Genomic DNA, 115,936 nt, shown 5'->3' on the forward strand with positions numbered 1-115,936 from the left:
GTTTTTCAGGTGAGCGTCCTAGGACCATCTTGGCCCTCTTGTTAATTTAATCAGATTCTTAATTGAATTAATAGTTTATTATTATCAATATTTCAGGAGCAACTTAGTACTTACCTGACAAAACAGTTTCTCAGCATTTGGATCACACTTGTTCAGATACAGTTTCAATGCCTGCACAGGACAATTCTCCTTTTCATCAGGACCAAGAGCATACTTTGTGTTTTCTACACCACCCTGCTTTTGCTTCTCCTGGACTTCATGAGACAGTGTAACAAATTCCATCCCATTTTCATCAGTACAAACTTTAAAGCTGTTCTTGTGTAGCTGCCGATGGAATTCAAGCCCTCTGCTGACATACTGAATACTCAAAATGAACCAGATTCTATACCGTAATGTTATAGGATTAGAAGTTGTAGTGAGATAGTTATAGATTTTGATTATGTGTTCAGGTGGAATGATAGGCTTATGCTGAACTGGCATGTTTAATCCACTTTTAAGATTGGTTTTTATTTTGGCATCTAGCATATCATTGGCCTCTTGAAAAGCTGAATCTTTAACAATGTCAATGCTCAAGTTCTTGTCCCTGAAAGAGCTGCTTCGGCATAGAATTTCTTGAGGTAGTTATTCAGATCTTGCTTGGAAATGGTGTCCAAATCAACTTTTTGTCCAAGGCGTTCAATTCACCATTCTGTGAACAAATTTTATAAATCTAAGTCAAACTATCATTCTGTTTTATAGTTAAAACAAAAAAGGCATGAAGCATCTCCTTTTAATAAATTATAAGTAGGATTTGAAGAAGAAGGAACAATATCTTTATTTCTATGAAATTCAGACATGTTTGATTGGCTCATTTAGCTCACCATTCACGTAGTGACAAGGTGAGCTTTTGTGACTTCTTCATGTCCGTAATCCGTCTTGTGTCATAATTAAAAAAAACATCTTCAGAACCGCAGGGCAAATTTACACCAAACTTCAGAGGAATGATAATTGGGTGGGCTGCTTTCAAACTTGCTCAAAGAATTTATTTTCACTTAGAACTATGGTTGCCATGTCAACTAGAAGAAAAAAACTTTGAAAATCTTGTCAGAAACCGGATTTTAAAAATATTTTGTAGAAATGATCTCTAGGTGACCCTCTACAAAAATTGCCTAAGCCATTTTGTTTTGGTAAAAAGTATGGCCACAGGGGGCGGAGGGGGGGGGTTCCCTATATGGCTATACCGTAATTTTCAAAAATCTTCTTCTTCAAAACCACTGAGCAGATTTACACTTAACTTCACAGAAATGAATATTTGAGTTTCTGCTTAATAGTTTGGTTGTGGACGCCTCTGTTATATGATTTTACAGAAGCCATATTTCTGTTGCCACTCATGGATATTATATGCCTTTCGTAGTTCAAAACTGGCATTTAGGAAAAATATGGATAGTTCCTATTTTAGCAGTCTCCACTGACTTTGACTATTAATTTTAGGGGGGCTGTATTTAAATTCTTGTTAAGATAACATAGCTTTGGTATGGGGCCAGTAGCACTAATGGAAAAAGCAGGAATATGGGGGGCGTGGCAGCCCCCAAAGTAACATGACTTCATGACGTATTTCCGACCGGGCACCACTAAACTCCAAGTGTCTCAAAATATGTTTTAAAAATATTACCGATCAATCATAGTCATTTGGTTGTCACCGACTCTGGATACCAAAAAAATATTTGCCTTGTCCTTATTATAGTAGATCTACTTTTAGATATTGATTTGTATAATGTAATTTTCACATTATTTTTGCATTCAACATAGCTTAAAACATATCAGTTTGTAGTTAAGTGATTCATATTGTTTTCGTTTAGTAAAGACACTTACCCTGAAATAAATTTACACCCCATTTGGTATTTTGTTGGGTTTTAGAAGCATATTTATTCTGTCTGATGGCATCCTGGTCATTCAAGGTTTTAAACCTGCTAGAATCTTCAGGTTTAACTGTTTGATCCTGCCGGAGATCTGTACCAAGCTCATTCTGCTGCTCTGTGTTTAATACTTGGCCATCATTTACCACAGGATTTGGTTCACTCAAGCTGACATGTTCATCCTTGACAGCATTGTCATTTTCAGTTTCAGTTTCAGTTTTGGTTTCACTTTCATTTTCGTTATTTACACCCAGTTCATTAGGGAATGGCAAATCCAACAAGGCCTGTATTTCAGGTGAAATTTCAAATTGCTCTGGTTCATTTTCCGCTGGCAAATTAATTCAAATAACCCGAAAAGTGGCTGGAAAGTGTCTAAATCTGAGTTACTACCGATGTCGGCCATATTGAGTAGCACTACTGTACTGTAGCAGACGAATTGAGATTTTCAGTAGACCGCATATATTGTGTATTTACATGAAATAAACATTAAATAATAACAAGGATAAATTTTGCTTTTAATTCTTTATTTAACACATTTTTTGCCCATACGGTAAAGACAAGTGGAATCTACATATTTTGACATTCACGCCGTATCGAAAAAAGTGTTGACAATGTTAACAAAACATGACCTATTTTATGAATGAAAAAATAGTCTGTCATGAATATTAATGAGAATCTAATGAATACGTTTAAGGGGACGCATATTGCTACATTCACAGTTCATACAGCAATGCGGAAGGGGTGCATATTCAAGAAATCGATGGTGGGAAAATAAAAAACATATTCCTAAACTGATATAATACTGATGGACACCTGTAATATTCAGTATTTTGTGGATAAGGATGTGGTACTATGAATGTAATAGGAAAACAGAGGTCTTTGTGAAAGTACATTCAACACAAAATATTAAGCTTTTGTATAAGGAAAATACAGGTTTTTTACAATAACAGTGTTCTAAATAATGTTGAAGGGATGAGATTTTCTTTCTAACACACCAGGTTTGCTTAAACATGTAAAAATTTTACGCCACGTCTGTTCATCTCGGGATGGACGCCATATTTCTCATTGATAAAAAATGTAAACAAAAAAAATCAGAGTGGGATTAGCATTGCAAGGGCATAACATGACATTCTACACAATGAATACCTTAGAACAGATATCTAAGATGCTACACAGGTCAGGCGGGTTAAATGCATAATGTCGATCACTTGAAATTCATCTTGAAAAGGTGGTTAATTTACGTTTGTTTACATGGTTTTTAATTTTTCCACGACTTCTCGGCGATTCACTGCAAATGTATTACTGCGCCGGACGAAAGGTAACTCTAATAAACAACGGGAGACAACTTAGATGTCAGCACGTGTACGATTTTTAAAAAAAAATGTCGATGATTATAATTTCTTATCAAATAATGAATCCTATTCAGATATTCGTCTTTAATATTAGAAAATTATTAATTTCTGTGGACATTTGTCAAAAAATATTACTTACAGTGGACTACTTTGCGCATCAAACTGGTTTCCGCTTCAGTTGTGAGGCACTTCCGTTATACTTTTTGACAACAATAACAAAACACAAAATGAATCAATAAAGTCACTTATAAACCGACTGTTACTTAAATCAGTGTAAGTAAAGTTGCTGTTACAACATTATACATGTTCGTTACGTTATGAGATAAAGTTTATCTTGAACTGCATAATCCATTAATTACGTTTAGATGATATTGCATTTACAACTTATTTGACCCCGTTTTTTACGTGAATGACAGCATTCTCGTGTAACTCGTGCAAACAGAGTTATGAAAAGTATGGTGGAGAATTCAAGGACAAATTATAAATGACATTAAAGTGAGGATAACTGTATATTCGTCCAGTTTTGATCATTGACATTCCTGCTGTGTATTAGTAACTTTTGTGAACAAGATTAGAATGTTGCTTTTGCACATATACACATTGATTGGACCTCTCAACCAAATTTCATACCTTATTTTAGGGATTTTTAAGACAATACATTTTCAAAAGTTTGTTGAATGTGTTTTGATATTAAAGTGCATTGTAGTTCATGAATACCAAGTTAAAAATTAATAATGGCAACATTTCTAGGCCTTTATTGTAAGCCACTAGACTTCTGTAACGATATTAAGGGGAATATACTCTTTTACTTTTGGAATGTGGCATTCCTTGACCACCGTATCTTTTCTTATGCACTACTTTGTAAACAAACTAAATAATGTGTTTTAGCTCACATATGCGAAATGAAAAGCAAGACAGTGAACTTATTTCACATTCTTTCTTTAAATTAGAAACTGTAGGACATTGATAAATGTTTGGACAAAGTGAAGCACTATTATTTTTGCACCAAAAAGTCTTAATTGTTGACTTTGAATGTACACAAGAAGTCTTATGTAATTCAACAATAACTTTCTTGTTTCAGTTTTTCTCATTTTTATTTTAGTGAGCAATCCTTTGTGTACTTATAACAGTTGAAACAGTATTCCTTTCATTTACCAAAACCTTGTACTTTTTTGCAGGTAAATTTTATAATACCCCACCCACTTTTTTCTAATTTCAAAGTATGCGTCCCCTTAAGTTTTATCGTAAAACGAAAGGGTGTCACATAGTCAGAAATAACCAATCAGAAAGAAGTTATTGCGTAAAAAGTTGAGAAGTTGTAATTATTGCAAAATGGGATGTCAGAATAAAGCATGTGAAGATGAGAATCACAAATGCATACATGTAAGTCACAAAATTGGATGTACGACAGTACAATGCAGTTTTTTCCATAATTCTATTCCATACAAAATATCTTTTATTTTTTCTTATGTTTTACCCACAGTTAGTAATATTTCAACTTCCATCTATGAATCACATGTATTTGGTTGCTGATAGTTCTTCCTCTAATTCCACCCCACAGGCACTTATCCGTGTGAAATTTTCTCATATTTAATGAACGTCAAAGAAGCATGTATAGAATTAATACGACTTTGAATAGAAAATATCGATATGCGTTTTTAACTTACAATTTTACGTAAGTAAGTTATTGTAAATGTTGGATCAATATCATGTTCTATATTGTATGCTACAAAACCACAAATATCTTTGGTTAAATCACGAAGACATTTAGATTGTTCTTGCCAAATTGGGACCTGATTTACTTTATTTTTATCATAAATTCATGATTTTAAAATAACATCGTAACCCTCTTATTCAGAGACCATAAATTGTTCAATTTTGTTTTATTGCATAATATGTACATGCACATGTTAAAATTAAACTATGGATTGTCACGTTAAACGGGACTTTCTTCCAAAGAGACGTTCGTTAGAAATTGCGTTTAAAATTCACTATTTGTTTTACATTTTCTTTTTACTTTGGATGGATATTTACCTCTGACTTGGTATTTCAACCGGAGTGGAAATTCATTTTTAATGAACAGCTAATGCCATACTCAGGTGCTTGGGGACTCGAACATGGCTGTGAATGGATTTTATTTATATCCTGTGAATACCCAACTTGGAGCTAGCTGGGTTTTCACCCGTGGCAGGATATCCGCCATAAATAATTGAATACCACACTCAGAGCTGGCTGGGGAATCGAACCCGGCTGGGAATTAATTTTTCTGATGTGCCGTGAATACCCAACTCAGAGCTAATTGTTTATTCCTCTCAGGCAGTATATTCGTTAATACAAAACTCAGAGCTGAAATGAGATTCGAACCAGTCTGTGATTTCACTTTCTGATGTGCCGTGAATACCGAACACAGATCTGGCTGTATATTCACTTCTGGCAGGACATCCGCCAAGATAATTTGAATACCTAACTCAGAGCTGGTCTGGGATTCGAACATGACTGGGAATTAATTTTTCTAATATACCGTGAATACCCAATTTAGAGCTAGCTGTGTAGTCACCTCTGGCAGGATATTCGTCTAATATAATTTGAATACCCAACTCAGAGCTGAATTGGTATTCGAACTCGGCTGGGTATTCGTTAATTTAATATGCCGTGAATACCCAACTGGAAGCTAGTTGTGTATTCACCTCTGGCTGGATATTCGTCTTAGATAATTTGAACTCCAAACCCAGAGCTGGCTTAGGATTCGAACCCGGCTGGGAAATCATTTGCCTGATGTATAGCAAATACCCAACACAGAGCTAGCTGTGTATTCACATCTGGCTGGATATTCACCATGAATAATTCAAATACCAAATGGGATTTGAAACCGGCTGGGAATTCATTTTATTGTTGTGCCGAGAAAATTGAACTCAGAGCTAGCCTTGTATTCACCTCCTGGTTGATAATCGTCTCAGATAATTTGAATACCCAACTCAAAGATGGCCTGGGATTCGAACTTGGCTCGAAATTATTTTTTCTTATATACCGTGAATACCCAATTTAGAGCTAGCAGTGTATTCACCTCTGGCTGGATATTTGTCTTATATGACTCAGGGCTGGCTAGGTATTCGAACTCGCTGGGAATTCGTTAATTTGATGTGCAGCGAATACCCAAATCAGAGCTAGATGTGTATTCACCTCTGGCTGGAGATTCGTCTTAGATAATTTGAAAACCAAACTCAGAGCTGGGTTGGGATTCGAACCCGGCTAGGAAATCATTTTGCTGATGTATAGGATTCCAACCAGGCTGAGAATTTATTTTTATGATGTGTCGTTAAGACCGAATTCTGAGCAAACGGTGTATTCACCTCTGCCTGGATATTCGTCTTAGATAATTTGAATACCCTTCTCAGAGCTTGCTGGGGATTCGAACCCGGCTGGGAATTCATTTTTCTGATGTACCGTGACTACCCAGCCCAGAGCTAGCGGTGTATTCACCTCTGGCAGGATATTCGTCTTAGATAATTTGAATAGCCAACTCAGAGCTGGCTTGGTATTTGAACCCGACTAGGAATTCAGTTTCTGATGTGCCGTGAATACCCAACTCAAAGCTGACTGTGTATTCACCTCTGGCTGGATATTTGTCTTAGATAATTTGAATACCCAACTTAGAGCTGCCTGGGGGTTAGAACGTATAGGATTTTAATATCCATCTCCCTATACCTATCTTCCAGCCAATTTTACCGGTGTAATAGATGAAGTATAAATTGAGGATATTTTGTTACATGTTCATTTCTACATGGCCCAGCGTATACATTATTTAGAGATGTTTTCTTGCGAAGAGAATATTATGTCAGAAGTCGCCTAGTGTTCCTTGGTAAGCAATTAATTATACATGGGATTTCTTGTTTCTATATCGATTTTGTTTGGTCCCGCTATTCCTTGCAGCATTATTCTACTGATGGTACCGTCAACTTAGTAAAAACTCATGGATTTAGAATTCGGTTGTGTGTTTGTTTTCATCTTCCTCTCAGAGATGCTTTTATTTACATCAAGTATCATAATACAAACTGGAAACTTCCGTGTGCTTCGTCAACACCACCAGTTAAAGAAATGCGCTAATGAGATTTTCCGTCACGTAAGATATATCACACACCTTTCTTTTCATATGTTTAAAATGTATGTTTTTTAAATATCTTTTCATATATATTCTTGTACAAAACTGCTCTTTTTACTGGATCCGGGCATGTATTTACGGGAGAATAATCATTTGCAGTTCACGTGCTATTAATACACAATTCTGATTTTTGACATGCTGTACTAGAGCCAAATATTTATTCTTGCGCAGATGGACATCTGGTATCTGCATCTTGTTTCTTCAATAAACAACCTCTTTTTAACAGCATTAAAGATTCAATCTAAAACATAGTGTATTTTGCTGTATTCATTAATCTCCCAAAATGCACTACCATCTCTTATAAAGTATTTGCTTCTGATTATTATTGAAATCAGTAATTGGTATAGTTTTAATCAATAATGAATTACGAAAATAGATTGACACATGAGCTTATAAATAAATTGAAAATTAGAAAGAAACTAGAAAATACTTTTGTAAAAAGGCGCATGTCTCCCCCAATGCAAAGTCCTATAGGCAAGAAGTCAATAGGGGTCAGGAGTGAAAGTCAAAGAGACAATGATGGTTGGCTGCAATAGGGATCATCTACTTGGCATGTCCAGTCATCCCACTAAATTTCAACACTCTTGGCCTAGTGGTTCTCAAGTCACTGTTCAGGCTCCTGTGACCTTGACCTTTGATCAAGTGACCTCAAAATAAATAGGGGTCATCTACTCTTCATGTCCAATCATCCTATTAAGATTCAACATTCTAGGTCAAGTGGTTCTCAAGTTATTTCCAAAAAATGATTTTACATGAACAGGCCACTGTGACCTTGACCTTTAATAGACTGACCCCAAAATCAATGTCATCTAGTCTGCATGTTCAATCATCCTATGAAGTTTCAACATTCTTGGACAAGTGGTTCTCAAGTTATTGATCGGAACCTGTTATCAATGTTCAGGCTCCTGTGGCCTTGACCTTTAACGGATTGACCCCAAAAACAATAGGGTCATTTACTCTGCATGAACAATCATCCTATGAAGTTTCAACATTCTGGGTCGAGAGGTTCTCAAGTTATTGATTGAAAATGATTTTCCATGTTCAGGCCCCTGTGACCTTGACCTTTAACAGAGTGATCCCAAAATCTTTAGGGGTCATCTACTCTGCATGACCAATCATCCTGTTAAGTTTCAACATTCTGGGTCAAATGGTTCTCTAGTTATTGATCGGAAATGGTTTTCAATGTTCAGGCCCCTGTAACCTTGACCTTTGACGAAGTGATCCCAAAATCGAAAAGAGTCATCTACTCTTCATGATCAATCATCCTATGAAGGTTCAACATTCTGGGTCAAGTGGTTCTCTAGTTATTGATCGGAAATAGTTTTCAATGTTCAGGCCCCTGTGACCTTGACCTTTGACGGAGTGACCCTAAAATCAATAGTGGTCATTTACTCTTCATGACCAATCATCCTATGAAGATTCAACATTCTGTGTCAAGTGGTTCTCTAGTTATTGATCGGAAATTGTTTTCAATGTTCAGGCCCCTGTGACCTTGACCTTTGACAGAGTGACCCCAAAATCAATAGGAGTCATTTACTCTTCATGATCAATCATCCTATGAAGTTTCAATATTCTGGGTTATGTGGTTCTCTAGTTATTGATCGGAAATGGTTTTCAATGTTCAGGCCCCTATGACCTTGACCTTTGACGGAGTGACCCCAAAAACAAGAAGGGTCGTCTACTCCAGCAGCCCTATAATCCTATGAAGTTTGAAGGTTCTAGGTCAAATGGTTCTCCAGTTATTGCTCGGAAATGAAGTGTGACGTACGGACGGACGGGCGGACGGAAGGACGAATGGACGGACGGACAGGGCAAAAACAATATGTCTCCCCCAGAGGGGGGAGACATAATTAGTCGGAATGATGAATTAAGTAAACAGTCATTCTAAATATAGAATTCGATATAACCGCCACGCATCTGCTCTAGCGTCATCCTCACGCATGCGCAGAAGGGACGCCAAAATGGTGTATATATAACTACTCACAAGGAATAAGAATATATCATTAGATGAAGGATAGGATGGGCATATCTGTCTTTCGGGTAACTGTTTTGCTGCTACTCGACAGAGCCTCGTTACAGCCTAAACAGCGACCCTCGAGTCCGATATGTCCGTCCGCAGCTTCAACGAGTAAATTATTCTTATAATCTCCGATTTCTGTATGGTCTATTGGTCATGAAAATACTTATTGAATGCCTCATATATGCTACAACTTCAAGCCTTATTTAGTTAAATTATTGTTTGTCATGAGCGAATGTTGAATGTAGAGACAAAAAAGTGAACAAAAAGAAAACGAAATCTGTCTTTATTCTATACTTATCTAAGTTGAAATACGCATTTTGCAACAAATTTTAATCTTATCGCGGAAAAGACGCGTGTAAATGAAAATAACATTAGACCTTTTTTGACGCCAATATGACGCACTGAAAACAAAATTTCGTTTTATTATGTTATTGGCAGCATAACGCCATAAAAGTTTCGACAAACAGTGTTATTTGAAAAGAGAAACAAAGCGAGGCTACAATTTTAATTCCGTTTTACGTGAAAAAACTAAATGATACATAATATAGACTGGAAATGCTATATCACTTACTGTGAGTGATATGCAGTGGGTAGTATTGACTATTTTTCACTCAGCCTTATATTACATAGCATTACACAATAATATTTATTAGCTTAAAATAAAATAGAAGCTGTATCCGCAGTTATAGGTAATAAGAAAATGCATTTTCGCAAAATTTCATTCACAGATTGAGTATGTTGGCGGACGTATATCTGGTCAGTCAGGTGTCTGTGAGGGCTTGTCTCATTCTTGGGCCCGGAATCAAACACTGGAAACTGGATATGGATATATGAAGATAATTGAAATGCAAAGGACATTTGAACCACCGGTATTATTTTTCGTCCTCAATTGAGGACAAGAATCCTTAGTATTCGTTTTATATTTCACGTCATACAAATATATATATATATATATATATTCCATTGGGTACGAAATCAAATAAAAACGTAGGATTCATTCAGACTATTTGAAGAAAATTTACGTACTAGGAAACTTTGAGCTACCAGTAATATTGTTCATATTTTCATTTCTATTTCGCGTTATACAATTACATAAAAACGCGGTTAGAAACAATTGATGATTATCAAGGAATTTGATGATTTATGATCAAACGTCATTAATTTCAGGTTGCATTAGTAGTTCCATGGACTACAACTATCCCCGGTGTTTTCAACACAGGAGCAAGAGTAGATTTGTATATCAAAGGGCAAATAGCGTACTCTGGTGAAGGGTAAAAATATGACGTTATTACTTATCGATGTTGTTTAAAATGAAGATTTGTGCTATTATTTCATAGAACATAAATTGTACCAAAACCAAATTATTTACTCGAACTTTTGATTGTTTTAAACTTTAAAAAAATCTTTTAAAAATGATTGATTAAAGCTGCATAAAAGCATGGTATTGTAAGATATTTTGTAATTGTAATATTCTCAAGCAACTTAGCTTCTAAATTACAAAAATAGTTTGAAATGTTTGAAACCAATTAATGTTTAATTAATGTTTCGAACTGAATCACTTGGTCCGTACTAAATGTACTTAATAGACCTTTTCGTGATATCAACTTGTCAATAGCTGCTGTTCCAAACGATCCACTTTCTGCGCAATAAATGATTCAAAATGACATATTCAGGGGGTCGAATGTAAAGTGTTGTTGCGGGAGTCAAAATGGCGGAAAATGACGCTTTTCGTCGAGAATTTTCTGAAAACTGTGTAAGTGTAACTTTGTTTGCAGTATTCACTTAATTTCAATATGGCCAGTCCAGAGAGCTATGTTTTGGCTTTAATAATCGGCACCAATCGTTGGCTAAATAGATTTAAGAACCGTTCTGAAAACAGTTATTGAAGGTACCTGTTGGCTGATTGGGGTAATATTTTGAAAGGCCTTCACTTTTTTCTCCATTTTAACATATCTAAACCCTACTCAGGCTTTTATGTTGTTAACTATGATTAATCACTTGTTAATTAAGAAACTCATTCAATTTTCACGCTCAAAAATACATTTATCGCCGATTTCTCTCACTTTTTTGTAGCCATTTTGACTCCCACAACAACAACTCCTTACATAAAGACACCCACAACAACATTTACGTTCGACCCCCTGATACAATGTATGTATAAGAACAATCTATTTGTGAATATCGCTTAATTGTAAATTTTCTTGGCTCTGTTCTCTGGAGACAAACTGTCTTTGAAATGCGATAGATGTATAGAAAACCCGTATCTACCTTTAAATCTCAATTCGGATATTAACTTAGCACTTATTTCTGAATGACTATATTTTCATTGAAATAGCTTATCACGTGACTGTCATCATTTCCACGCAGGGAAAAGTGCAACAAAACAGTCTGACAACATTGTAGGTTTATCTTGGGTAGGACCATTTACAATTAGCATCAGATTCTGTAGTCATTCAGACATACATTATTCTTTTATAGTACTAAGTATTTCGTCTGATACATTATGTGTTTGTCAAGGTATAATAATAAATAATGTATCATTGGTTGGAAATATTCTTACAACTTATGTTATTGCTCCCTATAAAACCAGTACTCGTGATCAAACCTAGTGAAAGCAAGTTAAGGCAGTGGACTCGTAATTACACTCGGCAATTTCCGTGTCACTACGTATTCTCATCTGGCCATTCGGCATTATTCGGACGCAAAGTAGCCCAACGCATACATAACTTTTCGTAAAATCTGAAAAATGCCTCGCACATAATAAATTTAGTATTTCTTTTTATCTGTAGGTTAGCTATCTTGTTGCAAAATGACGTCGGACGTTACCTGTTTACCGTGAGGTAAATCATTTTTGAATATTCGCATAGGCAGGGTAGTGTCCTATCATCATCATAAGTGTTATTTGTCTAACCGCTACCCTGCTAAATTTCTATAATGAACGTGTCCATCTTTCAATTTGGACAGAACCATTAACTGTTAAATGTGCTTTCCAAAACGATACTGACTGGATGGCAAACAGTGCAGATCTTGATGTGCAGGAAACAAAGGTCGCAAAGGCAGAACCAATCCTGTCAAGCATAATAAGGGCTAATAAAAAACTGGTTTCAATTAGTCAAATCTTTCGCCTTTGTAATAAGAATGCGATATCTGATGTTGGCATACAAGAAGACTTTGTCAATCGCAAAAGACTTAGCAAAATGTTCGTCCATTCGTTTGACTGAATTGCTTGCCCCGACAATATTTTAACTTGTAACTTTTAATACTTCCCGGGGTAAGGAGTATACTAGTTCTAGCTTCGTCCGTCCGTTCATTGCCCGTCATCCCGTCCGTCACATATTTTCCCGCAGCATAACTCCAAAAGTTTTGCTTAAACAATGGGAAAATATATAGATTGCATTGAGAGGTAGTACCGAGCGCAAGAACCACAACTCTATACTTTTCAAACTATCACCCTTTTGATGCTTATTTTTTTCCTGTCTTGTTTATAACTTAACAAGGCAGTCTGAAGACAGCTAAATCTCCCGCCACTGCTATGGATAGTGAAAGGGTAAACCTTTGATTTTAGCTGTGACCTTGACCTTGAACTGACATGGCTGACTCATGAATTCTGCACAACGTCTTGATGAGGTGATCATTTGACCCAAGTTTCATGAAAATCCTTCAAGGGGTTTAGGAGATACAGAGCTGAAACCTTTGACCTTCAGTTGTGACCTTGACCTTGAGTTGACATGGCTGACTCATGAGTTCTTGATGAGGTGATCAGTTGACCCAAGTTTGATGAAAATCCTTCAAGGGGTTTAGGAGATCTACAGAGTGGACACCAAATGGAAGGCTCAAACCTTCGACCCTTAGTTGTGACCTTGACCTTGAGCTGGCATGGTTGACTCATAATTTCTGCACATCGTTCTGATGAGGTAATCATTTGACCCAAGTTTTATAAAATTCCTTCAAGGGGTTTAGGACATATAGAGCGGACACGAAATGGAAGGCTCAAACCTTTGACCTTCAGGTGTGACCTTGACCTTGAGCCGACATGGCTGACTCATAAGTTCTGCACATCGCCTTGATGAGGTGATCGTTTGACCCAAGTTTGATGAAAATCCTTCAAGGGGTTTAGGAGATATAGAGCGGACACAAAATGGAAGGCTCAAACCTTTGACCGTAAGTTGTGACCTTGACCATAGCCAGCATGACTGACTCATGGGTTCTGCACATCGTCTTGATGAGGTGATCATTTGACCCAAGATTTATAAAATTCCTTTAAGGAGTTTAAGAGATATAGAGCGGACACAAAATGGCAGGCTCAAACCTTTGACCTTGAGTTGTGACCTTGACCTTGAGCCGGCATGGCTGACTCATGGGTTCTGCACATTGTCTTGATGAGGTGATCATTTGACCCAAGTTTTATAAAATTCCTTCAAGGGGTTTAGGATATATAGAGCGGACACAAAATGGCAGGCTCAAACCTTTGACCTTGAGTTGTGGCCTTGACCTTGAACCGACAAGGCTGTCTTATGGGTTCTGCACATCGTCTTGATGAGGTGATCATTTGACCCAAGTTTCATGAAAATCCTTTAAGGGGTTAAGGAGATATGGACCGGAAACGATTTTGTTACGGACGGAAGGACGGACGGAAGGACGGAAGTTCTAACGAAACGGTATTTATGTGACACCCCCATTGTTCTCTCTATTGTTCTAACAGTCACATAAAAAGAAAAAGGTCACATAAACAGAACGGAATGAATGACATCAAAGAGAAAGTACCGTTATGCAGTCACTTAACCATCATCGCGGGCACGGACGGACGGAAGGACGGACGGACGGAAGGACGGAAGGACGGACGCAGACCATTCCTATAATCCCTCCGCCACGTTGGGGGATTAAAAGCGCTAAATATATTTGAATAAACCTTTAAATACAGATAGATGTCAATGTGAGAAAGTGCAGCCTGCAAAACGTCATACATCTATTTGAAATGATTTTTTCATTATCTCCCTTTACTCAATTTTTCCCTGCCCGGAGAATAACTCCTTAAATACGAATGATCTTTCATTGCATCAATGAAAAGAAGTGCACAGCGCAAGGATTTATGTCTCAAATATGCTTTAATTATCTCCCTTTTTCAAATGTTTGCTTACATAATACGTAATGATAGATGGCAGTGAAGGTAAGTGAAAAGTGTAAGAACCATTATTCTTCCCCAAATTAATTATTATAACCTCTTTGCAAGCATAATTAAATCTTGTCTGAGGTTAGTATTCAGTTGTACTAAAATGATTTCATTGAAACATGAGGCCATTATAAATCACAATTTAAGGGGAAGTACAGAGCACAGAAACTAAATCTCGTTCTTAAGAAATATCCATTTGGTACATTTTAATCCGTTTCATCTCTTGATAAAATCCTGACTGGTTCAGCCAATAGCATTGTTCCGAATTGTCTCGACGTAAGGACTTTCCTTTGAAAATAAGGAAACAGACCGAAGCTTTCTGTGTAGTAGCAGCTGGCAAGTTGAGAACCAGCTAACCCATCGAATTTTTGCCAGAGCGATCCTTTCTAAAACTGCTGTTTGCTATTAGCTGTTTGCCTCTAAACTGGATCTGTATATATACTTTGAATTACAGTAACACGTCACTGAAAGTTAAATTTATATAAATATCTGGCAAGACCTGTGAAGGCGCCTGTGGAAAAAAGTTAATATGTAAATATGAACCAATATTTCTATCACAAATGAGTATTTTCATAGTTTGACCTTGGAATATATCTATTCTATGACTGGATATATACCACTTTACCACTATATGCCGCTTTATTGTCTTGAAAAGAAATGTGGATATTGTTCAGAATTAGATCTATTAGTCTCGGTCATTTTGAGCAGTAAGATAATAAACGGGTATCTGACTGACTTTCAGTGGGTGTGACCAAGGCAGCAACTTTACATGTTTATAATAAATGTTCATGGAAAAGAATTAGAGAAGTTTAATGAAATTCTACCAATTTGTTGGTTTGTTTTGTACAAATCTGTGAACTTTTTAACAATTAATGGGCAATAACTCTAAGGGAAACTGAATAAAAAAATTGACAGGCATCATCGTGGTATGCTGGTTCATTTTTATTTCTAGTTTTATGAAATTCTATCTGACAGTTACTGAGAAATTGCTGCAAATGGACATTTTTGGGCGTTTTTGCATTAAATAAAGGGCAATAACTCTAAAGAAAATTGACCAATCAGAATAAAACTTGACGGACATCATCGCAGTATGTTGGTTCATTTTTATTTTAAATTTCATGAAATTCTTCCTGCTAGTTACTGAGAAATGGCTGCGGACGGACATTTTTGGGCATTTTTCAGTAAATAAAGGGCAATAACTCTAAGGAAAATTGACCAATCCAAAAAGAAACTTGACGGGCATCATCGCAGTATGTTGGTTCATGTTTATTTCAAGTTTCATGAAATTCTACCTGGTAGTTACTGAGAAATGGCTGCGGATGGACGGACGGACGCACGCACGCACGCACGCACGGACAACGCCATTTCAATACCCACCTCCCGATTTCATCGGCGGGGGATAATAAACTTAATCTATGTAGCATTTAATCACTGTTCACCTCCATATTCAAATGATGATGCGCACTGACTATTAGGATAAACAGTTTTTACTTGTATGTGATTGATTGATTGCCTATGTCACCCCTCTGTCAAAAGAACCAGGTTCCTGTTGGATCATGGAATCAATTCAATTTCGTTTAAACTGGTCCGGGGGGTTGGGGTGGGGACGTTAGGACTGCTGCGCATTTCATTATCCCTTATGAATATACTCAATCAAATCGAGTCTGGTATTATTTTGACTGGTTGTGTTATATGTTTTATAAATTTTATTATATTAAAGCGTCAGAAGAACAATTTTTGTTTAAGTTGTTGTTTCTTTCATTTAGCATGGATGACGAACGCAAAAAGATGTATTTCAATGAAAACGTAAAAGATCTGGATGCACGCGTCGGTATTGGTCTTTTAGCCGAATTTTACGATTCGACTGGATTTAACATTTCGTTTGTGGCCAAGAACAACACTCTGCAGGTAAGGTGTTATTTAACATTGTGTCTACAAAAACTTTAATTCATACTTTCGCTTTCTTACAGATTCGCACACGTAGGTATTTGCAACTAATTTTGAACATAATATTTATCAGAATATGTAAGTAATTAATTACAAAGTAAATAATCGATTTTCTATAGATCGTCGATTTGCAAAATGGATCTTTTGATTTAAACTAGAATAAAATAAGATTTTAAGAGTCCAACTGCTTATATGGTTGAATTTCGAACGTCTGTTTTGAAGACCAACATTGAGAACGTTTTGAAAACCCGAAAACCGATACATTTTGCAACGTTAAAAACGTTTGATTAACGGTGTTTACAACTTAAAATTTATGTGGAAAGTTATTCAGATAAATAGATATTTTATATATCTATATAAGCCGTTGGACAAACGTTTTATATGTAATTTTTAAACACATTTTCAAGAGTATAACTAATGCGTGTCAATCGTTTTCTCAATCGATACGTTGTTAAAATGTTTTATTTTATGCTAACTGGTGAAATACTGAAAAATATCAGTGAGATATTTCTCTGTATCACTCACAGTGCCGAACTTCTTTTTTCAAGATCAAATTATCTCCCTTAAAATATATTTTAATTACCTCCCTTTGTTGCCTTTAAAATTACTGGTACCCTATGATTATACTAATACACAAGCCATACGCGAGTCATGTACAGCTAGACAATCCTATATAGAACAAGCTAGCTATAATAAAGTTTGCAAAATAAATAATAGTAATGCTCTAGAAATGTTAGCTTGGTTGCTTGGCCTTGTCATTAATGTAGATATTTGTATGCTTTCTCTACTTTTCATCGGTTCACATTCGTGTGGTAGATTTTTAGTGGCGACATCACATTTAGTTGGTTGTTGTCTTAGTTTATTATCACAAGACATCAACTCAACCTTACATAATATGCCAGCATTTTCGTCGAAGTATACTTTCCCAGCCAGTTGTGTTCCAACCTCCATCCCTTTTGTTATGCTATGCAGCTTCTAGATCAATATGTCCTAGCTATTTCTATTGAATCCATAATGATATTTAATTCTGCAGCTTGATTTACCAAGGACTGACGGATATTCCTCAGTTGTTTACATTTTCGTGTTGTTTTTTAATCTGATCTTCAGCGTGTGTTTTGGTAAACAAAGCAAGCTTCCGGTTATTCAACGAACTGACGGCATTGACCCGAAAAGTTTTAAATATGCTTACTCAACTACCGCAATTGACACTAACTGTGTATTTTTTTAACATAATATTTAAGGGCAGTTTTTGTTTTTAAAAACAAAATGGCGTCGTGTTGATTTCACGGACATAATCACCAATATTCGATATCAATGTGCCTAAGTGTCCATGAGAATTTAGTGGTAACACGGTAACCTAAATAAATTAAAGCCCAAGTATTTAGACTACAGAAATGTAATAAATAAATTGATTTAATGTCAACATTAGTGTCACGTAAGGCATGTAAGAACGATAACGAGAACAAATTTAAATACGGGGATAAAAACTACTTATTAATCCAGTTGAAAACTGAAATACCCGCATTATATCAACCTACTATTCTTATACACAACTATTACATACCACTACTATGAACTAACATAAATACAACCATTCTATTGAATAAATCAACTCAGATATCAAACAGCACAAAATACTTCACAACTTCAGAATCATTACTTAAACATGTCTATGAGTGTCTCTTTAAACTATATTATAAAGGCACTTCCAAGTTTTCATATACTGTCATATTCTATGATTTAAACACTACACTGTACAAGTGTCATTTGTGTCCAATACTGGAATTTCTTTTTAATTCTATCAATTTCATCAGGTTTAATAGTTACACACTTCCTGAACACCATGAGTTACTTATCAATTACCATTGATAATAGTTCGCAATTCGTAAAACTTCAACACTTCCGGCCACGTAGTGAAATATCGGCTGTCGAAGAATAATGAAATAAGTGTCTTTTCAGTGAATTTGTGGACCTGGGACTTCCACGAAGGTATGGCAATTTGTTGCCTTTGAACGAACTGTATTGAAAATATGCGAAGTTAAAAACGTAATGGATGTGATAAAGTACAGCACATATTGACTAAGTTCTTCACGAATTTCACGCGATTTTCCTAAGTGTCAACATTTGGATACGGACAGCGCACTGACAAGGTCACGCTGATTTTATATAAACAAGCATTTGACGCTCAAACGTCCAAATCTCCTATGTGAAGCCAGAAAACTCGTCAAATCTAAGAAGCTTGTCGGGGCCTGGTCTTGGAACGGTACCATCTATGTAAAGTTCGAGAAATCGGAACCAATGGACGAGGACGATGCCGTCATCACAGAAACAGTGCGCATTGCTTCGATGGATCAGCTAGCAAAATTTAACAATTAGCTGAGATATGTCAGCCATGACCCATTTTGTACTTAACCTGACTAGTGCCGTACCTTTCATGATCTTGCAACTTTTTGTGATAAGTATACTTAGTTTACTTATAGATATCATCGCATTGTGTTCTATATGAATAAACCTGTTTGGTCTATTGTGCATTTGATACTCTGTTCGCCTGACGCAATTTTTCCTGGCTGGACTTTATAAAATGGAGTCGGTCGGTCGTAGTATTTAATTATATTGCTATCATGAAATCTTACTTTTTCTTGCACGGTCTTAAATCAACAGTTATTAATAAATTGTACATTGTATTTGCCTACACATCAGGTTTATCAGCACTTGAATTTCGTTATATTTACATGTATATATGCAAATCAAGCAACTCCTGTACAACTTATAATTAAGGGAAACTTGTCTTATTCCCCTTGAAAGTTGCTTTTCAATCTACTATGATGAAAACTGGTAGTGACATAATTACTTGATAAGTATAACTGTTTTTGTTTGTACTGATAAAACGAAAATTGTACGATTTACTACAAATGTAATTTTCTAAATTTGTGATCGACACATCACATGCAAGTTTAACCTACCGCGCTAGTCAACATGCCATGACCAATGGTAATTATGATATTAAAAAGTAATTTGCTCCTTTACGTGCGCATAGATGTCGGTCGTAGTATTTAATTATATTGCTATCATGCAATCTGACTTTTTCTTGCACGGTCTTAAATCAACAGTTATTAATAAATTGTACATTCTATTTGCATACACATCAGGTTTGTCAGCGCTTGAACTTCGTTATATTTGCATGTATGTATACATGCAAATCAAGAACCAGCACTGTGCTGTGGTTCATCACATCTGAATACAGATAACTTAAATGATTCATGTGATTACTCATTTTGAAGATAATATTAGATCTACCACTTGCCTACAAGGAATGAATTAGACATACATAGAATATATGTTTAATTGTTTTTTACGTTATGCTTTTATTGCCGGATTTGTGTATATAATATGAAAATACAAGTAGATCTATCACTTGCCCACAAGGTATTGACTAGATATACATAGAATATGCGTTAGATTGTTTTATACGTTATGCCCTTACTGTCGGAATAGTGTATGTAATATGAAAATAGAAGTAAATCTGCCACTTGCATTGCAAAATAAAGGTACAAGGACTTGTAGTATTACTTGGAAACAAAACTGGCGCGTTTAACTAGGCAAACGCTCTTCTTTTATATTATTATCTTTTTTTAATTCGCGAAGCGTATTTACAGTTTTAAACTTATTGCATACCGTTTGTCAACAATGTTATGTTTGACAATATATTATGCTAGTCCTTTTCCGCATAATTCACTTTACTATCCTTAGACATTCATGTCTGTTCTGAATATTATCTTATCATTCTACACTACTCTGGGAGCGAATTACGAACGTTGTTGGCCCGGCAGACTACCAAATGTTCTTTACTGGAGCCCTATGGTGACCACTACTAGCACTTGGCTATACGCACAAGGAATAACATGAAGAGTTTACGTGATTATCAATTATTCACCGTAGGGTATGTTCAACTTCAGTCTAGATGGCGACTTACCATATTGGTCAATCTTACCTTCTATCTCTACCTTTCCTTACTGTCTGTATTCTCACTTCTGCAATACATTCAGTCTAACAATGCTGCAATTCCGTTCAGACAACTGCATTATAGACGTAGACACCCATTATCAAACAAACAATTATCAAACATTTTTTTCTTACATCGTCTTGTATTCCCTGTGTTACTTCACGACTAAACTACTTGCTTTCCGTCTTCTACTGGTCTTCGTATGTGGAGATGTACACCCGAACCCAGGACCCGTTTCATCCAGACAAACATCTACTTCTTCTATCCTCTCTAGCAACCCTATTGATTTATCTAGGCACCTGTCTTTCATGCATTATAACGTGCAAAGCATTAGACACAAACTTGATACTCATTACACTGAGTTTAGATTTTGACATTCCTTCCTTTTCTGAAACATGGTTGAACGCATCTATCCAAACCAATGATCTCAATTTTTATACTTTCCACGAACCAGAGAGGAAGGACAAAAGCGGCGATAGTCATGGGGGTGTTCTTTTATATGTTACAAATACACTTCACTATAAACGTAGGTATGATCTGGAAATTCAAGGAACAGAATGTATCTGGATTGAACTTACCACAGCAAGTAAACATATTCTTTTAGGTGTATTCTACTATAGACCACCTAATACAACTGCTGACACACACTCCAAAACAGAAGACTCCATCTGGCTGTTGATACAGGTATTAGTGAAATAATTATCACAGGTGACTTTAATATCAACATGCAAAATCCTACTACTTCTAGAAAAATAACAACTCTTTGTCAACAATTTTCTCTTTCTCAATGTATATTAGAACCTACATACTTTACAGAGCATTCTTCTTCCCTGACCGATATCATTCTAACAACTAACCCAACACTTATCAGTATGTCTGGGGTAAGTGACCCTTGTCTTGATCAAACAACAAGCTACCACTGTTCTATCTTTGGCCTTCTTACTCTCACAAAACCAAAATATCATACATTTAAACGACATATCTGGCTCTTTGAAAAAGGCAACTACCAACAACTGCGAGAGGAGGCAGCAGGAGTGAACTGGGAAGACGTTAAAGATACAGATACAAACACATATGCTTCTAATATTACTGAAACTATTCTTAATATCTCCAAAATGAGTATTCCAAATAAACAAATTACTGTTCGTCCATCAGACCCTCAATGGTTTTCGACACACTTAAAGCTGCTAATAAGGCGCAGACCTAGAGCATATAGCAAAGCCAAACTCACCAACAATGAAGCTGATTGGTCTAAATTCAGAACCCTGCGTAACCAGATTGTCTCTGAAGTCAGAACTGCCAAGGCCAACCATGTTCAGAATCTTGCAGACAATCTCCAAATTGATTCTATGTCCTCTAAGTCATGGTGGTCCTGCCTAAAATCTTTCATAAAACCTTCTTCTGTCTCCTCTACCATTCCACCATTAGCAGATGGTGACGACCTTGCTGAAGACGAACAAACCAGAGCTAATATTCTTAATAACATTTTTAGCGTCCAGACTATCCTTGATGAAACAATGCTCCAACTCTTGTAGACGATGAAACGTTACCTTTTTTGTTAGAAGCAATTAGTACATCTCCAACAGAAGTGGAATCAATCCTAACATCATTATCTCTTGGTAAAGCATCTGGCCCCGACACTCTAAACAATAAATTTCTTAAAGAATTATCTGTACAGCTAGCCGCACCTCTATCAGTCTCTACGAACATATGAATTTCCTGAACCGTGGAAGGAAGCTTTCGTGACGCCAATTTTTAAATCTGGTGACCGATCTCTACCAGGGAATTATCGTCCTATATCTCTTCTATGTACAATAGGTAAGGTTTTCGAAAGAGTTGTCTTCAAGCATGTCTACAACCATCTATCCTCAAACAGTAACTTTATTTCAATCAGGTTTCGTGCAAGGAGATTTACCAACTTACTTATCTGTATAACTTCTTCCCCGAAGCAATTGATTCTGGAAAGGAGGTTCGAGCCGTATTCTGTGATATCAGTAAGGCTTTAGACTGAGTATGGCATACTGGGCTTTTACACAAACTGAAACGCTTTGGCATTACTGGTAGTCTTCTTGGTTGGTTCTCGTCTTATCTGAGTAACATGAGACAAAGAGTGGTCATTCCTGGAGCGAAGTCACATTGTAACTATTTACGAGCAGGTGTACCCCTAGGGTCAATCTTAGGACCTATGCTCTTTCTCATCTTTATAAATGACATTGTCATTGATATTAATGCCAACATACGTCTATTCGCTGACGATACTAGTCTCTACATCACAGTGGAAGATCCAGCATCTGCTGCAGAAATTCTTAACTCCGACCTACGGAAGATCTCAATTTGGGCGTCGCCAATGACTGGTTAAATTTGACCCTCCCAAACTGAATCTCTTATTCTTTCTCGTAGACCAAATGTCAGACCACACCCTACTACTTATATGAACAACATAGAAATCCAAGAATTGTTTAATCACAAACATTTGGGTCTTTTTTCTCGAACAACTTGAAATGGGATACCCATATTAAATATATAGTGAAAAAGGCCTATCAACGTATTAACGTCATGCAAAAGCTCATATTTTGTCTTGATTGGCGTTCCCTGGAAACCATATATGCCCCATCTTAGAGTATTTTGATGTTGTATTTGCAAATTGCACACGTGAGCAAAACGCAACTCTTGAAAAAGTCCAAAATGAGGCCGTTCGGATTGTCACTGGCGCTACAAAACTAGTCTCTATACAAAAACTTCTAAACGAGATTGGATGGGACACTCTTGAGTCCAGGCGTCAACAACATAAACTCATACTCTTCTACAAGATGAAGTCAAATCTAACTCAATCATATCTTTCTGAACTTTGTCCGCCCTCTGTTCACAACGAAACATACCGTCTGCGCAACAATGAGGATTTTAGAGTACCAAGAGCACGAACTTCACAATACTATGACGCTTTTCTTCCTTCAACTACTAGAGCCTTTAATGATCTTCCAATATCACTTCGTAACGCGCCAACTCTTTATGCCAGTCAACAATGTGCCATCGTATTTCTTTTCAGGTAAGCGGAGTATGCAGATTCTCACGCCCGTCTCCGTACAAATTGTAGCTCACTTGCTGATCAAAAGATATGATTCCATCGCCTCTGTGTACTTGCGGAGAGCGGGAAACAACATCACATTTCTGTTTCCACTGTAGAAAATATGATACAATCAGAGTGCTACTAATTAAATCCGTTAGCGTACAAAGTACTGTCTCTCTAAAGACTTTGCTGTTTGGAAATACATCTTTATCGGACAACTCTAATGAAAATATATTCCACGCTGTCCACACATACATAGAGAAATCAAAACGTTTTTGACTGAAGTTTTGTAAATCTCAATTATCTCAGCGACCTCAACCTTTAATATCGCTCCTCTCACAACCTCGCTTACTTCTTGATGTTCTAATCTTTTCCTTAAACTGTTTCATGTCAATACTTACGCTTCGTTTTTATCATAACAATCATAGTAATCAACAGACATAGTCAACTTTGGTCGAGATTTATTATTATAATCAATTTTAACCGCCATAACCTTGTACCGATACTTATTATGTAGTGGAGAGAATTACTATAAGCTCTAGCAGCTTTCAATTCAATCCATTTGTCTTGATATTTGTATTGTTTGGATGTTATATGTATGTATGTTATATGCAATGTATATCTTGATAACAATCATAGTAATCAACAGACATAGTCAACTCTGGTCGAGATTTATTATTATAATCAATTTTAACCGCCATAACCTTGTACCGATACTTATTATGTAGTGGAGAGAATTACTATAAGCTCTAGCAGCTTTCAATTCCATCCATTTGTCTTGATATTTGTATTGTTTGGATGTTATATGTATGTATGTTATATGTAATGTATATCTTGATAAATAAATATGTTTAAACCAAATCTTTAACACACAGTAATATTTCAACCAAATTACGTTGCTAAAGCACAATTATGAAACATAAATAAAAGTAGCCATAATCAACTTAAACATGCATAAATAAGCAGAAACTATGCAAAATAAAATTTAAACGAAACATAAAGACGGAACAATACATAACATAATACAATATACATGCAAACAAAATTTAAGGGTATTGGCCCAGGGAGTGCGGGGAATTGAATTTGAAAAACGACGTGACACCACAAAGAAACAAGAACTAAGTGACGCTAAAATCGCGGTTTTTTTTTAATAAAGGGCATACCGAAGAATATTCCTCCAGCCAATAATCGATAGCGGTCAGATTTTCTATATAGAAATAAGAAGGGCATGTACACATTTTACTTAATAACAAAATTTCTAAAAATAAGAAACCTTAGGTACAAAAATATTACCAACATTTGTACCAAAGTTCAACATTTGATTTATCACGTGGTATTTTTAAATAAAATTTTATCTTTATTTTTGATTCGTTCCCAACATGATATATAATGCCATCATTTCGTCAATTTCTGCATTCTATTTTCCATATAAAATGTGTAAAAAAATCTCATACATGCGTTTCTTCAAAGCAATTGTTTATATAAAACCACTGATATGAAAGCTTAGGAGCAAATAATTTCCTACTCTCATTGAATTTATCTTTTGCATGATATTTATTTCATTTTTGTGAAATAAAAATTTGATTCATTCTCAGACGGTTTATTTCCACTAATTTGGAAGAAAAATTAACTTCAGCGCGAAGTTGTTATTGTAGTGTCATATGCAGACGATATTATTATGCCGCGTGAACATGCGGTATTGTGATCAAAAGGTTAAAGTAATGATTTAATCAGTTAAGTTAATTTGTGTTTGAATGTTTAATTCGTGTAGGTTTTATCTAATGTAATTTTTCTTCGCGAGTAATTCATTTTGTGTTAATATCACAAATTAACAACATATGAAATTCAATTAAATATTGCAATGAATATTTCGGTTCTGAAAAGAAAGAGATGCCCATTTCTTCTTATGTGGTTGTTCTCATTTCATATACATTTAAAATCAGTGTCAATTATGCAAATTTTGCCATTTAAACATTTAAAGAGAAGTCGCGAACGAAAAGAAGAAGAAGAAGAATTAAAAGAGAAAGCTTTTCTATCGGCCCTTGGATCACAAATGCAAACTGTCGGTATTTTTCTTCTCGGTTACAGTAAAAAAAAGGTAAAACAGACAGAAGTCCTTCAGTTCTGTCATCAAATACCACATGCCTATGTGAAATGGCGTCCTCTTGCGACCACATTCTTATATTGAATATGTTTTTATAATGTAAATAAAGTATCTGCATTTAAAACAGAATTTATTTTTACTTCAGTAACTTTATAATTATTTTTGTTTTCGTGAAAATTTTGTCTGGTTTCATGATCTTTTCACTTATCATAAAAGTCTTCGTGATTTACTTACTTTCATAATTTATTGTACATGTTCAATTCAAGATAATTTACATGAAACCATTTCTATACTGTAATCTATATGAATGATAGTTTATAGAAGTAATAAAACATACAACACGCGTAAATCCTTTTTTATCGGACCTGTAATAAAATTTGCCAAATTGAATCACCTTTAAATAAGGAGCGTTAAAACAACACAGACGTTTACAACACTGATAAGGCTATAATTGCGCTATTAATTACGGGGTATTTTTTTTTTTTTTTTTTTTTGCAAAATACCTGTACCACGCTGATTGCCACTTTTTTTTTTTTTTTTATTTTACAGACATACCATAATTTCTGATTCATTAAATTTCCAATTTTGCCAATATGTTAAGAATTACTACACCTGTGTTATAGATTGTGATCAATTGTTTTAAAAAAAACAACACTTAAATATGTATTTTTGTGACTTAAAAATGGATGTGACTTTAAAGAAGCAGACTGTTCGTACCAGAAAACGGTTATTTTTATGTGTGATGCTAATGAATTTTCAGGACATGATATCAAATAGAAATTGGATAAATTAGATATATAAACAAAACTTAGAGAAAAGGAAAAACTGTAAGAATTACTGAAACAGTATAGATGTCAAAACAGTAATAGTCAAGAAATACACAATATGTGTATGCACAATATTGCAATGAGGTTTCATAGGTAGAAAATGTCAATTTTTAACAATGATATTTGTCAAAGTTTACACAACGTAAATATGTTAGATATCTGAATAGTTGCAGACTTGCAGTAACTTTATACTAAGTATGCAGCTTTTTATGTTAAAATGAGCAATAGAGCAAAGCCCTATTTTAGATTTGCTACAATGTAAGTTTTGAATTATACATTCTTCTTATATAAGAATATGTATGAAAATATGACTTTTATATGAAAATATGGTTTATATTGCTGATAGGTGTGTTATATGGAGTATTTAGATTTAATTTTATTATTATAAAATAACATGTTTATAATGCTATGATTCAGATAATTACATATTAAATGTTCACTTGTTTTATTTCTAATGAAAAATCCCTTCTCTATAGTTTGTAACTAAAGTGACATTTTAATTAAGCTTGTTTAATTATCTTATGGAAAACCTTCTCTTTTATAACACTTGAAATTGAAGTAAACATCCAGTTGACAATACCCGGAGGCAATAAATATCAACATCGCAATATCGGTCACCTGTTACCAATACCATATAGCTGTTGTCTCCTCTGATATCGATTTTCTGCAATATCGGTCATGAGGTCAATTCTTCCTCATGGATTATAAATATCCAATCAAATAAACTGTATTAACGATAATTGATAACCAATGACAAATGATATTATAAAAACTGGTTACCGGTCGACTACAGCGGAATATGTGCGTTTATAGGGCTAAAGTGGGTGTACTTGAATTAAATATTTTAACCGAATTAAAATAAACCAATTTAAGCCCAAGTATTTAGTCTAAAGAATAAAGAACAGAAAAATGTAATAATTAAATTGATTTAATGTCAGCATTAGTGTCACGTAAGGCATGTAAGAACGATAACGAGATCAAATTTAAATACGGGGATAAAAACTACTTATTATTCCAGTTGAAAACTGAAATACCCGCCAACCGAACGTACGAACTTGAAATTTAAATCAGCAACCAATACGTCCTGAAGATAAAAATTGAACTGACGTATTGCTGAATCAATGTGCTTACTATCCACTGGCCTGGGTAAAATGGATGAGACTATAATTGAAATGTCCCTGTTAATGTTGCGAATGGTAGCAATTAGATTAGTAAAGTCAGAGGCCATGTTTTGTAAAGAATGACTATTCGCAATGTTATTTGTACCAATATGTATAATAACAAAATTGAAGAATTCCAGCGGAACTATCTTTGAGCCAACCAAAAAGGATAATTTCCCGATTGTTGCCCCCGGAAACGCATAAACTTCTACACATTTAATGGAAGAAAGATTCTTAACGATCTCCTGTTATGCATACACGTCGAACGTCTGTAACAATAAATAACAATGTAATAAGAAAACCCCACTTAAATCAAAGCAAAAATTACTATATTATAACATGCACCTTAAGTCTTGTATAACTTAGCAAATAAAATGCTTCTTAAAAAAAAAGATTATCCTAACGAAACATCTTTAATTGAACGAAATTTCTGCAAGAAATTAGTGTATGAAAAATGTAACACGCATTTCATTTCATACCCAAAACCCATCAAATATACACCCAGGTAAAATTCTGTCCGGAAAGTCAATACATCTAACAGACAACAGAACATTTCTCTGTTAAGATGAAATGCCCAGGCATATATGCAACAAAGCCAAAGGCATGAATAAAATTTGTGAAACAAATACTGCGAAATAATAGTCACTTAATTTTACTGTAACTTTCTGGAGTCTATCAAATTTTCTACAATAAAATAAAAAATTTCATACCCCAACCCCATCACATATATACCCGGGTAAAATTCTGTCCAGAAAGTCAATACATCTAACCGACAACAGAACATTTCTCTGTTAAGATGAAATGCCCAGGCATATATGTAACAAAGCTAAAGGCATGCACAAAACTTGTAAAACAACTACTGTACTGTACATTTCAGTAATTTAATTTTACTGTAACTTTCCTGAGTCTATCTAATTTTCTGCAATTAAACGAGAAATTTTATATTTGTCAGTTAAGGAATATTGAATATATATTTTTTTTCAATGTAACATGTTGGTTAACAAATCCATATCTAAGCTGTGTTTGCGGATACTTTTATCTATTTTTAACTCTATCCGAAGATTTCATAGTTATACCAGATTTTTTCTTAGAGTGTTTATGTTATTTTACTTTTCTTATTTTTTGATTTTGAATTATCGATCTTATCATCCTGTTCCTGTTTTGTTTTGCCCTCATCACTACTTTCATCAGAACTGTCTGTTTCAGAGTTGCTATCCGATTCTGAACTATCCGAACTGGAATAACTTGACTCTACTAAACCCAGTTCTTTAATTTGCTTATTTGCCTGTTTTCTTAACGACTTGGATTTTCTTAAATCAGCTATGGTAACTGAAGCTAAGTTTAAAACACTGCTTTTGCTTTTACAAGTTTTGCTATCTACTGATTCTTGTGAATTGCTAGCCGTAGCCATGCTTGCATTAGATTTGTTGAAAGATGAAATGTCCAAACCTTTCAGAGCTTCAACTTCTTTCCTTTTCTTTACCAATTTTTGTCGCAGCTCTTCTTTTTGTTTCACCTTTCGTAACTTTGCTTCGTCTCTCTCCAAAGCTACCATTTCTTTCTGTCATGCCAGAATTTCCTCATCGCCAGAGTCTAACGCTTCCGGAACAGCTGTGCTCGATTCTGCACTCGATCCTTTTTTCACCGGAGAGAAAACCGAAGTTTTGTTTTCTCCTTTATCTTTATGGACTGTTCTACCGCTGTCTTTTTCTTCAGAACCTGCTGTCTGAATCAAACCATGTTCGCTCATCATTTTGTAATTAATCTTTTGATTTTTTCTTAGTCCGGTAGCCATTAGCCTTCACGTAATGTCTCCGAAAGAAACTTTATTAACTTAACTGAAGTTTTCTACACTGTTTATAGCACCAGGGATATGACACTGTTTTTCAATAGCATAAATTTATGCTGAAAAGTCAATGCATTCACTATGTTAACTTTTAGACCCCCGAAAGGGTCTACTGTCTGTGTGAAATTGTTAGAATAACTCTATGATAGATTTTTGTCCATAATTTTCAATACAACAATATCCATTATTTCATTAGTTCTTTCACTACTACTGAAATTTGAAAAACGACGTGACACCACAAAGAAACAAAGAACTTATTTTGTTGGGTTTAACGTCGCACCGACACAATTTTAGGTCATATGGCGACTTTCCAGCTTTAATGGTGGAGGAAGACCCCAGGTTCCCCTCCGTGCATAATTTCATCACGAGCGGGCACCTGGGTAGAACCACCGACCTTCCGTAAGCCAGCTGGATGGCTTTCTGACGTGAAGAATTCTACGCCCCAAATGAGGTTTCGAACCCACATTGATGAGGGGCAAATGGTTTGAAGTCAACGACTCTAACCACTCGGCCACGGAGGCCCCCAAACAAAGAACTAAGTGACGCTACAATCGCGGGGTTTTTAATAAAAGGATTATAAATATCCAATCAAATAAACTGTATTAACGATAATCGATAACCAATGACAAATGATATTATAAAAACTGGTTACCGGTCGAATACAGCGGAATATGTGCGTTTATAGGGCTACAGTGGGTGTGCTTGAATTAATTATTTTAACCGAGTTAAAATAAACCAATCCGAATTTCGTCATGAAGGATTGGTCTTATTTGAACATGTAAGCATGTAATAAACAGAAAATTCGTAGCTTTTCACAAATTAGCATAAAATAAAAAGATAATTTGTTTGTTTGCAGTGTGATATCAAAATATATCTTCACCGATAAGGGAGACAATTCTGATATTTTCACTCAGGCTCCTCCCTTATTGGTGAATATATATTTCGATATCACACTGCAAACAGTGTCAATCATACGTGAAAATTTTAATTTCAAAGATGTTTAGAAAGCGCTTTAAATGTTCTTTGGAAACCGTTTTGAGCTGTTTTGAAAACATGTTTAGAAACTTTTAAGCGTTTTCTAATTATTTTAATAAGCTGTTAAGATGCTGTAAACATTTCAAGAAAAGACAATCTTAAGTTTTTTAGACGTTTTGCAAAAGAATTTAAAGCTGTTTGGCAACCTTATACGCTGATAAAATGATTTGAAGACTTCATTAAAACCTTAATTAATAATTTAAATGTTTGGAATATGTTTGAATGCCGTTTTGGCAACCATTTAGAAAACGTTTTTACTGGCAAACGTCTTTGATATCGCACTAAAGCGTTAACAAGGCCACAAGGGAACGTCAATTTCTAACTCGTTAAGTGATTTAGCAGCCGTCTTTGAATACATGTTTACAACCAGGCGGTTTGAATGAGCGTTCATACTGCAGTAAAGTATTTGAAAATCTTTTGATTAGGTCGTTATTACGTAGTCAGTACTACATGAATATTACAATTTCTAACACGTTTGAAAATCTTTTTTAAAGCCATTTGGCGACCGTTTTAATTAAGAAATAATTTATAGCAAAACAGTGTTTATACACGACGAGTGGTTATATGTGGGGCGTAATAATTTCACGAGGGCACAGCCCGAGTGAAATGGTTTCGAACGACGTATAACCGTCCGAGTGTATAAATAGTGTTATAAGACTGTTTTGCTATAAATTATTTTGCTTCTAATATGTTTTTTATTGTAAACTTTATAGCAAATATGATAGAACTGTTTCTTCGCGTATACATGGCGCCAACAGTAGGTTGTCATGCTCCTTTGTTTATTCACATCAGGACGGGAAATGGTAATACGTCTTGCGGAAGAGTTCAATTTGGGCAAAAATGATTGCGAATTATTCAGCAAAGCAAATTACCAACTCAGTATGTGTGTAAATTAATCAATACATTTATGCAATGTGACATTTAGTTGAAAACATTTTATTAAGTAAAACATTTGATGAAAATTTTAAATTGCTATTTCTCGATGTATACATGGCGCGACGTGACGTCAACATAATATCGTTGTGATGATTTAAGCATTGCTAATCATATTAGAAAACGTGTTAATAGACGTTTTCAATACTGCGCTAAAGCGTTTTCCAATTATTTGAAATAAATTATTTTATATAAATAAAATCTGTATAAAGATCCTTTGGAAGCAAAGAATGCAACCACGAATAATACCAGCAGACTCGGGTGAACTGAGTGTGTTCATGAGAGGTAATGAAATGTGCAACACCTCTCACGCTCCCTAGCACCGGCTTAAGCGGAACTCTATTACACATATGTTGAATGGACTACATGATCCCAAAGGATCAGAAAATGTAACAACACTGAATCCAAGTACGGGGAGACTTTTTATAGCCGCCACACGGCACTTAAAGATTGCTGTTGTGATAATTAATAAAATCTGTAAAAAGATCCCTTGGAAGCAAAGAATGCAACCAAGAATAATAATAGCAGACTCGGTTTGATTGAGTCTGTTCATGAGAGGTAATGTGCAACACCTCTCACGCCTCCTAGCACCGGCTTAAGCGGAACTCTATTACACATATGTTGACTGGACTCCATGATCCCAAAGGACCAGAAATTATAAAGTCAAGGCTGCATGAAAACACTAATTTCTAAGATATTTGGTTTGCGTTTCCAAAGTCATTTGGCAACCGTTTTGAAAAACCAACGGGTTTATATACATTCTTGCATAAAACTACTTTTTTCACTGGATCTGCCCATGCATAAACGGGAGAAAACTCGTGTACAAACAAGGCAATTCACGTGTTGTTAATACATGATTTTTATTTTTGCCAGGGACGTATGTATGTATTTCTGCGCAGACTGATATTTGGCGTCTGCGTTTTGTTTGTTCCATAATAACCTCTTCTTGTAGCATTATAGATACAATGTAATCCGTAGTATGTTTAGCTGTATCAGTTTTCAACCCCAAACGTACTGCCCCCATCAATGTACGCACTAGCTTCTCTTAGAGTTTACTCCCTTTACAAAGCGTCTGTTCAGTTATTGTAAATAACTGTGAATAAATAAGTATCGCGTGTAACTTGTGCTATTGCTCGTTTTTAGGAATCATATTAATGATTTTTGTTAGTATCAGTCGGTATGTTTTTACCTGATTTTTCGCAGCATTCATATAATAAACCTCGAAAGCTAGTCACTACCTTCGTACTCATCCGTATTCTAAATGTGTTCTTACTCAAAGTAATTACGATTGTAATAACTAGAAATAAAAACAATATTAAGATGCTCAAAAACCTTCAAATCATGCTTTTGTTAGTGTTGTTGATATGTGGGCCCCGGTTATGGATATTTAACATGTTTACCGTTTCCAAGAACAACCCAATGGTAAATACAAATATACCGGAATCCTAAAGTCATCACATATGAAAACAATGCATTTAGTTGTCGTGTAATATTTGAAATTAAGATGTTATGTAGTCCTTTTATCAACGTATAAGAACGACTGGCGTAGGTTAAGTGTAGTATTGAAAACGTTTGTAGGGATAACACACGTTTGTTTTATATTAACGTCTGCAGAAGCCCTTGGGATATGTTTGTGATCTCGACAATTCGACCTTCGGTCTCGGTCAAAAACAATCCCGCTTCTGCATACGTTATAACATAAAAAACGTGTATTATCCCTACAAACGTTTTCAATACTACACTTAACCTACGCCAATCGTTCTAATACGTTGATAAAAGGACTGCATAACATCTTAATTTCAAAGACGTTTTGAAAGCGTTTCTGAAACTACTTAACAATCGGTTTGAAAACGTGTTTAGATACATACATTTTTAATACTGCACTGAAGTATTTGCCAGACGTTTTTATATGTTTATAAAATGTTTTCAATGCTTCATTAAAACAGTAATTACCAAGACGCTTGGAAAAAACATTTTTAAAGCTGTTTTGAAAAATTGTTTTCAATACTGCATTAAAGCGTTTTCCAATCGCTTATAATATATTGCGAAAATGTTGTCAAGAATACGTGAAAATCACTTTTTATAAAACATTAGCGTTTAAAGCCACTGGCAACCATTCTGAAATATGTTTAGATACAGACAATACAGTACTGCTCTAAAGCGTTTGTTAATCGTTTTTCTTACGTTGGTTTTTCTTATATTAAAGTCAAAATTACTAAAATGTTTTGAAAACTCTTCTAAAACCTTGTTGCAACTGTTTTGGAATTTATCGAAGTGCACAACCATGGGACGAAAGCTCTGCGCTGGGAAAATCACATCCAGGCGAGTGAAGACAAATGAACCTCGGGTATTGTACTTCCGGGTCGTGACAGCATCACAAGGTAAAAGTCGTCTGGCGGAAGAAGCTAAAATATATAACATATGGTAAGCACCATAGCAAAACAAATAAGTCAGGGCATAAAACTGCTCCTTTGGGTACACCATACCTCCGTAGGCTCCCATAAATAACACGTGCTACTTATATGAAATATATGTGCTACTAAGTTTATACGTCACGTGATTAAAAAACGTCACTGCTTACTTCCATTATTTCTAAAATTAATTACTTAAAAGTCTAAAGTTAAAGTATGGAAAAGATATGAAAAGTTTATGATGAAACATTATAGATACGGAAATGACAAACTGCAGCTATTATTTACAACTACAAATTAACAAAATTTAATGCAATTCACACGTTATACAATAGCTGGTATCAATATAATATCAAATGCAGTACAACAAAACGGACATTGTATGTATATAGACTAGCACACAATAATTTCAAATTACAATAACATGTTACATACATGGTACTAGACTTGCCACATAGATTTAACATTACAATGCAATGCATTATCGGCGTTCCATAATTAACAACGAAATGTTTGACATATGTTTTTGACAAAGAGTACTTTACAATTATCATGTTACACAAATTTCAGTACAAATCTTTCAGCTTATATAAACGAAACATTTTAGACTCCTCTTTCAAAATAATTTACAAAAGTCTGAAAAATTTACTAAATTATCCTGACATACCGAAACTAGCCAAAATCACATGCCGAAAAGTAAACGTTACAAAATTCTGTAGAATGAACAAAAATTTACCAAATAAAAATCGTAATTCAAAAATCATACAAAAATCTAACAAATAAACTTCTTACCTCGATCGAGCATAAATCTCTATCAAGAAAAATAAATTTGACGTAGATTCTTCTAATGTCAAAATGTGGTGTGCGCTAGGCATATCTAGCCCAGTCTATTTGTAGGGTAATGTCCCGCCAAATACTAAATTTCATGGGACGATATAGCCGGGAAATCTGATTACTTTGGTGCGGATTGAAATTGACAATTTAAGGCCCGTTATAATGGTTTTAGGGATAAAATCATGAATTACAGTACTGAAGTTTATAAAATACCAACTTTCTTATTACTTAACCAAATTTAATAAAATGTACATGGAAATTTAAGTTATATAATATAGAAAAACATCCCGTATGTCAGTTTGTGACACCAAGTGCTTTATATGCGGCAGGGTATAGTCGTTCCGCGACGTCTGGTGAATAAACTTGACAAACCTTGTTGCAAAGGAGTTTAAAATGCGGTAACAGTCATTCGAATCGTGCAAAATCTTCTCACGTGGTATTCGCCTTACAAGTATCCGTGGCGTAGATCACTACTCATGAGCTTGCCTATAAAGAAGTATTTGTGTAAAATTATTGCTACATACAATGCATATTACTTCATGAAATGGTTTATACATCTTCATTATGTAATATTTAGTCTATGAAATATCTCCGTCATGGTATATAACATGAAAATAGGACTGGAAAATTGTTTGGGTGGCTCGATAGCTTATAATAACTTGTAGAACAAAATCACTGTAACTGTTAGTCTAAGGTTCAAGTTTCAAGTCTCGTTTTGGCAGCACATTGTCTCACACATTTATCTTGTTCTTATTTCAGATCCAAGTAAATGACAGGCAAATAACGGAGAGGAGTCTGATTGAAGGCCATTTTACTGACATAACACACGTTAAGGTTACCAGCCACACTACTGTATCTATTTGCCGTTTTGAGTTCAGGGAGCGTAATTAGAATTGGTACAGTGAAGCGCAATTAGAATTGGTAGACAATATAGCTTTACAAAATAATGCCACGTTTTGATTCTTATCGTTTATGTATCTTAGTTCGAAGTGAGTGAATCAATTTACAGATTCTCTGAAAATAGTAATGTAAGTTACTATTTGTGTCAAGAAGTTGTGCTACTTATTTGTCTGTTATCTAAAATTTCTTACTAGCCGCCAACGTTACCTTATTAATGAACAGGCGAATAAGCATACACTTCCGAACCGTTAAGCTTCTGCAGACTATTACATAACATAGGCAGACAAGGGAATCGGGAATAATCTTTATTTGTATAATTAATTACTAAGATTTAAAGAATGTCATATAAGAAATTGTAATTTATCAGTCAATGCTAATTTTGTCATAAACAGAAGTGCAACTAATTGTAATTGAGATCAATTCTTGTTTCAAGTTCTTAATCTAACTTTAAGCTGGAAACCACAAATATTTTTTAATTCTTTGAAGTATTCTTGAACCAAATGAAACGTTTATATAAGATTTCATTGATGTTGAATTGTGAAATACGTCAATAAACGTTATCACTTTTCCTTTTTGTAGGACTACCGTTATTATAAACTGTAAAAATATTTTACTAAATTTTACTGTCCTAACTCATTTCAAGTTTTAAAATCTAATAGTATATAAAAGCCTGACTTTCAAAGTATTGGCATTTAATAACTAAAATTCTTGGCCATGGCAATTTTACAATTATAAGGAGTGAAATTACAAACGTTTTATTAAAAGAGGACTATTTTGAGACACGACGCATCTTAGGTGGTCAGTCCTTTTTATTATTGGATGCTACGTTTTTTTCTTTTACTGTATCTGACGGGCCAGGTAGAACACTCCATGATAGGCAGTTTGTAAATCCCAATTGGACTCTGATGCTTTGATATCTGTCTTCTGACCTGTTTGTTCGGGCCCTTCATGGTGTTTCCCTTGTTGCTGTGTCTTTTGCAAAAAAGGCATGGAGTGCATGCGTATATGGTTGGTCAGGTAATTGGTATAATCAATTACATGAGCATTGTTGTGTTTCACCTGTCCAACCTTTTGATATTATTGTGTGTATCAGGGATTCACCTGACATGGATAACTTTAATTGACTCTGTCCTGTAACTTTGGAATAAGATGATGGACAAGAATGGGGTTTGGTGCGCAACATGAACCACTTTATACTCATCAGTGATGTTTTTGCGATGACCTTCCCAAGGCAATGCTCCATGTCGTTCCTTTATTGTTTATGTTGTACTATTGGTATGATTATCTAAGTTTGTCTATGTACAGATGTGTAAATTTCAACCATTTACACATCCATACATACACTGATGTTTTGTATCGTTTTGGGGAAGCTGCGTTCTTTAATCCTGCATGATCTTATATTAGTCTGTCTTTTATCTTTTGTTTTTCTTTTTCATATCACATCCAGTAAAAGTGGCATAAGTATCTGTTCCCTTCCTTTTAGCCATGTTTAAGCTGTTTCTTATGATGAAATCAAACTTTAATGTTTTCGGTAGAAAAGTCCATTTACATAATATTACATGAAATGAAACATTGTAATTAGTCTAAGAAAATAACCACCAAGCTATGAAAATAGTACAATGGTATGAATAATATAAAAATGTCTGACTGAACAAAGAGCCAGATTTTAACAACTATTTTCAGAAAAAAACTCCATTAGCAAAGATAAAATAGCAATTTACTGTTACATGTAACAATAAGATGTCTGTTGTCTGTTAATAAAAAACAGAGCTAATTAAGTACTTGTATATAACACCATTTGTGAACTTTTTATAAAGCTTGTTTATGTTTGTAAGAAGAACTTTGTTTAAAAACGATCTTCAAAGACAAAAGAGTAACAATGGGAATCGGAAAGTTGTGAAAATAACATATTTTAAGTGTATTCTACTAAGACTGAGAAGTATGTCCGAATACAGTAAACCTCGCTTATAAGGAACAGCTTGGGACCTTTAAAAATTGTTCCTTATAACCGAGGTTCCTTGTATCCGTATAGCGAACTAATTCCTTATAACCGAGGTTTGTATAACGAACACAATTTGTATAGCGAACACTATTTGACTGACGTTTGAAAAGGGCTCCGGGTCGACCATGAATCTTTATGTGAGAAAGTTGTGAGTCTAGTACCGGTCCTTTCCTAGAGAGATCGTAAGGTAAACTGACTGCGTGTATATGACTGAAATAGTGTTGAAACACGGCGTTTAAACCTAAACTAATCCAAAATGTACGTCGGTAAGAATGACGTGATTTGTGTTTATTTTTTGTCGGCTATTTCTATCTTCTTTTTTTAGGAGAGCAATACATTATGATTTTAAGATATGTTGCAGCCCTTACCTTGCTCGACAGCATGTTATGTGAATAGGCATCAATACTAATATAAAATAATTGTTCAAATAATTAACAAAAAATATTAAATTAGACTACCAATTAAAATTTAAAAGTAGGGTGTTTATGACATACAGTACATTACGACTAGACAACGGCGCCATACATACGGACTAAAGTGTAAATTATACCTATAGTTTTGCTATTGACCATTTTAGCACCTGCTATAAATTTTACAATTGAAAATTTGGTAAACTGGACTGTTTGCCATTGTTAATCACGCGTAATTAACACATATATTTAGGATAGTATGACATGACCGTGTCCACGACTGATTTTCGTTCACTATTGTTAACATGAAATACCTGATGCATTTAGCTCTCAAACATGATCTCGAGTTAATATAAGTTAATGATGATATTATTTATTTTCTTTTCATTATATCCGTGAAATAACAAACTAAAGATCGTAGAAATGAAATAATATGTGTTTATTCATGTGCACATTTTTTAAGCATTTCTCCTGTTTATTTTCAGTTTTCAATAATTTTTATTCTTTATGTCTGTTCGCTATAACCGAAGGGTATTCCATTGAATTTCGTACTTTGGGACTAGAAAAAGTGTTCCTTATAACCGAGTGTTCCTTATAACCGAGTTCCCTATAACCGAGGATTTTTACATTGAATAAAGAAGGAATTAGATCGGGGAATTGAAAACTGTTCCTTATAACCGAGTGTTCCTTATATCCGAGTTCCTTATAAGTGAGGTTTACTGTAAACATGTTTTATTTAAACAAATAAATAAATAAAAAAATAACTTTTTAGTCCAGATTTCAGTGCATGAGTGCAAAGTTTATATTTTTGACCTTTTTGCAAAATTTAATGTTTTTAATAATCATTTACTCACTTCTTATTTCATTAGTTTGAATGCAGTCTCTAAAATAATTATTTTAGCTTTCCTCACTTGGAATTGCATTCAGTTGTCATTGTAAGTCAGGGAACTTAGCAGTTTTGTTGGTGTATTATGGATAACAAAGAAATTATCATGTGATACATGTAGCATAAAATTCCATTCGTAAAAAAAAACACTTGTTTTGATCAGGTTTTTTTTTATTTCATATTTCATCATATTCAAGTTGACTTTTGGATACAAAATCACGGGAGTTTACGTTTTCTGTAAAAAGTCATCAATTGTGTAGAAATACTAATCACTCTCTTTCTTTACATGTTTTTTTAAACTCGTTGTTGTTGTTTACTGTTCAAAGTGTGTGGTATGTTTTGTAACTAATATTAACTAATATTAATTATTTAAAGGGAGAGACAGGTACTTATCCATGGAAAAGATCCGTTATTTATATTTCTAACACGACACGATTTGTTTCCCTATTAAACAAAGAAGACTGTGTGCTATTTTCATAGCAACAATTGGCTGTTTGTACGTCACAATTATTACGTTATAACGTCAAATGTCATGGCGGCACGCTGGAAAAAAAACACAAGAAACAGGCAAATATTTGGTTGTTGTCGTAAAGAATGATCATAATAATCATTGATAACGTGCTAGAATCAAAATAATAATTTTCAAAGTGATTGGCTCTTGAATAAGATCATTGTCGTTTAGAGGGCTGCACCCTCATGATATAATTCCTTCACATCTGTAAATCACTGTTTGGAATATATTATTTCTTAAATACCATATTGCTCAGCTATATAAAGTATCTAGAAATGTGTCAAACAATCCCTTGCAGTAAAAAGTCGTTTTCTTGAAAAACGAAAACACATGATAAATCGGCAAAATAAATGTTATTTTCATATTTGGATCAGAGGCGTACTTGCTAGCAAGTTTGGATGCATTCGTAGCGATCTGGGTTTTATCTTTTTTAAACTTTTTATCAGTACCTTGTTCCATCCATTCAACGCAGGAACTTTCGACTATCCACGTTTTAAAGAACACATTTTCTTTTACTATTTAATTTTGTACCCTGATGAATATAGAAAAAGATGTTTCCATGAAAATTCTATGAAATTTATTTAAAGTCATCTATTTCACAATAATTATTTAATTGTCATGTGTTATTAGCTGCACCGTATATATTAGACATTTACTTGCAATGTGTTATTAGGTATGCCTTATAGATTTAATGTGATATTAGCTATGCCTTATAGATTTAATGAGTTACCTGTCATGTGTTATTAGGTATGCCTTATAGATTTAATGAGTTACCTGCCATGTGATATTAGCTATGCCTTATAGATTTAATGAGTTACATGTCTTGTGTTATTAGCTATGCCTTATAGATTTAATGAGTTACCTGACATGTGATATTAGCTATGCCTTATAGATTTAATGAGCTACCTGTCATGTGTTATAAGCTATGCCTTATAGGTTTAATGAGTTATCTGCCATGTGTTCTTAGCAATACTTGTTAGATTAAGTGATACACCTGTATTGTCTTTATAGATTTATAGTTTTTCAACTGTTTAGTTGTGACTTAACCTCCGAATTAAGCCGTGCTGTATATATTTACAACGACTTAGTCAGCAGGTGAATATCGGGACACGAGAAAAATTAAACCTTCGTTTGGATTTTTCTACTTTAAGCGGTGTCAGCAATGAATTATCTTTAAGAAAAAACTGAGGCGGAATATTTAAATATAGTTGAAAATTTTTTAACAAGAGGTCATTGGGAAAATGTTGAATATAGAGAGATTGGGTCAGCCTCTGTCGCATGTAACAAATAAACCTTATTTAAATAGATTTCGTCGGCTTGGATTAGCTGGAAAAATATACGGGTGGACACCACGGAAGTGTCATGATCAGCGCTTAAAATTTTATCTACACCAACGTGTTCTTCACATTTCATTTTTGACGTATCTTTAAAATGTTTGTAGGAAAATGCACATAGTGAAGTAGCATCAGCACAATAATACAATTGTGATATAAAATAATGTTTTTAAGAAACGTCTTACAGAACAGACTCTCAAAGAAAAGAATGACCTCCACTTTTCTGTGACCTAAATCTTTGAACTACTGACCCCCAAAACAATGGAGTTTATCTTCTGACCACTGACAATCAACCTATGAAAATTGAAAACTGATTTTCAGCTCAAGGCCAACGCGACCTTGACCTTTGAGCAACCGACCTCAAAATCAATAAGGGCCGTCTGCCGGTCACGACCAACCTGCCTATCGCGCTTGAGGTTCCTATGTCAAAGCATTCTAAACTTATCATTTGGAATCCAAGGGGACGGACGGAGAGACGGACAGTCCAGTCACTATATTCCGCCTTATTCCGTGGATGGTGTGGGGGTGGCATAAAATGTTTCACGGGAAGATATATATGATACAACGTAAGGCAAATATCAAATTGTATGTAAAATAGGGGTAAGACGCTTCGCTGAATGTATTAACCGGTTTATGGTGAGTGACGAAGGCTAAGCCAATACATTGCAAATATACTCGCCGAGTTTTAGTAAAAATCCATTAGAATGCAAGGTTTAGCGACGACTTAATTATTACTGGTCTAAACCTTCGTTGGTGCTAGAGTTGAACTGACCAATAGTGAATAACCTGTCAGGTAAACCCAGACAAGTTTTAAGTCGGCAAGACATTAAACAATACTACATAAGCGCTGAATATTGATTTTATTAAACTATTTGTGTTATAAGCTATGCTGTATAAACTTAATGATTACCTGCTATTTGTTATACAACATTATTTTCCTTCATAATGTCGATGTTTAGGTTTTCCTTTTTGCATAATATTTATAGTCAGCTAGAGTCTTCTATTAAACAAGGTCTTTTATATGAATTTCAAAGTGGCTTTAGATGTAATTACTCCACTGACTCATGCCTTATTCACTTGTCCGACCATTTCAAAAATCAAAACTCCAAAGGTCTGTATACAGGAATGATCATGTTGGATCTCCAGAAGCTTTTGACACAGTGGACCATATAATTCTATGTGACAAATTAAAAGAAATGGGTGTGGAGTCAGTTGAGTTGGTTTCATTCTTATCTGTCCGGTCGTAAACAAACAGTCAATGCGAATAATTCTATGTCAGATTTTATGAATATTTCATGCGGTGTTCCAAAAGGAAGCATACTTGCATATGTCAATGATATGAGTATTAGTATTAGTAATAAATGCAAATTAATTTTATATGCAGATGATAGTGCATTCCTATTTTCTCATAAAGATCCAGAGGTAATTGAAAATGTTCTAGGAAGAGAGCTTGAAAACTGTAGTAAATGGTTAGTTGACAACAAATTATCTCTGCATCTTGGCAAAACTGAATGTATCTTGTTTGGTTCTAAAAGAAAACTAGCAAAGGTTGACAAATTCAATGTATTTTGTAATGGTCATACCATAGAATCACAAAAATCTGTTAAATATCTTTTAAGTGTATTAGACAATGATCTTTCCGCTACATCAACAGTTAACAATATTGTTAAAAAAATAAATTCTATACTGAAATTTTTGTATAGGCAAATAACTGTTTAAACATGAATATGAGAAAGAATTTATGTAATTCTTTAATACAATGTCATTTTGACTATGCCTCTTCATCTTGGTATAGTGGTATTTCAAAATAGTTGAAAAATAGATTACAAGTGACTCAAAACAAAGTTATCAGGTTTATCTGTGGTAATGATTATAAGAGATCTTTGAAAGTGTCAGATTTTTGTAATATTGGATGGCTTAATATTGAAAACAGAGTCAAACAACTGAGGCTCAATCAAATTTTTAATAATAGTTGTCCAGCATATTTGCACAATAACTTCTCTCTTGTCTCTAAGAAACATTCTTAGAATTGTAGACATAATGTTAACAGCTTTCATGTACCTCAGGTTGACAGTTCTACATCGACTACTTTTTATTTTCAAGCTATAAATGACTGGAATAGCCTTCCAAATAACATAAAATGTTTAAAAAATAAGTATACCTTTAAAAAAGCAGTCAAACTGGAACTCATTGAATGTATGAAATGTGCTGAAAAATTACATTTTATCTTTTATTAGTTGTATGATATTATTTTATCAATATGTGTGCAATATTTCTAGATTTATTCTCTGATATGTATGTCATAATTGAATATAACTGTGATACTTGTAATAATTAGGGTTTTCTTTGATAGACAAATACAAATGTACATGTAACTCTAGATTTAGATTTTCTTTTATGATAGTAAGAGTTGTCTTTCTTAGAACAATGTTGTTTTTAAAACAGCCAATATTTTGTACCTTGATAATTTTTCACAAAGACCCCATTGGAAATAAGTAGAAATACTTTATGGCTTATCCTGTGATATATATGTCACAAAATTTATTTTATTTATTATATAAAAGAGCTAGTCCATTTTTGTCCTTAATATCTGAGATATAAAACATAGCTATTTCTGCGATATAATTGAATGTATGTTTTGTAATTATGTTGGTTTTTATAATGTGATATTTGTAATATTTATATTCATGACATATATATTCACGAATAATTCTATTTTCCACGATAAAAAAAATCGTGTTTAATTTATTCAGAAACATGTTAAATGTACAATAAATGTATTTCATAATCAGACTTAATTCAGCAAAATAAACACACATGTTTGATATACAGTTGTTGATGAAATAAAACTGTGATATGAAAATTTGAATATGATATATACTGAACAGCAAAAGAAACCATCCAGTTTCATAACTTGGGTATTTTTTATTTCAAAGCTTTAATTTATAAATCACTTGTGTTTTTCATATCACATTACACTTGAAGAACTCCACGTGTGATTATTTTTTTTAAAATCAATCAACCGTGAAGTTAGTAGTCCCAAAATAGCCGTTTTGCATGAAATTCACGTGCGTCTTTAATTATCAATTTTCTTTGTTAAAGTTTATTGTCATTGTTCGAAAAACAGCATAAAGGTTTAAAAATATTGTTGGTTGCACCGCACGACTGAATCAAATTTAGCGCGAGCGCCTAATTGGGATGTTACAATGCAAATGACGTGCAGAAGAAATAGCCTTTCAAACGGCTATTGTGGGACTACTGACTTCACGGTTGATTGAGTTTTAAAAAATTATCACGTGAAGATCTCCAAGTGTACTTTTGGTACAAAGAAACAATTCAAATTTGAAAATTAATTTTTTATTTCAAAATATACCAGTTATACATCTGGATAGTTTCTTTTGCTGTTCAGTATATAAATCAGCATTAATGAACGAAAGTGACTAACGCGACATATAACGGATTACTTGCGAACCGACTGTAAAAACTACTTACATTTTGACAAAAAAAAATGCAGATTTTAATTAGTTCAGTTAATCTATTACAATAAATGCACTAACATTTCAATGACATGTCTAACTGCAGCGGTTTAACTGAAATTGCTTTTACAATAAAATTATTTTATCATTTACGATTCCACTGGAATAATACTTGTTTCAAACCATCGAACACTTTAGACGAAGTATTGATTTTCTTTTTAGTTTGGTTTCAAGACTGACAACTCAAATGATTCCCTGTTATTATTTTTTTCATAAAATACAAAGTTTCCTGTAACATTTCTTTCTTGTATTTATTCCATGGTTTTCATATTATAAAATAAATCATAGATGAATACGGAATATGTAACAACATACAAACATTACGTGGTAATTATTCATAAAACTTTTTAATAGGAAAGTCTTAAAATACACTAAAAAGTGATGTTTGTCATATCTTTAAATTGGTTAGTACTTATGTAGGTATTGTAATTCTTTCAATGCTTTTTCAGACAATAAATTTTGAATCTCTTCTGCTTTGTTTTCTTTCCCCTTTGAAGTGCACACTCTAAGTGATCATTATAGTGGATATAAAAAGGTGTTTAACAGTAACTAGTACTTCGGATCACGCATCTTAATCCTCATAAACTGCCTAATGATTAAGTCCTGCTAATTATACTTGCACCCAAATTGTTTACAAAGTGTATACTCTCCGACACAATTCGTTGGGCATATAGTTGCCGCATTGTCCGTTCGTGCGTTCATCAAGAGTTCAAAAGGTTTATTTCCCTTTCCTTGTCTGATCTACGTATAAATCAGTATTATAGGAGTCTATTTGGCATCAATACTGCGCATGCGCGGCGGCCATCTTGGATCTATGACGTCATGCGCAGCGGCCATTTTGAATTTTATTTTTAGAATGACATCATTTTTCTATTTTAACAATGACTTCACAATGTTATAAATAGAAACAATTGTAATAAATCTATTTTAAGACTTTCATACTGAGAAGTACTTCATGTTCTATTGATAGAAATGTCTCCCGGAAGTATACAGAGCTGACTTGTATACACACTTTAGGGCGTGGTCGCGCACATTGAGGGTCAGGTGCTCAGCCCTAGACGGGTAGATAACATGAAAACAAAAAACTATACATAAATTATGTTCTATTAATAATCGTATAGATTTATCTATAACATAAATGAATAAATACATTGTATGTTAAACAAAGAACTTATTAAAAATAATTTAAAGCAAAATATTTATTACAATATTTTTAATTAAAAACATTAAGATTTATTTAAGATAGCTACGTTAGAAGTAACGTTAACTGAAAATAAAAGACTACTTTTTGTCGACGATGTTTCCTCTTTGGCGTCCACTGACAAAATGACTCCAATCATAAGCGTACTATCCCTAAATGCGCATGCTCGGACCTATTTTTACAATGACTTCATAAGCTATATTTAGATAAGGTCATGAGTGCATCAAACGTGATCATGGCCACAATGTCTAGCGGATGCATTGACAAAGGCCTATTGATCTGTCCAAGTTAATCCGTGTATTGAGTACGGGAAGGGAAGCGACACCAGGTCTGGGTCACATATGGACCGAAGTGCCTCTTTCATACCATCAATAATATGATGTTAAAGAACATTTTGACAGTTTTCTAAAAAAAATGCCAACATTTTCAATGACCATCTAGAGTTTTAGAACCAGTAAAGGACTGTTTGAAAAGGTTGCTAAAAATCATCAAAAACAAGACGTTTCTGGGTCCATTTTTACAGTTTGAGTATCTGACATTTTTGAAAAGCTTATAGGGTACACTTTGCCATAACCTAGGTGCCAACCGGAAATGAAGTCATTAAATTAAGTCATCGTACAGGCTCGGGACTGGTACCATTAGAAAGATCCTTTCGAGTAGGCTCGGAAAATATGTACTATTATGGGTCTATCTCTATCCGTTTTCCTGATATTAAGGTTAAAACCGGAATCATTCATCCGGACACACTCGGTCTCACGCCTTTAGTATTAAAGATAACTTAGGCATGTTGGGTATCTAACCGAAAGTCTCGACGAGAACTATAAGTTGGTACACTTAAACCGGAAATGAAATCAATCATGCGTAAATTTCACATTTCTGCGCGTTCCTAGACTCGAACCTGCTTAAGTGAGATATCGTAGGAAAGGTCTCGTCCAACAGATTCGGAAAATGTATGCTTTGATAATCGTATTTCCAAAAGGGACCAAAAAAAATGAGCCGAAATCACTCAAGCGTTAAAACCCTGCTAACTCCTTCATAATTCAACTAAAGCTAGGCATGTAGGGTATCTAACCCATGGTCTCGATAAGTACTATAAGGCAATAAACTTAAACCTCAAATGAAACCACTCATGCGTAAAATAGAATGCTTTAAACTCTTTTTTGTATATAAAAAGAACCATTTGAGAGAAAATGTTTAATAAGGATACTGTCTATGGCTTGATCAATCATAAAAATAAAGGGCATTAAAACGATATGAGAATAATTGATATTCTTTTTGTAAAATGAAATTATAAGATAAGATATTACATACTCTTCGATATCTCGCGCTAAAATGAACCAACATGTGTGTGACACTCTTGATACCTAAGTCTTTGCAGGATTTTACAAGACCATACATGAAATTCAACCTTTTAAATGTCAGCGGACATTAAGTATTAATATTTTTTTTGATTTGAGATCAGCTTAAGATAATATATGAAAGGGAGCTGGCCAATGTTGACTCTAATACTTTGAAAACTGTAAAAGCGATTAAATTTCGGTCAATTTTTTTACTTTTAGGTGAAACTTATAGAAACGAGTATTTTGTGTTATAAAACTTTCGTAGTCATTTAGGATGCTGTCTTAAGTTCGTATCGGTTCTAGAAAGCCTATTATGACCATTCTAGAAAATCGTCAAGACTTTCAATGAACAGAAATACAGTTAACATTGAACAATCAGTTTTTCCCATTTCGTGACACACTTTCTATTCGTCAATTCTGAGATGTTAATTTCATGTGATAGAATTCATGAAAATCTTTCATTTACATCCCCCATTCTCGATTCGATTTTCAACCGTTATCGAGTTATGACGTAACAACGATTTTTAAACCCTCTTTTTTTTAATTTCCAATAAACTCTTGAAATAGGTAGCATTTGAAAGATATCGTCGCATAGGTTCAGAAAATGTATAGATATTTACCTCTATCTAAATCCGTTCTCAAGATATTGGCGTTTAAAGATTGAAGATTTGTTAAGTCATTGCAAACGTTTTTAGGCGGTAAATTCAAATTTCGCAACCAAAATTTTCAAAATGTAATTTATCCTTTATTTGTGGACCGATTTTAATGATCTTGGTGTCAGACCTAAACGCTTGACGAGAACTAACGATGGCAGGCATCCAACCGGATGAACCGGATAAATATCGATTTTCTCCTTTATTACTCAACCGAATTTACCCGTGTTTGGTACCCTACGAAAGGTTTTGACTAGTACTATTTCACTGTTTGCACTAAAAGAATATGGGGTCACTCACGCGTAAAATGCGTCAGAGTAAGCTTTCCAGATCCTTACACTTTGATATCCAAAATGGCAGTGAACGAATTTACAAGGAGGCGAAGTATAATTAATAGAGTCAAAGCAACGTTCTGATTAGTCAGTATAACTTATAGCAATGCTATGACTGGCTAGTGATATGACGCACTTTGATTGGTCACTCAGGGATCACACGCACAAGTCATATATAAGTCGTATAGGTCAAAAGTAAATTTAACCATGACTGAAGGTGTTACGAGCTACTGTATATACCAACAACTCCTCCTCCACACCTCATCCTCCTCCTCCACTCCTCCTCCTCCTCCTCCTCCACTCCTCCTCCTCTTCCTTCTCCTCTGCCCCAAGAAAGTGAAAGAATTGCTAACAGAACAGAATAAAGCAGTGTCTTTTTGATAAAAGATACTTACATTGGTTTCACAAATGCAACAGTGTCCCGTTTGCGATCAGTCTTTCTCCAGGTCTGACAACATGCGGAGACATTAACGTTATGTCCACGGAAATGACGAAGCCTCTGACAGTTTTTCACCGCCATTACAAACATGGGACATCTCAAGAGAGACGACGTTTCAACATCCATTTTCTATGGTGGTTTCAGGACCAAGTGGTTGTGGAAAAACTAATTGGACAAGAAAACTGTTATCATCAAATCTTGTAAGACCTCAGCCTCAGCGTATCATATGGTGTTTTGGACAATGGCAACCATTGTATGATGAACTTCAGCGTGAAATCCCCGGGGTCGAATTTGTACACGGTATTCCAGACTACTTAAATGATTCCCAATATATAAATGTTAGTCAAAGGAACCTGCTGGTCTTTGACGACTTGATGACTGAAGCTAAATGCGATCAAAGAATTGCTGATCTCTTTACCAAGGACAGTCACCACAGGAACATATCTGTCGTATATCTCACCCAAAATTTGTTCCCTCAAGGTAAAGCTTGTAGAGATATTGCTTTGAATACGCTGTATCTGGTGCTATTTAATAATCCTATTGACAGACAAGAAGTTGCTACATTGGCAAGAAGAATTTACCCTTCGTCTAGTAACATCTTTTTGAAACGGTTTGAACGAGCGACATCAAGACCGCACGGTTATTTGGTAAAAGACTTAAAATCGAGCACCCCAGAACAACACCGTTTACGTGAAAAAACATTTTCGAGGCGAACAATCCATAAAAGAGAAAACGAACAGATGATGAATATAAACAAGAAGACTATTTCAATGGAGAAGGATACTTATCTGACAAAAATGATGACAAGGATGAAGATGAGGAGGAGGATTATGATGACCATGATGATGATGATGATAGTGATGATGAAACAGAAAATAGGAATAATGACGCAAGCTTTGTAAAGAAACGATCTTTGATCAAGGGACCTCCCGGTAAACGTAGAAAAGGTGATATTTTAGAAGAGCGATCACGTCGTGAGATTTGCGATAAGCGTTTTCAGGATCCCCTCAGACAATCTATTGAAGAATAATTTAGAGCTAAAGTTAACAACTATACAGAACAAGGGCTCTCTTTTGAAGAAGCTTACCGTCGCACTGCTAATGACGAATTGCCTCAATTAAGAAAGAGACTCAGACAAAATTACACCATGCCAAAATGGGTTCCATAGAGGTATACGATTATAAACAAGAACAATGGGTACCGGATAAACCGGACCCAGAAAAGTGGTATCAACACTTCAAATTAGGGGTCATCTGCTGGTCACAACCAACCTATCAATTTTCCTGATCCTAGGCCCAAGCGTTCTCAAGTTATCATCTGGAAACTGTTGGATTGTTTTGTGTTACTCTGACCTTGACCTTTGACCTATTAACCTCAAAGTTAAACTTGACCCGTATTTTATCATGTTGCACATGTTTGCAAAAATTTATGATCCTAGACCTAAGCGTTCTCAAGTTATCATCCGGAAACCGTTTAACTGTTCTGGGTCACTGTGACCTTGACATTTGACCTACTGACGTAAGAGTCGAACTTGACCTGTATTCTTGATGTTACATACGTGTACCAAAATTCATGATCCTAGGCCCGTGTTCTCAAGTTATCAACTGTTTATCTGTTCTGAATCACTGTGACCTTGACCTTTGACCTTCTGATCTCAAAGTTTAACTTCACCTGTATTTTTTGATGTTACACCTGTGTACCAAAATTTATGATCCTAAGCCAAAGTATTCTAAGTTATCATCCGGAAACCGTTTAACAGTTCAGGGTCACTGTGACCTTGACTTTTGACCTACTGATCCCAAAGTCGAACCTAACCAGTATTTTCTGATGTTACATCTGTTTACCAAAAATTATTTTAATCGGTCAAGCCTTTCATGAGTTATCATCCGGTAACCATGAAAAACAACGGTCCAATCGACCACCAAGCTCATTCCTATATACCACCCCAAAAACTCCGTTTTGTGGGGGTATAAATAGGAGGTGCACAAGTTCATATCATGTTATGCAAGATTTCATCAATTTATATCAAATTCTTTTTGAGCTAGGCGTGTCATTTTTTTTCGGACACACATACACACATACGGATGGATGTACAGATACATGGAAAAGACAAATCATATGCCCCCACCATACATATTTTGACAAAGTAAGAAGCATGAAGCATGGAAATCTAGAACTGATCAAACATGTATAAAAAAATAATAGTCATGAAAACCAGTGACAAAAATATGACTGCATCTAACTAGAATCAAAGAAACAGAAAAATATGTCACATTTTATTATTCATTTAAATTTCTTGTGTATTCAACATGATATATTATATAAAGACACTTACTGTAGCATATACCATGCTATTCACATAAATCTGGGCCAGAATTTCAAACTCCACATCATCATTTTTTCCGCCAAAACAGGTGCTATTTTATTTACAAATCATGAAATTCAGTTACTACATTTAAAAATGGTAAAACAATGATGCAAACTGATTGAAAAAAACTTTAAGCAAATTCTGTAATGAAAACAATGGACCAACTGATATAAAATAATAAGTATATTCTGCAATGAAAAACAATGGTGTTTAAATGGTAAAGTGTTACTTTGATCATTGATTTCATCGATTGTTTTTCCATTTTTTGAAAAAAAAAATGCTATTCTAATGGAGAAAAGGTCATTGAAATCAGTCCAGATAAATGGTTTTTAAATTTTCTCTGAAAAAATGGTATTTCAATAGGGTTTTAATGGAGTTTCAATGCTTTTCTAACCATTACATTTGGCTAAGGGTAACTATATAGGGTACTATAGATCTATAGAAATGGCAATTGCTGCATCATAACATTTGATATATTTGACCTTGAACTATGAAACTTTAACAGAATTTAGAGCACTATAATGTGGTTGTGCACACACAATTTCGAACGGGTTTCTTTTGTAACTTTAGAGTTATTGCCCTTTAATTTTCTAAAATTCCACACATTTGTACATAACAAATTTGGCAGAATTTCATTAAATTTTTTTCATTCTTTTCTGTGAACATTTATTATAAACATGTAAAGTTGCGCACCCACACCTGGTCACCCACTTGCCTTGGTCACATCCCCTCCCCTCAAACCCCCCCCCCCCCCCCCCCACCCACCCCCTCCTTTCATTTCTTATTTTAGATTTTTTTCAAACCTTCCATGATTATTTATCAACATGCAAGTTGTACCATTCCCCCACCTCACTCCTCCAGTCATGCCCACCACTGATCATGCATCCTCAGCCCCCCCCCCTCCCCCCTCCCCCCACTTCACCCTTTTACCTTTTTATTTTCATTTTTAATTTTCCATCAATATTTATAATCAATTTGAAATTTTGTTTCCTCTCCCGTTCCCCCGCACCCCAACCCCCTAAAAAAATAAATATATTAAGTTGTGACTGCACAAACCTTGTCCTCAGCCATGTTCAAGATATCTTACCTGTGTTCTATTAAGAACATCTGTTCTTTTAAGTTCAAATGTACATGTTAAACAGCAACACCTGGTGCCAAACCACTCAAAGACAATATTTCCTTCCAGTTAAACTTCAAGCTCACATTTCAATTAACTGCATTTAATTTTAAAAGCTAAGCTTACTACAGTAATCATATCCCATTCAAAATAAATTCTTTAGTCAGGATCAAAGTATCATACATTTATTATGTACTCTTTTATTAAACATTTGTTTTCTATTAAATTGATTTGTCTAATGAATTTATTTGCTTCTTATTAACATCCTTAACTTTTTGCCGGATATATTTTTTGGCCATTCCTCACCACAAACCCTTTCGGCGGGAGATACCAATTCATCGAATTTACTTGTTTTATTAAAAGTTATATTGAAAGAAAGTGCAAATGTTGCAGAATTCTTCTATAACTTAATAAATATTGTCAGATTATGCTTTTGATGTCATTTGAGGTGTTAAAGATTTCACACCTCTATATTTCAATAGGCGTAAATTGACTGATAACGGCTAATCGATACACTCGATAAGCTGTTTTCAAAGGAGACAATTTCGCCAATAAGCCAGCAAATTGGCTTAGATTTTTGGGTATGGCAAAACACTATTGAAAAACTCGTTCAGAAAAATGGTCCTTGTGGTGTAACAGTGTCTAAGATTCACTCTTCTAAACTACAGCAACTACAACAACTGTTCTCTATAATAACTACTATTTAATATTCCACTATATTCTACGATACTAAGCATCAGTGTCTTTCTTCATAATTCACTAACAGTTCTCTAACATATTCTCATTTATTAACAGAACTTCTATCTATTCTTCGACATAAATACTTCAACGTTAATTGCCTCGGTCCTAATCTAAAAATTTGCGTGTATCTTGCATACGCATCTAACCTAACTGAGTACTACTGAAGTTCTATCTCAAAATTAGCTGTATTTAAGGAAATCTATCCATTAGGTGACTAAACCTGAAACACGCGGCGTGGCCACATCAGTAATTGTTTTGACAAGCAGACTAAATAGAAATCATTGCATAATCATTAGTAACTGGGCAACACAATGACCATTACGTGGCCAGAGGATAAATAACCTAAGCGAGAGATGTAATCTGTCAGTTATAAGACATGACTAATTTCTAGACCGGAAAGCTAAGTGTGAAAAGGAATGCGAAATATATTCTTCAAGTACATGACTTATTCTTGACCGAAAAGCTAACTGAAAAGAATGCCTAAAATGTATTTGGTATAATGGACTCTTTAAACCATTATACCACATCCTCTTACATTTTAAAGGGATCTGGGCAAGACGTACATGTACCCCTATTGTCAAAGTGTCATTACTCATAGAAAGCAGACTTCTGTTTCCCAACATTACATTATTTCGTTATAATCTATATGTTCTCTAATTAAAAGCAGTTTTCTTATTTTTTCAAAATAGTCTCACCAACAAAATGCATATGCAGCTACATAATAAAATGTCCAAGGTGCTTGTGTTACTAATGGTATTATCAATAAATTAACGCTGCTGTGTGTAGTTTAATATTAACAATATTCTTTTCAGAAACTTCCCGTCCGATTTTAAACTAAATTTGCACAAATATTTCTTTTATTAATCGTATACTAACCTTATTCGAATTATTTGACATGGTCGAAAACGTTGGCGCCGGAGCTTAGAATAAAAACATCCCTAAACATCATCTCCTCATAAATATTGGTCCGATTATGAGACAGCAAGCTACTAAGAGTGTTCCTTATAATTACGATTTGTCTAAAAGATTTCCATACGAGGCAAGAAGTAAATACAGAAAGATTTTCAAACGCCATCTCCTCCTCAGATTTTGTTCCGATTTGAAATAATTTCATAATGTCTCTATGGAAAACTTTCGACGTCTACTCCTCTATGTAGGCCAGTTCTTTTTAAGTATTTTCAATCATTTAATATTTAGAATAAATGCAGGAGCATAATACTGGTCCCTTAGAGAAAAATGTTAAAACTAACTGTCCAGCTATACATTACTGTAATTTTGCTGAAACGCAAAGACAATTATTTTTCTCAAGCAGCTACAACAAGCCACAAGGTTCATTTTTAACTAAACATAACCAAGCTGAAGGTCACAGGTATTTTGAAATGGACAGCTTCACTGAAGATATGGTTAAGGGTACTATTATATTCTATAAATCAGTCTGAAGTTGACAAGATACCTAGCTTGCAGGAAATAGCTTCTTAAGGGATATAAAAAGACTGCAATTTATTTGGCTCCTGGACCCCTTACAAGGGCACTGCCCTTGACCTACAGGGAGCCTAAGCGCCCTCCCCCTTGACTCCCGGCAAATTGTCATCTATTTTCACAGAAGCTCATTCTCACCCTGGGGTAGAGGAAAGTCGCAGGATATCTGATATCTATAACTTCAGTACAAAAATTATTGTTCAAAGCTTTTCAAAGTATCATTACAGTACAGATTTGATAGTAATGTATTAAGGCTCGGACTTTGTCACTGTAACACAGATATTTAAATACTGAGTCTTCTTCAGCCAATGAGGTTTTAGTGTACGCTAACTTCTGTTAAATGATACAAAAACAGAGACTAAAGCACCACCTTACCTAGCCCTATGTTTCTGACACCTTAGGCTAGCATGTGCATAGAGAGCTCATTGGTTAAGGGCAACATACTACTAAAAGAGAGTATAATATTATATAATAGTGTATTCGCTTAGAGCCATATTTTTGGTACCGTGCGATTGGGAAAAAGATTAATGGCGACATATACCAATCTGTTCCGTAATGTCTGAAGTTCATTTTAAGCCATGTTGCCAGTGTGAATTCTTCGACTGGAACGAGTTATGACGTCATAAAAATGGCTGCCATCTTTAAAAAATCAAATATATCATAATCTTCAAATGAATGATAGAGTTGTTTGTTTTTTGTTGCTGAAAGTGAAGTTTGTTCTAGTTTACATCGTACATATACATAATTGTTTTGCATTATGTTATTTCAAATAAAAGAAACGTCATTCCTACAATATTAAAGATATATTATGTCCAAATTTCATATTTGAATATATGAACAATTATCGCATATCATTTATAGAATTATAAAATAACCATTTTTGTGAGTATGAAAGGTAGTGTGTAAAGTTTAAATACTACATACTAGTTAATGTGTAAGTAAACACAGTATGAATATATTACGCTACTAAAACTCTGGAAGTTTGTTTGAAACAAATGGTTGTTACTTTACGAACATTTAATTGTGATTGCTGCGTACATCGTTAGTTTATATATTTAGCCAAGGTAAAGATGTTTAATGAGGATTTTCTAGATTTAAATTAATATACTGTAATAAAATGAGCGAACTCTTTTCTTTCTAGTGACGTCTTGTCTTGCTATTTAACACAGCTGGACATAACTATAGAATGAAAGAGTATACTTATATCTAATTTATCTTTCACATTTATATGTTACTTTTTACATTTCGTTGCTGTTGTTGTGACATTCATATATCTTCGCTATACTGACTTATTCAGATTGATGTGTCGCGTCTCAAAACCCAATATACACAGCATTCAGTGAAAACTGACATGATATCATGTCTGTTGAGCATTTACAATCATTTCAGAAATGTTTATGTTGCTGTATAAAACACATCAATAAATTTGCTTATAACATTTTTTTGACAATGTTTTAACATCTGTTTGTTAATATCTTTTCTGTATTGTTTTAAATATTATTGTTTTATACCTGTAAATATGCATCAAAATGTTAATGTCTGATCACAGCATCACTAAGCTCCAGTAGCACAACTTTGCACGATATGGAAACTATGTACGGGTAGGATATATAAAACATACGGTGGTAAAATGTGCCCTGTCGCTTATGCAACAGTCTTTTCTACAATTCAAGAATGCATTTAATATGATGATCGTGATTTCCCTGACATAGACTGCCTTTACATCTTGGTAAAGAGATTGTGATAGAGCCGCGTCAGTAGGGACACGCCAAAATCAGATACGAAACGATTATTGTTGCTAAAGCAATAGAGTCAAATGTGATTGAAAATAAACAAACGCCCCTAGTATCAACTAGAAGTGTTATACTGATTCCTGTAGGAAACAAGAGCACTGCAATGCGGAACAATATACGCTCGAAGGTATGGCATGTCATCCCTAAGTGTGACCTTGACCTTGAAACTAGTCATCCGAAACATGCGTTCTGCAAGTCGTCTCTATGTGATGAACATTTGTGCCAAGTGTCTTTAAAATCCTTCAAGCAGCTCAAGAGTTACAGAGCAGACACGAAACAAGAGTCATATGACGTGTGACCTTGACCTTGAAGCGTGTCATCCAAAACATGCGCTCTGCACGTCGTCACGATGTGTCAAGTTTCTTCGAAATCCTTCAAGGGGTTCAAGAGTTACAGAGCGGACACGATATTGCTTACGGACGGACGGACACCGGCATCGTAAAATGATACGCCCCACCCCCCCTCCATCGGGGGTATAAAAGGCTTGTTTGTTTTCCGTCAAGACAGGCAATCGCAAATATTAGTTGTTGAAATAGGCCAATGCTCTTTGGACGAAAAAGTACAAACGACAATCTTACAGTCTTACAATATTTTAAATACGTCTAAATTCGGCAATAAACACAAAATATGCCAAGCTATTGTCGATGAAACGAATTCATAGCAATTCAGTGTTTGGACGGAGAGGTTATCACACAAGAGCTTTCCTCTACAGCTAAATTATTTAGGGAAAAATGATTCTCATCCCACAGGACCAGTAACAGTTACTGCTGATAATCAAGATCTTATTTTGAAGTCTATACCTATTTCATTGCCTGTTATCTACGTTGGTTGATTTTGGGTCCTTCCTTTCGCGGAAAGCAGGAATGACAATTTGAACATGTCAAGGACAGTCACGTTTCCAACTCATCACAGAATCTTGTGTTCGACCCTTACATGTACGCATACATCCACAAACCTACTGCAACTATTCGTGACATTTACAGGTTGCATCTGGTGTATTATACATTAAAGGTCAAGAAGCATAGAACTAAAACACTTCTTACACGGGTTATATATTTATGTAGACTACTCTTAACCAATTAAAATAAGATAGCAAATAATAATAATAATATACGGCAAACGTTCTCTAATTACATTGTCTATATTCCAAGAAACTTTGTGAATGGTCGCCATATGTTCTTTGCTTTGCCGTTGACAATTGTGATTTCAAGAAAAACACTTTTGATAGCAAGAATTCTGTCGTAGAACTGTTACGAAAATTCTCCAAAAATGTTAATAAATGTTGTGCCAGCCCTTGACAAAGGATAAAATTATCACAGAACTTCAAGAGTTCTCAGAATACCGGGCGATGGCAAATGTTTCATCACCAAGTCGTGATACCCATCATGAAATGTTACCTTCTCACAAACTGGGCTAAAATGACCAACATATTCTAAAATGAAACAAATTATGGACTATGGAAAGTCTATTGCTTAAAGACTCCATTACTGTTCAATAAAGTTTTGAGATCCTATGGAAACTATTAATCCTAACTTTTGAAAGGCTTCAATCGAAATAAAACATATCTATCGGGAAAGAAACGTTAGAAGAAAGGAAGGAATTCTAATTATTGCATTTGATTAATTGCGACTGTTTAAAGTCATTGTGGAGTTCAACGCGAAACGAATTGTGGGCCAGCAAATTGATACAGTGTTCATGTGTAATAGAGACATAAAGCACACATAAACAGCTGCAGTACTATAATATGATGATATTCGTATATTTTGATAGTATAGCATATACCAAACAAATATATTCAACAAGAAAATAATCTGTTGAAATAAAGTGGGTGCGGTGAGATACATTTTTATTATTTCACATTATTTAATTATTTATATACTTCAATTTTGTTTTATATTGACAACAAATATTCTAGGGTGGAAAACCAAGTCTAATAAGATGAAGTTTTGCTGTGTAACAGAAATGAATAATGAATTACGAAAAGTGATATTTTAAAATTTGGCCGCCATTTTGATGACGTCATAGATCGGTCCAGTCGCAGAACTCGGACTGGCGACATGTCTTTTTGTGACATTCAGACATGGTCTAACAGTTTGGTATATGTCGCCATTAATCTCTTTTCCGATCGCACGGGATCCCCGTTCTGAATACACTAGCATTCTGTAAATATGCAGTAGAAAAATATGCTGTGCAATTAGAATTTTTATATTATCTCAAAACCTTTTATTAAGTTCCGTAAATAAAATCTGGGATTGACTACAGTAAGAATGTTATAACCTGCAGCCTGTTTGAGTTATGCAGAATTTACCTATGTTCCTTTCTAAGGTCTTTTTCCTACGAAAATAAAATCTGCTTTTTTCCCTCCTCCTACGGCTATGTGTCATTCTGGTAATTCGTAACCAAAAAATCAAAAAAAGGCTTAGTATAAAAGATGTGGTAACTGACATAAGTCCTTTGGTTACCAATATTACCTACAATGTGCGGTTACTGACATGAGACCTGATTATGGTTACTGACGCAACACCTATTGGTTATTAATAAGGAAAACCTAAGGTTTTTCTATCTACAGCGTAGTTAATGTATACATGTCAAGGTAAAAACAAGGATGAATATATAATATCCAAACGGGAAAGTCACGTTCTAAAAACGCATATATATATATATATAGGCAGAATTTATGCAAGTCTGAGTTATGGCAAAGTATTACGAATATACAGATATGAAAATACTGTCAAGTTATATAACGTGTATCTAGAAAAATTACGTTAGCAAAAGTATCATTATGAAGTAAATACAGATATGAAAGTATTATACCTGTCATGTTATATAATATGTTTCTAGAAACATTGCATTTGCAAAAGGAATCATTATGAAGTATATATAGATGTGAAAATACTGTATGACGCTTGACATATAACGCTGAATTAGTAAAAGTATCAGATGAGCATAAAAGTGTGTGTGAAAGGAAAGGGATTGTGCACTGTATTTTCTTGTCCAATAGTCTGGAATTTTTACTGATTATTGTTTTTAAAGTATAAAATGATTCCTCTGCCTGAATAAAACAACATGTTCAAAACAGTGACAGATAATTAATTAGGCTGTTTATTATTTTCCAGTTTGTCTCAAATATGTTAGGACAATTCTTTATTAATATTGACATCATGTTGTAGATAATATTTCATATTATTCGCTGATAATAATCTACCAAGATTTTTGCTTGAGAATATGAAATTTTTAATATATAGAGATGTTAGAGATGTTAAGTATTCAGGGGTACTTTATGCTCCGAACAAAAAGCTTATTTTGTCTAATTATTAAAGAAATATTTTTACTCTCCATCTGCCTCTTAAGACCTTTAAGGAATGAACTTGTGTGTCTACATTTTCAAAACAAATGTCCTATTGTTTCTGATTCACTCTTGCAAAAGTCACATAGATCATTATCTTTCAAGATTAATATTCTTAAAAAATACTTACTGGCAAAATACGATGTAGAAGTCTATATTGAAGCCATTGTAAATTGCTATCCCTTGTTACTTTAAATGGCATACTATAAAATATTCCCATACTTCAAATTCAAAGTGAAATTGTGAATAATCTCCTTGTATTAATCAGACATGTTAGGCTAGACAGCAAGATCTATAGTACTTCAGAACCAAAGAAACATTTGACCTAATATTTGCAAAAATAGAATGCCAGCCTTGGGAGTAGATATGAACTTTATTATATTTACATCTATGTTCATTTATTTTGCAAAATTTTATCTTATATCTCCACTCAGTATGTTAGATACGCGTTGGCTCGTTTTGAAGCATAGGTTTTCTTTTCTTTATAATTTAACATTTACCAATGTTTGGGTTCAACTGAATGATTCACTTATTGATTAGACTGTATAGTGTGTATACAGAAACATAACGTATACATTTTTTCTTATCTTTTCCTCATTTGAGGTTCATATGTGAGACAGGTTCTCCTTGTTGTTTTCAGTTTCGCTTTTGTATTTTCGTTTTGAAAACTTATGCGACAGGATTTTATGTAATAAAATATTTGACAATTTAGAGATCTGTTCATTTTAGAGTGAATCTCAGTTGCCCATGAAATTAATTATTGATTACTTTGTTTTGTTTCTTTTATTTATGATAGGTATACATTATACGATAACTTGTGTCATTTCTATTTTATATACTCGACAACTCCACACTTCGCTTTTGTTGTATTTCTGACAAGTACTGAACATGGGCAAACTATAATTCTAACGCTTTTAAGATTTTCTTTTGTATAAGAAGGATTTTACCGTGTATTGTCTTGTCGATTAAAACATGTTTCGCAAAATGACATACTTTTGGCTGTTCCGCTTTACTCTGTCCATTTACGCCTAAAATGGATTCCAGATTAGTATCCCTTCCTGGTGTAATTCGAACGTGTTAGAATGGAAATAGATTTTAGTTTTGCGTGCTTTGATGGCAAATAAACCACGTTTTTTCGTTTAGATGCGTCGTAATTAATCACTCAGACCTTCGTGATTAGATTACTACGCATCTGAACTCAAAACCGTATTTGCCAACAAAGCACGCAAAATCCCAATTTAAATATCAGTTAAATTGAATAAAACATAATAAAAGTTTTCCCAAGTTTTGGGAAGATTCATCAAGTTGTTGGTGAGAAGATATCATTTAAACTATTCGCATTAATATTTAGTTCTGGTAGCCTCTAAAAGGGGTCATGCGTAACCGCTTGAAGACCAAATTTGGTGTTTTGGATTTAACGCCGTTTTTCAACAGTATTTCAGTTATGTAACGGCAGGCAGGTAACTTAAACCAGCGTTCCTGGTTTCTGTATCAGTACAAACCTGTTCTCCGCAAATAACTGCAAACTTCCAAACATTAATCAGAGGTAGAGGACTAATGATTTCAGACACAACGTCTTATCAAACCGTCACGGAGAATATACGCCTCGCCCGGGGATCAAGCACATAACCCTGTGATCCGTAGATTTCCGCTCAAAACAAGCTAATCGGGCTCAAATTTGGTGTAATTCAAACCAGTAGTTTCAGAAAAGATAAAACAAAAATGTTAATGCTGCAGGACAGTCCATCCACCTTACCAATGCTTTGGTATTTCTGATCACCTGATCACTGTGTTTGAATTTAACAACAGCATACTTGCAGTGGAAAATGAAACTAGTTTCTTTAGTTTGCAGTGCAAAAACTGAAATGGAAATGGCGGTGGGGGTGGGGGGGGGGTCATTTCCTGTAAATATGCATCAACAGATGTTCATACACATTATGCGTCGACTGATTACATTATTACAATTGAGCAGCCAGTATCCTGGTTTGCCAATTTTGCTTCACGTTATGAAAAATACGTCTTTGCGAAGGCGCAAATTTTTTGCGTGTTAGAAATCTTGCGCATATGAACAGGGCGATATATGAGTATGTGTCTAATACCTGTGACATTCAGTAGTTGCGTCGTATTATGTAGTCAGTTATTAACATGAAGAATAGTAACATGTATGGTATCTTTCATTTAAGCACTTCCTGGATGTCTTAAATTTGACTCGCAGCTTGTTGCATTGTATAAAGTGGCGAACATGTAAAGTAACCTTCAGATCTGGGGATTTGTAAAAGTTTTGTTTGAAAACATCTTAACTTTGTCTAAAATAAGTAAAAAAAATATGTCTGTATTGATAGAAGCTTTGTACCATATAAGGAAGCTCAGTTAAATTCCTGTGTGTGCAAGTTTTGATTATGCTGTTAAGCTCTAAGTCTTTCTTTTATCAGAAAGGCTTACTAAAGCTGTTTGGACATATTTGCACTTATGATCTACTTGTCTGGGAATGTTAGCTTTTTATCATACAGATAAAATTTTGTCTGCGCTTTACCTATGTCAGCACTAAATTTAGAATTGCAAATAAAGCAGCGCGTTGTGATTAGATCTCAATCTGCTTTGAATTTGAATATATAATTTTCTTGAAATCTTTAGTATAAATGCTTCAAACAAAGTCTGCTATTAATTTGCTTGGTTGCGCTCTATGCTTCCAAAGGATCTTCCTCCATTATTAATGCTTGATTAACTACCACAGCATTTGTCTTTGAAGGAACGTATCTGCAGATGAGCGTCTAAATTTAATTTTTAAACGAGTAGATATTTTAATGTGAATGATATAGATTCCAACAGCGTAAATAAGACTTTTGAGAGTTATCTACTTATATGTAATATTTCTATATAATTATTGACTAAATCTAAAACCTTCCTGAAACGTACGGAGTCACTTTCGAATTTTGTATTAAATATCTATATCAGGAAAGCATGTTTTATATTTCAAAACAATTGGTATAAATCTGGATGCGTGCAGTGCCCAGTCGTTGGTGGCAGTGTTATATATTCTGTTCCTTGTGGATTCTAGAGTCCCTGTTCCGTTTTTTTTATGTTTGATACGACCATTTGTTATATATTTAATTAATACCCTTATTCTTCACTTCATATGAACCCTTCTTTTCCAAGACTATGCGTTCGTTTTATGCTACACCTGTTTTCCCTCACTGTTTTTAACAAATGACTTTTAACAAACACAACAAAAGGGTTACATAAACAAAAAGTTGTTTAACTTAAAGTATCTAGATAGGAGTTGTACTGTTGCCCCATCATGTTTTTCATAATCATTCAAAACTATGTCTTTTAAACTTTAAATCTATATAAGGCGTGCAAACTGTTTCCTATACCAAACAAATGTATATTTAAATCAGGGGTATTTATTGTGCTACCAAATAAAGTTTAATGTAACTTTGATAAAACAGTATTAATATAATTTTGTTATATAGATAAAATGAACGTTTTGATGAAATATACTTCGTTACTTGTGAAAGCATTTCATTGAACCTTATATATTTAATACCAAAATATGTATCACAGTATCCTCTCTTGAATATAATTATAGAAGAAATAATACAGAATAAAAGTTAAAACTACGCCGCCTCATGACCACATGATTGCAGAAAATGGCTGTTATGTGTGAACCTAACAAATGTGAAAACTTGTCAGTTTTATCTAATCATAAACGTTTGATCCTCATTACATGCTGTAATAAACAACTTCTCTCAGATTATATAAAGGGCATTTTAATATTGCATGAGATTTCTGTTTCTTTACTCTAGGTCTAATTGTTCAGATTGGCCCGTTTCATTTCTTAAGGAGCTGTATTACATCTAAACTTAGCATAATCACTACGATTTCCTCTCGGTATAGCTATTAAAACGCACGGCACAGTAATGTATTATCATTTCAACGTAATATTTGTCCGTTATTCGTTCCCTCCTTGGCTATTTGTAGAAGCAATAGTTGTATGATTGCAATGTTGCCGTTTACGCAATTCAGACTCCAGTAATATGTTTGCGGTTTATCTTTCACAAGGTCATTATCAACATTTACTCACAGTCTTTATACATATTTTCAGTATTCCTCCACAGCTAAAAGCTCATTTTTTTCATATTGCATTTAAGACATGAAAATACCATTCAAAAATCTTTGTTTGTTCTTGCAATTTTAATTGTATTCAATCTGTACCATTTGACTTGTATCTGAAATGTGTAAGGGCTCTAAAATCGACAACCTCAACCCTCGTAAGTGACAAAGATATCAGTTGGAGATCTTACATTTGCTACTATAATTTTATTTGTTAGACTTGTCAAAAACTGTCCGTTCACATAGTACCTGAGCTTTGACAACACCCTTTAAACTTCATTGACTCTGGTAAGTGAAGTTGTGGTGCCCTTTTTCGTGCCCGAGATCCTTCTTGACCTTGCTGCCGCTGTGTCAATTTTAAAGGCCATAACTGTTGCCTCTAAAGTGTTCAGACTTTCGCAGGTGACAATTGTGATTTACTCAGAGGTCATAACTGTTATGTTATAATCTGGACAATTTGCAAACTTGACCGGGATTTTCTAGCTTTACACGTTCTTTGTAAGATAACGAAGATTGCTCACTAACTACATGTATGACTGCTACTTTGATAATAATGTTAAATAATACAATTTTAACTAATTAAATAGTCATGACTCCAGCAATATTTCCAATCATCAAATGTTTTTAGATCTTGCAGCCATACACATATGGTTTAAGTTTCATGTAACATGTGGCTTCTAATGTGTTAAATGGGTGATTCCTGACAAACCGACTGATTCAAAGGACAAAACACTGGTACTACTAATTTTGAGCATGTTCGAACATTGCCGAGATCTTATGTGAATATATATTCTTTGCAGATTTCATAATTATTGCTGACGAAATGATACTGAACATGGCTGCTTCTACTTGATCTCTGTCCGTGTTCTTATGGGTTAGATATAATAACTTTTCGGACAAAGGGTGCTATTTCGTGCTCAGGTGAGCTGAAAATTATAAAACTGAAGTGAGCTTTCTTATAAATTTTATTAAAATATAATCAATAGTGAGAACAAGGATTACAATGTCTCCTATTATAATGTCTCCTGGATAAATTAACTTCAGTTATTGTGATATCATCATATACATTTACTTGCTACGTAAATGCAATATGACAAGAGTACAGCAATGTAATATAACAAATCACTTGTAATGCAATATAAAGGACAGTCACAAATCAACATAGTACAGCAATGCAATATAGTATAAATCACTAATTATCATATTACTGTAATGCAATATGAAGGACAGTCCCAAACCAAAATTGTACAGCAATGCAATATAGCAAAAATCACTAAATTACTTATTATTGAAATGCAATATAAAGGACAGTCACAAACCAGCATAGTACAGTAATGTAATTTATTATACCTCACTTGATGATAAAATCCCATTTCCTTACACGAGAAAGAGATATTTTGACTATCAAAAACATTCTCAACCTTTTTGACACGTGACCAAGCGAAAGTGACTGTCAGGTCATGTGACCGCGCTGATATTTTGAATGTCATATCAGGGCAAATAACTGATTCAATTTTTTAGCCAAATCATGAAATGATTGTCTCCCTTGTACACATATAGTAGTGACGTCACTATTCAATGTGTACATAGGCGATTCAGACGGAAGATGAAACTGTTGAATTAAATAAATTAAAAACATGTACTTAATTTTGTTCGGTATAATAAAATAAATATCATATGGTACCGTGTGTGACATTGATATTGTCAACCCTCGAAACAGAATGTCACCACTCGGCTTTCGCCTCGGTTCTGCCTTCGGGTTCACAATAACAATGTCACACACGCTGACATATGATATTTATATAATGGCAAACAGTCACATAACACGATTATATCAATGCAATATTTCAAACAGTTACAAATAAAAATTGTACAGCCATCCAGTATATCAAACAGCCACAATATAAAGGAAAGTTACAAACCAACAGAGTACAGGAATACAATATGAAGGACAGTCCCAAACCAAAATAATACAGCAATGCAATATAGCAAAATTGACTAACTAACATATTACTGTAATGCTATATGAAGGACAGGCACAAACAAACACAGTACAGCAATGCAATAAAGTAAAATTCACTGATTAACATGTTACTTTAATGCAATATAACCAGCATAGTACAGTAATGTAATGTAATATGGCAAACAGTCACACGACAGAATTATATCAGTGCAATATGCAAACAGTTACAAATAAAACACAATACAGCCATCTAATATACTAGTATCAAACAGTGACAAATCAAATTATTACAACAGTTTAACATATCAAACATTCACAAATTAACACGTTTTACTGCAATGCAGAATGGCAATGAGTCAAAAAAGATAGTACATCAATACAAACAGTCACAAATAAACATATTACAGTAATGCAATATGGGACACAGTCACAATATTACCAATAGATATAAATGAACATTTTACAGCAGTTTTGTATGGCAAGAAGTCACAAATGCAAAACAAATACAGAAATACAATATGCAAAACAGTTCCAAATCAACATTTTACAACAATGCAATACTGCAAACAGCCACAAAGTAACATTTTACAGTAATGTAAAATGGCAAAAAGTCACAAATGCAAAAACATACAGAAAATACAATATGTCAAACAGTTACAATTTAACATAGCAAACCGTCACAAATCAACAAATTACAGCATTACAAAGAGGTACAAATTAACATTTCGCAGAAATTGAATATGGCAAACAGTCACCAGTAAGCGTTTAAAAGCAATACAATATTGCAATTAGTCACAATTTAACATAGTATAGAAATGCAATACAGCAAAGGCTTACAAGTCCACATCTTATAATTCAATACTTATTACATAAGCCCATAATACAACATTACTGTTATTTGGGATCTATTAGCAGGTCATTGCGAAAACACGTTTCTAGTGACATATTTACTGCACATGTTTTAAATCAAGTACATGTACATGCAGATAAAGCAATACCAATCTCTTGGAAAAATATCTAGAGTTAGCATTCCTACTGATGTAACTGCGGCGCCGTTAAAATAACACTACTCCTGAGAAAAAGACTTAATTAAAGATATAAACGGCACTTTCACAAAACATAAGTTTGTAAGATGACTTTTTTTTGCAATCTGAAGGACTGAAACGTAAATAATTTCCGGGAATCGTTCTTTTAGTATCGTAATTTAGTACCATCTATTATTCATATTATCAGGTTAGAGAAAAGATAATTTTAGGTATTCCTTTGTCATGTTTAGAGTAAATTGCAGGGAAATGAATGCCTTTTTACATTTAGTACGCTTTAAACACAAAGCAGACCTTTTTTCTTTGACTAAAGAGTTTAATAAAGTTTATTTTATTGAATGTTAGTTACAAAAAAAAGTGATAATAAAGACAGTTGAGTATTCCGTTTGCATGCTTGGTTGTCAGTAAAATATATCTTGCTTTAACCATCGGTAATATATCAAGGAAAAAGTATACATCACTTAACACTTAAACGTTAAAAGTCACACATGAAATATATGTTAACAATAACGATAAGCTTTTTATAAGACAACATTTTGTGTTTGAAGTTTGATTTTAACAAGTGAAATAGTATAATATAAACAAACAAATTGTACCTCAGATTAATCAAATCATATTTCTCTCTTAGAAACAAGAATACAAAAACAATGCATTCAAGAAAAGATATGTCGAACTCGTGCTTAAACAAACGAATATCCTCTACTATAAATACGAGGGGTGTTCAAAAAATACGCGGAAATGTGCTCTCATTTCTTCATGTTTTATCAAAAATGAATGAAACTGCTATATAATGTAGATTAGGGAATACTGAGTTGATATGACAAAATTTTGTTTTCTTTGGATAAATAATAAGTAAATACTAGTCCCCATTGTGACGTCATCCGGCCCAATTTTGTCTCCTTTTCTATACTACGTGCGCTAAAACATTACTCCCCACTGGCGTATTTTCAAGCTACCTTTTCTTTAATTGGGTAAATATAAATATGAAGTGTAAGCGCTACGCCAATAACGTCAAACTATCAATGTGACATCATTAAAATGTTTGGCAGGCATATTGTGTTGGTCATCACTTGAAAGTCATTTTTGAACGGAGTCATGAGATAACACTTTGTGTTTTCAATCGAAAATCAAAGAAACAGACAAATGCTATACTGCTAAAGGTTTAATGGATAAGGCCATGAAGAAAACAAAATTCTATTATAAAAGCGGGACGTTTATAATTGGTCAGGAGAATATCGCTGACGACTCGTGGTAAAGACATGAAAAATAATGTTCAGTTACGTTTTATCAATTAAATAGCTCCTTGATACGACATAACAGTTCAGTGTCCCATTTCATCAATACGATGGGAATTTCATATGGACAATATTTACTTATGGTAGGAAGGTGTAGAAAATGCTTTTAATTGCAATAAACTTGGAACCAAAGGTAATCACGAGTTATATTGATTAATTGTTTGTGATATGACAGCGTCTTGATGACGTTGGGCTGCTTTTTAGGAAATGACATTGCCTAGGAGACGATAAATAAATATTATGCATGTTCTTATATCTGTAATTTAAATATTCGCATTTATTATGTTCATATCCGTCATATTTTCAAATTTCAGCAAAATAGGACCAGAAATAAAGAAATGAGAGCACATTTCCTCGTATTTATTGTACACCCCTCGTAGCTTTTCTTTATATACTCCTATACATCTAAATAGCTAGTACACTTCTTTAATATGAAGTAATAATACATGTGTACATCTGAATATTCAGAGCTGACACAACATCTGTTGTTTGTTGAACGTTTTTAATTCCTCGTTCATTTGTTTAAATGTTGCCAACCAGTCTTTGGCTTTGGAATGGTTTGAAGTTTTGAAAACAACCACGTCTTCTATTGTTTTCACTAGTATATAAATCATTCCTGAAAGAGTAACATCAGTATAAATAGAACCTTCCGTGGAAATTGTGAATAATAAATAACGTTTTAGACAAAGTAATTGTCAGCAATTCGATTAATAAAGAAATATTACGTTTTGCTAATATTTTCTGCTTCGATATGATATAAATTTTTCTTTACGTATCTTTAATTCTGTGTCGGCTAACAAGACTCGGTGTTGTTTTTATTGCTGGTCGTTTTAGATGAATGCTACTTGATAATATTCACTTGGAGTGTAGAAATCTTTCAGGCGAAGAAGCTATCCAAGATATGATACAAATGTTTCTTTACGCATCTTTAATGCTATGTCGGCTTACAAGACAAAGTGTTGTTATTATTGCTGGTCGTTTTAGATGATAAAATTCAATTTAAGCTGGTGCTAAAGGGGTGAGGGATGTTGCACATTTTAATACCTCTTATAAGCATTTCAGCCGAGTCTGATATTAGTTCTAGGCTTCCAAAAGACTTTTATTAGATTTGATTATCTTTAGTAGCAGTTTGAATAATTGTAAATTCTGTTGAAGGTATATTACTGCTTATTTTTCCAACAAATTACATTTTCTTAATATCAGACGTTAATAGATATCTTACAGCGCACCGCTGTATAGCAAGATCACAGTAAGTCTGGAATTCGTTAACAGTACAGAGGTTGCTACTACGTAGAGGCTAACATTTTCGGAAATGTTTCTACTTGGAACCGCAGAGGTGTCATTAACAAAGGTTAGATTATTTTTACAGGGGGAACACCTTCAGAATTTAGTCAAATATTTCCAAGATTAGATAATTGTTTCTTTTCTTAGTATTTGTGAATAAAATGGAAACCAAGCTATTTCAGTGAACTCTACGCATTAAGTATGCATAATAGACAAAAACGCGTTAGTCACGCAGTAAAGATTTCATAGCAAAAATTCATCTGTCATACTCGTAAATATCGACCCCGTTATAAAACTGATTCATGCGTCTTATTACTCATACGTTTTGAAAAAATTGAGAATTTGACATTTATGAGGAGGTCAGTCAATTTCAAGATTTTATGTTGAGTCACACGGACACAATTTAGACCATTTTGCAACTTCTGCAGCTTTTTGATGGTAAAGGAAGTCCCGTGGTGCCCCTCTGTATTGTTTCAAGCATGGGTGAGAAGCTTGGTAGAACCACCGACCTTCTATGAGTCAGCTGGATGACTTCTTTTACTCCCCAAGCGAGGTTTTGAAACCATATCGGTAAAGGGCAAGTGATTCGAAGTCAGTGATCTTAACCATTCGGCACCGAAGACTCCCTTTTAAAAAGTTAGATATTGTGTGTAAGCTACATTGTACATGCCATTTGTAATCTTCAAAATAAATTAGAACTAATCATGGAAATTTCCTATTAGAATTGTGTTTAAATTAACATTCCTGGTCCCTGGCAAAAGAAAATGTTTAGATAAATCATACCATTTAATCTTTTGATTTCAACTTCAGAAATATTGTAGCTATACAGAGTCTTTTCCTTCTTCCCTCGTCCCCAAATCAGCTTCAATTCCCCATTGTTTCCGCTGGATACATGTTTCACTAGCTTCAACTTCACCGAATGCTCCCATCCTTGTTTCGTTTGTTTCGTGAATATATCTGTTAATTTTTAAAACATATGAATTTAACACATTTTCCACGTACAAAATATATAGATAAATATCTCAATTTTTCAAAACTCGTAAAATAATACAAAGACCGGTCTTTAATATATTATCAAAAATAAAATTTTACCTGTGGTCCCATATTCATACAGCATTTTAGAAACAGAGCATCACTAAGGTTATAATTTAGGACTTTCTTACCAATTTTCTATTTCATTTTAAAAACATTCTTATGGATTATTTAACTTATTGTCACAGATCTAAATCAATCGATCACCCACGTACTATTTTAATAGAAGATGTTTTAAAACTATAGAAATAGATTTGTGAAATATGTAAAATGCCTTATGATTTAACAACATGCGACCATTTTCAATAAAAAGGGTAAATGAAATAAATAGTTTTTACATTTGTCCATTTTCCAAATATGAAATTAAATGAACAGTTCATCCCGTTGTAGAGAGCCTAGTTTAATAACATTTCGAACTTTCAGCTAAGGGTTCGTTGTTATAAAACAAATACCTGTCTTGCAGTGCAAGACTGCTAACTGTCAATTTTAAGGTAGAGCCCTATATAAACCAAAACGATGCTTGAGGTTTGAGACTGCTTTCCAAACTAGCTTATAACAGAACACCAAGGAGTCTTGATATTTATTTTCTTTTATAACTGGATACTAGGTAGTGTTTAAAAGGAATCATTTCTGTTTTTTTACACAAAATGTCAAAGAACCAAGATAGATATAATTGAACATTGATTATTTGATGTTTAACACAAGGTATTGCCATCTGCATATTTATTGAAATGAATTGAAAATTGCAGCACCTGTAAAGCTAAAACTAAATATTTTTCCAAAATAATTCATTACAAGGTCATTTCTAGCGAAAAGCATGCCTTTATTTCCTTATAGCCTTTGTAGATATCAAGATTCGTTTACTTACCCTCTCGTATGACATTTTGGTTGATTCGACTGCATTCTGTTTGCTTTCCCCTCCATATACTTTCTCTGTTTTCTGTTTTTCTCAGTTTATCATTCGCCAAACAATTGACGTGTCTTGAGCTATCATCTGTCAAAATATGACTTTCGATAACACTGTTTGAATTGTCAAGGAATGACTTTACTTCGTCTTGTGGAAACTCTATAAATTTCCACATCAGATCAAGCATCCGATCAAGCATCTGTCTTGCATTACTTTTTGTGATTGCTTTCCCGTTATATCCAAACTCTAAAATGACGACATTTTGTTGCGTGTCATACACTATGTGCAATGTTGTTTCGTAGACATGTCTCTTGTAATAAAATTTTCCTAGTCTTATTTTAATACCTTCATGTTCGAATGAAGCATTTAAGTTTGTCATATTCTCCATAATGAGTCTGTGCCGTCCAATGTGCTTCACCAGTTCCTTTGATTGCATTTCTTTTTCTATCAGCTCATATGGGTATGCACCATGTTGTGTCATTTTGTTTAAGTGATCAGAGCTTTTCTTGAGATATACTGACACTGTACCCATCTCCCTCAAGTCGCCGATGACTGGTATCGCATTTGAACACCTTGTTATGAAAGATTTAAGCTGAGGTACGTGACCCCTCATATCAATATTAGTGACCACGGGTATCAAATATTTCCCGGTCTTTTCGTGTAGTAGAATCATGTATATAGATATCACAAAGTGATACATTGAAACTCCTTCTGCTTTGATGTAATCCATTACTTTATGTACGAGGTTTAGTGGTAGCTTTTGGGATTCATTTTCCCAATGTTGTTCGTCTAGTTCCATGTTTATGTCGTCAGCAAGTGTAAACGGCTGTATGTTTTGTTTCAGTTGAACTTTCCAGAATGTTTTAAGAGTACTCATGTGTGGCAAAATTGCTTTTCGTACAGCTTCTGCGGGTACAATGCTTTCGTCTTTTACAGGCAATTCTTTTTCCTGTATATAACATTTGGCAATATCATTGATTTCCCGAAAAAGAATTATTATACCCGATAAATCTCCTAAAACAGCATGGACGAACATTCGGACACGAACGGTTCCCTTTTCAAATGCGATCAAAACTCGGATGGGCAACTCTTTCGTTATGTCCATATGTATTTTGTCCCTTTCATCTTCAGCATTTTCTGTACATATACTGTTGAATTCCACCTCTTCTATATCTATATCGGGTGACTGACCATCAAGTAAAACGGACTGATATGGCCCATTCCCATTTATGTTATGAATACGACGAAGGTCAGGATTTATTTTAATCAGATGGTTCACCACAACTTTCCAGTCTTGTTTCTTTAGAGAAATTCCTTTAATTTCGAAGTCAACCTGTCTCAAAATATTTCGACTGAACGGATCTTTTACAAAATCATCTAGCAAGCTTTTCTGCATAAAAGTGACATTTCCTTGGAAATACTTTTGAAGGTTTTCATCAGCTTGCTCTGTTTTGTTGTCACCTGAATCTGTTTTCTTCTGAATACGAGTAAGTATATAATGCGTTAAAACTCCTAGAGAGGTTGACTCATGAAACAGAGTTTCAATAGGAATTCTAACATTGGTTTTATCAAAGACAGAACTTGAAAAGCTCATTGCAGCCGTTGAATCAATACCCAGCGATACAATTGTTGTACTTTCACTCAATATACTTTCATCCACCACGAATGCTTCGACAATTTTAGACTTCACTAGATCGTAAACTATCTGTTCTTGCTCCTTTGAATTTCTGTTGTCAAAATCACATGAAGTAAAAATCGTATGAGCAGCTTCCTTATATTTTCTTGTAGCAGTAGGCAATTTCTTCAATATTTCTCCAAACTTTTTAGGATTCGTACCTACGATTGGATTCTCCCGCAGCTTTTGCCAGTCGAACTTTCCAAACATTACCTGTACTTGATTTTTCATCACCGCCTGCATGAAACAAATCTTTATTTCTTCGATACTTAAAAAGTAGAATCCTTGGATTTGTAGGTAGTTTTGCAACTCTGTATTCTCCATTGCCATACCAAGAGACAAAGTACTCCAATTTATACTCTGTCCACACAATCCCAGACATCGGCGATAATGAGCAAAAGAATCTTGGAACGAGTTTCCTGCAGCATAATTGCATTGTCCTTGGTTACCAAAGACAGAAACTACGGATGAATGCATTATGAAGAAATCAAGTGGCATACCTATTGTTACATAATGTAGATTCCATGTACCTAACACCTTAGGTAATAGCACCTTTTTAACATCTGTTTCGGACATATTTTTCAAATATTTGTCGCACGTTACCCCTCCCCCGTGGAGTACCCCTCTGATATCTACATCTCTGCCAATTATGCTCCTAAGTTTTTCCATTCCATTTTTTAGTTGGTTCAAATCGGTTACATCAACTTGTATCGGTATGATTTGGCAGGAGTATAATTTCACAACATTTTCCATTTCATTTTCTCTGTCCTTCTCTGGAAGACGTCTTGATAGCGTAGCGATGTACTTTGCACCAAGACTTGCAATCAACTGGACAAGCTGCCATCCTAGTCCTGTAAGACCTCCAACAACGATGTAACAGCCATTTGTCCTGAATACATTTTCTTCAGATACTTTCATGGGAACAGAAGCTTTTCCATCGTCGTCCCGAAGTAGTAAGACCGAATATGGAAGGCAAAGAATATCTTTTTCTCCTTTATTGGTGGCTCCCTGCTCAGGCTGCTCAAAGCAATATACAGCTTTGTTTTCGATTGACTTAAAGCTGCTATAAACTTTTGGTACTTTTTCTGTCAATTCAGCAAGTGAAAACATGTCCTCTGTCTTTAGAATATGAAGTAAAGTATTATCTCTCCTTAATTTCATCAGCATTTTTTGTTCCTTAGGAAAGAAATGTTCTATGCTAACAATTCTGTGCAGTGCTGAAAATCTTTTTGTTATCGCATCTAACCTGTCACAAGTGAGTTTTGCTAGAATAATGACAGTCCGTATTTTCTGACGACCATTTTCAAAACGGCCAGGCAATTCGTCAAATGTTTCAATTGTCAATGAAGTTGATGTCCTTGTAGAGAACAAATGTTTCAACAGTTGCACACAGAGTCTCGATTCATCGTCAACAATACAAGTTACTCTAGAAGAATGCCTGCACGTATCAACAATATTCAAGAGTATAACTCCAACTGTAATCATTCCTGGGACATAGAATGGCAAGTCGTCTATAACAAAACTACATTTTACGGGAACTGAGATAATAGCCGATACGCTCACAGGAAAACAGAACCCAGTTTTATTTGAGTTGTCAATGGCTTTGCTATAACAGTATTTGCTTCCAACACCTTCAATACATATGACTGGATATCCACTTTCTTCTTCAGTAAAGATATTTTCGTCATCACTGGCCAATTTCGGTGAAAAAAGAAATAGTGAAGAATCATGGAGACAAAATTCTTTCAAACGGATTTTGAACTGCTTAGGTATTCGTATTTCAGCATCTTCTGATGATCTCATGTCTAAGTACGGATGTTTAATGCCGCGTGGAGATAACGACTTGAGAACAACTTTCTCTGACAATGCAGGGTGTATTTCCCTCCGTGTAGAAACTTCCTGATAATTTGTTTCTTTGATCACAGAATGGTAAATTGTTCCATTCTCTATCAAATATTCATTGCCAACATGTGTAACATGTTTCAGGATTGTTTGCAATAGACTTGTATTCTCTTCAGTAAACGTCATATCAATCAGTTTAATATCCCTATACGCTCCCTCGGTGACTGCCGATCTGACCATACCCCATAATTCTGCTCCACAAACATTTGTTGTCTTTTGATGATGACCCATAACATTTTCGGTTACTACAAAAATTGGTATCTTTAGTTTTTGTTCTCGCAGGACACTGATAATAACAGTCAAATTCATAAATGACTTTTGAATATATTCAAACAGAACTCTGCCGTCCCTCCTAATGTCTTCGATGTGGTATAATGGTGCAAATATTACTGCGTCAGACTTGTGCACCTTACTTAAGCCGTCTCGGAACATACCCTCTTTTCCGATACTAATGAAATCCATACTTTCACCTGGTAAAGGTTTGTAGAAAGAAAGAAATCTTTCTGAAGCAAAAATTGTTGCTGTGGTTTTCGGTGCCTTCTCTTTTCCTTGACTGATAGATGCAAACATTTCTGTTTCTTGCCATGTCACAATGTACTGCATGTTTTGCAGATTATCCGATCCATCTGTCATAATTCTGATACAGAAATCACAAGCTTCTGCTAAAACCTGTCCATCTGGACATAACAGAACAAGGTTGTAGTAGTTTCCAGTTGATGATGTTTTTACAAGTGTAGTGTATCCAAACATACGACTCTGTGGGGGTCTGTTTATTACAAATGAAGCAAACCCTTTGGGTAGGGCTGGTCGATCAAAAGCAGCTGTGCCCAGTAAAACAGCAGTTTGAAACATACCATCAATTACAGATGGATGCATATGCGTTGCCTTTCTATGTTTCATGACAGATTCCGGTATTCTGTATTCTACGATGCACTCGGACGAAGACGTCCATGACTGGTCTATGACACGTAGAGTTTCTCCGTATTGAAAATGAAGATGGCGTAAGCATTCATAATTTTCTTCTCTTGTCCTATGCTTTTGACATCTGTCTTTTATTGTTTCTATGTTGAAACGCTTTCTTATCTGCTCTGTACGTGGGGTAATGTTCCCTTTACAAAGCATTTTGTCATTTTGTCTGATGTAATACTGATATCCATTTTGTTCGTTGTTTTCTACTTCGACATCTACCACACACTGTTTCTCGTTTTTAGGCATAAGAGTATTCACGAATTCTAGGGAAACACTTACTTCATAAACGTTCAATGGTGACTTTTGATGAGCAATCTCGAACGCCGTTTCGATGTATGTTGCACCAGGTACAAGTACGCTGTTATACATGTAATGATCGTATACAAACGGCGACGACTCTTTTTCTATATGTATTTGAAAGCCTGCTTTGCCAGCATCAGCATGCTGTCTTATAAATAGGTGTGACTCGGGGTTTTGGGTGATGCCTTTCATAAGGCGCTGTTTCCCTTCTGGAATATTAAGTTGTTTTGTTTTCTGGAAGACATGCCTAGGAATTGATACGATATTACCATCAGAAGGCACAACTCTTTCCCACCTTAAATCGGCACCATGCTCCAAAAGACTTCTTAAAGATGAGTAGATACTTTGGCATTCTTTATATGCATTCATTGAAGGGAGGGCTTTTCCTTTTATGTTTTCGCCTAAGATATTCATCAAATGAGCTTGAACGACTTGTCTTGGCCCGATTTCTACAAACAGATTAGTGGCATTGTGATCTAAAGACTGAAGAATGGCATTCATAAATAGGACCGGCTTTCGAATGTTTTCGGCCCAATATTTTCCAGTCTGAAATTCATCGTACTCAGCAAGCTGTCCAGTTACAGTCGAATAATGGTCGACAGTTCTTTGTCCTTTCTCAATCGCTTTTAATTCGTTCTCAATCTGTACAGTACAAGGTTCCATGTGGTGGCTATGATAGGCACATTGAACAGATAGGGGCGTGATCATTATTCCTGCATTTTCCTTTTTATTCATTTCCTCCAAATCTATTTTGATCTGTCCCATTGCATCAGCGTCACCGGAAAGTGTACATGACACTGGACTGTTATACACAGCTATGATCACACGATTTTTGTACTTTTTACAAAGTGTTTCTAAAGTATCAACGGAAATATTTCTTGCTACCATCATTTTACCACCTGTCATTTCGGATAAAATCTTTGATCGATAGTATATCACCTGGATGGCATCTTTCATATGTAGCGCCCCTGAGGCATACGCTGCAGCAACCTCTCCAACAGACTGACCTATAACTGCTTGAGGACAAATTCCCCAACTTTTCCACACCTCGAACAATGCTACCTGTGTGCAAAAAATTGCAATATGGTTTATAAATGGATCACTGTAGTCTGTGTCGTTTTGAAACATTTCTGCAATACTCCATCCGGCTAATGGTTTCAGTATTTCATCAATATTACTGACGGTCTTCTTGAATACATTCTGTGTTTTCATCATCTCCATACACATTCCTTTCCAGGTCGTTCCAACTCCACAAAACACAAATATGATGCGTAGTTTTTTCCCTGCCGCAGTCTCATCTATTTGCGTCAATTTCTGCTTTGTGTTTTGCTGAATCTCGTCTACAGATTTTCCGAAAATTAATGTTCGGCAAGCAAAATGGTCTCGGTGAAAAGCTGATGTAAATGATACATCATTTAGTGAAATATCATGATTTCTTTTTTCAAGATCTTCCGCAAACACTTCCATTTTACGCTTCAGTGAAGTTTTGTTCAGATCTGAGAGACAGATAACTTTATATGAGTTCTCAGTATTGTTATCATACGGTTTCTGTATTGTCTGGATAGGAAACCTTTTCTGAATAACGACAGCATGCGTATTGGATCCCCCAAAGCCAAAGCAGTTTACGCAACAAATCCTATCTCCTTCTTTGTTTGGGTTCCACTCCGATACTTGCAGAGATATATCAAGACCATGCTCATCGAAGATTATTTTCCTGTTGACGTTCGACTTATCTTTCTTTACGTGTAGGCTTGGTACAAACTTACCATGTTTCATCATTAGAAGTACCTTAATTAGCGCCGCTACGCCAGCGGCAGATTCAAGATGACCAATGTTAGACTTTACAGATCCAATCAATATAGGTGCTGTATTATTGACTTTGTTTGACGATGGGATTCCATTTTCGTTATTATTATCTGTGTCCGTTTTGTCTGGCGGCTGTTCCTGTCTGTATGACTGTATGAACTTGCCAATAGCATTGACCTCTGTTGGATCTCCAATCGCAGTACCTGTACCTGTAATCAATATTTTAGTAAAGCCAGTTGTTTACTAAAATGAAGAGGTGTAAATTCTAAGTTAGTATTTGTCAGGTAAAGTCTTACTGAAATATATGTGGATGGATAGCTCAGTGGTTTGCACACTGGCCTTCTAATCCTGAGGTCGGGGGTTCGATCCCCTTCAGCTACTCGGGAAATTTCAGAAACGCTTTTCAGTGTTTCCCACCCAACTAGAGGTGTACTGGTCAGGAACCCAGGCAATCCTTGCGTGTATCAGTGCTATACACTTGGCACGTTAAAGAACCAGGCTGTCTATTCGCAACGAGCTAGGCTAAGTTAGCCGGACAAGCCTGTATCTGATTTCTGATCTCTTTGTCGTGGGAGCTTTGTCTCACTCTGTCCCCCTGGTCAGATCGCTCTGTGTCTGTACTAGTAGAGGATAAATTATGTGCCCTGTGTGGCTGCATTTGAACTATGTAAAGCGCCTTTGAACGTGAAATTAATCATGAAAAGGGCGCTATATAAATCGGGTATTATAATAATAATAATAATAATAATATAATATATTCTTATTCCTACCACAGTAGTCTAAGTAAGTTGCCGTCATGTAAAGTATTACCGTATAACAATACCTCCACTTCCCTATCAGGATTAAAAGTTTGTGGAGTGCAATGATTACTGGACAAATTCAGTTAGATTATCAGAGTATTCTTTTCATATACATTTCAACAAAAATGTTTTATCATAATTGTTTTGCTGTGCATTGTTATATAAACAAATTCTTTCTCTATGGTGCCAGTTTACCACTTTGATATAAAATAAGTGTGGTTTGTCAAAGAAAAAGATGTTAAATTACTACCATGTGCCTCTATATACTGAAGATTGGTGGGATCGAGTTTGTATTGAGAGTATACTTTCTTCATAAGTTTTTCTTGCTGCTCCCCAGATGGAGCTGTGATTGGCTGTGCTGTGTGCCCATCTTGATTACTTCCGGTTTTAATAATTCCCCAGATCTTATTTCTGTCATGTAGCGCCTACATATATCGTAAAGAAGACACATGTAAAAAGCTACAAAGTTATAGGTAAACTTTTATGAGTCGATTGAAATAGATGATTTTAGTTTATACAGTATATAGTAACACATTAGGAATATTCTAAAGATAATGAAAAAGGCTTAATGCTTTTATATATGCAATATATATATTATTTTAGATTTGTTTATTTGCTTTGGGTTTAACGCCGTTTTTCAACTGTATTTCAGATATACATACAGTTATATAATAACTTGTCCTTTTAGTAAGACAAACTGTTAAAAATTTTCAAACTCAACATTTAGTCAAGTTATCACTTTTGGACAAAATCATATCCGTATAACGCGACGAATACATTCATCAGCGTTGTAAAACAGCATTACAAAATTTGATAAGCACCTGCTTGTATGACTTTATGATAACGATACCACACCCTTCTCCCCGAGCATATCCGTCAGCCGTATCGCAGAAACTCTGACACTGGCCGGTAGGGGACAACATCTTCGCCTTACAGAGCGTCAAAAACTGATCAGGCGTCAACATTAGGCTTACACCACCACAGACAGCCATTTCACAGTCACCTTAAGTAAAATCTTAGATGTGATTGGTTTACTCCAGTGAATAAGAACCTCTGTGAAAACCGTATTTAATAGTTTTAATTCACAACATACTTAATACATATTTTGTCTCGTAAGACGTTTTCGTGGTTTTATAGCTTTACTGCCAGGATCACCATTGTTACGATTAACACAAAAATGACCCCTTATATTTCAGAACAGGACAAATTAATTGATCCTTATGTTCAAAACTTTGTGAGAGTAAGTCTCAAAGAACTATATTGTCAATAACAAAGTAAAAAACAAGTTTATTATTCTATATTTTTGTAGTTATTTACTTCTTGTATCCAGACACTATACACCTATCGTTCCATGGGCTTTAACTGGAATGATTTTGTAATAGATACATTCATGGGTTTTAAACATAGAGAATGTAAAACACATTATTTCAAATGAGCTTATCTCCTATAGATTCGACTGTATTCTCTTTTAAGCAGCTTCTAAACGTTCCACGCCTTCAAAGCTCATCAGTATTGATATACCATGACACAAAAGCGTTGTAAATGCGCTTACATATTTGGAATCAAGTCAGGCATGTAATACGCGCATTTCAGGTACTCATATATATTGTTTTGACTAAAATAAAATCCAGAGAAAATAATGTATATTACGTGATATGTTTTACAGTATTTTGATATCGTCTGTATGTTGGTTTTAGACAATAATAGTTTTATTTGGTGATTCTGAACCGCTTTTTCAAATACACAATATTTTAGGTTAATCAGATTATAAGTAAAAAATATTTAGGTTACCAGATTTTATCGCTTGACTTCCCAAATGTATAGCCATCATTGACGAAGAACATGCCGTATCAATAACCATGCATGGTCCTCGTAAGTCATATACGTATGAAACTCGTGCTGAGATAATACTTGTGCTCATCCCTGTGGCAGAGTAACTACTGTCCTCCTTATGTTCAAAACTTGATATACTTTTATAATCGTCATTCATGACACCTGCAACATCATTATTTATTGCTTATTATGTTATAAATAAAACAAAATTTCGTTAATTTATAGTTATAAATATCGTTAAAGCATAGAAATGCAACAATGGATCATTTGTAATTAAAAATGCAGATGTGATTGCGCATTTTGTTAACTTGAGGTCTCGCTGCATGGTGATATGCAACATGTTAAAATATCATTTAAGTTATCAATTGTTCGCAATGTTTATTCAATCAGGGAAAGCACTGGCAGCGGGAAATTTATTATAACATTGTAAAATATGGTAGACATAACTTATGGGTCCTGAACTTACGTTCGAGTTTTATTATGGTAGACTCTTAAAAGAAGTCCTGCTAGAACAAATGAATGACATTTCCAAATATTTACAACAGTGAATTCTAGGAGCAAGCTATGATTCTGAGACAATACAAGTTCAACCGGTCAGTGGTTACTAAACTGACTAAGAAAATCTTTACTTTACTTAGAACACTTTGCCAAGTTGAGGTTTAAGGCACTATCCAGTCACCTGTACAGGTATGTCAGATTAGACAAGCTAAATTAAAGGTATATTGCCAATTTATCGAAATAGAAAACAAGTCTTTTAAAAAAAGTCATATATGAATATTTTTTTAGTTGATATTTCACAAAAATGATATGAATGACTGATAGGCATAAATTCCCTAGATTATACATGTTACAACATTTTACTGCCTGACTAAATCCCACCCCAAGTGGGGTATGAATAAATACTGCCTACAACTTACTGAATTACTTTTTTATCCAGTTTTACTTATGATTACACATATAATAGTTTTTAGCACATTTATCGTACATTAAATTATAAAATTCATGAAAAGTTGCTAACTCAGGGTCTTACTCGACTATTACATTATATAATGCATTACCTCTAATAAAAAAGAATTAATGCTTCGTTGCAATCTATGATTCCAAAAGGATCTTCTTACTGATTTCATTTATAATCGCTTACCTATATAGACACCGGTCTGAGAGCCTTTCAGCTGTTGTCGAGTTATCCCTGCATCCTCTAATGCCATGTGGGTACAGTCCAGTACAAGTCTTTGTTGAGGGTCGACACTGACAGCTTCATTGTCGCTTACGCCAAAGAATTTGTTGTCCCACTCATCATGTCTGCGAATAAAGTAATAAATAACTACGAATCTGTTTTTTCAATTAAGTACGTGTAATGTTATAAAGTAATATCTTACTTTGTATTTCAATTAAAGAACGTTTTGTACACATTTGTTTAATATTTGTGTAAATAGTACTGTTGTTTAATAATATTTTGTAGTAATATAATAGTGAAACTGGCTGTCCTGTAAAAAGTAATATTATTTTATGTAACTTTTATGAATTGTTAAAATGAAAATACATTTTGCGTAAATAAATGTACCTCTGTGGTAATGTTACAGTACTCGCATTTGATATTAATGTTTTTAGTATAAGTCATTTTTATGAACAACAATGTAAATAATTCTACTGCAGACACAACCTGTAATAGGATTGTATTTCTAGTATGGTTAGATTTTCACAACATTACGTTTCTGTATGCAATTCGTTCCATTAAACGATAAAATTATGGTTTCGCCGCTTATTGAAAACGTGCCGCTGTTTTAACGACACCCGCGTTAAGCCAAGAAGAACGTCAATTAGATGACGTCTCATCTGTTTGGTATGATAAACAGAATGTCCTGTAAGTCAATACTAGTGTTAAATACATATCTGACAACCAAAACCAAATCTATCTTCAAATCCCTTTATCATAGCAAACATATGGTTGAAAACATTCATGCTGTTTTACCCTTTAATGAATCCAGCTTTCTTTACGTAGGTTTTCCCAGCCTCATCTCTATCTTCGCTGTAAAATGCGTCATTATTCCACCTGTCCTTTGGTACATCTATTATAGGATTCTCGCCGTTAACCAGAACTCGCCAGAATTCGTCAACATTTTCGGCTCCAGGAACTCGACATCCTATTCCGATCACTGCGATTTCGTCCGCATCGTCCATCCTGTAAAGTCAGAAAACATACAAATTTTGAAAAAGGTCATCAAAAGGACATTCTTATGAAGTTATTTATCAATGACCTGATAACAAAATTTGCCATGTCCATATTTGTGGACTTCATTTCACATCAGTTTCATTCCAAATTCAATCATGTTTCATAAATAATAGTATTTCAGTTGATTGTTGCAATTTTCTTACAATTCCAACAGAAAAAAATGAATGACTGCCATTGTAAAAGGTGAGGTTCCAATATACCTCAATATCGAACAGTACGCTGACGGTGAAAGCGTGAGTAACCTTGGCGCCAAACTGTTTAATAATACGAAGTGTTAATCATTCGGTTATAAATTTAGCGTCCTTATCAATTTGAAAGAGTTTTATTGTAATTTGTGAATCTAAAGCATTCGTTATGGACGGATTTAAGGATTTTCTCTGAATTCATATCGTCGTTGCGAAATTGCACATTAAACGTGAAAGGAGCAAACATTTGTTTTGAGTCAAGCGTCGCTTACTGCTGATGTTAATTAATTACACGTAGCGCCTCTGCTTGGAGTTTACACAAATTAGCACCAATGATGTATGTAGCACAGAAATCAAAATCAAACCGCACTTAAGCTAAGTCTTTTTAAAAAAAAAACAAAAAAAATCATCATTTGAAGAAAATGATTATAGACGGAAACAAAATTATAAATCAGTTAATTGTAAATGGATTATTTTTGCATCTAATAGTCTTGTTTAAGCAAAAAAAAATGGATGCATAAACATGTTGATCCTGGTAGCATAATTAAGAGAACAGGCTACTGTCTTTTGATTTCAAATTCTTTCATCAGCCAATATGGGGCGGCAGGCTCTCGACAAGTCTTGCCCCTTTAAGCCCATATCGCCTTTGACATCAAAAGTCTGTTATTTATCAAGCTCTGTCACAACAAATTGGTTTGAAAAAAGGATACAGTAACAACCAAATGATCGAAATTAACGACAAAAATACCAAGGTAACCTCAAACATGATGTTCAAACTACTTTTCAAATGTTCTATGTACACACGTTTGGACCTTGAATAAATCAAGAAAAATAATAATCTCAATTCAAATGTGTTTTATCAAGTTTATCTTTATTACTGGTGCAGAAGATTTGTCATTGGTGTAAATGTCATGGAGGCGTAACAAAAAAGACGAATAGTCCGAATTCCTGCACTTGTATCATGTGTAAAATATTTGTTCAAATGTTTTCATGTACGATTCAGAAAATTGATAAGAAACAAAAGCTATACATATATTGAGAAATCATGGAGCGGATGTTGTTTTAAGCCGGCATGTCAATACAGTACGACAGGTACTTGTTGGTTTCTGGATACCGAAAATACATGTAAATTAACTAAAACATAATTTGCAATGAATCTGACGTATAAAAACATGCATCCGTTTTTTATACGTCAGACGTCGCGTTAGGCTACGTTCATTCATCTGTAACAGATGTTAAAACGTATGGCTGAAAATGTACCTCAGATTTAAAAGAGTCATTTTTGGACTTAAATTTAAAAATTGTGAATAGTAACCTAGAAACGAAAGACGATTTCAATTTTGAAATTGTCAACTTCTCCCACATTGATAGAGATGTCCCTGGAGCAACATCATACGGTGTCTATATTTCGAAACTTTTTCTCTTTGCAAGGGCTTGCTCATAGTTTGTATATTTTAATGATAGAAATCTTCAAATCACCAAAAACCTATTACAACAGGGTTACCGATAATGCTTTCACTAAATCTTACTACAGATCGTCCGATTTTAAAAAAAATATAATACTAACCTTAAAACACTTTCAAACCTTGGTCTTACACACCCGGTATACTATGGAGATGTACTTTATAAAATTCGGAAAATTAAACATGCTTATTTTGATCAAATATTTGTAAAATGTGTTAAAACATTTATCAAAAGAGAATACAATGCAAAAATCGTTAAGCACAGTGCATGTTTGGTGATTGACCCCTCTACAGGTAATCGTACGCTTTCCTATTTGATGGTGCGATGACTAATATAGTGTAAGACTCCTTGATGTTTTTTTTCCTAAATCCTACGAAAAACGGAGGGAAGGAGTGAAATTGTGTCCTGCAGCTTGCTTATTCATGCCTTTAAAAGTTAAGCTCTTGGTGCTCTGACTTCAGACAAGATTTGAGTGCATTGGTGTAATTATACCTTAAATTGACCCTAATTTAATGTTTTACTTGTTATGATCTGGTATTTTGTCACTAATGGTACAGCCTTTCTTTTATTTTCACTGTCTGTCTTGTCTAACTTGTTGAAAATATGGTAAGTGCGAGGTTGGCATGCCCTAAACGCGTTTAAACACCCAGTTTCCTTTATATAGGTTACTGACCGTTCCAAGGTGGTGCCCCTATTTTCAACTTGTTTTCTGTCCGTCTCGTTTTTTGTGTTGCATATGTTGTCTTGTTTATTGTTGGCGTTTCTTTCCTCTTTCTCCTCCCTACCCATCATCGCCTCCTCCCATCTTTTCCCCTTGCATTTGCGTTCCCTTGCATTTTCACCTCCTCTCCTTTAACTTTGAGTAAGTTACCGTGTCCACCATAATTTTGGCCACCGGCCGTCCTTATGCGGTGCCCGACTGTTATGTTTTCCTGCTTGTGTGCGCGCGTGCGTGCGTGTGTCTTGGGCGGTGCCCCACAATGTTGTTATATCTTACTTGTCTGTTTGTCTATCTGTGTATGTTATTTGTGTATGTGTGTTTGTCTTTTGTACGTGGGTGTCTGCACTGCTGTGGTTTACGTTGTAAGGTTATTGCGTTTAAGCAACGTGGTTTTCCCTGTTGAATATTCATCCTTGCTCCACTTTCCGCCAACACCCGATCCTCGTTTTTTCTACCCCTTACCCCTTTCCCCTGTTTTCTGTATTTCGCATATAATTGAAATGTACTTGTTGGATTTTTGAAGCAACCCGTCTACAATACTTTTCTGTTACAGCTTCTTTTTGTCGTGGGCCTATTTTGCGATGCATGGCTCTATGGCTGTGTTTGAGGTGTTTTGTGCTTCCTTTACCTTTTATTTTTTACACCCACTTCCTTAAATGTTGATATATTCGTTAATTACAAAGGTATGTCATCTTTATTATAAAGAGAATCCCAAATTTCACTTTTCAAAATACTTCAAAAGATATTAATAAAACCCCATCAAACGCTAGTTAACAATACAATACAATATTTCAATTTTATTAAAGGTTTGCAGCCATGTGTAAATATTCACAAATTAAGACACGATTGTATTCTGTGACGAGTGTATACATGATAGTTTGAACAAAGTGGTAGGCTTAATTTTACTATTTGTATTTTCAGAATTATCATTATTATTATCAGTAGTAGTGTTAGTTTTATTATTATTTTAATTAGTATTATTTATTATTATTATTATTATTATTATTGGTGGAAGTGGTGGTGGTGGTAATGCTATTATTAGTAGAAGTAGGAGGAGGAGGTGGAGGAGGAAGAGAAGGATTCTGTAAGACATGTCTTCTTTTCATTCTTATCCTTTCCTTAATATCATGCTAACTTGTTTTAATTGTACAAATCTTTGATATGTACTCTTGGAAATAATTATGCTTAAACTATCTGCAGAGGTAGTAGTAGTACTCTTGTTATTGTTTTTATTGTTATTATTATGATAATTATCATCATCATCATCATCATCATCATCATCATATGCATATACACGTTTAAAAGTGCTTAACGGAATGTATTTCGAAATAACAAACGATAACAAATGAAAACCAATCAAAACAAAAGAATCAATATATCATATAGGCGTTGGAATTGTGTTGTCTATTTTTTATTATGTATTAGACCGATGGTATAGAGTTTGTGCTATTGACTGGTCTAAAGTTCTAAATTTTAGTGAGCTAGAGTCAAAACTTAAAAAAAAATGTGTGAAAATTTATTTCTGACGTCATGATATAAAACACATATTAAATGGCTTGTCGGTCAATAATCAAAGCTATTGCCCGTGGTTCTAGGTGGCCGGCAAGTCATTCAATAACTGTAAATCGTTACTCATTTACTAGCTTATTGTCTGTAATACACATACAATTACTGCGTTGATCGAAACTCTTGTAAATATGAATTGACATTTGTTTGACAACATTTGAATCTGTAGCAAAACTTGCAACTATTTGGCCTTTCCTTTCAGTTAGGCGGGTTCTGGAAGAGTATTTTGTTTTACCTGTACTTTTAGTCTACCAACATCTTAAATGATGGGTTAAAAAGGGTACGTGTCCCCATTTATGTATTTTAAACAGACGCAATCAAACCGAGTACTGTAAAATCATTAAATTTCGTGGGCATGAAATTTCGTGTTTTTGGTCAAAACGGCAATTTCGTGGGGATATGAATTCGTGGATTTCAACTTTTGAATATAAAATGAAAGGGAGTTTTACTTGTTCGTTGGGATTAAATTTCGCGGATTGAGTCAACCGCGAAATCCACGAAAATTAGTCCCCCACGAATATTAATGATTTCACAGTATACTATTATTTTTGCTTAGTTGCATCCTATGCTTCCGGAGGATCATCGTATACATTTATGAGTTCACGGTAAAGTTCGTAATTCAAACAAACAATGAAACTCATCCTTGAATTAAATGCTCATAATGCCTTTGTTTAAAATGTGGCTGCCATATTTTACGTTATGAACATAAAATACATTAATTTCTTGTTAAATCCTATATCCGATAATTTACTCTCTTTAACATTTGTCAAAGGTTTGAATATTGCTAAATATTCTAGAATGTTTTATCGAATCTATCGTTTTTAATACCTCCATTTATGGCTCTAACTATAACAGTTCATGTACAATATTGAAAATAGTGTTTTTCTAACCATGTAGGTACGCATGACATCTATATTGAAAGCTGTTTCGTAAGCTGTTTTTAAGATAAAAATTTAAAGCTTTTAAACAGTGATGATAAAAAGCAATTTGCAAAACAAAATTTCCAAATATGTTAAATAAATGTTGCAAACCTTGTACAATGCTACTATTTCATTTACCAGAAAATTTGTAATAAGAGTCACTTACTTTCTGAGGCGTTACTCTTCTGTTAACATAACTTAAATCACAATGATTAAGCTTTTTATTACCTTAATTCCGCCCGTTTTTTAAAACATATATATAACAATTTACACGTAATAAAATTCCTAAGAAACAAATGTAATAATAAGAATTTCAAGCGATTTTTGGCGATCGCATACAGAATGGCGTGTTTGTAGATTTATAGATAAACAATCGTATCAGATTTAAGGTGATACTACCTGTCTGAAACACCGTCATTTATCAAACACACGACTTATCATTTATTTGGCCAAATGTTCTTAGTGTATCTTCATTTCTTTTTCAAAAAACGTGGTTTAAATATTCCAAGTTGTTGAAACTTTGGATCTGAACGTGCACAACTATCTTTTTAAAAACAAAATTAATGTGGCTGCAAAAGAGGACGAACGGTTTTTATGCATTTTTATGTAGCATATGTCACATATTTTTTTTACTAAATCCGTGTTATTTCAATTAAGTCTAGAATCACTAAAATCTATATTTTAAAAAAAAAATGTAAATCTATCAGCAACAATAGTCGGTAATACTGGAATATATGAATATTTTGTAAAGACTGTGGTGAAATGAAAACCAAATTTTGTGAAACAAGATATGAGCCGCGCCATGGGAAAACCAACATAGTGGGTATGCGACCAGCATGGATCCAGACCAGCCTGCGCATCCGCGCAGTCTGGTCAGGATCCATGCTGTTCGCTAATAGTTTCTCCAATTCCAATAGGCTTTAAAAGCGAACAGAATGGAGCCTGACCAGACTGCGCGGATGCGCAGGCTGGTCTGGATCCATGCTGGTCGCATACCCACTATGTTGGTTTTCTCATGGCACGGCTCATATATGTGTAACCACCCTGCATCTTCATGTGCGTACATTGTTACTTTTCCACTCGTTGCTTTTTCAACAAACGTGGCAGCTGTATTGTGCAAAATTAGAAAATATGACATTGCAGATAAAACTTGATAAATCAACGAACTTACAGGACTGAAGAACATAAACTGATTTTTTCCATAGTTTTGATATCGTACACAATACAATGTTTACGAAGTTCATGCAAATAATAAGTTTAAGTCTGATAAAAGTGGGATTAGGTTCGTCCCTTTTAAAGGTTTTCGTTATAGTTAGGCTTTACTTCGAGAGATATTCACGATACTCTAGTCCACAATGTACATGCAGTAAATACGTAACGCTTGACATTTTCAAGTGAAAAAAAACAGCAAACGGAAACAAGACTTTGAGGATAGGGTGAAAAGTCCAATCTTAAGTAGGTGTTACTTCAAGTGATATAGCAAGTAGGTTATTATTTATCACTGGAACGAACAATAGCTTGTACAAACATTTGTTTTTCCTGGAATACGAACCTCTATGACGCAATTTCACGGAATTTCGAATAGGATACGTACGCCGCTTAAGTAAGCGGTTATCGTAGCAGATGAATATATTGTTATAAACCTATTGAACGTTTTAAGAGAACAAGTGCCATAACTATTGAAGTTATAAGTAACCATTATAAATAATGTAATAATATGAAGTAAGGCACTGCCTCAATCGGGAATCGATCCGATTTCAACTCATCCCATATCATTTGCTTTTTAATTCGATAGCAAATATCTCATTCGGTATTTCGCATGTTACCGTAGAGGGATCGATCCCGATTTTCATCGCTACGTGTAGGATTGATTCCCTATCAATTTAAAGGTAGATTTTGGAATGAAAACAACACTGCCCATATTGTATTGTATTACAGGTAATTTCCGCCTCTTGGATAGGCGCACCCTCTGGAGAGGTATATTTATTTATATGAACTGTGCTCAAAAAATCCGAAGTCAGACGCTCTGTGCACGTGCCGGAAGTACACATTTTTTTTTAATTCGATAGTATATATCTCATTCGGTATATCGCATGTTACCGTAGAGGGATCGATTCCCTATTAATATCATTGAATTTCACGGCAGTGTTTTCGAAGTAGCTTTAGGGATGGTATAGCTGCTTTATATTACAGTGGTCGTATAATCATAGAATGTACTCTCATAAAAGCGTGACAGGACAAAATAAGTACAAATCATTTAGCAATCTCAAACTAAACAGTACATTCACCTCTACAGAAGCAGCTATTTCTCTCCTAGTAAATGAAATGCTTAGTAAAAGAACCAAATCCAGAGCAACAGTCACTGTACAACAGGCAAATTTTAGTCTTTCTTCGTTCTAAAAATGTTGCTCTGTAATATAATGCAGTACGTTAAACACCATACATTTCTTTTAAAAGCTACTACTTACTGACATGCAAATGGCTTTGTGAGAAGCTAAAATGTGTTCAAGAAATGTTTAAGAGTGCCAGTTACCGGAAAAAACATATCCATTTTCTAATTATTTTATGGAGATAGAAATAGTTTAGAGATTTATAATCTGCTTCTTCAGCCTTATCCAAATCCTTCCTGAAATCTCGACCGCCAAGAGCATCCCCACTAGCAGAGGTAGCCAACTAACTAAATGGACTCGGGAATATTCTATATTCATAGAACTGCAAATATCACAGTACAAACTACTTAATTACATTAAATAAATAAGCCAGAAATTAAAATCACTACATTGTAGTATCGCCTGCATTAATTGGGAAAACATATTTTATACTTACCGCTTAGTGTCTCAAAATCGTGACGGACGGTTGATTTATAACATATTGTAATGGCAGTGTCCTTCACAGAATGGCTGATATATCCTTGACAATAGAAACACGCACCTGAAAGATCCCCGAACACATCATCAAACTAAAACGTTGTTGTTGTTGTTGTTGTTTTATTGTTGTTGTTTTTTCAGCCAATAAGCGTCACGCGTTTTTGCATGTTTGGGATGATTAATAACTGAAAGAGAAAGTATTACACAGAAGACTTATAGCTGTATTTGGCGCGAAAACAACTCACGATGAAAACATTTCTGAACAAGACTTCCTGATTTAAATCAATCTGACTAAAGTACATATCCTATTACGCTACGCATAGGATCTGAGAACGACCTATTCATTGCCTCGTTCTGACGACCCTTTCGCTAGCCAATCAGAGCCTAACTTACAACATCCTGCAAATCTACCTGTAGCCTTGACTTTTGATATTTACAATTTTTATGTCATATTGTATCAGATAGCCGGTTAGCTCAGTCGGTAGGCCACTTGCTTTGAAAGCGAGGGGTCCCGGGTTCGAGCCCTGGAATGACTGCACATTTTTCTTACTCTTTGACATTCGAACAAGTCGTCTGATTGGATAAAATAAAAATAGCAATACTGGAAATCCAAAATATACAGAAGACGAATGTGAATGGGTCGTTCTCAGATCTTCGTTTAGAAGATCAAGTACTTTAGTCAGATTGTGATTTAAATTATCCTGAATGTATGAAGTTGAAGGAGGCTTCGTATTATATAAATAACCGTATATCTTACCATATATTTTTTTCTAAGATATTGATATTCATCTCAACTCATTTCCGAATAAGGAGTACTTTGAAATTGTGTTCTTAACAGCATTTACAGCCATTAAGTGGCGGCATGATCACATGACTGCCTATTCGTGGAGAGTTTATTGGGTGATACAACAACTCACGATCAAAGCATTTCTGATTATGAACTTCCTGATTTAAATCAGGTTCTTCCATTTAACTGTTATCTTCTTGGTAAGGGTTCGTAAAAAAGAAATGACCAGATATCATTTCTTTCATCCCCGAAATAAGGATCTGTGAAGCAATAGATAAAGCAATAGATAAAAGTTGTGTACGAGAAACAGGATGTATGATTTCTAAACTGCATTTATAGACATCAAATGGTGGTATGATGACATGACTGCTTGTTCTTGGTGAGTGTTTATTCGTTTTCATAGTTTACACTTTATATCGTCCTAGTTACGCATTTGATTCACGAGTTTATAAGTTCCCCTTTATTCTATCACAAAGCAACTTGAATAATAATTGATTTAATTGATTAAAAACGTCTGATTCTGTTCTTAAAGACAACTTACTGTGAAATCATTAATATTCGTGGGGGACTAATTTTCGTGGATTTCGCGGTTGACTCAATCCACGAAATTTAATCCCAACGAACAAGTAAAACTCCCTTTCATTTTATATTCAAAAGTTGAAATCCACGAATTCATATCCCCACGAAATTGCCGTTTTGACCAAAAACACGAAATTTCATGCCCACGAATTTTAATGATTTTACAGTATTGTAATTGGAAAATATGCAATTTAAGCAATACATGTTGTTTTGTTTAAAGTAAAATAAGGTTGACAATGAAAAAAATAATACTTTGCTTTTTTTATTTAAATCTTATGTAGAAAGGTGCCAGTTAAATATCAACACCCAGTTACATAAAGGCAACGAGAAATGTATTATACGGAAAAGATGAAAGTCGTATTTGGATCATTGGCACTCCATATCGCCTCCCATTGTTGGAAAGTCTGCATTGTCGGTTTCCTACTCAACGGTTTACTTGGACTGGGCATGCTAAACCTACCCAGAAAGAGCCTCCTCAATAACGATATAGAAGAAGTCTATATGCCGAGAGAAACGAAAACGGGGGAAACTGAACAATTTATCCTCAACCTGTTTCCGGATTACAGCGGGACAGACTTTTACACACACCAGGCGGTAAAGCAACCGCTGTATACGGAATTCATTATTTGGAGAAAGAACAAACAAAGTCTTATTAATGACTCCTTGTATGGAGAGATTTATTCTTTAATGCAAGGTATCAAAAATATCACCTTACACTATGTTAATGATACAGCAGTCGATTATTCACACCTCTGCGCTCGTAGGGATGACAAATGTGTAACTACTGGAGAAGAAATCATTGAGCAATTACGCGAATGTAAAGATGGAATGTTACCACTGAACACCTTTCAATCTGAAAACAAAACGATTTTTGAAAATCCTTTATTTCAACTTGCAGATTACATAATTGAAAATGATACTCTTATAAGTGCCATGTATCTTAAAGTCAGGTTTAACCTCCGCCAAGATACCATACTATACGAAAAGCATTCCAAACATTGGATGGATCGTTTCATAACTCACATGAAACAAATATTTGAGCTTCAGGAAAGCAAAGATCTTTCTTTTACATTCTCACACTCAAAGTCATTTCTGGAAGAGCTCGGTAACGATACTTATACCGATATTCCTTACTTTTCATTCGTATTTACTATTTATTTCTTTTACATGGGGTTTGTTATGTCTGGCGGAAATATTCTTGCCAAGAGGGTCAACATCGGGAGAATGGGAATCATCGTTACACCAACCAGTGTGCTAGGTGCATGGGGGCTGCTTATGGCGTGTGAGGTCGAATTCACAAATGTAATAGGTGTTGCGCCACTGTTTATAGTAGGTATGTGTTTTCATATCCGTTTCTAATACTTGCTTTTTAAACTAGAATAATTAAAATTGTTATAAAAATTTCGAAACCTCTAAATAGATCAAATGTTTTGCAATTACATTTAAATCACGTTTGTTCAGTTTATATGTAAAGTCTCCATTTATGATAGGGCTATACACATTTTGCATAACTAGGTGTCAATGAATATTTTGTCATGTGTTTGAATACTTCTAAAGATAAACAACTTCTGGAATCCATTTATAAATTTCAGGCCATCAAATTATCAATACAATGATAACTCTATCGCACCTGTCTGATGCAAATGATATACCTGATTCCAAACTGCGTGTGGAATATGCGGTAAAAATGTCCGCTCTTCCGGTAACTACGACCATGATGTGCTATGTTGTTCCATTCACAGTGGCAATTTTCTCAAAGTATTACGCTATTGAGCTCGTAGGCATTTACGTAGGTAAGAGGTCATTCATAAAAGTAATCAAACTATTTGTTTTTATTATCCAGTACAATGGTTTTCACATTGCGTTTACAAGGTGTCATTTAATTTATGCAGTTTTACAAAATTGTAGTTAATGATTATTGTTGATTGAATAAATATGAATACCGTTACTCTCACCTCACTCTAAATACGAAGAACATCTCATTTTTTGTTTGGAATTTTAGTGGCAACTATGGTATTCAACTACGTCAACCATTTTGTATTTTACACTGCCTGTCTGGCTATACACGAGCAACGTATCGACGCCGGTCGTCACTGCTGTATCTGTACGAAGTTGAGACCCAGAGAAGAACTTGAAGGACGCAGCTGTTGTATCATCTGTTGCTGTAGTGGTAGCCGGCCTGAAAAAAGGACTGATACTGAAAGTTCAATTGAAAAGATTTCAAGGAAAGCCATGCTACGCTTTCTATTGACCACTACATCTAAATGCATTTCTTTGTTTTCCTATATGTTATTAACTGCATTTTCTGTATGGGGTATTCTTAACTACAAGGTGGATGTATTACAGACAAACGAAGTTCTTTCAACTTCTTATTTCCATAGCTGGAATGAAAAACATGTAAGTTTTTATAACGAAACGTTTACTATACAGTTTGTGACCATTCATCCTAGCGGATATGCAAATGACTTGGTAACAATATTAGACTTTGAAAAAAAGTTAAAATCAAAATCATTCTTGAATAACCAACTTCTACTATCCTGGAACGATTTGTATGAAAATAGTTCGTATGTAAATTACACATCAGAGTTAGCTTTGAGTTTATCGGTCAAAAACAAATTTATTCCAGAAAATAATGTCTTTTCTCGTGATATACGTTTTGATCAAAATGATTCAAGCATTCTTGCATCAAGATGTTACATAAACACGAAATATACATCAACCATGTCCATGATTTCATTGAAGAAAGAGCTCTTCGATTTAGCTGATGAAATGAGTGACTATTTAGAAGACAAATATAATGACATTGACGAACATGTCCTGCCTTTTAAGACAGATGATAAGTATGTTTCTGTACATTCACCAGATTTTATCTTAACTGACGCATGGAAGCAACCGCTTTGGGAGTATTTCATATTCACTGGAACACAAATAGGGCTAGTGATATGTCTACTGTTTCTTCTGAAACCAAATTTGTCCTCTCTTATTCTCATACCACTAGTATATCTTTCGATGGTTACCTGTCTCTTTGGTGTATCTCGCTTCTTAGGAATTTATTTGACTCAAGTCTCTGCAATCATCTATATGATGGCGGGATGTTTCTTTGTGGAAGTTGTCGTTCACACATTTTATTCATACTTTCAAGCAACTGGAATAAACAAAGCGGCACGTGTAAATGTGATTTTAGGCACGACATCACAATCTTTATTCCATGCTATGTTTGGACAGGTTTTAGGACTTCTGGTGTTGTTTGTGGTAAGGTCCTACGTTTTCGTGACTGTTTTTAGGCTTGCTATTCTCACAACTGGCATTTGTGTCATCTTTATCATTCTTTGGGTACCTATCTTATTGTCTGTTTTTGGGCCTAGTGCCACAGACACTAAGTCGGAAATACTAGATAGTTACAAGATAGACCTAACTTCTATAAGTTTTGATGATGTAAAAATAAATGAACAAACCGGTGTGGATAACCCTGCCTGCTTACATACTAAAAGGGCATAGGAGAAAATGTGATATGTATCAAATCAAGAACATTTCATATTTCCCTTATAGGGCATGTACATATTGTTTGCAGAATGTATCAAACATGTCAACATTTAAACGTTTTTCAGGGGGCCTCCGTTGCCAAGTGGTTAAGGTTACTGACTTCAAATCACTTGCCCCTCATCGATGTGGGTTTGAGCCTTACTCTGGTTATTAAATTGTTCAGAGCCAGTTGTAAGGAATCCATCCAGCTGGCTTACGGAGGGTCGGTGGTTCTATCCAGGTGCCCGCTCGTGATAAAATAATGTACGGAGGAGCACCTGGGGTCTTCCTCCGCTATCAACTCTGGAAAGGCACCATATGACCTATATGCCGGTGTGTCGGTGCGACGTTAAACCCAACAAAAAAATAATAAATTAAATGTTTTTCCAAAAATATTCAAAACTTTCCATTCCAACATTCAAAAACATTTCAATATTCTAAACATAGTTAGCAAAAAGACCTTTGGAAGATTTTTCAATTAAAAGTTGCTTTTGTCAAACCTGATACCCAATTGAAACGTTGTATCCTTACACCGCCAATCCTGTTATAAAGCAAAGCAGACTAAATACCTGGCATTTTCTATTAAATTAGCAAACTTGAAGGAGCTTTACCTTACTTTCTGGACCTTTTTCCATTGTCTTCAATCTATATGATCCAGACAAAAGCGATCCTGCCTGATGCAAAGCAATATATATATTTCTGTTAAACAAATTCACTGTAACATCAGCTCAAATAGGAAACTTCTTATCGTAGGTGCAGTGTGTGATCTAAGTTATACGCGAATTCCTTAATGCAATTGCTTCATGATGAAAGTGATACAAACATGTCAAGCATACCTGACATGCGATTCAAGCAATGAATTGCGACGAAGTTAAGGTGACGCATTCTCTATGCAGCAAGAATAAAACAAAGAAATATTATTTTGCGACTACAGTCGTTATTTGTGTGGCTTTGCTATTATGGATGCATACTTAGCGTTTGTATACCTACTTTTGGCTTAGTGACTTACTACAAATCTATGCATGGAAAATGTTAAACATTACTCTTGAGTGTTTTTAATTACTTCGTTTTCTTATGTTCGAAATTATTTACTGGTATTTTACGGATGGCACCGTATATTCTGAAATTATGCTGCATTACATCTCCACAGTGCATTTAATACCATATATGGAATGGGACAATAAGCAAACTATTTCAGGCGCAGACGAAATGCAGATTTCAATACAGCCAGAGTATCACTGCTATGCTATCTTTTTCTGGATTGTATGTAATTGTGAATACTGAAATCCAATTTGAGTCGTTTTCATGGAAAACAAATCAACACTAAAATCTAAGTTCGTGCATTTTTTTGTTTTCTATCGCGATTGGTAGAAAGTCAACCACTATTTCATAGACTGGCTATTTTCTGTATTTTTTTACTATGAATATGTTTCGTGTGTATGTTATATAAGAGAAAGAAACTTCAATAAATGGTATAAACTCAAATGTGATATTTCTTATGTATCTGAGGCAAAGAATTTTAACACGTAATTTTAACTGGTTCCTTTGGATATAGCTCATCCTTCCCCCCGCCCCCGCCGCTACACCCATTTAGATGCTGCTGAAAGCGTATATGCCTTATTTACATTTCATTAAAATCTTTCCCTTAATGGATTTTGTGTATACTATGCTCCGTGTATATTTACATACATACAGTTATATATATTGAAAACGAAAAGTTTGGTCAGTAGAATAATATACATGGGAAATCCCATAGAATACATTTAAAGCCGGATGTGCGCATAGGTTTGACAACCCAATATGTACAGAAATAACAGAATCAGTGGCCTGTGTGGTGATGGCCTCTATGGCGGAGTGCTTAAAGTCGCTGATTTTGAATCACTTGTCCTTCGCCGGTGTTGGTTCGAAACCACGCTTGGAGAGTAGAATTCTTCATGCGAGAAAGCTATTCAGCTGTCTTACGGAAGGCCGGTGGTTCTATCCAGATGCCCGTCCATGCATGAAACAATGCTTGGATGGACACGTGGGGTCGTCCTGTACCATCAAAAGCTGGAAAAGACCTAAATTATGTTAGTGCGACTCAAGACCCAGACCCAGCAAAAAATATATCCGTTGCAGTTATTTGACTTGACAGTAGAGGTTTTATTCGACAAAATAGTTGTTTTACATAAAAATGCAATACTCGTTCAGACAATACAGTGAACCCTATTATCTGTTGAAGTTTCTTTCAAGATTTTAACGAATTAAATTGAATTGATAAAACATCGTTATCGTTATTTCTATCATAGTTACGTGAAAGTGCGAGGGGATTCAGAACTTTTGTGACTGTCCATATAAAATATAGGAAAACCATGCTTACACCAGTCCCTCAAAATATTTACCCTTAAGAGAATGCAGACACTGATACATTGCGCTGAAAAGGGCGCTCCTGGAATAGCAGCGACGCCCAAACGAAAGAGAAAAATCAAAGTACTGAAAGTACAGAAAGGCTGGCTACCACAAAACACTGGTACATTATTACGGGTACGTCAATTTTCCTAACCATCGTATAGGGAAGGAACATGACTAAACAATAATCATTAACAGTTCGGTTTATAGCCGGGTTCGAGCCCAAAATTTCCCTCATACCGACAAGAAAATCGCCGCATCTGATCAGTGTTCATACATTCATACATGATGTGTGTGTATGTGTGTGTGTGTGCCTGCGTACGTGTGTGTGTGTGGGGGGGTTGCATATCGAAATATAGATGTGGAGTTTGTTACCTTTATATTTTATCTGATATAATGTCCCTCAATGTTTATTATCGCTTCTTTAGAAACATATATAAACGGTTATAGTACGCCAATTGTTCAATAATAACGTGAACCCAGGTTCACGGTCGAAAAACTAGGATTAACAATAGATAAACTAGGGTTTTCGGATGTAAAACCAGGTTTTTCTAACACAAACCCATATTTTCGAGCGAAAACATGCCCGTGAACCCATGTTTCAGCTAGGTTTTTCAATTGAACTTTGAATTTCGGCCGTTATTCTAAGTTCACGAGCGTAAACCATAGTTTACGAACGTGAACATATGTTAACGATCGAGAACTTACGTTTACGACCGTGAACATGGGTTTACGACCGTAAACATAGGTTTACGCTCGTGAACATAGGATAATGACCAAAAATCATAGTTTTGTTCGAGAAACCAAGTTTTTCGAACGTAAACCTAGATTCAAGTTCGTAAACTATGGTTCACGCTCGTAAACCCAAGTTCATGGTATTAACATAGGTTCACGTCCGTAAACAATGGTTATCGGCAATCAAATTATCAAATTATTACATTCTTAGTCGAAAAACTAGGATTATCGAATACTAACATAAATTTTCGAGCGAACACACAGGAAAACGGGCGTAACCTATAGTTTACTCTCTTGAACCCATGTTTACGTCCGATAAACTAGGTTTCTCGATTGAACTTTTACTTTGATGCACAAGTTAATCAAGATGGTTAATCACAACAATACTCTATGCTCGCCTTAGTTTGATATGGAAAACCCATAATATCTAAGATTTTGCAAACATCTTTCCCGCACAATTTTCATTCAATGTTTTGTGGTAGCCAGCCTTGCTGTACTTTCAGTACTTTGATTCGATCATGAGTCTGGGTTCACGTTATAATTGGACAATTGGCGTGCCATAACCGTTTATATATGTTTAAAAAGAAGCAATAATAAACATTGAGGGAAATATATCAGATAAAATATAAAGGTAGCAAACACGACATCTATACTTCGATTTGCAGCCCCCTCCCCACCCACATCCATACACAAACACATTTATGAATGTATGAACACTGATCAGATGGGGTGGTTTTCTTGTCGGTATGAGGGAATACCACTATAAACCGGACTGTTAATGATTATGGTCTAGTTCTGTTCCTTCCTAATACGATAATTAGGAAAATTGCCGGACCCGTAATAGTGCACCTCCTTTTTTTTTTGAAAAGTATTCCATTCCTACCATAGGCTGCTTTTACTAATTTTTCAGGAATGCGTAGGTTCAAGCCCCACTAGGACCAATCTTTATTCATTATATTTCTTCTTTCTAGTAAGAAAAACTGGTTTTTTTACAATACTTATTATCATTGATTTGTCGTACAAAAGCGGACATTTTTCATTTGATTAGCCATTTCTTGCTGTTTAAACTGAATTTAACCTGAAGGGTAAATGTTTGGACATCTTTGAAAATACTTTGTTACATTTTGCATAAGTTCTTGATTTTGCATCTATTCTTTAGTTTACAAAGTTTGGAAGAAATGTAGGTAGGTCTTACTTCTGCCCTATGGTTCTTTTTGAATGCAGAGAGCAAGGCTATAATTCTTAAGAATTGGAGCTTAATTTCTGTCCGATTAAATTATCTTACTCGAGGCTCCCAAGAAAAGTTGTTATCGACAATTTTATTTTGTTTTATAATTGTTACGCAATACTTTGAGGTTTCATTTAGAAAAATATGAGGTAAAATGACTTCTCTGCGATCGTTTTGCGCAATGCCTATCACTCTGAAACGTGTCTCTGTTTCAGCTGGAGGAAAAAACATAATTTATACAAGATTTACAAATAAAAAAAACAATCAAACAACAACGACACAGTAAAAGTCGTTTAAAGATGCAACACAGTGCGAAACAGTGTTAACTTCAGGACTGTATCAATTAATGCATTTGTTAAACATTACCGTTACGGGTCCACTATCTTAAAATAACCTGAAATACAGCTGAAAACGTGTGTTTAAACAAAAATCGCTTACATCTACGCCCTTTAAACAAAATGGTGACAAAGCACTTTTTGCAATATATCTTTGAGCATTCGCCAGAATGTTTCTAAAATGAATTTAGTATAGAAATAGCAAAAGAGAAAAAAAGAAAGAAAGAAAAAAAGAATATATAGCATGGTCACTCTTTAGACATACAACCCGTAGAAAGTGGTCATTTGTTTCTTCTCACGTTACTGTGGCAATTCCACGCAGCGATTACGTCCCTTAGTATCTATAGCAAATGATCTGAAAGAATAGATTCTTACAACTTTAGCCCTAAATATAAGACCAGACATAACTCGTATCACTATAAGTTCATTTTAATTGATATTTCATATTTCTCATGCGCAGTGTAACTCAAATCGACAATTGTTTCTCGGAACCAGCGTTTGTTTAATTAGCTATTTACAGACCGGGGTCATAATCTATAACGAAACAGTCAACAGTGTTGAGTTATGAAAAAGTTCCATTCATACAGACATTTCATTCATAGGGGCGAATTAATTTACCATCATTATGTAATATTTTCTAATATTATCTTTCTAGTATTTACCGTTAGAAAAATAAAACATTAATATAACATGTTAAAGCACATAGATTTACTGAAACAGGTAAGTTTAACAATCTTTATACAACTCTGTGGCAAAACTGATAAACGTGGCGAACTATTTGAATTGCGCATGAAATGGTTTTGTGTTGTCAGTCTCAGCACCTTTGAACTTTTGTTGAACTTTGCAGAATTTCGATTTATGGTTATAATAGTCTGGCGAAAAATTCGCCAGCCTAAAAACCAAAGGACAAATATGGAGGGTGCGACAATTGCTTGACCGGCTGGTCCTGTAAATACTACTGTACAATACTGTTCTTATGGACGGATGTATTGTCATAAATTAGGCGTTTAACGTAATGTTTTCTTAGAACCTTGTCCCTGCAAATCTTTCCAAAAATCGAGCTGCCGGTTGCACCGGCTATTTGCAGAACAGGGCCTTTGGAACTGAAGGAAATTGTGTTAAGACCCCGTTTGAAACTATGAAATCTTCTTGTGGTACCTTGACGTTTTCTAAGCCATTGTATAACTAAGATGTCTATACTGGTTCTTCCCAGGAAAGACGAGTTCGCGTGTATCGGTGCTATATACCGGTCACGTTAAAGAACCAGACTGTCCATTCGCAAAGAGCTAGGCTAAGTTAGCCGGACAGGCCTTTATCTAAATAGTTTCTCTCTATCTGTTCTGGGGGCTTTATCTCACACTGTCCCTCTGATCAGATCGCTCTGTGTCTGTACTAGATGAGGATGAATTTCGCGCCCTGTGTGGCTGCGTTTGCTATAATGTAAAGCGCCTTTGAACGTGTTTATCATGAAAAGGGCGCTATATAAATCTGATATAATAATAATAATATAATAATAACTAAAACCGAATAACATGATAAAATAAACTGTGATCAATAAACTGGTAGTTATTTGAGATGCATCATATGAAAATATAGTGTTAACACTTATTTGAAGGAGGGACCGGTAATAAGTAATTAACATACTTTACAAATCTTACAATACCATTTCAATATTCTTGTATTATTGTAATATTTTGTTAGAAAATAGTCCATCAAGTTATTAATACTCTTGCAAAACTGTAAAGTTCCATATTTCTTAAGTAGTAAGGTTTTTCCGCAACACTGTATTTGTATATATTTATAAATATATAGAAAGAAATTGAATTTATTGTTACCAATATAATGATTTCATTAATTTGTTTAAATTTTACCGTATTGATTCTAACATTTTTCTATTCTTTTTGTCAACCAATATATCATCTTAAACATTCGTTACACATTCAATGTCCGGTTTTTCATTTTGGACTAATAAAACTATTAATTTAACTATGAAGTTCTTATTTATGTTGTTAGTAGTTAACCTCATCTCTATACGGGGGTTGTTCAAATATGAATGCATCTAAGCACATAAAAATGTATCCTTGATAGATTTCAATGAAAATTTTATTTGGTCCCCTCGAAGTATTCACCTCCAACAGATATGCAAAGTTTCAGTCTTCTAATCCAATCCTTGAAGGCATTTTCATAGTCTTTTCTAGGTATACTTTGAAGACACTTGAATATTGCAGAACCGAGGTGTTTGCGCTGCATAAATTTTCGACCAGAAAGGTATTTTTGAGCCTTGGGAACAAAAAGAAGTCACGCGGGGCAAGGTCAGGCGGATAAGGAGGGTGAGGGAGCACAACAACCTTTTCCTGCTTCAGAAAGTCTTGTGCAATAGACGCCTTGTGCGATGACGCATTGTCATGTAGCAATCTGACATTGGCCAAACCAGTTGCGGGTGTTCGATTTTTGAAATATTCCTTCAGTTTTCGAAGAACTTTAGTCTTGTAAAACTTCGCATTTACGGATTTGCCTTTAGGTACAGCAACCTGAATGGCAAGACCGTGAGTTGTGAAGAATATGGCATACATTACCTTCTTGACACTCATGGTCCGCTTTGCAATGCATGGTCTTTTGCCAGACTTTGTTGCCCATATTTTGTTCTGCATCTTTCGTTTGGGCTAAAAATGTGAACCCATGTCTCGTCACCAGTGACGACATTTGCGAAAGACCGTGCATTGTAATTTGGAAACTGTTTAAGCAACAATTTTGCGCATTGCACTCGTGCCTTTTTCTGCTCATCTGTCAACAGATGGGGAATCCATCTAGCACAGATCTTTCTCATTTTCAAATAACGTTTCAGAACTGTATGAGCTGCTCCTAATGAGATGCCAACCATACTAGCTATTTGCCTAGCGGTGTATCTTGCATCAGTAGCAACTATTTCTTTCACTCTAGCAGCCATCTTGGCAGACGTTGCTGTTTTCGGCCGACGGCCATGTGGTGCATCTTCTGTTGAAACTAACCCACAACCTACGAATAACTGTCGAAAAAGACATTATATTATGCCCATAAACAGAACATATTTCATCAAAAATGTCTTTACACCCTATGCCAAGAATACAACGATTCTTAAGGAGACGTCACGACTGAGATAGTTTAGCATTATTACAATACACAGTCGGTATTGAAATTGTGTTTCCAATACATGTGCTAATTAGATAAATCCTCAATATCTATGTGAAAATAAGGGATGTATTTTGTATGATTGCAACATTGTGAGTTGCTCTAATTACTGACAAATGACTGAAACAATAGGAATTCGTACGAGAGATGGATAGACAAAACAACAGTGAGGTAACAATATATTCTTTTATTGTTTAAATGTATGAGTTGTAAGCTACAATAAAGAATACCCATTTTATGAAAATCAAACTGGAAGTTAGAAATAACAGAAAAAAATTAATTAGGTCATGAGTCATCATATACCTGTCAAAATTTGTCATTAGTTTTCGCGAGCTGTCAAACTTATTTTTATCTCTCTATTCTGCAAATGCATTGTTTTTGAAAGTATCTTGGACGGATATTGTAATGTGCAATTTACTTTATATTCCACATTAATATTTGTGCTTGAAATTGCTTTGTTGAGCTCACCGACGTCACATATGAATGTCTATTGTTTTAGTTTATTGTCTGTTATAAAGGTATCAGATCTCAATATTAAGATATAAGAATTGTTCCTTTCTGGTAGACAAAGGAAACTATTCGGTTGAATCATGATATAACGGTTTTTGGAAAGAACTGAATATTCTTTGGTTTTTTGTTATTCACCGGAAATTCAAAAAGTGACATCACCTTAATATAGGACCGTATTCCAACGGCGTACGCTGACCTTCTTCCAACCATTTTTGTATTAGTATACACGAGTAGGCAATGTTTAGCGAGCGACAGACACAGTTAAAGTGAACGGATTTTGATGGGTGTGGTATCAATGTAAAGCTAGCATGTTTATCTACCCAATAATCTTAATTTCCTCGTGATTTTCGCATTATTGAGCGAGATAACGTTCTAGATGCATTCATATTTGAACAATCCTCGTAGACCAACGCAATCAATGACCCCTTCTATATTCTATATAAAGCCGCCATTTTTATTTATTTATTTATTTATTTTTTGTGGAGTCAATATTTTTGAAATCAGTCGGGTGCATTGTAAACCCCATACCCATTTCCAAGTATTGTAGCCTTTTATGCAATGTTTTGAGATTATCTATTGTTGTAAGATTGGATTTTAGCTCCACTATTCGGAGAATAGGGATGCTATTCTATTCGCCCCGGCGTCGGCGTCAGCGTCGGCGTCGGTGTGAGCTTTCTTGGTTTATGTTCCTCGGCAACCTTTGTTTTTCTTTGTTACTATTGCTTATATCTTACTGTAACTTCACATTAACATTGTTTAGCAAGCAAACAAAGTATGTGCAGGGACTGGGCCCATTATACATAAGGTCAAGATCATCAAGGTGTTATACTAAGGTTATTTTTAAGGTTAACGTTTTTCGGCAACCTTTGTTTTTCTGTTATATCTTTGTTACTATTGCTTATATCTTACTGTCACTTCACTTAAACATTGTCCAGCATACAAACAGTGTATGTGCAGGGGTTGGGCCCATTAAACCAAAGGTCAATGTCACCAAGGTGTTATACTTAGGTAATTTTTAAGGTTAAAGTTTTTCGGCAACCTCTGTTTTTCGGTCATATGGGCTGGGTCCATTATACCAAAGGTCAAGGTCACCAAGGTGTTATACTAAGGTTATTTTTAAGGTTAAAATTGTTCGGTAACCTTTGTTTTTCTGTCATATCTTTGTTATTATTGCTTATATCTTACTGTATCTTCACATAAACATTGTCCAGCATACAAACAAAGTATGTGCAGGGACTGGGCCCATTTTACATAAGGTCAAGGTCACCAAGTTGTAACCCCTCTGAGTAGAAGTGTCTTTTTATATCTTGGTGTATCTTCCTTTTAAAGCAGGGGTCTCTTACTGAGACATAAATTTATTTAATTATCAAATCGCCGAATAGTGGAGCGCGCTGTCTTACGGACATTTCTTGTATTAATTACTATCGATGTGGTTTATGACGTGTATATTTAACCATTGTCTTACTGAACAAAACGGACGTTAGCGCTTGTATAGAGGTCCAACAATAACCGGAATGCATTAGAAAACATATTTTCAGGAATATTTATAGTGTTTTTTTTTTCTTCCTATGGATGTAAGTATGATACAGTGTACCGTCTATTGGACTTGCTAAATTTAACATGCTTGCAAAGCTTAAGGAAGACAAAGAATAGAAAGCACCCCAAACGTCCCCAGTATTTATACATGCTTTCCACAAGTAAAGGGGTAAAGCAATTATTTTCATGGGCGAGTGCATTTTGATACCTACTGCTATCATTCAGATCCCAACCCCCTTTTATATCATTATAAAAGTTTATGAGTACCTTAATAGGGCAGGGATCATGCACCCCAACTCCTAGATTTTTTTTCATAGGTACCGAGTTACAGAATTGCTTGGCAGGACTAACTCTTTCAAAATAAAAATGTTCCCATGAACAAACTATTTTGAACTACGTATGATTTCACTTTTTCCATGGCAACCGTTCATCATATCCTGGTCAGCTTTGTTGCTAAAACAATGAAAATGGTATCAAAATGGAACTGAGATATTAGCCTTTTATTTGCAGACCAGAATCGGTATGTAACATACATTACACATATATTTTTTACCACATGTTGCTTTATCCTTTGAATAACCTTGTTTTATTGCATCAATTACTTAGAAAATAATCTAGAAAAAATAATTAAGATCAGTTATTTTTACCTAAAAATAGAGTATGCATCTTTACTTGACAGACAGTGATATTTTTCCGTTCAGATTTTAAAATACGTTACCACTATTACTGGTTCTTTTTTAAATATATGTGAGAAGAAATTGAAGCCATAACTACATCTGTATACCTCTAGCCCTAATGTCTAGCTCTAGCCACTAGCCACTACGTATCAAATGCATCAAAGAAAAGGCGTTTACGCACTCTTTGGAAGCATAGGTCCCTATTCAAGATTTGTACACTATTTTTACATAAAGATATACATATTGTGTATGCTGTTTAATGTTTTTGTAAACACTTAAGCTGAAATACACCAGGAAGATTTTTTTTTTCTTATTTTTAAATAAGTATTATGAATTACGTGGTTCTTCATACGAAACTAAAACTAATCGACTTCCTTGTGGTTTTTCGGATGCAATCAATTTGATTGGCCTCCCTTTCAAATACTGCGTGCATGCAAATCATAATTTTCAATTTTATATTCCTGTCAAACACAAGTATAGGAAATATGATAAAGTTTTCTGAAAAGTAATCAAGTGAATAACTAAATGAAATTGATGGAGAGGTCATAAAATATGGAAATAAATCGGGGTCATCAGGGTAATGTCGCAGACTTTGAATCAATTGACCTTCACCGCTGTGGGTTCGAACCCTCTCTTAGGTGGGAGTGCAGACATTTCTCGTGTGGGGAAGACCATCCAGTTGGGTTACGGAAAGACGGTGGTTCTACCCATATCCGTTCGTGCTGGAAACAATGCCTGTATGGGCATCGTGGTCTTTCTTCTACCACCAATGTCTGAAAAGTGGCCGTATTACCTTTAATTGTTCGATGGTGCTAAACCCAACATAAAACAAGGTAAATGAAATGTATCTATATGATCATCAAATGTAATAGGTCCGCCTTAATTAAAATGGCAAAAAAATATAAAGAAAAGTTTTGTATTAGAATCCTACATTTATCTGCTTTTAACATAATTATGTCATAAATACCATATTTGAAAATGACTATATAAGGAAATATCAATGAATGTACCACGGTTTCATTATATTGATAGCATACAAATGAGTGTATACATATAAATGGTTCACCAAGTTTTATCTAAATACAAACTTTTCAAACTGTTAAGTGACAGCGGATAAATTCGGAAATAAATAATGGTCAAACTATATGGTACCGTTCTTCTTACATAATCTATAAGCATGTTACATTTATGTGAGCCGAGCCATGAGAAAACCAACATAGTGGCTTCCGCGCAGACTGGTCAGGAACCATGTTGTTCGCTTTCAAAGCCTATTGCAATTAGAGAAACCGTTAGCGAACAGCATGGATCCTGACCAGACCTCGCGGATGCGCAGGCTGGTCTGGATCCATGCTGTTTGCAAAGCCACACAGTTCATACTCAGAAATTTTCCTCACTTATCAGGGGAAGGAAGTGTGCAAATACTACGATTAAGTCAATTTCGCTGTTAGCGTTTTCTCCCCTTGTGAGCAAAAAGCGATAGCGCTTTGATAACTCGACATCATCTCTTACATGCTTAATTGTCTATATACATTCAAATAATATAAATGAATGGCATTCTTTATTCGTAATGTGAATGTTGTGACTGATGTTTTTCTTTAAACAAAATATTTTATCAATTTTCTGTGCTTTGCACTAAACAATGGATACTTTTTTCACACCTAATACGCAAGTGTTTCATTAGAAATTTATTCGTTTTATAGATTTTTAGATTTCTGATCTGAAATTTTAATCCAACAGAAGTATTTAAACTGTACGAGAGGAAAACATTTCAATACAAGATAGTGGTATGTTTTGTGATAGTATTTCTTATCAGATCAGAAATCAGATTAACTTGAATAATTGATGTATTCTTCAGACTGAATGACAGGAATAGATCTATCAAGTTTACCAAATTTATTCAATAATTTCATTGCACATCTTTTAATAATATCATGTATTGCTATTCAAACAAATCAAAGTATACATTGCATGATGTATGGATGAATGGCTATACCCTGTTGTAAATGTACGCAGCTATGATAAAACATAGAGTTCTTATGAAATTTGATACTATTGAATTAGGTACATTATATCTTGTCAATTTTCTTTTAATTCTAATACACAATCCGCTACTTTGACATAAATCACGCGTTTAAATTCAAATACTTATGTCATACATCGGCACGTGTCACGATGTTTTTCATTCATACATGCCATGATTAGGATGGCAACATACGTGTCACTTTGAATTTAATTAACATAATTTCAATTCTGCGTACACTGATTTAAGGCATATGACAATAAAATTTATAATGCTAATATCTTGTCAATACAATACGCTGTCCCGTGCTACGATGATATACATGTATACAAGAAACAAGCTGCTACTTGACCAAAATGACACTTTAAATTTTAAATTCAAATTCAACTAACTTACTGAAACACTCAGTCATTTTGTCAAAATAAGTCATAATAAATATATTGAATTATTATTTTGATTATTACTATAATGCAACAACAGAGTTGCTTTCACTTTTATTTTCGATTTTTTTAAAACATATCCCAGCATTTTCAAAGGAAAATGTCATGAAAACTTTAAAATGTGTTACTACTTCCATTCAAAGGCAGACGTTTTCATTCTCTCCAGTACAACTGTTTTTGTAAAACAAACAAGTTTAATCTTCACACAGACTGCCTTGTATTATATGAGGAAGTCATTCTAAAAATAAATCGCTATATAAGCGGCTTGCACAAAATAAACACGCTCCATTCATAAAATATTATAGTACACAAAAATTTCTTAAAATAGTTTCATTGATGTAGATTGTGTAAAATTTATTTATCATCAAGTAGGTTTCATAATAGTATCCAGGCTGAAAATAGGACTAAATCCTAGCACGAGAAAGTTGTTATTACTTGCAAAATCTAGGTAAAAAAAGAAACTTTCTCTATAATATATATAATTATGGAAAGGAAGAAAAAACACATATCTTCCGAGTTAATAAGGTCAAGTTACCGCTGTGACTGTCTAGCGACATAAATCTCAAGTACATATTAATGGATCGCGATAATTTTGTTTTAACGGTACTTGGTAAAATCCAAAAACAGGTAAAGCAGGTGTATTTTCCGATAAGTGGTGTTCATTTGTATATTGTAGTAATCTTTACTCCAGACACGATGCGTCATTCCATAACAGATTTGTAGTCAAGTGGATAGTGTGTTGGGACTCTATTCTTTTTATGTTTGTATGGTGTAGGTTCGAGTCCTTCTTTTTAAAAAAGATTTTACTAATTCTATTTTTGCAGGTCTTTTTTATATCATCTTTTGTATTTATTTTTGCTTTCATTCTTGCAAGAGTTTTCTCTATTCATTTTGCAATGTTAATAGATTTAATATCGATTCTAATATGAGATCCCCTGAAAAATATTAATATGTACTTAGTATAAGTGCACAAGAAAATCATGATACAAATAGTTTTACCTGCATTCTTCTCCAGGTAAAAACATGTTAAAAAAATTTAAAAAAAGTAGCTCGTCCCGTATTCGAACCAGCACCGTAAGCTTACAAATCATACGTGTTAACCACTAGACCACGCCGCTATTTACATCGGTTTTGCGATATAAGATATTTGTCATGTAATGTTTCCACCTGATTCCCTATTTCATTGTTATGGGTAGATCCGGTATTAGTAAATAAAGGCCACAGTTATCGCGTTTTGTTAATATATAGTGGTATTAGTGCTATACAAAATTATGTGATTTTTTTTTCAGAATTTACACATTTATAGTGGTATTAGTGATATACAATTAGTTGAATTTTTCCATAATTATTTTCAAGAATTTACACAAGTGTTTGAGTGTAATTGTATTCTCAGATGCTAAACACAGCTTCAAAGTTAGATGCGGTGTACCACTTAGTTCTGACGCAGTTAAAAATTGTTCTCTCTGATGAGAGAAAAAATCGCACTGGAACAAGTAATGTGACTCAGAACCGACTTGATTACCGCTACAGAGATCACATTTTCTGTCGTATGGAATCGCTTCGTAACGCAGACGTTCAACCGGGAGTTTGAAGTTGGCCGTTCTGTATTCAAACAAGATTAGAGAATCATTGTTATCTAATATCTTAAGGTAATTTTCGAAATTATGGGTGTTTTTAAAACATTATAAGTTCTACCTTTATTAGATTTGCGAAGCTGTGCAAACCAGGTCTGTTTGTATTGATCAATCAGCGTTTGTTTTACTTGTTTATGGATTGATTTACTGATTATGCTATCCTGATTCTGCCATAGGTCTGGTCTACCGACTGAGTTTAAGATGCTTTTTACATGAGATACCCATTTGAAATCTCTGTTTGGTTCTTTTATCATATATTGATACAATTGAAAAGATAATTTCGAAACTTTTCCAGTGATTAAACGATTCCAAAACGAAATCATACGCCATGTGGTCACCAGACGAAACGGGACAATATTGATGCTTCGACCCCAGAAGAGTACTACAAACGCAATCTGACGATTCCATTTGTTGACACCTTTGTGAGTGAAATGAACACCCGGTTCAGTGAACTGCAGTCTAAAGCTGCCATGTCCGGAGAACATGTGTCATTCCCCCGTGACAGCCAATGACTTGGAATGGTTTATGGACGACTTACCATCCCCTCAATCCCTACCTGCCGAGTTATACTTGTGGCAGGCTAAGTGGAAAGGTGTCAGTGACCCCTCTGCTACACTTCAGGACACTATTGAACAGTGTGATGCCCAGTTATATCCAAATATCCATACTGTGCTATCAATCTCATATGCCTTTCCAGTCACGTCTTGTGAGTGTGAACGGAGCATTAGCGCTTTAGGTCTTGTAAAGACAAAACTCAGGTCAGCCAAGGGTCAAGATAGGCTGTCAGCTGTGTGCTTACTGTCAGTTCATAGGGGGATGGACATTGACATTAGCCAAGTTGTTAGGGACTTTGCTCGCAAGCATCCACGGAAGATGGCTGTCAGAGTTGTAGGTTAGTTGTGATTGAAATGTGAACAATGTAGTTAAAAGAAGTGTGTATAAGAGTTGCATGTATATGTTTGACCTGTATATGCTTTAACTACATGAGATGGGTATTTTTATGTTTTTTTACTCGTTGGAAGTGTTATAAAATGATCATAACATTGTTGGTTTTGTTAAGTGAATCTTAAAATGAATCTGAAAATTGAAACATTATGATGGTTGTATTTTGTTTTTACATTAAGGTACATTCCCCAAATTTATTATATTGATAGATATTTATCCTTTCTTTTAATTTTACAACAATTATGAATTTAAAACTACTTTATCAATTTAACTCTTTTGGTCCAATAACCTTACTTAAAACCTCTCATGGTTTTAAAAGTAGTTTCTCAGTAAATCTTACAAAACGCATCTAAAACTCGTTACTTATGAGGGGTTTTATACATAAAAATATGCGCTGTGATGTTATAGTTTGTACAGTTAAGAGTTCATTGTCATTTGAAATCAATACAATTATTACTGAATCGAAAGCAGAAGACGACGCCAAGACGACTATGTTTATTGACGTGTTTGCACAACCATTACTACTCCCGCACGATAATTTAAACGACAGCATGTTTATATTATCGTTTGATTGTTATGGTTCTCATGCATCGTTGAAACATAAAGGTTGTCAATGGTAGAAGTTAAGTGCATACTGTAATGTTATACAAAAATATTTTCTGTATTGAGACGTTTTAATGTAGAAAAAACATAATTATCAAACATGTTCAGTGTGGGGAAACACGTGACTTAAAAAGGCAGCTTACACGGAAAAATGGCCGATAATTTCTCCGATTCGCATGGAAAATCCAGGTATTTCTATTGGTAAACCTTTGTTTTAGATGTTCTAATATATCCTATCATATGCCCCTTACCTTCCGATTTCCTCCGGTACCCATACTTTGTTCCTTTCACCTTTATTTTCCGAGAACACTTGGGAAGTTTGAATACATTCGCCGTTTTTGGGATGACAGTATCCACGGACCGACACAATTTTGTCCAGAAAATACAAATTACTGAACTAAATGACAGTACAGTTACATGAAAAGTTAACCAAGTACCCTGTTCAACATAAACATGTAACGAACTGGCAAAAAGCAAAACTGCCAAAAAGAGAATGTCGAAATCTACGAAATGGCGCTGAACACGTACACAGTTTTCAAAGGTGCTGTGCACGTACAGGATCAACGTTTCTATTTTATATTATAGAAATACTTAAGTTGCCGCCAGGTTTTTGTATTTACACACACTATATGATTGTTTTTCGTTATTTATAATTGTGACGTCTCAGCTTTAACTTAGTACGTCACCATTGTTTTACATACCGATGCCAGATAATACTTTTTTTGGAAATCACAAAGATTTAGGCTAAGTCTGTGGGTAGATTATAGCACAAAATATGATTGTTTTGTTTAAACACAACAGAGAATATTGAAAGAAGACTGATTTACTCACTCGGCCATAGCTGTGTAAAAGAATGTACTGGAAATCATTTGAATACACAACACTATTTATCATATAAAGTGAATTTACTATGCCTTCTAGTTGTGAATAAGGAAACCGATTTGTTAGATTTATTTTCTTTTGCATAGGCGCTCCTTGCCCGAATCAGATGTGTTTTAATTGGCACATTAATTATCTAGGAGTTCGGTGGCATGCTTCGCCGGAAAATTGTTTGGTAAACATACGCCCTGTACTACATTCTGGGCACATCTGAGCACCTCGCCAGCAACACATTATTGTCAATGTATTTTTATACATTTATTTTGACTTTTTTCCAGCATATGGAATTGTGATCAGATGCCGATACTGACCTATTTCACTCACAGTTTCCCGTAGAACGACTTAGAGACACTAAGAAATAACAATGCAAAATAGAACAACTGATTTTTATTTGTCCTGGCCATTTCCACAACTCTGTTATATTTGAAAATACATCCTGAACTACACTTTTGAGAAACAAGTGTTTTACATTTGATTTCTCACATATAAAAATACTACACCATGCACAAAATAGTTCCAATAATTGTCTTGACTTTTAGCTATTCAAATTTTGCCATGGGGTTCAGTTTGAGTAGTTATACCTATTTATTATCATTTCTAATAACCGCTACAATATGTTATTCGCATTTAACAATTTTTGGTAACTGTGTCTGATAGAGAGAGAAAAGGTCTATTCCGTTTCTGTTACATTTATAAATTCGTAAAGAGCAGGCTTTGGGTCAAAAAAGGTCCATATTCTGCATTTCTGTGAAGCGAGTGCATTGATGACGTGGTCTACATCAATGCAGACATCCTTGTGAATGTGTATCAGAGCTAGTAAAGCATTTTATCACTAGTTATTGTTGAACGAAATTAATGTAGTTTTTGAATGCGTTTCATTGCACTGAATGAGCGTCCGCAAAATGCAGATGTTAGAGGCATGGTCAGAAGCATAAACAGAATAGTGTTTACACACGGATACAAGACCTTGCTGGGAGGTAAAAGAGTGGTCTGAAGTCTGTGGTTTTAGACTGACAATATTCCAGTTTAGTTTCTACTTTGTTACCTCATTTTTAAATAACTGACATTTGCCATGAAGATCTGGTGCATATGCGGTGTAAATAGGCACCGGCACTTTTGACTTTCCGGCGACAAAACGGTCTTCATTTTGTAGAATGTGAGTTATCTATCACAAAAGCAATCTTTAAGTGCAGTGTGGCGGCTGTAAAAAGTCTCCCAATACTTGGATTCAGTGTTGTTATATTTTCTGGTCCTTTGGGATCATGGAGTACATTCAACATAATATTATGTGTAATAGAGTTCCGCTAAAGCCGGTGCTAGGGAGGCACATTTCATTACCTCTCATGAACAGACTCACTAAAACCGAGTCTGCTATTATTCTTCTTGGTTGCATTCTTTGCTTCCAAAGGATCTTTTTACAGATTCTATTGCCATTTCTAGACAAAATGGTCGACAAATACATTGTATACCGTAAACTGCCAATAATCCAAGACAGATTCTGCATCATGGTTGTCTCTATGCATTTGACTTCCAACACACCTTGGTTTAGATGTTTTAGTGCCGAAGTCTCTGATCATACGCATTGCCTTTTCGTATCGGGCAAGCCACACTGCCCAGTCATTCCGCTAATTCGAGGAAACGTGTATCTTTGTCTCTGTAACGGCATTTAGTAAGTCCATATCTTCCTTCTGCAAAAGGCTCGTCAGCGCTACGATGATACTTAACAAATTTTCAGATACAAGAGAAATGATAAAGTCAAATCTAAGAACTGCAGCAAGATACTGGCCTGCCTTCTCATCTCCATCTTCACGCAGTGTTTCAAGAGCACGTATTACCACTGGAAACGTGCTCTTGAACGTGCAGAGGGCATCAGTTCGTCTTGACCACCGAGTCTCAGAAGAGTTCACATTTTAGTACGTTGCCCCATCTCGCCCATTGAAACTGCATCCCTTGCCAGTTCCTCGGTAACGCTACCGATCGTTTGCTGAGTGTACTAAGGCTAAATTCAAACACCGAGCCTTGCAATGTATATCATTTGCATGTGGAGATCGTTCTTTTATAAGCGTTTGCACACTACGGTATTTTTATATATTAATGCCCCATCATAGCACTGTGCTCTTAACTTTAAAATATCTAGATCAGCTTCTTGCAAGAAATCCAAGATATTTCGATTAACTTTAACACATCTGATCGATTTGCACTCAATAAATTCTATAGGAACTCTTTACAGAGGCACATGTATCATCAGTAGGCCTAATCCTAACGCATAGCGAGAGTTGTTTCTTGGTTGATTTGTCAGTTGCTTCGTCAACAAATGGTGGCAAAGAAAGAAGCATTTATACAGTCCGCTTACACCTTTTCTCTTATTTGTTTAGAGCAAATTCCTATTATTTCATTTCTTTTAATGTCAGGAGTTTGAATTAGATCTCTATATGTGCATTGTCAGGAGATGTGTTTTTTTATTTATACTGTGCATGGCCCAAGTGCTCGCTTAAAATATCACCATCCTGTGCAAATGTGTGAACATTGTCATGAAAGTATTAACCTCTTCCGTATGGTCGTGCATTGCTATATTCTGCTCCGTACAAACAGCAGTGACCTTTATTATTTCCCCAAGTATGTGTCTATTTCTTTGTACTGAATTCTTTGTTGATTCAGATATTTTCTTGTTGATCCAGTCATTTTTTCCTGTCATGATAGTCGCATAATTTCCCCCTAGGACCGACACATTGTGGTGACAGGATTTTTATAACGTCTTTAGAGTTTTCGAATGTGTCACTGGTAGTTCTAATATGAAGGTTTTCTCCCTACCGCCAATGCGCCAAAACAATACGTAGTTAGCACAATGTACTTCGTCTTTTGCGATAGATGTATAAACAAAGCCACTTGTATCCGGACAGCCATTTTGCACTGGACGTTCGCTGTTTATCACCAAACATTCTGAAAATATGTAAATAAAAACATGAGTTTCATATAGAAAACTACAGAAACTAGGAAATATATGTAACACCCATCATCCCGTACACCCTCGTATTTTATTGCATATTTGGCATTTTCGGGGATTGTTTTCTCATATTTGAAGAAAACGTGTAGGCACGTGTCTAAAGTGCCTATAGGAAGCTACGTCAGTGTCTCCGAGACGTCATATAACAGTATGTAATTTGATTTCGTAGCGTCATCAAGTAACCGTTGATATTACTCTAAATACCGCGTTTATGTTATAAAATGGGGTAGAAATGCAGTCAACCTATAGAGACATTGTAAAAACGTTTTCTTTTTATTTTCATTTGTGTGTTCTTTCATGAACGTTCAGAATTAAATTATCCGGACAAACAGAGCATGTCTGCTTCAGTGCCGTTCATGCATGGACTTTCGTAGATCCTGTTTTTCAGAAAATGCGATTTTATCCTTTGACACAATAATTATATAACGTAAACAAACTTTAACTGTATTCACTTTTCTCAAACTAAAGCTTACATATATATTGCATGTATAGAAATACAAATACAATTTATAAAAATAGTACGTACAAACAGATCTACAACCACTTTATCATTTATACGAATGTCATTCCGTAAAGTGAACCAAAACATTGAACATAAAATGAAGTACACAGTAGCAGCAAAAGAACTTCTTAAAGTAATATTTACACATCTGTTTAGTATAAATACATTTGTGTATGTATAAACAAGTTTAAATACAGAAGCCTCGTGGCAACAAGTATTTCTATAGTATAAAATGGAATAATTGTTCCTGTACGTGCACAGCGCCTTTGAAGACTGTGTACGTGTTCAGCGCCATTTCATAGATTCCGATATTCTCTTTTTAGCAGCTTTGTTTTTTGCCAGTTCGTTACATGTTTATGATGGACTAGATACTTGGTCAACTTTTCATGTGATTGTACTGTCATTTACTTCAGTA

At 34.8% G+C, this 115,936-nt stretch overlaps 3 protein-coding genes across 5 annotated transcripts; 1 reads left to right on the top strand and 2 right to left on the bottom strand.

Moving 5' to 3' along the window:
* Nucleotides 1-21,861: 21,861 nt before the first annotated feature.
* Nucleotides 21,862-29,259, bottom strand: LOC128557397 (uncharacterized G-patch domain protein DDB_G0278987-like). Its single transcript, XM_053544740.1, has 3 exons — nt 28,815-29,259; nt 22,097-22,246; nt 21,862-21,992 (listed from the first exon to the last, which is right to left on the bottom strand). Exons 1-3 carry the CDS (start codon nt 29,257-29,259, stop codon nt 21,862-21,864), a joined length of 726 nt encoding a protein of 241 aa, XP_053400715.1.
* Nucleotides 29,260-33,479: 4,220 nt separating this feature from the next.
* LOC123558598 (uncharacterized) lies at nt 33,480-90,179 on the bottom strand. Of its 3 annotated transcripts, XR_008371099.1 has the most exons (10): nt 89,989-90,179; nt 82,046-82,255; nt 81,215-81,375; nt 80,032-80,235; nt 79,062-79,243; nt 78,491-78,665; nt 70,750-77,649; nt 69,633-69,806; nt 35,136-35,249; nt 33,480-33,923 (listed from the first exon to the last, which is right to left on the bottom strand). XR_008371099.1 is itself a non-coding variant. In XM_053544158.1 (9 exons), the coding sequence occupies exons 2-9, from the start codon at nt 82,252-82,254 to the stop codon at nt 35,209-35,211; spliced, it is 8,046 nt and encodes a 2,681-aa protein (XP_053400133.1). In that variant the 5' UTR covers nt 82,255; nt 89,989-90,179; the 3' UTR covers nt 35,122-35,208. The 3 variants fall into 3 exon arrangements, 2 of the variants coding, with proteins under 2 accessions (XP_053400133.1, XP_053400132.1); XM_053544158.1 differs by lacking the exon at nt 33,480-33,923 and having other exon boundaries at nt 35,122-35,249; XM_053544157.1 differs by lacking the exons at nt 33,480-33,923; nt 35,136-35,249 and adding an exon at nt 64,902-68,181 and having other exon boundaries at nt 89,989-90,164.
* Nucleotides 90,180-90,852: 673 nt separating this feature from the next.
* LOC123557819 (patched domain-containing protein 3-like) lies at nt 90,853-96,402 on the top strand. The gene is made up of 4 exons (XM_045349522.2): nt 90,853-91,195; nt 91,677-92,728; nt 92,988-93,188; nt 93,398-96,402. Exons 2-4 carry the CDS (start codon nt 91,726-91,728, stop codon nt 94,891-94,893), a joined length of 2,700 nt encoding a protein of 899 aa, XP_045205457.2. The 5' UTR covers nt 90,853-91,195; nt 91,677-91,725; the 3' UTR covers nt 94,894-96,402.
* Nucleotides 96,403-115,936: the final 19,534 nt, after the last annotated feature.

Source organism: Mercenaria mercenaria, chromosome 5 (assembly GCF_021730395.1).
Source record: "Mercenaria mercenaria strain notata chromosome 5, MADL_Memer_1, whole genome shotgun sequence".
Lineage (NCBI taxonomy): Eukaryota > Metazoa > Mollusca > Bivalvia > Venerida > Veneridae > Mercenaria > Mercenaria mercenaria.

Bases quoted from the DNA above. Each gene is read 5' to 3' on its own strand.
- LOC123557819 (XM_045349522.2), top strand. From the start codon at position 91,726: ATGTATTATACGGAAAAGATGAAAGTCGTATTTGGATCATTGGCACTC. The intron at 92,729-92,987 runs GTATGTGTTTTC...TATAAATTTCAG, and splicing joins TGCGCCACTGTTTATAGTAG to GCCATCAAATTATCAATACA. The intron at 93,189-93,397 runs GTAAGAGGTCAT...TTGGAATTTTAG, and splicing joins GCTCGTAGGCATTTACGTAG to TGGCAACTATGGTATTCAAC.
- LOC128557397 (XM_053544740.1), bottom strand. From the start codon at position 29,259: ATGGTAGCTTTGGAGAGAGACGAAGCAAAGTTACGAAAGGTGAAACAA. The intron at 22,247-28,814 runs GTAAAATAACAT...ATATGTTCGTAG, and splicing joins AAAATCAAAAAATAAGAAAA to AGACTGATAGAGGTGCGGCT. The intron at 21,993-22,096 runs GTAACGTTTCAT...GTTCGTCTTCAG, and splicing joins AATTGCTTCTAACAAAAAAG to CAAGGTCGTCACCATCTGCT.
- LOC123558598 (XM_053544157.1), bottom strand. From the start codon at position 82,254: ATGGACGATGCGGACGAAATCGCAGTGATCGGAATAGGATGTCGAGTT. The intron at 77,650-78,490 runs GTAGTAATTTAA...TATTGATTACAG, and splicing joins TCAGTATATAGAGGCACATG to GTACAGGTACTGCGATTGGA. The intron at 69,807-70,749 runs GTAAGTAAACGA...AAAAATTAACAG, and splicing joins CCAAAATGTCATACGAGAGG to ATATATTCACGAAACAAACG.